We start from the raw sequence: 144,179 nt of genomic DNA on the forward strand, positions 1-144,179 counted from the left end.
TGTTACCACGCATCATTTAGATTGTTAGTTCAGCAGGCTTGCAGCCGTGTCAGCTGCACACCCGCTGAACTGTCAAAGACCTATTAAGCCTGTTAGGAAATTCATTAAAGTTGTTAAGGATGCTGCCCATCCAACCTTAAGGTTGGTGGGCAGGTGAAGAGCCCTGATACTGTTACATGAGGGGACATGTTTTAAAAGTGTTACAAACCTTTACTTGAAACTTTAGCACTGAAACAAATCTCCCTGAGGCACCTCCGTGCCTTGGGGCGATCTCTGTGCTCAAGAACGCAGGGAACCTCACAGGGAAACCCTCGCCCTCCGCCCGCACAGGGAGCACTCAGCATTTCCGGGTAATTGGCCCGCCCACGTAAAATGGCGACGGCACCCGATCGGGGGCGCCGATCGGGTTTGCCCTTGCTCCTGTCCCGCACAACCCCTCCGACAGAGGGACAGTTCAGCCCTATTATTCTGAATGACCACTTAATCCAAACATTCATGAGATAAAATATGAGCAACATATCATCTCCAAAGATCTCCCAAGTAAAATCAGAAATTTCACTATAAATGAGGTGGAAGTCCAAGGAAGAAAATAAATCTTTAGGAAAAGATGGTAATTATACTAGAATGCTAAGAAAGACTCAACAGATGATTGCTGAGGTACTGAATCATTATGATGAAATACCAGAAGTAATGAAGTGGATTAATGTGGTGCTTATATTTAAAAACAATGACAAAAACAAGCACAGCTAATTACATACCCAATAGCCTCTCTTTCATTCCATGTAAAATTTTAAAATTGATTTAAAAAACTCATAAGATCATCTGTACAAGAATAACTCAGTGGACAGCAGATAGCATGGATTCTGAATGGAAAGATCCTGCCTGCCAAACTGCCTTGAATTCCTTGAGCATAAAAATCTAATTGGATTGTGGTAAAGCCAATGATATGACGAGTCTCAACTTCCAAAAGGTTTTATGACTAAGTTCCACATCAAAGACAATTAATTAAATTCAAATAGAATTGTAGGGTGGAACTCTTGGAATTAATGAGAAACTGACTGATGAGTGTGAAAAAATGAGTGCTCATTCGAGGAGCTATGACAGAGTGGTTGTGGGCATGGGTTGGAGAGGATGCAGGGAGTCCTGTATGGGTTACCTGTGGGCTCAGTGCTGGGACCACTACTATCGCTGATTTACATAAATGACTGGGAGATAGAAAAAACAAACTGACCAGATTTCCAGAATATACCAAATGGGAAGGGAATATGGAACTATAGGAGGCAGTTTAGAAATTCCAGAAAAATGGGCTAAAATATGTAAACTGGCAGCAGAACCACTCCCAAAAAATAGTTTCTGCTAATTATCACTTTGCTGTTTGTGCAACTTGTTTTCAAGCTTGTTATCCTGTTTTCAGCTACAACAACTGTGGCTATACCTTAGAAGTAGTTCACTGACTGAAGAACTTTGACACATGCTGACGGACTCAATATAAATGTAAGTTCTTTTTCCAGAAATCATTTTTATGGAATAGTTGGATGCTGCACAAGGGAGTGAAGCATTAGGATCACTGGAGAAATTGATTAACATGTGATGATTAACCTGCCTTATTTGTAATTGATGTGATATCTTAGCAAACGTGAACCCTGATTTTTTTTCATTGAAAATTTCTCCTAATGTGTGCAATAACTGCCAATAATCTCTAGAGACTAAGATTCCTGGAGCTGTGTTAGATGCTTTTGTTGTTATTGTTATGAAGTTAGAATCCTTATGAGCTGTTGTTCAGAAACAGTGGCAATTTGAGAAGAAATACCAGTCACTCAGTGTTTCCTAGTCACTCAGTGTTTTCTAATATTGGGAGTAAAGCACATTATGGTGAATCCTGAGTCGGCTTCAGGCTCAGAGGTTGGATACTCAAAGAATGGCAGAGCATGTCTGAAATGGAGCACTGAGCCACACAGCAATTTCTTTGTCTGAAAAGTGACTCTTTCCAGTTAATGATTCCCAAACTGCTTGCTTCAGGTAGGTGGAAGGGAGGGAGAAACAGGGGTAAGAGGGAGGGTGGATGAATGGGAGAGCAGGGAAGATGAGTGAGGGATAGAGTGAGGGAAGGGGGATGGAGTTGGATGGATGTAGAAATGGAAGGGTTATGAAAGGATGAGGGATAGAGAGGGAGGGGGAGAGGGGTGCAAAAAAATCTGCTTTGATGACAATATCCTGTCGGCATTAAGTGACTTTAGATCAACACAGAAATGTAACCTTTCAGGTGAAGGGACAAAAATGAACATTTTTTTTCCAATTTTGACTTGATGGTGGTTCACACATGAGGCTAAAAGCATTAAAAACAAAAAATGCTGGAAATGCCCAGCGGGTCAGGCAGAATCTGGGAAGAGAATTAAAGTTGATGTTTCAGATTGATGACCCTTCATCAGAACTGAAAGGTTTAAAAACAAGCTCCAGTCAAAATAATGTCTGCAGCTTAACTCAACACAAAAGTTGTAAAGATGCTCTCAGTTGTCTCTGAGGCTACAGGTTAGAGGGAGAAAGCAAGGACCTTCAGACTTAAATATAGTGTGATTTATTCAATTCTGCATAAGGCTGGCAGTTAACCAACAATAAAATCCATCACTTTTGGAGTATTTAGGAGGTTGGTCTGAGTAGCTCAGAATGTAAAAGATAGATCTTGCCAGTTCACTACGAGAGTTACTAATACCAACATCTTCCAGTTCCACTCATGTGGAATCCTCACAAGCGGATCAGAAAATTTGAAGGGCTAGCAAAAGGTCCGTTGACTTCGGGTGGGAAATTCCAGAAAATCCCACCCTAAGAGTGTAAGGAAAAATGAATATGCATCCTGCTCTCTCTCTGTCACCTCCTGATGTCTATCTGGGCTTTGCTGCATTTCATTACTGGGCTCTGGAACCACAATTTTAATGAATGGAAGTCAGAGTTCCACCAATAAGCATTGGTATAAACCTCACAAGCCAGAATTTTTAAAGATGGAAGTAAAATATTGGGGACGCTGAAAACCTGAAATAAAAACAAAAATATTGGAAATACTCAGCAGGCGGGGCAGCATCTGTGGAGAGAAACAGAGGCCAGGATCTTTAGGTCGGTGAGCAGGGAGCAGGTCCCACTTACCAACATATAAAATGACATGGGATGACATCGGATGGAACTCTCGACGCCAGCCCGCGTCATTTCAATTTTTAGGTCGGCGAAGGCACAGCCGAATCAGCTGTGCGCCCACTGACCTGTCAACGGCCTATTGAGGCTATTAACAAAGTAATTGAGATAATTAATAGACCGACCTATCCAACCTTAAGGTTGGTGGGCAGGCAGGGAGCCCTGGCAGGCTTCAGAAAAAGCATGAAACCTCATCCACGGGCAGGATGAGGTTTCATGAGGGTTTTTAAAAATTTAATAAATGTGTGCTTTGAAGTGATGGACATGTTCCAACTCATGTGACAGTGCCACATGAGGGGACGTGTTAGGGAAATTTTATTTTTGCCCCTTCACCGTTTTTAAATTTGGTGCCAATCTCCCTGAGGCAGCACTTAGCCTCCCCACCCCCCGCCTGAACAGGGAGCACATAATGCTTCCTGGCGGATGTCACGCTGGGCAGGCCTTAATTGGCTCACATAAAATGGTGACACGCCCCCGATTGGGGGCACCAATCAAAGGCACGCCTGCCCAGGCCTGCTCTAGCACTTCCCCCCCAACAGAGGGAAAATTCTTCCCAGAGTTAACATTTCAGGCCAAAATTACTTTTCATCAGAACTGCTTTCAGTTTTCCAGCATTCACAATGTTTTGCTTTTGTATGAGTAACCTTTCCTCTCCAAAGATTTCCCAAGTAAAATCAGTAATTTTGCTATAAATAAGATGGAAGTCCAAGTAAGGCAAAATAAGGCTTAAAAATAATCTCTAGGGAAAGATGGTAATTATATTTGAGTGCTGAAAGACTAGGCAGGTGATTACTGAGGTATTGAATAATTAGGAGGGAGTGACTGGACATTGATGGAATACCAGAAGACTTAAAACAGATTAATGTGGTGTTCATATTCAAATATGGTGACAAAGACAAACACAGCTAACAATGCACTCAAGTTTCTCTTTAATTCCATGTAAAATTTTGAAATTGATCAAAAAGTAAACTTGAAGTTCATCTGTACAATTAACAGCAGACAGCATGAATTCGGAATTGGAAGATCCTGCCTGCCTAACTTCTTTGAATTCTTTGAACATAACAATCTAATTAGACTGCGGTAAATGAAAAGATATGATGTACCTCAACTTCCAAAAGGTTTTTTGAAAGTTTTTCACACCAAACATTATTAATTAATCTCAAAGGGAGATAGAGGCTAAAGCTGTGGAATTAATAAGAAACTAGTGAAACTTGGGAAATTATAAGTACTCATTTGAGCAGCTATGTCAAAGTGAGAGGGGACAGGGTACTCCCTGTGTGGGCTACCTCAGTGCTGGGACCATTATTGTTGCCAATTTGCATAAATAATCTGGATACAATCTGGATGAAGCAAAGTGACCAAATTTGCAGGATATATCAAACGAGGAGTGGACATGAAAGCAAAGAAGGCAGTTTAGAATGTTACAATCCCTGGAGAGGTCAGTAACTTTTAAAAGAGATGAATTTCTCAGCAACCTATGTAGGGAACCAAAAAACAAGATTTCATGCTTTAAGACTTTTACTGTAACATAAACTAACATCAACCTAGATCAAACATTATGTAAAGGGCAACTGATACACTAGACTAAAGGAAAGATACTTTCGCATTAACTAACTAACACAATTGAGATACGTCCTACAACCATTTTTGCTGTGTACCATACTTTTGGAAGATGTGTGGCCTTATGAAAACAAGTCCAAAGTTACTCCTGGCTCTCCAGCAGGCTCATGTTTCCTTTTACACAAGGTCAAAACTTCCAGGGTTGGCCATAAATTATTCCATACAGCCTGAGCCTTCCGGATCTGACTTTCACCAGCAAGACCTGCCTTAGCAACTCCTCTTTCCTTAAATTTCCAAAAGTCCAGTCTGTTCTCTCTCCTTCACTTTGATCAGAAAATCAACTCCCACAAGCATCCTGTTAGTTGGAACATAAAACAGTCCTTCTCCATTCTTCATAGCAGTAGCTATTTTGTTTCCCCACACAGAAGTGTCTTCTTTGTTTCCCTCTGTCTCAGAAAGCAGGTGTCCCAGGCGTGAAAGCTATCACATGATATTTCAATTCTATTTTTGTTTCTTTCCCAATAGCAACAAGATCACATGGGCCTGTCTCTGAGCAGAGGTATTTAGTTTGACCTCACCATTCCCATTTTCAAAACATTCTGTTTTATCTTAAGTTAAAGGAGACATTTTAAAACATTACTGTCTTGTAAAGTCCAGCATTTATAACAAATTCCCGTAGGGTGGGTTAAAATATGTAAGTGGGTAGACAAATATGTAAGTGAGCAATGCTCCCTTTGCATTGTGAGGTGTAATGTGCTCTTGGTGCTGCTTTACGTGGCCCACATCCAGCTCCTGCGCTTTAATGATCACCTGAGCCAACCTCTACTTTGTCTGGAGATCAAAAATGGACCTTGTCAGCATGTACAAACTTCTAGATAATGGGAGAAAAATGTACTTAACATTGCCCTCATCCTGATGGCTTCCTCTGTGTGAGGCTGCCTCAAGCTGTGCATAGACATTTGGTGCGCAAACACCAAGGCCTGAATTTTCAGCTCAGCGGGTGGCCGGGCGCGATTGGCGGTAAATGGACCGGTGACCGTGATCAGCTCCTGACCATGATTTCATGCTGGCTGGCCAATTAATGGCCAGCCAGCGTGCAGCACATGCTGATATGATCAGTTCTGCCTGGGTTGGGGGCAGGAGGAGGGCTTTGCATTGCCCTTGGATGAGGTTTCCTGAAAAATGCAAAGGCTGCCTGGCTGATTCGTCTGTCCACCAACTGTAACATTGGACAGGCAACAGAAAATCCTAGTTAATTGCACCATTAATGGGCTTAATACCCCTCTTAATAGTCAGCGGATGCTTCTGAGTTTAGCGTATGCCTGCCGACTGAAATATGGCACAAGTGCATGATGACATCGGGACGCATGCCCAACGTCATCATGCGTTATTTTACACTCAAGCATGTCAGGCGCATGCCCGTACGCCGAGCAAAAAATTCTACCCCAAGTGTCACCAAGTGCTGAGATTTTATCTATCCCTGATTTTGCAAAGGATGGGTCTGGCCATATTGCCAAAGAATGCTCCATACAGTTGGACTGTGCTGTACCACCTGTCCCTCATGGAAAATCTTGTCACAGAAATATCTTCAGCCAAAAGTCCCTGAGGCAGTGGTCCGCACGTATCATCCTTCAGCCCCTACAAGAAAAGGAGATGGTGGATCGTGTCAGATGGTTCCCTCAGCAGACTGTTGAATTCTCTTAGCAAAATACAAAAACAAAATACTGACCGACCTCACTGACATTTAAATGGGTTTGAAAAACTGACCTAACTCCCCCCAAAGAAAGAAAAGCGGTCAAAGAGTATTGCTATCCTCCAGTCTTTTTAACAAGTTTTAGTTAGATTACAACAAACTGGATATTATAAGTCTCCCGGGCATCTATCCTCAATAGCGTACCTCTCACTGAAGAGTGTACGGAGATGAGTCCCCGAGCTTGGATACAGAAGACTATATGAGACAATATATTTTCTAAATTACATAAGAGTTTGTTAAAGAGTAAGTTAACTCGGGGGAGATGGTGGCATGGTGGTATGGTAGTGATATCGCTGGACTGGTGACCCAGAGGCCTGGGCTGATGCTCTGGGGACAGGGGTTTGGGTCCCACAGTGGCAGCTGGTGGAATTTAAATCTAATTAATATATCTGGAACCTGAGGCTAGTCTCAGTGGTGGTGACCATGAGGCCGTTAATTATTGCGGGAAGCCATTTGGTTCACTGATGAATGGGGTGGGGGTGGGGAAATCTGCCATCCTTGCCTGGTATAGCCTGCATGTGACTCCAGACCCATGAGGTGTGGCTGCCCTCTGGGGTGGCCTAGCAGGCCTCTTGGTTTGGGGTGGTTGGGAATGGGCGGTGGATGCTGGCCTTGCCAGTGATACTCATGTCCCATGAGAGAATTAAAAAATCACATTAATAGTTCTCAGAAAAGAAAGTATCATCTTATTTCCTGTAGAGAATTCATGTTTTAAGTCTAAATATTTGTAGCAGAAAAATATTTAAGATATCCACCAACATTTAAAATAGCGTTTAACTTAATCCCCAAGTAAGAAGCTACAAAGTTTAAGGAGATACCTCAGCCTCAGTTAAGGAGAGAACAGTTGTTGCTGCACCATAGTAGCAGTACCTTCACCATGAGAAGTACTGAAGTGAATCCAATGAATCTAAAGATTCACTGAGTGATTCCAGTATTAATATTGTTTCTAAGCTACATAACTAATCTATCTTGTATTCAGAGGTATTCCCTCTTGACAAGTAGGTTCATCTCCTTCTATTTCCCAAATAAGGCTGATCATTCCTAGTTAAAGTACAAGTTATTTATTTCTTAAGAAAAGACTGAGCCAGCAGGAAGCTGTAAGAGCGTGTGCTGGTCAACATCCTTAGAGTTGGCAGAATGCTGAGAGTTGCCAAATGGTGGTAACTTCCTAGCCACACAATTGTGTTTTAAGATTACAACCCAATTTCCTGAATTCAGATGACAGGTGTTTTAGGGGCATCCATAGAAAATAGTGCTATCCATTGTTAGATTGTGATTAGTTACATAACCCATATTATCAATGCCTTGCTGAGGTGACATGGCCTTGATTTTTAGGAGCAAGCTCCTGTTTTTCAGAAACTGCCTTGTTTTAGGGGATGAAAACAAAATGCCAGAGGATGAGAATACTTGTAATATGCCTCTAGCAGCATGTCATCACTTTAACCTCCTCAACCACCATGCAGTCCTATTTCATCGAGGACAAGGTCCAAAATGCAACCAGGATCAACATCCAAGAATGACACTCCCATAGATCACGGTGGGAAATCAAAGAAAAGTCCAAACAAGGCTACCATTAAAGATCTGGGCAGACCAGTAGATTAACTCTGAACTTTAAAGCAATGGTTCCCAACCTTTTTTAATGTCATGGCATACTTTTATACCATAAAAGAATTGAGGCACACCTCCTATTTTCTCCAGCTGAACTGTCCTCTAACAAAAGCCTTTCCTCTCTAAAATCTCCTAACAACACCATCGTGCCATCGTCTGATGCAATGTTCATTACTTTAAGCAGTTTAAAATGAAAGCCCTATCACCAGCTGCATGTCAAATATATTTTATAGAAAATGTACACGATTTAAAAGTGTTTCACATTAAAGATTTCTATCGTTTTCAGTTTTTTTAAGTTCACATTTCTCAATGCAAAAGTTCACATTTGTAACATAATAAAAAAGGTTCAGTTTCTCCTCATTCATTAAAAAATATTGAAATAAAAGTATATGAATTAGAGCAAATGAAGGAACTAATGTGAGCTGCATCTTATTGGCAACATTAGTGTGACACCTGGGCTGTATCTGTGAGCAGTCTCTAGATCTGGGGAGAACTGCTGACAGGGCAACTCACAGGTGTGACTCCACTGATAGGCGCTCATCCTTTCGTTTTTTTATATAAGCCAGTGTTGAGAACACCAACTCACGCAGGTAGGTTGTGGGAAACAGTAAGAGCACAGTTATAGCTTAATCTGAAATAGATGGGTATTCTTGTCCTGCAAGAAGCCAAAATGTGTTCGGAGGCATCTCTGGAAACTTCAGTTTCAGTGTACGATCCATCCTGAGCTCTGCGAATTCCTCTTGTTCTTCTAATGAAAACTTCTTTGACGATTCGAAAGAAAGTGAACTAAATGGATCATGTGCACAATCAAAGTCTCCCATACTCATGGAAGGGAAGTAGCATTTGAACCTCTCTTGTAGTGTTTTAAGATATGTGGAGATGAGGTTGGGTATGGTTTTGCCAGCAGGATGCACTGATGCCAGCCTGAACATCTCAATCCACTTGCCACTTTTTCCTGCCAAAGGGTCAGTTTTGATCTGAAGCCTTGAAGTTTATCTGTGGCGGTCCAAATGTTCTCGTTTTTCCCTTGTACTTTAAAATTCAGCTCATTCAGATGGCTGAATATATCTGAAAGGTACGCAAGCTTAGCACAGCAAGAATCATCACGTATTAAATCCTTGTGTGGCAATTCGTGCTGAGCCGAAAGCTCTTTCAGTGCATTACGGAGTTCATAAACACCGGAGAGGACATTCCCCCGAGACAGCCATCACCCTCCTGTGTGCATGAGTAAATCCTGGTACCCGCCTCTTCACACAAAATAGTAAACAAATTTGCTTTCAAAGGACATGATTTTACATAATTCATGATTGAGCTGAGCTGGATGTTAGGATTCTGATTTTTCACCTTACTGACGAATCCTTTGACTTTTCCCGTCATGGAAGCTGCTCCCTCAGTGCAGATGGCTATCGCACTTGATCCCGTTAAGATTGTTTTCCCCCAGGTAAGCAGTCCTGACACAAAAGGTTTTCTCTCCTGTCACATGTCTGGGTAATTCTTTGCAAAAGAAGAAATTTTCTCTGATTATTAGCATACCTGACATTGGCTAAGAGCTGACAGTGTCTGTTAATATCTGTGGAGTCATCACTCTGCAAGGCACATTTTCCACTCATTTCTCATTTCTCTTGAAGCACCTCTTCAATAGCAACTGATATTTCGTCAATACGCCGATTGATTGTATTATCAAAAAGTGGGACTTGGTCAATTTCTTTGGCAGCATCAGTTCCCAACATTACTCCCACAATACTTCTGCATGCAAGCAGAACTAGGGTTTTGGCAATGGTGTGCTGTTTCTTCGATCTCTCCATGAGCTCAGCTGCCAGGTAACTAGCCTTCTGCGCATTACCTGAGACCTGAGACATGCTCCATCATGTATTGATTTTGCTTTATGTTTGTCCATTCAGGCACCTGAGATATTGTATATCCTTGCTGAAGAGTGAATGGTGCTTTGTGTTAAAATGGCATTTCAACCTACTTGGCACCATTGCAGCGTTTGAGAGCGTCTCCCTGCAAAATATGCATTCTGGGACAGGGCAAGAAGCATCATCAGTCCACAAAAATCCAAAGGCCATTAACTGTTGCTGCACTGTCTGTGTACAAACCTCAAGGTTGTATTGTTTCAGCCACATTTGAATCAGAGTGGGATTCTTCACTTATCTTCAAGAACTTATCCATGTCTGTGTAGATCATATACTATATGCTAGCAGTTCATTCAGGGTGAGTGTGAGATACATGTGCATTAACTGGCAAACTATAGTCAAACACACTATGCTACGTAATAAATGCTCTCAAACATCAATTTACAAGCAAAATTTCAGCTCTTTGGCCATGCCAAGCAGAGCACTACTGCTCCAAAGTTGTCCAACACACTGCAGCATGGATCTATGAACCTTCATGACTTCTTTTGAGGTCTGTTCGACTACTAGGGCTTCTCCCAAGCCCACTTCACTTGAGGTCTGTTCCCTGTAGTCCTTTCTCTAATTGGAGTCTGTTTCCCCTTTTCTTAACTTCATTGGTTCCTGTTCTTGACCCCTGTCTTCTTTCCTCACTTGGAACTTCCTTTTTGGAATTCTTCCTGTCCTTTCTCCCTTGTTTGGGACCTCCCCCTATCCCCCTCGCTTGTCCCTGGGTTTTCATGCCCTTCTTTAGTTTTCTCTCTATACACAGGCCCAAGGTTCATTGGGACTTCCAAGCTCAAGATTAACATAAGTTAGATTTCCTAACATCATGCAGTATTAATAATTTTGAAACTGATTTTCCAGCACACTTGAACGACTTTCATGGCACTTCAGTGTGCCGCGACACAGCAGTTAAAAAAGAATATGCAAGGATATAGGGATGGGGCAGGGGAATGGAACTAGGTAGAACGCTATTTCAGAGAGCTAGTGCAGAATCGATGGGCTGAATAGCCTCCTTCTGCACTTGAAGGTGCTGTGATTCTGTGACCTAGGTAAATTGGAATCAAAGATTGGCAAGCAAAATTAATGGAACTTTGGGCTGCATTGAAAAAGGAGACGGTTTAAGTACAGTCTGGGCATATCCCCACTTGGGGGAAAGTTAGGTAAAAGAAAATGCAGAGCTCCACTGATGATTAAAGAAATAGGGAATAGGATGAAGCATAAAATAGAGGCATTCAATAGATGTCAGATTGTTAATAAAAGTGAGAACCAGGCGGAATACAGCAAATTCAGAGAGGAAGTGAAAAAGAAAAGAAGACAGGCAAAGAGAGAGTTTGAGAAGAGACTGGTAGCTGAAATGAAAGGGAATTAAAAAGTCTTCTATAGGCATATAAAACATAAAAGGGTAGTAAGAAGAGGGGTGGGGCTGACTAGTGATCTGAAAGGGGATCTGTATATAGAGGCAGAGGGCATGGCTGAGGTACTAAATTAAGAATTTGCATCTGTCTGTACCAAGAAAGATGTTGTGGCAAAGTCATTGTGAAAGAGGAGGTATACTGGTTTGGACTAAAAATTGTTAAAGAGGAGGTATGAGAAATATTGGCTCTACTTAATGTTTATAACTCACCAGGACTAGATGGGATGTATCCGAGGATACTGAGGAAAGTAAAGGTGAAAATTGTGGAGACACTGGCCATCATCTTCCAATCCTCCTTAGCTATAGGGATGGTGCAAGAGGACTGGAGAATTGAATATGTTACACATTGGTTCAAAAAAAGTGTAAGGATGATCACAGGCCAGTCAGTTTAACCTCAGCGGTGGGGAAGCTTTTAGGTATTATAATACGGGACAAAATTAACAGTCACTTGGACATGTGTAGGTTGGTTAAGGAGAGCTAGATTGGATTTGTTAAAGGCAAATTGTATTTGAGTTTTCTGATAAGGTAACAGAAAGGATTGATGAGGATGATGCAATTGTGCAATGAACATGGACTTCCAAAAGGCATTTAATAAAATGTCACATAACAGCCTTGTCAACAGAGTTGAGGCCCAAGGAATAAAAGGGGACAGTAGTGACATGGATGCAAAGCTGGCTGAGTGAAATGAAACAGTGGTAAATGCTTGGTTTTCAAGTTGGAGGAAGGTATGCAGTGGGGTTCCCCAGGTGTGGGTACTAGGATCACTGCTTTTCTTGATCTATATTACTGACCTAGACTTTGGGTGTATAGGACATAATTCAAAATTTGTAGATGAATCATGAGGAAGATAGTGATAGACTTCAAGAACACATATGAAAATACAACGATACAAACTAGGAGCAGGAGTTGGCGCTTCAAGCCTGCTCGCCATTCAATAAGATCATGGCTGATCTAATTGAAACCTCCTGCCCACCACTGATAACCTTTCACCCCCTTGTTAATCAAGGATCCATCTAGCTCTGCCTTAAAAATATTCAAAGGCCCTTCTTCTACTGCCCTCTGAAGAAGAAAGTTCCAAAGACTTATGACCCGCTGACAGAAAATATTTCTCCTCATCACTGTCTTAAATAAGCAACCCCATATTTTTAAACAATGACCCCTAGTCCTAGATTCTTCCACAAGAGCAAGCATCCTCTCCACATCCACTCTGTCAAGACCCCTCAGGACCTTAAAGGTTTCGATCAAGTCATCTCTTACTCTTCTAAACTCCAGTGGAATCAAGCCTAACCTGTCCAAGATTTCCTCATCAGACAACCCACCATTCCTGGTATTAACCTAGTAAACCTTCTCTGAACTGCTTCTAATGGACTTACATTTTTCCTGAAATAAGGAGATCAATACTGTACACAGTACCCCAGATTTGGTCTCACCAGTGCCCTGTACAACTAAAGCATAACCTCTCTATTTTTGTATTCAATTCCCCTCACAATAAACAGTAACATTCTATTAGCTTTCCTAACTATTAGTTGTATCTGAACACTAGCACTAGGACACCCAGATCCCTCTGCATCTCAAATGGTGCAATCTCTCACCATTTAGATACTATGCTTCTTTTTTATTCTTCCTGCCAAATGGACAATGTCACATTTGCCTACATTATACTGCATTTGCCAGATCTCTGCCCATTCATTTAACCTATCTATGTCACTTTGTAGCCTCCTTACATTCTCTTCACAATTTACTTTCCTACCCATCTTTGTGTCATCGGCAAATTTAGCAACCATCTGTCCCTTCATCCAAGTCATTTATATAAATTGTAAAAAGTTGAGGGCCCAGCACTGGTCCCTGTGGCATACCACTCATTACATCCCTCCAACTAGAAAAAGACCCATTTATGGCTGCTCTCTGTTTTGTGTTAGCTAGCCAATCTTCTATCCATGTCAATATGTTATCCCCTACACAATGACATTTTATTTTCCACAAGAACATTTGATGTGGCACCTTATCAAATGCCTTCTGGAAATCTAAGTATAGTACATCCACCAGTTCTTCTTTATTCATAGCACATGTGACTCCTTCAAAGAATTCTAATAAATTGGTTAAATGTGATTTCACTTTCACAAAACCATGTTGACTCTGCCTGATTGCCTTAAAATTTCCTAAGTGCTCTGCTATAACATAGATGGACAGGTGAGTGGACAGAGACATGGCAAATGAAATTTATTGCAATGAAGTGTGAAGTAATCCACTTCGGGAGAAAGGACAAGAAAAGTTAATACAAAATAAAGATGACAATTCAAAAAGTTGTGCAATTACAGAGAGACACAGGAATACAGATGCACAAATTTTTGAAGGTGGCTGAGCAGGTTGAGAATGTGGTTCAAAGGGTACATGGCATACTGGGTTTTATAAATAGAAGCATAGAGTACAAATGCAAAGACGTTGTGCCGAACCTTTATTAAGCACTAGTTGAGCCTCAACTGGAGTATTGTGTCCAATTCTGTGCACTGCACTTTAGAAAGGTTGTGAAGGTTTTAGAGAGGATGCAGAAAAGATTTACTTGGCTGATTCCAAGGATGAAGGACTTCCATTACAGAGTTAGATTGGAGAAGCTGGGATTATTCTCTTTAGGGAAATGAAAGTTGAGAGGTGAGGATCTAGACAGAGCAGACAGAGAGAAACTTTCTTATTGGCAAAAGGGTTGGGGGCCTGAGAACTTTGATTTAAAGTGATTGGCAAAAGAATCAATGATCACATGAGGAGAGGTTTTTTATGTAATGGGTGGTTAGGATCTGGAGTACACTGGCTTAGAGTATGGTGGAGGCAGATTCAATCATGGCTTTCAAAGGGAATTACATCAATATCTGAAAGGAAATAAGAACTTCAGGGCTTTGTGGAAAGGTGGGGGGAGTGAGACTAGCTGGATTGCTCTAGCAGAGAGCCCGCATGGACATGATGGGCCAGATAGCCTCCTGAGCTGTATTCATTCTATAGTTCTATGATAAATGGAACACCTCTTTAAAAATATTTTCCTCACTATTCAATCTATGCGGTGCCTTCACAGAATATGTTTATAAATGGTTTTAAATAGATTTAATGTCACAATACAAGATCTTGATTCAGCCTTTATTGAGGAAATTAATTGACTATACATAAGTAACAATTTGCTTAGATAGATACATTATTTAGCTATTATTTTATAGTTAATCATTACATACAGATTAATTTGTTTCCTCTTTTAGTCTTAGCAACTTTGGTAGCCGACTGGCTCCATTGATCTCTTTGAAAATTCGAAACTATTCAGTGCTTTGAACATTCCAGCCTCATAAGTATCCCAGCAGATAAAGATTTTAAATAAATAACATGGGAAGTAAGAGTAGATTAGACCATGTGGTCTCTCAAGACTGCTTTGCCATTCAATAAGATCTATGCCAATTTTCTATTTCAGCTCCACTTTCCTGCTTTATCTCCATATCCTTTGATTTGGTCTCCAAAATTTTCTCGATCTCAGTCTTGAATATGCCAATGACTAAGGATCTATAGCCCTTTGAGATAGAAAATTCCAAAGATTCATAACCCTCTGATAGAGAAATTTCCCCTGTCAGTACTAAATGGCAATCCCTTTATTCTGACATCATGACCCCTAGCCCTTGACTCTCTAGCCAGGGGAAACTGCCTTTGAGGGCTTGACAGGGTAGAATTTAAGACATTTACACCTTTCAAGTGAGGTCACCTCTAATTCTTCCAAATTCCAGCGAATATATGCCCATTCTACTCAATCTCTTCTCATAGGACAACCCTAGTATCCTGGAATCAATCTAGTGAACATTTGTTTCACTATCCTCCAAGGTAGGGATATTCTTCCTTTCATACAGGTCCCAAAACTGTACACAGCTTGGAAGGGAGACCAAAATTAGGGGCCATAAATATAAGATGGCTGCTAATAAATCCAATAGAGAATTCTAGAGAAACACCTTGAACTTTGAACTTGCTACCAAAAGGAGAGTGTGAAGTGAATAGCACAGATGCATTTAAAGAGAAGCTAGATAAAAATATAAAGGAGAAAGGAAAAGAAGCTTATGCTGATAGGGTTACATGAAGCAGTGTGGTGGGGAGGGCCATGCGTAGCATAAATACTAGCAGGGATCAACTGGACCAAATTCTTGTTCCTGCACTGTAAATAAGATGTACCACTATCAAATAATTGATCTGCTGTAATGTTGCTCACAAATATCTAGGATTGGTAAGAACAGGAATTTAGAACAAATAAGCCTCTGCTTAGAGACTGGCACAAAGGTAGCAATAGCCACGTATGATGAAGGATACAATTGTGTAAAATGTGCAGTGGAAGAGTTCTCTGTGCCTGAGCATCAACCATCACCATTTGAAGCAGATATTATTACAAATGTTGGACTTTACAAGATGGTTATGTTTTAAAATGTCTCCTTTAACTTAAGGTGAAACAGAATGTTCTGGATAGTAGGCTGGTGTTCAGCCTACTTCTGCCTAGAGACAGGCCCATGCGATCTGGTTGTCATAGGGAAAGAAACACAAACAAAAACCTATTGAAAATCAAATGACAGTATTCACACCTTGACACAGAGAAAAGGGCAGCTGCTTTTTTGGGAGACATGGAAAGAGAGACAAAAACAGCTACTGCTGTGAAAAACAAAGAATGTTTCATGTTAGCAACCAATCAAGATGCTGATGAGAGTTTGTTTTTTGTTTAAAATAAGGACAGAACAGATGAAAAAGGAACAAGGAGTTGCTCAAGTGGGTCTTTCTGCAGAGGTTGGTTCTGGAATACTTAGACTGAATGGAATGATTTTTGAAGGACACCGGAAGATTTGATCTGACACGGCAGGGAGAATGAGCCTGCTAGAAAAGTGGGTGTAACTTGGGACTTAATCTTAAATTGCTACAGATATACCAGAATTGCAGTGTGCAACAAAAGGAATTGTAAGATATATCTAGGTTGTGTTAATGATTTAATGCAAAAGTACTGTTTCTTTAGTTCGGTGTATTAGATTCCTATTAAGTCACGTTTGATACATGTTGATTTCAGTTGGTTACAGTGAAAGTCTTAAAATATAAAATCTTGTCCTTTGGTAATTTACATCAGTTGCTGAGAAATTCATCTCTTTTTAAGAGTTATCAGTCTCTTCAGGGGTCATAACAATATCAATACAGATATAGTTTTTTTTGGTTAATAAATTGAAACCAGCTTCCTGTTGTTTCTTCAACCAGAACTTACCTTTGTTGGGTTGCTGTTATGCAGCAGTATATTTCCAGAATTTATTTTCTTTGGGCTTCCATTCTGTAAAGATATTTGTCGGTATTTTCTCCATAGTGATGTTGTGCAACAACAATTATTTGCATTGCAATCTGTCATTGAGCAGGTGGTAACAACAGTCATGACCTCAGTTATGTAGTCCATAGTACAGTAGGATCAAATCTCAGGAATGCTTCTACTGTCGTCATGTAGGCCTTGGGATTCTAAATATAAAATATGCATCATGTGTTAGGTTTGAACTTAATGAATCATAAAGAAGGAATTTCAAAAGTACTAAATGGCCATTATTCTATACTCACACAGAAGGATAGTGTGACTGGAGTGATGAAAATCAATGGTGAGCTTCACTGCAACTGGTAAATGGTTGCTATATGGCTAGGGTTTTGTGCATCAGTTGGCACACATCCGTCATATTTTCACTGGTGAGTTTGCAACTCCTCATGCACTACTTTTCCATTCATATTCCAATTCCAAATATATTCCTGATTAATATTTTTCCCTCATGATAACATTACCAAAAGCAGATTATTTGGTCATGATCACATTGCTGTTGTGGAATCTTGTGTGAAAATCGGCAGCATTTCCACATTATAACAGTGAATAAATTTCACAAGTGCTTTATCAGTGATAAAGCTGGTCGGGTAGGGTCAATTAGCTCAGGTGGCTAGAACAAAGTGCTTTACACCAACTGCGAGGGCTCAGTCCCTCTATGCCGGCTGAGGTAGTTCTTGGGTCTGCTTCTTCTACTTGCCCCACTTTGATATCATGACAAAAAAATAAATGGAGTGCCATGGTTAGCAACCCTTAAAAGCTGAGGACACTACATTAAGAAAGAGTGCATTGGGGAGTATGAAAGGTGCCATATAAATGCAAGTCTTTCTTTGTTCATGCTTAGATAGCTGATGCCCGTGGGAGTAGTCTTCTGAGCATATTGCCTTGTCAGAATATTTTTTTTCCCTTTCTTAGGATCAGCCAGCCTTCATGAAGAATAGGAAAAGGGGCATTTGGTGCAGTATACACAATGAAATTCTCGGATTCATTACACGTTCACATCTTCAAACTTGCCTCAGGTAATACATGTTATTGATGGGAACCTATCCTTGTGTTTATAAGTGTTAAGATCAGGTGAGGAGGGGTCAAATGGCTCCCCCCTTTTCCCACTCCTTATTTGACCGTAACAGGGTTTTGAGACAATTCAATGAGAGTTTTAACTGTTTATGTGCGGTGATCATAAAAGACACAACCAGGCACTTTCTGGAGTTTAACAAAGAAAGAGGTTAGCTTTATTATACATAATCCAGTTTAAGTAAAACAATAAAATACATTCCAAACTTAATGCACACATGAAGTTCACAGACACACACAAATAGATTACAGAGTAGGGAAGGATAGATTAATCGAATTCAGAGTCCAGATAAATAAAAGGGGTATACAGCTTGTGGTGTTTGGTGACTTGGCTTATTTCAGGTCAGTTTGGTGTTCCTGATGGTTACCTTGTGGATGCAATTGTTTTTATATTCATTCATGGGATGTGGGCATTGAAGGCTAGGCCAGCATTTATTGCCCATCCCCAACTCTCCTTGAGGAGGTGGTAAATACATAGCCAGCTGATTTGGTTGCTTTTCTGGAGGCAGTAGTGTGGATTTCCTACAAGTCTCTATCTGCAGTAGGGTCATCCCTGGATGGTTACAGTTGGCAAACAGGGTTCAAAAGCTTGTAGGTAGGTTGGAGAGAGAGAGTGGAAGGAGGGACCCCACTCAAGTCTTCTACAGTTAGCGTCTCAAGTGCTAGTCCTCTTAATGCAGAGAATACAGAAGCTTTTAAACACACAAAGAGTGGACCTGTCACATGACAGTCACCCAGTGATTCAAACGTGATTACTCATGTATTCCCCCCGTCACTTAACCTGTTCATGTCTGGGACTCCCTCTCTCTCAGCCAGGATCACATTGTTCAAGTGGCTGGTTTTAAAGCATAATCCCATTGCATCTTGATGAGTTCATGTCTAGGGATCCCCTGTTCAATACCTCAGGTGACTGCCTTGTTGCCTGCTAATGAGGACATGATATGTGGCTCACTCATATTCTCCTGAGGCCATTGCCCTTGATGGGTCTTTGCAGACGTGGTATCCCCACCTCAGTGGGCCGGAATGTGGAGGGTACAGTGATGCAATTTGGGTACCCATCTTTGGCTGCGAACTCAAGCCACACTTTAGTAACTGTTTTTAAAAAGTCTTTGTTTTTAAAAGTTCAATTTGGGTTTCTAGCTGGTAGGTTAAAAATCCATTATTTAACAGAAAGCATGGCCAGAATTTTGTGCTCACTGGGCAGATGCATAGCTGACACGACTGAATATGAAATGGGGTGCGATGACCTCAGGAGGGTGTCGCGATGTCATTGTGCCATCTCACGATATTTCAGTATGCGGCGCGCGTGCGGAAGTCGGAGCCGCGCCCAATGACAGCTAAAGGCCAATTAAGCCCCCTTTAAGAGCAATTGTTTGTGATTTTGAGTGGCCCGTGCGCTTTTACGCTGGGCACACAGACCACTTGGCCAGCAGCCTTCATGATTTTCATGAATTCTATATCCAGGGCAGGATAAAAGGTGCTCAGGATCTTGGCAAGGTGAGCATGAAGTGAATTGGTTGGAGTTGGTTTACAGATGGTTTCTGACATTTTTTTGATCTTCGAGAGAATTATCTGATTTTTCAGCATTTACAGAGGCTTTTTGCCAAAAGGGCCCTTCAGTGCAGAGACCTGGGCAGCCACCTGAACAAAAGTGGGTATTGTGTACTCTGCTGTTGGGACCTTCTCAGAAGAGGAGAGGGCCAGAAGGGGGAGAAGGCCAGTGGCCCGCAGGCAGCATCCCAGAGTCGGACCTATGGTACGAGAGGCACAGCCAGAAGGGTACAGGGCCAGCAGGAAGTGCAAGGCAGGAGGGTGCCATTAACCAGCCGGCAGAGTCTACACACAGCACTCCTGCTGCCCCAACGTGTCTGAGGTTCAGTGTTGAAGAAGGCTCCGCCTCTCCAGTGACACTGTCAACTCCACATGCGAAATGATCGGTCCCGAAATCGTCTCCAACTGTGTAGGTGGCCACCTCATGCCAGTGGTTCTTAAGATGACAGTTGCCCTGAACTTTTATGCCTCTGGTTCTTTCCAAGGGTCAGGGGAGATCTATGTGGCGTCCCCCAATCGGATGCCCACAGCTGCATCAAGCTGGTCACTGGCGCACTGTTCCCAAGGGTCAATACCTTCTTTCACTTCTGGACCGACGAGGCTAGACAGGCAGAGCGAGCCAGAGGATTCACTGCCATAGCTGGATTTCCCCGCATCCAGGGAGCCATTGACTGCACGCATGTGCCCATAAAGGTGCCAGTGGGTGAGCTGGGTGCCATTGTAAATAGAAAAACTTCCATTCTCTCAATCCTGATTATGTGTGACAGCAAGAGTCAGATACTGCAGGTTTGTGCCAGGTATCCAGGTAGCTGTCATGATGCCTACATTCTCCGTCACTGCCAAGTGCCAAGGCTGTCCATTGGTCCAGCACATTTGGATGGCTGGTTCCTGAGAGACAAAGGCTGCCTGCTGAAAAGGTGATTGAAGACGCCACTGAGACACCCAAGGACTGCCGCCAAGGAGAACTATAACCAGAGTCATGCCTCCACAAGGGCAGTTATTGAGAGGGCCATAGGCCTACTAAAGATGTGGTTTCACTGCCTGGACCACTCGGGTGGGTCACCCCAATATCCTCCTGAGTGCGTACCCCTTATTGTTGTTATCTGCTGCGCATTGCACAATCTTGCTCTGTCAAGGGGGGTTCCATTGGAGGATGAAGGCAGTGATCCTATCCCACAGGCCACAGTGGATGATTCAACAGCTGAGTCTGAGGAGGAAGCTGAAGAGCCCCAGCGTGAGGAACAAGATCCCACTGTGAGGAAGCAGGAAGACCAGGGAGGCCTTGATTCAGAGGACCTTCAGTTAGCAATCCAAAGCAAGGAGCAAGATGATGGCAAGGGAAAAGCCACCTCACTGATCATTACTGATGAGGCACTCCTGTCACCCTTACCTGTGAAATAAATTTTGCAGCGCTTCCTATGTATGACACACAATTGCCAGGCCTTTTCCCTATCAATTGCATAGAGCATAATAAGGCCATTGAAATAATGTTACATTTTAATGATCAAGGCAAAAATATATATGCACCAATACACATGTGCCAAGGAAATATTAATCACCCGTGAGACCCCCTAATGTGATCACTGTGACTTAAATTTCCACTTGCGAGTGCTACGTCTTGGTGCATCCCCCTTGCTGGCAGTTGGATTGGAGGCAGGCAGCTGGATCTGATGCCCCGTTGACCTTGATCACCTTGGCTGCTGTCCTCTGGCTGCCGATACCTGTAAAGGCCCAATCTGGGCAGGAAAGTCCAGCGCAATGGCTGGAAACTCCTCAGTCGTCGCAGTCTCCTCAGATGCCATGGTCACTGGCAGAGGGTCAGAGGAACTACTGCCATTATCATGAGTGCCCTGACAGGAGCCCCCAGATATGAGTTGCAGCTTGTCCATCAACATGAGTTTGCTCACTATAGATGGATGGGCAGTTAGCAGAGTTACTAGGTGCCTCATCCATCTCGCACATTGGCAGTGACCTGCTGATGACACTGCCAGTGTGAGGGCTTGCAGGCCTGAACGCAAACCCAGAAAGCCCTGATTGAGTTCCTGGAGCTGCCTCTCCATGAGAGTCACCACTGTCCACGGAGGAGGCAGTGCGTTCTGAGCTCTGAGCCAATGCAGTGCTCACACTCTGCATAGACTCCTCCACTGAGACCATGGAACGCAGACCCTTTTAGATCTCTACCAGATTTTCCTACAAACTCCACTAGACTTCCAGCATCTGCCACTTGATGGACAACTCCAGATGCTCATCATCTGCCTCAGGTTCAGCATCGTCCTGGTCTCCAGCAATCCTCTGACAGCTGACGCCCTGGGGATGCTCTGCCTCCACCTGCTCCTCAGGTGAGTGTGACATGCTTTCCTCACTGTGTATTACCATCTGCTTTGATACACTTAAGCTCACCAATGTGCCTGTATTCACCAATATGCTGGTGAATGGTACAGAGGGAGGAAGTGACACAGGTGTGTCGAGAAGCTCGTCATCCTTGGAGATCAAGGGAGGGTCTTCAGGGTCCTTTTGGGGTCATGAACATGTGCACTCTGAGGGAGGAAACACAAATTTCAGTATCAGGCATCATAATGAAGTCAGAGTGTACAGAGTCTGGTTGCCACTCAGAATGGACATCTGGTTGAGCAAAGGCAACTGAATGGATGAGCAACAGGGAAAACTGGATTTCCCATGTCAGCCTTACAAATGATGCCCTACATCTCTCATACTCTCCACCAATCTCTCCCCCATCCACTGGACTCTCACCCTCATCTGACACCCCTGCCTCTCTGTGGCCAGTGGACCTGGCCCCACATTCACAGGACATTTCCAGTGCTTTTTCCTCTGCCTGACTTAAGATAAGAATGTTGGGTATCTGACCATCCATCTGTCATCCCCCTGTGCTTTGTAAATCCTCTTCTCCTGTAAGGACCAAAATGCTTTCATCATCTTCCTCTACATGCTGGCACATTCCAGCCTACCTGTGCCCCCACCACTGCCCCCCCCTCCCCACCCCCCACCGCACCCTGCCCAACAAAAACGCTGGTTCACTTGTCCATCACATTACCACACATCACCCCTGACATACATGCCAGCCATGGTCTATCAGGGCACATGATTATGTGCCACATTGGGCTCTGTATTTCACACCTGTGAGCACCAACAACTGCTGCCTCCCACAAAGGCAGGTATCCATGGTTCCAACTGGAATCAGTACTGACCCTGGTGGAGTACAGAAGGCCATTGAACCTTTCCCTACACTGGATCCAGGTTCTTCAAACAACATCACAGCCACTGACCAGGCCTGCCACCGCCATCCAGGCCTTCTTCATCACGTGAGGTGGCCTCCTCTTGCCATTCTGCAGCAGCAGGATTTTGGGAAAATCACTTATTGCTTCCAGGGTGCCCTAAGGCACTCATCTGAACAACGGAGGTTGGTGGGGGGCAGACTGGCCCTGGGCATTTCCATCATGTCTGGTGTGGGTTCTGGACAACAATGGCATTCCAGAGACAGTTGCAGCACTCTCAATCAAGCAAAATGTGAAAAATGCGGGTTCACAGCAGCTCCCCCGAGGCTCTGTGCACAGACTTCCAGCCTTCAGGGGGCTTTCTTTAAACCCCACCCGCATCCTTTCTGACCCTGGTGCCCACCCTCTTCCTGCTCCCCACCAGCAGTGCTGAGCCTCTCTTAGTGTGCATTTCACACTGGCGAGCAGTTAATTGGCCAGCCAGCTTGAAACCACTGTCAGAAGCTGAACACAGCCAGGAGCGAGTTTCACATCCGCTTCCGGTCCTGCTGATCACGCTCACCTGACATGCTGAAAATTCAGACCCATGCTTTCATGACAAAGGAAAGATATTATTGAGTAATTTGCACATGTAGAAGTAACATTGACCCTGTAATGAGTGTAACCTCCCTATCCATAAGAGCATATCCTCTTACCTAAACCTGAAGAATATAGGTACTGAATGGAAAGACAGAGGGCCAGAAATCTTTCCCACTCCCAAGCATCCATAGCATTATTGTTGGAGTTGAAATTGCTGAAATAATAAAGCTTGCCAGCATAGAATTTCAGATTATACTAGTCAGTGAACCCTTTGGTTTATTTGATAGATTACTGAGTCTTCCACAGGGTATCCAGCCTTTTCTAATCTCCCATCTACCTATATTTTGTCTTGAAGTAAACTCAACCATGAAAAAGACCCCGGATACCTACCTTTCCCTCCACTCTCACTCATCACAAGTTGATACATTTTATTGTTCTTAGGCTAGCATCAAAAAATTGATGCGTACAATTTATGCTTGTGTTTTCCAGTATTTCATATATTTGTAGTGTGTGGAGAAGCATTGCTCGCCAGACCTGATTCCATTACTAATGCCACTGCAGGAGAACTGGTCCTGTTCCCTATTGAACATCAAGGCACAGATCAGTATGGTGTGACACTTAGATTGAAGTCTCCATTGTCCTTTAAGATTTTAACATGGAAATCAAGTAATCCGAAGAAGCTACACATTGTCCACCCACTGTATCAACACAGAGTTGGATGCAACAGCGATTTTGTGGTGCTGAATGATGTACAGGTTAATGACAGTGGGAATTATGAAATATACATTGACTACTATGGGGCTGAACTGAAAGACCGTGATGAAAGTACTTTCAGAATACAAGTGTTTGGTAAGAACAGTACTGGAAGTTCCGCTAACTTTGAGGAATATAGTAACATTGGAACATTACAAAACATTTTGTATTGCAGCTTGAAAGAACTCATGATGTAAATTGGTTTTGATCATTTTTAAACAGTTTCTGTATTAAGTAAAAATACAGTTAGTTCAGTATAAACATTTGTATCAAATTACAGTTTGCAATGTACTTAAAATAATTAGTTCATTGTCAATGCCCCTTAATTCACTGATCTAACCAGGTTCCTCCACAAGCAAGTTCTGCCAGGTTCCATTTCACACATGCAAAACTAGCAAATGTTGATACAATACCAAACCTGAAACCTGAATGAGGCCTATCGCTTGTGAAAACAAATAGTGATTGTTTTTCCACCAACAGCTTGCTAAAGGTTACAGTTAGTTGATGTCTTCCTGAGCATAATGAATTACCAATTAGCCAATACTTGTAATCATGAAAAGGCAAGCCACATGACCCTCAGTCACATAGCTATTGGGGTTACCAAGTGAGCATGTTGAAACTATAACTTGTCTAAGAGGAAGTAGAATGTAGAAAACATTGGATGTGAAAATATTTAGCTGAAAATCTTTTGTTCTATAAATATTTTCCATCTCTTTCCCAAAACTGCTGTTTGAACATTATCCAAGTTAATAATTTACAATGCCGTGTTTTATCATTTGGGCCCTTTCTCACTCACTGGGCAATTTAATCACGGGAATTTCCTCTAGTATTTTCCCGATTGGCTGCCCTAACTATCGGAATTTTTATGGAGCCCTCTGTTTGCATGTGTAAATGGAGTTTCTACCAAACATCAAGGTTATGGCTGTGAAATAAGAGATGCTCAAGAAAATTCCTGGTGCATTTGACATCCCTGATAGTATGCTCTCAAGAAATCCATTGTCTTCTGCATAATGCATCAGTTGGATGCATTTGTGAAGCACAAAAACAATGCATGAGTTAATATTTTTATGATCCCCAGCTGAGATTACCACTGGATAAGCCTGATCCCAGGGTGGAACCCAACTTGATAGATCCTAACTTTTATTTTATTTGTTTAGATATGTGGGGAGTAGCTACTGATCAGAGTTATCAGTGTCAGCTAGTGAACTTTTAACAAAAGTATAAAACATTTATCTAACAACAAAAGATGAACTACATTACAATACTCCTTCAACCACAACTATACCTTTACAGATATATACAGATTTGTATGGATAACACAAGTTACGAAAGCTATCTTATACTCTAATATTCACAGTAAGTACAGTCCATGTAAACCAATTGGCAACCTGTGGTCAGACACATTCCAAAACCAAGTGACAGATGCCACCCCAGACAGATTCTATGGATTTCTCTTCAACTCCACCCAGATGCTTGTTACACCATGAGCCAACCAGTCTCACTGAGCTTCATCTTTCACACAAGGGTTTCCAATCTCCACTTTCCAAGAATTTGCCTTGGAATCTTCTCCCAAAACAACACTTTCTCACAGGCACCTTCTGCAAGGGTTCACCTCCAGGGTTTCGAACTCTCCTTCCAATGTTCCTCACCCCTGGGTCACTACATGCATTCAAGCTTTCTTCCATGCATTCTCTCTCACTGACTCAGCTGTCAACAGTATACCACTATTTCACATGTTCATTGCAAAGAGTTACAGTCCTTCAGTTGCCTCTTTGGACCTTCTGACTTCTCACAAGCTTTTATATCGCTTTGACTCTGCTTCTGCAGCTTGGAAGTTGAAGCATGAAGTTAAAGCATTTCTCTGGCACTCACTCTTAACTTAACTCAAAAGGACTTCTTCAAGGTTCTTTTCCTACCTTTGACTAGAAGGTCTGCTTGGGACTTTCTCCTGTTCCACTCCCTGGATTCTTGGAGACTTTGTTCTTAAGCTTGGGATTGGTCATCTGTCCCCTTTGATCCAGTCTCTCCCTGGCTGCTACTTTCAGCCAACTTTAGCTTGGAATTCACTATATGAGCCTTCTAGGCTGCTTCTGCCTGGCAGCTATATTCAAAAACTGAACTCAAAACTGCTGTTTCTAGTTTCTTCTGTGTGTTTCTGTGGGACGGATCTGCCACTCTGGACCTCAGTTGCTAGGCAACAGCCCAGTTTTTCAATTCCTGTGTTTGTTCAACTTCTCTTACAGTCATTATCTCTCATTAGAAATGCAGGCACCTTTTAAAGTGAAACTAAAACTCAACTTGACCTTTTCTTAATGCACAGATACAGAAGTACAAACCAAACTTAAGCATTAAAGCTAAAACTCATTCCTAACACCCACAAATACCGATATAACTTACTTAAACTATCTCTGTTTCTTAACAATATCAGGACATCTATTATATTGGAACTTAAAAGCTTTAACATCAATCCGCTTAAAACACAAATCAGAAAGTCTTGCATTTGTGTTCTAGCTTATCATATCTCAGAAATGTCTCACAAGGCAACATGTAAAATGATTAAATGCAATCACTATGTTGTGTAGGTTAATTATTATCTGTGTATTTCAGAACCAGTTTCCCAGCCTGTGATAGTAATCCTTGGCAACTGTGTGAGTTCACCAAATATCACTTTGAGCTGCTCTGACTCCAAAGGGACAAATGTTGTGATTCACTGGGAAAAGGTGTCTTTGTCTGGAGTTCTCAATAGGGCACATGATGGTACAAAGCTTGTGATAGACTGTGAAAGCAAAGAGGAGCAACGTTCATACAGATGCATAGCAGAAAACCCAGTCAGTATTGCAACCAGCAACCTAGTGACTGTCAGCCTATATAACAAGACCAATTCCAACGGTGAGAAATTGGGAAAGTGATGACAGCAACCCTACTTATAGTTTTCCTTCACAGGAATTGAACTGAGAATGTGTGGTTATGATGTTGTGACACATACATTCCTCTATATCCGTGGCTAATACAGCTACAAAATCTGCCAACTTCTGTAGTTGGGAGGCACGACAACAATAACTTGCATTGATATAGCACCTTCAACATTATAAAACACCACTGCCTGTCCGTATTGCTTGACTTTATTGCTTGAATGTTGAGAGCATAGACAGAGTTCAATAAAGATTGCCAAAGCTGATGCCAGGGATGAGAGCTTTCAATTATGAAGAAAGACAAGAGAATGTGGAGCTGCTTTCTCTAGAACAAGAAAGGCTAGAAGAGGATTTGACAGTAGAATTTATAATTATGATGGGTTTTGTTAAATCAGGAATAACTATTTTCACTTATCAGTAAGGGGATAAATGTATCATGAACAGAGTAAAGCAAGAGGTTAGAAGATTTTTTTATGCTGTGCATTTTCAACATATGGAAGCTTCACCAGAAACATTGATGAAAGCAGAATCTAGAAAGGTTTTTAAAAGAAAAGTGGATATCTCTGAGAGTTGGCTTGAGCAATGATTAGCTGGATTACCTCCTCATGCTTCATATAATCCTATAAATATATTTTAGGTAAAAGAAACAGTTTGATGGTCCTGGTCCCTGCGCTGATGTCAGTCCTGGTTTTAACCATTGCATGCCTCTGGAAAACTCCCCATACTAAAAAGTGGTAAGTGCTACAGTTCAAATTAGCATGAAGACCCAGAAAAATGCAAAAACACTGGCTGGTGATCTGTTACTTCTTTGTCTGGTACTATTTGTAAAGAAACTGAATATTTAATTGATAAACATTATCACAATAAAAAGGGGTGATGAGACCATTTATCGACTGATTAAAATAAAACATTACGAGGCTATCATGTCAGGGATGTTTTTTTCTTCCAGTAAATGATCTGATATTGAATTCAATTATACAAACCTTTAGGTCTCACCATTGAATTCTGACAATATTTTTAAAAAGAACTACATGGATGTAAATTTTAAACTTAACAGTTCTGGCTGTAATGGCCTGATGGCAGCTTTTTAAAAATGTGAATAACGCCCCTTACAAACAAATCTCTGCGATTTGCTTTCTGACCATCTTAATAAACTGTAACCCTTGTCTGTTTGCAATGGGTTATTCACTGTATTTATGGAGGATTCCATCTAAGACTTTAGACTTTTGAAAAGTAGACATGACAAGATGGCTTTGTACAAGACAAAACAGGGTTAATCTGATACATTGACAATACTGAAATTATTAAGAAATTATCACTTAATTGATTAAGTCAATGTATAGAAATTGTCTGCAAGGAGTTCATTTGACTTTTTCAAGTATCAGGGTTGCTCTAGTTAAAATCAAATCAGTTCCAGCAAATAGTTCTTAAAAGTTAATATTTAGGTTTACTTTAGTGTTAAAACTTCAATTTCATAAAGGCCACTGATAGTCAAATGCTTAAATAGTTCATTCTTTGATCAAGCTCCAGAAACCAAAGCACAAATCCAGAAAGCTCAAATGTCCTCTTGTTTTATATTCTTAATTACGTTGATGATACAGCATCAATTAATTGTCGTTACAGATGCATTAGCCCAGTGGAAAATGAATGGCTTGATGGATACTGACTAAATCAGATCAAAGTGGTCCCAGATTCTATATCAATCAACCCTGTGCAACATTAGGCTGGAAGTAATGAGGTAACGTGTTCTTCATTGCTGCCTAAGAGGTAGAAAAGAAGATATAACTATCAAGGATTTTACCAAACTTATATCAGAGAGGTGCTTCAAGGTTGATAGAATACTCGGAGTGTTTGATAGAATTAGAGTAGGCAATAGTTAAGTCATTAGATGGTGTCAGAATAAGGGAGAAAGTAAAAAAGCCAAAATCTGGGCTAAAGTGCATATATGCAAATACGCGGAGTGTGGTTAATAAGATTGGTGAACTGCGGTCACGGTTGACGAATGGAATTATGATATTATTGCTATAACAGGGACCTGGCTCAAAGAAGGGCAGGACTGGGCATTAAATATTCCTGGGCACAGGGTATTTAGGAGAGACAGGAAAGAAAGAAAGGGCAGGGGGTGACGAGTGGCAATATTGATTAAAGATGGCATTACAGTACTGAAAGAGTGGATGTTTCAGAAAGGTCAAGGACAGAATTTCTCTGGCTATAGGTAAGGAATGAAAAAGGTGCAATAACATTGATTGGTGTAGTATACAGACCACCAAATAATGGAAGGGATGTAGAGAAACAAATTTGCAAATAAATTATGGAGAAGCACAGAGTAATCATAATGGGGAACTTCAATTATCCAAATATAGTCTGGGTTAGGAATAATACAAAGGGACAAGAGAGGCAAGAGTTTCTGGAATGTGTTCAAGATAATTTTCTACAGCATTATGTCTCCAGTTCAAAGAGAGGATATGCACTTTTGGACCTGGTTCTGGGGAATGAGTTGGCCCAAGTGGATCAAATATCAGTGTGAGAGCCTCTAGGGGACAGTGACCATTGTATCATAAGGTTTAGGTTAATCATGGAAAAGGACAGGGAACAATCCAAAGCAGGGATAATTAAATGGGGGAAAGCCAACTTCAATGGGATGAGAATGCATCTGAGTCGAGTGAGTTTGAATCAAATGTTGGCAGAAAAGATGATGGCTGAACAATGGGCCACCTTCAAAGAAAAAAATATTGCAGGCAATGTCAAGGTATATTTCCTTGAAGGTGATAGGTAGGACAAATAAATCCAGAGTGCCCTGGATGATGAGAGAGATAGAGGTGAAGATGAAAAGGAAGAGTATGCCTACAACAGAAGTCAGGTAGAAAATACAATGGAGTCAAGTTGAATATGGCAGGACTAGAGGGGAAGCGAACAACATAATAAGAAAAGCAAGGAGAGAGCATAAAAAGAAGCTGGCAGAGAACATAAAAGGTCCTCTATAAGCATGTAAATAATAAAGGGGTGGGAAAAGAAAGATTAGGACTGATTAGGACAAAAATGGGGACTTGCTTGTAAAGGCTGGAGAAATAATGAATGTGTTGAATGAATACTTTGCATCTGTCTTTACAAAGGAAGAAGATGCTACCCAGGCCAAGATGAAAGAGGAGATAGCTGGTACACTAGAAGAACATACAACTGAGAGAAAAGAGGTGTTGGAAAGGTTATCTTTAATTAAAATGGATAAGATACCAGGACCAGATAAGATGCATTCAAGTGTACTGAGGGAAGTGAGCATGGAAATTGCAGTGGCACTAGTGATAATCTTCCAGTCTTTTGAGACACAGGGTGGGTGGCATGCCATAGGACTGGAGAATAATGAATGTTACACCCTTGTTCAAAAAGAGGTGCAAGGATAAAGCTGGTAACTACAGACCAGTCAGTTTGACCTCAGAGGCAGGGAAACATCTGGAAACGATAATATGGGATAAAATCAATAGTCACTTAGACAAGTGCAAGATAATTAAAGAAAGCCAGCATGGATTCATTAAGGGGAAATCATGTTTAACTAACTTGCTGGAGTCTTTTGGGGAGGTAACAAAGAAGGTTGATAAGGGAAACATTGTTGATGTGGTGTATATGGATTTTCAAAAGGCCTTTCATACAGTGCCACACAACAGACTTGTGAGCAAAATTCTAGGTCATGGAATAAAAGGGAAAGCAGGCACTTGGATAAGAAATTGGCTGAGTGACAGGAAACAGGGAGTAGTGATAAATGGCTGTTTTTCAGATTGGAGGAAGGTTTGTAGTGGAGTTCCCCAGGGATCAGTGTTGGGACCCTCTCTCTTCCTGATATATATTAATGACCTAGACTGTGGTGTGCAGGGCATGATTTCAAAATTTGCAGAAGGTACGAAGTTTGGAAATGTTGTCAACGGTGATAGTCTTGAACTTCAAAAGGACATAGACATGTTGGTGGATTATGCAGACAAGTGGCAGATGAAGTTCAATGCAGAGAAGTGTGAAGTGATTCATTTTGGCAGGAAAAATATGGTGAGACAGTATAAAATAAAGGGAGAAACTCTAAAGGAGGTGTGAGAATAGAGGTGTATAAGTACATAGGTTATTGAAGGTGGCAGGGCGTTTTGAGAGAGCAGTTAACAAAGCATATCGTATCTTAGGCTTTATTAATAGGGGCATTGAGCACACGAGAAAGGAGGTCATGTTGAACATGTATATGACACTAGATACACCTCAAGTGGGGCACTACATCCAGTTCTGGGCCCAATACTTGAGGAAAGAAGTGGGCATTGGAGTGAGTACAGAGAAGATTCACAAGAATGATTCCCGGGATGAAGAACTGTAGTTATGAGGATAGATTGGAGAGGTTAGGACTCTTTTCCTTGGAGAAGAGAAGGCTGCGAGGATACGTGATAGAGGTATTCAATATCCTGAGGGGTATGGACAGGATAAATAGTGAGAAACTGTTCCCACTTAAGAGAACATCAGGAACTAGAGTGCACAGATTCAAAATAATGGGCAAAAGGAGTAGAAGTGATGTGAGAAAAAGATTTTTCACCCAGGGGTTGTTGGAGTCTGGAACAAACTTCCTGAAAGGGTGGTGAAGCAGGTTCGATTGAGGTATTGAAGAGGGAATTGGACTGCTACCTGAAAAGAAAGAATGTGCAAGGTTATGGGGATAAGGCAAGAGAATGGGATTAGGTGGAATGCTCTTTCAGAGAGCAAGTGCCGACTCGATGGGCCAAAAGGCCTCCTTCTACACTGTAAAGATACTGTAAAAGATGGAATATGTAGTTTGAAAACTTTAATTTCTTAGGATTTGAATTTTATGAAGTAGGTGATTTAAGCAATTAAGAATCAAAGTAAGAGCAATGTATTTTTAAAAATAAAGTATTATTGGTATCCTTATGGCAAGGTTGGTTATTCCATGAATGTGTACAGATGTAGCATACTTGGGCTTCCAGAAGGCCTTTGATAATATGTCACAAAAAATGAGTGATTTTTATTTTTTCATTTTCATCTTTCAAAGTACCCAGATTTGCAATAGGAAATATCCATTGGAAATTAAAAAGAATCATGGTGTGGCCCAGCACTGGCAGCATAAATATATTTATTTATGGAGGACTCCTGTTAAATCTTTAGTGTTGTTGCACAAATGTTTTAATCTGCTGTTAAGATGCAGCTGTTGTTCCGATGTGTTCCTTTAAAGGCACAATGATGTAGCATTGTTGCACACAAGGAATCTTGTGGATTAACAGTCGCTCATAAGCTTCCCAGTCCAAAACCAGCATGAAGTCACTACCAGTTGAAAAAAAAACTACTTTTGTTACTTTGTGTTATAGTGTGAAAGATGTGTGTTGATACATGACGTTTTTTTTACACATACAGATGGATGAATACTTAAGATACTTAATTTTATGTTCATGATCTATTGTTTCACAAACTAAACCTATTTTCATTTTAAATGGAATTAAGAACTGACACCAGTCTTCGTTTCCACTTTATGGGCTTGTATATCATTCTTTCTCTGACATCTTTTTCTGTACATTGTTTTGATTTGAATCTGTGACTATTGGAATTGATTTTAATGGGAGATTTACAGTTGGATATTAATATAGGTTGTAACTTTTCCCTTAGTCTTCCCATTTTACTAATCAAACTTGCAACACAAGCACCAGCTACTGATTGACCCATTGCAAAAAAGGAGAGTTTCTATTTTTGATCACCAATATTTCCACATAAACAGTGGAGGACCAGAAAGGAGGAATAACTTAAATTATTGCCAAAATGACTAACTGAACCAATTTTGGTGAATTCAGAGAGAAACTAAATGTTTCCAATTTGGACACAATGCCCTTCCTTGGGTTCTACTTTGTACGTACCAGCACGCACCCGATGTTACTTTGTGGTAACTGTTGTGTTCACAAAACAGGTAAATCTTTTACCACACAGCAAATAGTCTTTTCCCAGGATAGTGTCAGCCATGCTTTAAACCTTGGAGAAATTTGCAAAGGTAATTTTGTCATCTAAAACAATTTCACCTGTTGAAACTCCTTTTTACCTATAGTAAACTCATAATAGACAGGTTTAAAATTTCATAAGTAATCTACACCAAGATTCTTATTTAATTTCTATCCTGACTGGCCAATTTCTGGTCCTATGAAAAGATTCTTCTGACCACTTAGTGTCCCTACTCTCAAATGTTGATTTAGTTCCTCCTACAAAAGTTAGAGCACAATGCTGAATACATCTGCATTGAATAGTGCCAGAACTGTTAAAAAGAAAAATTCCTTTATGTGGTTCCTTTAGCACGATAGTTATTAAAACCCACCAAAGCACAAATCTGTTTTCAGTCCTTCATTCCTCATTTCCATGGCGTAACATCAATACATACTGTATGATGGGAAAATGCTCAGTGTGTTTCTTCAGCTGTCTGGAATTAACTTGAATTTTCCATTTGGATTACTCTTCTCGAGCCAAATATAAAGCATCTACCAGATAATGTGGAAAATTGCCCAGGTATATCCTGTCCACAAAAGCAGGACAAATCTAATGCTGGCAATTAACGCCTCATCAGTCTGTTCTCACTTATCAGCAAACTGATGGAATGTGTCACTGACAGTGCTATCAAGTGGCACTTACCAATAACCCGCTCACTCATGCTCAGTTTGGATTCCATCAGAATCACTCAGCTACAGACCCAATACCGCCTTGATCCACATATGGACAAAAGAGATGAATTCCAGAAGTGAGGTGCGCGTGACATCAAGGCAGCATTTGACTGAGTGTGGCATCAAGGGGCCCAAGCGAAATTGAAGTCAGTGGGAATTGGGGAAAACTCTCCACTGGTTGGAGTCATACCTGGCTCAAAGGAAGATAGTTGTCATCATTGGAGGTCAATCACCTCAGCTCCAGGACATCTATTGTAGGAGTTTCTCCAGGAAGTATCCTAGGCCCAATCGTCTTCCGTTGCTGCATCAATGGCCTTTCTCCCATCATAAGGTCAGGGTTGAGGATATTTACAATATTTGCAGTGTTTAGCTCTACTCGCAATTCCTCTGATACTGTAGCAGTCCATATTCATTTGCAGAAAGTCCTGGACAACATTCAGGTTTGAGCTGATAAGTGGTAAGTAACATTCACATCACACAAGTGCCAGGAAATGACCATTTTTCACAAGAGAGAATCTAACCATCTCCCCTTGACATTTGAAGCCATTACCATCACTGAATCTCCCACTAAAATACATCCTGGGGTTACCATTGATCAGAAATTGAACTGGCCCAGCCAGAGACTGGGACATTTGCAGTGAGTAACTCACCTGACCAAATGGGAGTCACCATCACATGCAGGTTTCTTTCCAAGTCACACATTAACCTGGCTTATATCCCCCATTCTTTCATTGCCACTGGGTCAAAATTTTGGAACTCCTTCCCTAACAGCCCTTTGGTGTACCTACATCACATGCACTGCAGCAATTGAAGGAGGTGGCTCAGCTCCCATGAACAAAGAAGAAAACAAGGATAAAAACAAAAAAACTGCGGATGCTGGAAATCCAAAACAAAAACAGAATTACCTGGAAAAACTCAAGTTCTGTCAAAGGGTCATGAGGACTCGAAACGTCAACTCTTTTCTTCTCCGCCGATGCTGCCAGAGTGGTCCATCTCTGACACTTCCCTTCCCTTCCTTGACCTCTCTGTCTCAATCTCTGGTGATAGACTGTCCACCAATATCCATTACAAACCCACTGACTCCCACAGCTACCTCGACTACACCTCCTCACACCCCGCCTCCTGTAAGGACTCGATCCCATTCTCTCAGTTCCTTCGCCTCCGTCGCATCTGTTCCGATGATGCTACCTTCAAAAGCAGTTCCTCTGACATGTCCTCCTTCTTCCTTAACCGAGGTTTTCCACCCACATTCATTGACAGGGCCCTCAACTGTGTCCAGCTTATCTCCCGTGCATCCGCCCTCACGCCTTCTCCTCCCTCCCAGAAACATGATAGGGTCCCCCTTGTCCTCACTTATCACCCCACCAGCCTCCGCATTCAAAGGATCATCCTCCGCCATTTCCGCCAACTCCAGCATGATGCCACCACCAAACACATCTTCCCTTCAACCCCCCTATCGGCATTCCGTAGGGATCGCTCCCTCTGGGACACCCTGGTCCACTCCTCCATCATCCCCTACTCATCAACCCCCTCCTATGGCACCACCCCATGCCCACGCAAAAGATGCAACACCTGCCCCTTCACTTCCTCTCTCCTCACTGTCCAAGGGCCCAAACACTCTTTTCAAGTGAAGCAGCATTTCACTTGCATTTCCCCCAACTTAGTCTACTGCATTCGTTGCTCCCAATGTGGTCTCCTCTACATTGGAGAGACCAAACGTAAACTGGGCGACAGCTTTGCAGAACACCTGTGGTCTGTCCGCAAGAATGACCCAAACCTCCCTGTCGCTTGCCATTTTAACACTCCACCCTGCTCTCTTGCCCACATGTCTGTCCTTGGCTTGCTGCATTGTTCCAGTGAAGCCCAACGCAAACTGGAGGAACAACACCTCATCTTCCGACTAGGCACTTTACAGCCTTCCGGACTGAATATTGAATTCAATAACTTTAGGTCTTGAGCTCCCCCCTCCATCCCCACCCCCTTTCTGTTTCCCCCTTCCTTTTGTTTTTTTCCAATAAATTATATAGATTTTTCTTTTCCCACCTATTTCCATTACTTTTAAATATTTTAAATCTTTTATGCTCCTCCCTCCCCCACTAGAGCTATACCTTGAGTGCCCTACCATCCATTCTTAATTAGCACATTCGTTTAGATAATATCACCAACTTTAACACCTATGTGTTCTTTTGTCCTGTTGTTTGTGACATCTTTTGATGATCTGCTTCTATCACTGCTTTTGCCTACAACCACACCACCCCCCTCCACTTCTCTCTCTCTCTCTCTCTCTCTCTCTCTCTCCCCCCCCACCCCCAACCCCACCCCGCCCTCCACACCTTAAACCAGCTTATATCTCAACTCTTTCTTGGACTCGAACTCAAGTTCTGTCGAAGGGTCATGAGGACTCGAAACGTCAACTCTTTTCTTCTCCGCCGATGCTGCCAGACCTGCTGAGTTTTTCCAGGTAATTCTGTTTTTGTAAAGAAGAAAACAAGTTGTTAATGATAGACAATGCTCTCACAGTTTTATGATCTTGCTGGAGTTGTGTGTGACATAGCACTTTGTCAGGAGCTCTACCTCAGTTAAGTCTCTGACAACCAACACCATAAATAGGTGATTATTTACCATGGTTTGGTTTGATTAATTGGGAGGCTCTGGCCATAGGAATGTCAACATGCTTGCTGTTCCTGTGGCTAGATAACAAGCAGCCAAACATTTCCTTTCCTGCTTTAAATCAAGCTTCATGTTCCCCTCCATCCTTACATTAAATCAGGCTGTTTTGTTCCATTCCAAAGATAAGTCAACTCAACCCTTGTGTCTAGTCCCATAACAACATCAACTCTGAAAGTGGTGGTGAGCTGCCTTTTTGAAGCACTGCAGTCTATCTGGTGTCAATACACCCACAGTGCTGTTGGGGAGGGAGTTCCAGAAATGCCTCACGAGCATCATATATGAGTTACTCTAAAGTGCAATAACAATGTTGTGTAGATTAATTATCTGTATGTTTGAGAACCAGTTTCCCAGCTTGTAATATCAGTTCTTGGTAATGGTGTGAGTTCACCAAATATCACATTGAGATGCTTTGTCTCCAAAGGAACAAATGTCATGATTCACTGGGAAAAGGTGTCCTTGTCTGGAGTTCTCAGTGAGACTTATGATGGGATGCTGCTTGTGATAGACTGTGTTACTGAAGAGGAGCAACATGTGTACAGATGCCCAGCAGCAAACCCACTCATAATGCAAGCAGCAACCGATTCGCTCTCAGCCTATATAACAGGGCAAATGCCAAGGATGTAAATTGGAAAAATGATCTAAACTATCATAGGAGCACTTCATTTATAGTTTTTCTTTTCAGGAATTCAGCTGAAAATGTGTAGTGATGATGTTCTGCCACATACATTCCACTATATACATGGCTAATACAGCTGCCAAATCTGCCAACTTCTGTAGATGGGAATACAACAACAATAACTGCATTTATATAGCACCTTGAACATAATAACACACCCATTGTGTCCAGATTGTGTGCCTGGCTTTAGAAAAAATGCCTGGTATATAGAAAAGTGCAGTAGAGATTTTCAAAGTTGATGTCAAGCTTTTAATTATGAAGAGAAACAAAAGAATCTGGAGATGTTTTCTTTAACAGGAAACAGGTCAGAAGATGATTTGACAATAAAGTTAAAAATGTTGATGTGTTTTGATAAATCAGGAATAACTCATCAGTAAGGGCTCAAATTATTCATGAACACAATGTCATGATCGGTCCCTGGGCGAGGTCCCCCAACTTGTTAACTTCCTGAAAAGGACCTCAATTTCTATATGCTCCCGGATGAGGAAGAATGAGCTGGCTCCTCTTCTTTATTCAACCCCCTCAGTTGGTCATAACAAGGTTAATTTAAAAGAGGTCTTTCCCCCATAGATACCTTTTTCCAGTCCAAACGTATTTATTTTTAGAAGGAGCTAATTTAACCAGGCTTTCTTGGCTCAAAGAAACAGTAGGTTTATTAGTTACTAAAAATGTGAAAAAAGTAATAAAAATGCAACAAACATACACAGATCAGAAATGAAAAGTTGAGTCCAAATAAAAGTTAAAAAAAAATATGAATCAGTCTTTGGCTTGTCCGTGAGATGTAGATGGCGAAATCTTGTGGCCATTATGTTGGGTGATTCAGGTAGAGCTGAATTTGGCAGTTTAGTGGTTGGCTGGAGACACTTGGTTCTGCAGGTTGGCTGAAGAAGCTGCCCGCTTTCCTTTTTGATTGTGGCTTTGTTGACTTGCCTCCAGCTAGGGAGAGAGACTTTTCTTGGAACTGCAGAGGTGACGAGTTGATATTCTTGTGCTGTCACTCTCACAGCACACGAGCACTGTTCTACAGCTAACTTTTTAACCCATTTTACCTTTTGCATTCCTGTAAGGGAAATAAACTATGCTTTGCCCCCAGAGTCTGTTTTCTTTGACCTCCGACCATTTTACACATTCTGAGATATGAATCAACAGGAGATGGATTTTAAATGCCTGCTGAAACATGGTCATCAATTTTTTGTCTCTGCAACTACAGATTAAAGTTCAGTCTTTAGCATCTTTCCCATTTCCCTTTTAAGTGTGTCTGCTTGAAGTAGGCCATGACACCTTTCCAAGTGCGACATTCCATGTTCTCTCAGGACAGGTCTGTCGGAATAATCCTCATAGGAATTTTCCAGAAAGTGGTCACTTTACATCATCTTTTGCTCAGTATCCTTGCTTATATTTCTTTAAAAACACACAAGTCTTCCTTAAAAAGTTCAACATGCCTGGAAGTAAATCATGACTGTAATCGACTGTATGGCAAGGGGTAAGGGAGAAGTTGGGAGATGTTTTGATGTTGTGTGTTTTAAGGATATGGAATGCCTCAACAGAAATAGTGGTGGAAGCAGAATCTAGAGTGATTTTTAAAAGAAAAGTGAATGAATATTCGGGAGAAAGATTTTAAAGGATATGGGGAAAGGGCAAAGGAATGGACTAAGTGAATAGTTCTCAGAGATCTGGGATCAGCACGATGAGCTGGATGGTTTCATCCTGTTTGATAAAATACTATAAATGTATTTTAGGTAAAAGAAACTTTTTGATGGTCTTGGTTCTTGTGGTGCCATTGATGACAGTTTCAACCACTGTGCATGTCTATCACACTTGCCATAGTAAAAACGGTAAGTGCTCCAATTCAAATTATCATGAAACACAGAAAAATGCAAAGACTCTGCCCAGTGATCTGTTACATCATTGTGTGGTAATATTTGTAGAGACATTGGATGTTACTATTGTAAGAACATTTATCAGTTAGCAAAGTGGCCAGAGTGTTTATCAGCTGATTAAGAGAAAACATGAAGAAGCTATCAGTCAGGATGGTTTTCCTTCCAGCAAAAGTCAGGCATTAAGTTCCTAATTACACATATATTTAGGTCACCATATTGGATTCTGACAGCAAGTTTTACAAAAAAGCAACATAAACATAAGTTTAAAATGTAATAGTTCTGGCTGAAAAGACCTGATGGCAATTTCTTTGCATGGATTTCGACCCTTACAAAAAAATCTGCATTTTGCTTTCTGACCAGCATAATTAACTGCCACCCTGATCCATTTTAGAGTTGGGGTTTCACTTCATTTATGCAGGAGTCCTGTTATGTCTTTAGTATTTTCGAAGATGGAATGTGTCACATGACAAGAGAGCTTTTTACAAGAAAAAACAAGCTTTCCAATTTATGTCATTAGTCAAATGCTTATACAGCCCTTGCATTTCAACAAACTCCAGAAATCAAAGCATAGCTCCAGAAAGCTTAAAGACCCTCTTAGTTGATGCTCTTTATTTCTTTGATGATAAACATCAATTAATTTTGATCAAAGCACAGTTAAGACAATGGAATGCAAGTGAGAAATCTTAGCTCTCTTCACACTGAGTGTGGGCAAATGCTGTATGTTGATTTGGGATACTAAATACATTCACATATATTGAACAGCTATTATTGACACAAAACAACAGAAGCAGATTTATGTCGGATGTCAGTCTATTATTAAAGTTCATATAAACAAGGTTCCAGGTAGACAAAATTGGTAGCTGTGACAGGATATAAAATTTCACAATACTGAGGGCTCCTTGTTCTCTTCAAAGAAAGAAGATAATTTAGCAATGGGAAGGTGAGCTGTTTGGAAGTACTGTCAATAGGCTAAAAGCACTAAAATAATAGATTTTTGATTGGTCAAAGGTGTGACCAGCCTGCCACAAAGAAAGCCAATGGCTGTTTTAGAGGTTGGGTCAGGCACACAAGGGAATTAAGTGAGAAGAATGGGTTTTCCTAGTGGCTGTTGGAAGATGAATAGCTTGGTGGGATACTGACTATATGAGGCCAAAGTGGTCCCACATTCAGTATCAAACCTATGCAGAGACAGGCTGGCAGTAATGACATAACTAGCTGGTTCAACATCACTGCCTTAGAAATGGGAAAGAAGACTTGACTATCAAGGATTCTACCAAACTCGAAAGATGAAATAAATCATTTTTAAGTTTAAATTATTTAGGGGCAGAATCTTCTGTTCAGCATGAAGGGGCAGGCCCCGCACGCTGACACGTAAAATGACATGTGGTGACGTCAGGCGTGTGTCCCGACATCACCGTGTGTCATTCCGATCTTTAGTTCAGCAGGTGCACACCGGAGTCAGCTGCATGCCGCCTAACTGTTAAAGGCCTGTTAAAGGCTATTAATAAACTAATTGAAATAATTGTCAGGGCTGCTCGTCTAACCTTAATGTTGGCGGGCAGACAAAGAGCCCAGGCGGGCTTTGCATTTAACTTGAAACCTCATCCTTGGGCGGGATGAGGTTTCATGAAGGATTTGTTAATGAAATAAAAATTTTTATCAAAAATTCATAAACATGTCCCTGCTCATGTAGCACTGTCGCATGAGGGGACATGTCTGAATACCTTTTTTTCCCTTTTTTCAATGATTCATAATTTAATTAACCTCCCTGAGGCAGCTCTGTGTGTATGCGCAAAAGAGCGCAAGCCCCGACTCTCTCTCCTCCCCTCGCCTGTACAGGTAGCGCTGAGCGCTTCCGGGTGCGTGTCACGCTGGGTGGGCCTTAATTGGCCCAGCCACATAAAATGGTGGCACGCAGCCGATCGCGGACAGTGATCGGCTCTGTGCCTGCCCGCACCCACTCTCAACCGGCCCACCCAACAGGGAGAAAATTTGGATTTTATGAAAAAGGATTTTTTTAAAGTAATTTTTAAAAAATTAAACTGCCACATAGAAACCTCTGAAACTGTCACCGTCACGTGTCTTTTTTAAAGTATTACTGGTGTATTTATTGCAAAGTTGGTTAGTTCCATTAAATGTGGAGGCTCTTCATCCTCTTAATAAATGATTCATCTTCTTAATAAATGCTTCCCCAATAGGCATGTCTACAGTTCATGGTGCAACATGTTGCTAGAGTGAAGCATTACATTTTCTAAGTGTGATTCAATGAGGCAATTTTAAAATTGAATGCAGGAAAGTTTACACGCTTCCTTGGGTTACGTTACGTTGCACAATACCTGCAACAGAAATCACCAAGGCTTCTTCGACATCACCTTCCAAATCCGTGATCTCTAACACTTAGAAGGCCAACAGCTGCATGGGAACCCCACCACCTTCAAGTTCTCCTCGAAGCCACACACCATCCTGACTCGGAACTATAACCCTATTCCCCCGCTGTCACTGGGTCAAAGTCCTGGAACTCCCTTCCTAACAGCACTGTGGGTGTTCCTATAACACATGGACCTGCAGTGGTTCAAGAAGGCAGCTCACCACCACCTTCTCAAGGGCAATTAGGGATGGTCAATAAATGCTGGTTCCGCCAACAGCACTCGCATCCCATGAAGGAATTTTTTAAAAACTTGCTGGAATTTTCCAGCCCTTCATGCCAGTGGGATCTTCTGGTCCCGCCAGAGTGAACAGAGATTTCAATGGCTCACTGGCCCCGCCGCAGAGAAACCTGCCACGGGAGGGGGAAGTAGAAAATTCCAGCCTTGGGTTTATATAGTGCCTTTAACATAGTAAAATGGCCCAAGGCCTTTTCCAGGAATATTGCCAATCAAAAAAATGACCCTGTGTGGCACAAGTATATATTAGAGCAGTTTTAGTAAAAAAAAAATGGACTTTACGAAGTGCCTTAAAGGAGGAAAGCAAGGTAGAGAGATAGGAAGAGATTTCCAGGGTCTAAATTTTTCCTGCATCAGGCGGGCTCGGTGGGAGCAGGCGGAGGTGGTTGTAATGCCAACTGCCGCCCGCGATCGGCTCCGCACCGCTATTTTACATGGGTGATCCAATTAAGGACCGCCCAGCGTAATACGCAAGCGATAGCGCTGAGCACTACCTGTGTGGACGGAGGGAGGGGGGAGAGTCGGGTCCAGCCCTCTTTCACACATGCACGTGAAAGACTGTGTCACATGAGATGGGATATGTTTTTATTTTTCAAAAAAAGTTTTTATTCAATTTGTAAAAGCTTCAGGAAGCCTCATGCCACTCGTGGATGAGGTTTCCTAAAAAAATGTAAAGGCCACTTGGCCTTTTCGCCTGCCCCCTAACCGCTGACTCTGGCATGCGCTCACCGAACAAAATATCATGAGACAGCGCAATGACATCAGGAAGCACACCCCAACATCATCGCGCATCATTTTATGTGCTGGCGTGTTGGGGCTGCCCCTGCACGCTGACTGTAAAATCCTGGCCCAGAACTTAGGGTCTTGGAGCCACAGCTATTAATGTTGGAGCAATTAAAATTAGGAATCCTCAAGAGGCCAAAATTGGAGGAGTGCAGATGTCTCGCAGTGTTATAAGGCTGGAGGAAATCACAGAGGTAGAGAGAGGCAAAGCCTTGAGAAATTTGAAAATGAGGATGAGATTTTAAAATTGATTTATTGCTTGACCAGGAGCTAATATAGGTCAGCGAGCTCAGGGGTGACGGATGAACAGGGCTTGGTGCAGGTTAGGACACGCAGTAGAGTTTTGGATGACCTTAGTTTAGAAAATGAAGGCTAGCCAGACATGAATTGAAATAGTGAAATCTTAAGATAACAAAGGCATGAATGAGGGTTTCAGCAGCAGCTGAAGTGGGGTGGAGTTGGGTAATATTATAATGATCAAATAGGCTTGGCTGTTGGAGTTTGTGGTGGAGACCAATATTTTGTTGATGGAAATTTCTTCCTACCCAATACTTTCTGTCAGACAGGAAGTGTGACAATTTAGAGAAAGTGGATAGGGAGAAGTGGTGATGAGGTAGAGCTGGGTATTATCTGTGTAAGTATGGAAACTGACACTGTGCTTAGTTGAAGATTATGTTGTTTTGTTTGCCAGCACCTTCTACAAATGGGTTTGTTCGATAAATCCAAATAATTTCATTCTTACCTGTTTGACACATTCCAGGCTGACTATTTTAAGTGTACTTGACATCTTCTATGCAACTGAAACCAAAAAGTCCAGCAGCAAAGGTCTGCTGCAACTAAATAGCATTTATAATTAAATTATTATTTCAGAAAAAAACAAATGGAAAGTGCTGCAAATAGTGCCATCACTATTCCCGACCAGAATATTATTGATTGGCTAATTGCACTGTTAATCATTAGGCATTAGTCACTAGACTCATTGCTGTTAAGTGTCTGGGATTGATTTCACATGTATAATTTGTATGTCACAAGCCGACTGCGTTTCTCATTATTGTGCTCACTTCGGCAGCACATATACTAAAATTGGAACGATACAGAGAAGATTAGCACGGCCCCTGTGCAAGGATGACACGCAAATTCGTGAGGCGTTCCATTAAAAAAAAACAACAGTTATGCTTATGGAGCACAGGGTTGATAGATGACCAGGACTTGCTGTGAATTAAGAGCTGGGATCGGAGTTTTGGATAGCCTCAAGTTTACAGAGGGCAGAATATGGGACACCAGCCAGGAGTGTGTTGGTATGGTCAAGTCTAGAGGTAACAAAATGCTTCAGCAGCAGATGAGCTGACACAGGGCTGAAATCAGGCTATGTTATGGAGTTTGAAATAGGCAGTCATAGCAATAACACAAATATGAGGTTGGAAGCTTATCTCGAGGTCAGTGTGACACTGGGTGGGGTTTTCTGGTCCCGCCAGTGGCAGACATCATCGCAGGTGACACATGAAAATTTGGAGAGCAGCAAAAGTCAATCGACTTTTGGCTGCTCTCTAAATTTTCCCGTCTCGCCCGTGACGATGGAAAATCTCGGCCACTAAGTTTGCAAATAGACTCGCTTAATCTCAGACTGTCGCCAGGGAGAGATGGAATCAGCAACTGGAGTTAAGAATGGGGACCAAAAACAATGGCTTCAGTCTTCCCAATATTTATCTGGAAGAAATTTCTACTCATCCAATACTGGTCTCACTGCATTTTGCTAAAGTTATTACAGTTCCTGTAGTTTCTGTTTGATGTAATTCGTGGTAACTCACTGTGTAGAATGTTTGCTGTAGGGCTGTTTAAATGGACTCTTTGCTGGATAAGTAAATTATTTTGCTGTAACACATGCTATAACTACAGCCCTGCCTCCAACTCCTTGTGATGTCAACAGATCCTCTGAACAGAAAGGGGCAGTTTTAATACCAAGCCTGATTTGGAGATTTTGTTTTTACACTGCTATTTAATCCTCAAATGCAGAGAATAAGCATAAATATAATCATATTATTTAACTTAAAAAAGCTAAATTTTAAAATTATACTCTGGTCAACATTTACGATCCATAATTTGCTGTTAAAATAACAACTAGGTTAATGGTACAGGCCATTATTTACCTGCAAATCCTGCAGCAACTGCAGATTGGAAGGCCTGAGTGGTTAAACTTGGAAATCTAAAAGTTGCTGTCGGTGATCTGTCTCTATCATTAACTTCAGGAAAATGGCATCTCACTGTCTGGTTCGCTATTCAATTTGCTGAATTAGTATCAACTAAAGAGCAAGTTTGGTTTTGGTCATTTCAGTCAAAGTATATTTTAACAATTAGATAAAAACTAATTACTCCAAACAAGCTCTCTGACACTGAAAATTAACTATTACAACTATGGAGTCTCATTTCTTCAGGTTTTACTGATTAATATTTAACTTTGTTTCAATTATTTCTCTCTTTCCCTCTCTTCAATTCTCTTTCTGTACTGATTGGACAATGAATTTTCCCACTCTAATTTATACTTCCTTCCCAGTTCTTCCAGTGTTAACTTCACAATCCTTCAATCTGATTGGTTAACAAGATACCCATTTGCTTGCCCTGTTCATTCATATTGCACTTTCAGCAATTTGTCCACTTAGGCCAGGATTTTACACCCCCTTAACCTTTATTTTATGCACCTCCTTTATGGACCCCCTCTGCCCACTGAGGGCCTCCTCCCAAGTCTTCCAACCCCCACATTTCCCCTCCCCCTGCCCTGTCCACTCTGGCCCTCCAACCCTTCACTGGGACCTGCTAGCCTGGCCCCTGTGAGACCCATGCTCCTCACCTTCACACCCAGCCTCATTGATGACTGCCTTTGGGGACCGGATGCGATCCCAGCAGTGGTCACTGCTCCCAGTGGTGCTACTGGGACCAGTAGGCTGCAGTTATTTGATTGGGGACTCTGCCTCCCCAGCCTAAAATCTAGCCCATAAATTTTAAAAGCCTAAACATACAAGGGTAAGGGTACTAAATGACAGACCCAATTAGATTCAATTCTACAGTCGATTATGGCTAAATGAAGTCAATGCTACTGTGACTTTGTGTAATGTGATTTCACAACAATTGTATAATATTTTTGTGTTGGTTTATCAACGTGTGAAATAATTTTGCATCAAAATCTAATAGATTATGTTAATGTTATACAATTTTTAGATATGACAAGTGAATGATCATCCAGCAAACACCCTCAAGTACAATTTATTGATCAACTTCCACCATTTGATCAATTACATTTATTCTTGTGACAGCTGATGACTGGAAACCCCTTCTGGTCACCAACTGTGCAAAACTGAGAACCATACCCAAGTGTTGGGTGAAATTAAACACTTACTTCAACATTTCCTGCAATGTACTACTGCATCAGAATGTTTATGATAAAAAAATTACAAAATTATAGACTGTGGCTGTTTTAAAAAACAGTTGAATTCTTTTTGCAAGAAGTATTTGTTGAGCAGTTTGTAGACCTGTTGTGGACTTGGCAGCTTTCTAGGTATTATTGTAACATAAATGTTCAAATACTTCAGATGAAAATCTAGTTCAAACAATAGTTAAGAAAAGTATTGTCATGAGGCGTGAAGTGATTGATTCAACACTGCTATCTAATCCGCAGAATTCCAGAGAAATTACAGCACAGAAGCAGGCCCTTTGTTCAAACTGATCTACAAAAGTGTTTATAGTCCTCACAAGCTACATTGCACACTACTTTATCTCACCTGATCAACTTATGTTTCTAGTCCTTCCTCCTTTACTTGCTTACCTAGTTTCCTCAGAAATGCATCTATGCTATTCACAGAATCACAGAATTGTTACAGTGCACCTTAACCACTCCACATTGTAGCATCACTCTCTGAGTAGTTAAACCAAATGATCTGATTACCTACTGTAGTAATTAAAGGTATAGCCTCTCCTGCTGTCTATCAGGGGTCAGGTGATGTTCTGGGAGGCCCCAACTAATGAGCCCTAAGCACAGGCAACCCAAGGTGTGGGGCTTCCTGACAAGGGATGAGGGTCCTGATCGATCATTTGGCACCTGAAAAGCTCTCTGTGCTAAAGTTTATCTGTTTCTTGTTGAAACCTGTCTGCTCTGTTGAGTCATTACATTTGACGACCAGGATGGGATAGCTCCAACATTGCACCTCACCTTGTTACCATGAGTACATTGAATCTTAAGAAAAAGAAAACACTACTCACCAGTCATGCCACTCTTCTGCAGAATTAATCCTTACCATGCAAATATGGAAGACTGGAGCCATTACGTAAAGCGCCTTGGATTTTATTTTGTAGCGAATAAAATTACCACGGAGAAAAAGCAGAAAGCCATCCTTTTGAGTGTATGTGGCAGTAAGACATACAATCTCATTCATAGCCTAACAGCCCCAAGCGCACCCAATTCTAAGTTCTATAATGAATTAGTGGACATTGTGAAAACACACTTCCAGCCAAAGCCATCTGTAAAAATGCAGCGTTTTAAATTTAATTCCAGATTTAGGGCCCCAGGAGAGTTCCTCGCAACCTATGTAGCGATCCTTGAGGAGTTGACAGAACACTGTGGCTTCGGGGACACATTAAATGATACGCTATGGGACCGATTAGTTTGTGGAGTTCAGGGCAACGCCATTCAGCGCGTTTAATCGCCAAGGTCAACATCGACTTTAATTGCACTCTAGAAATCTCCCTCGCCATGGAAAGTGCTGCGAGAGACTCAGGCTTTGTAACACATACAACATGGCGCCACTCTTCATGTGAGGCACAATTCTACTGCCGAGTGTGGCACAAAAACCAGACCCACAGCATCGAAGCGAGATGTAATGTCCGCTGTTAGAAACATGAAAAGGCCAAGTAGGAACACTTCGGCAGCGACTCCACAATTAAGTTGTTCTCGATCTGGAGATGACCACGGACCAGACACCTGTAAATTCAAGGAGGCAGAATGCCATTACTACCACAAGAAAATTCATGTAGTAAGGCAATGCAGGGCAAAGTCGAAACAACCCCTAAAGCAGCAAACCAACATGATTGAATTAAAGAATACAGCAGAACCTGAAGCTGTCGATACCGACATCTATTCCCTGTGTGACATTACTGCTGTATAAACCAAACCTATCACTGTCACAGTCCAAGTTAATGAGAAGCAACTAATAATGGAGGTGGATACGGGTGCTTCGACTACAGTGGTGGGAGAGAACACTTTCAAATACCTTAATGAAGGTAGGCAGCCAATAAACATGGAGCAGACAACCACTAAATTAAAGACATACACTGGAGAATCTATTCAGGTAAAAGGCATCGCCACAGTACCAGTGTCTTATAGGCAACACACAGCCCAGCTGCCTGTGATAATAGCGAAAGGAGAAGGACCCAATCTTTTAGTCCAAGGCTGGTTACAGAAGATCAAGCTTGACTGGTCTGAGATATTTCACTTGAAAACAGGAGGATTTTGTGAACTGCTAAGGAAATACGACAGTGTACTTCAGGATGAATTAGGGAAGTTAAAAGGCATGCAGGCCAAGATATATGTGGATCCTCAGGTGACCCCATATTTCTTTAAGGCCAGTACCTTATGCGTTGAAGGAGAAGATGGATGCAGAACTGTGCCAGTTAGAAAAGTTGGATATCATCCAGCCTGTCCAATTCTCGGAATGGGCAGCACACAAAGTTCCAGTGGTTAAGACTGACCAAACCATACGCATTTGACTAAATTGACCGTAAATAAGGCAGCAAAACTAGCCAAGTATTCCATTCCAAAGATAGATGACTCATATGCAAAGCTGGCAGGAGGCAAGTCCTATACAAAACTGGATATGAGCCAAGCCTACCAACAATTAGTACCAGATAGCACATTGAGAGAATATGTAACTATAAACACGCACAAGGGTCTTTATCAGTACACTCGCCTACCCTTTGGAGTATTGTGTGCATGCACTATCTTCCAGAGAAAAACAGAGAGTCTTTTGCAAGGACTTCCCCGAGTGGTAGTTTATCTAGATGATGTTCTGATCACAGGGTCAACCATGACCAAACACTTGGCCAACCTGGAGGAGGCGCTAAGAGGTTCATGGAAGCCGGCATACAGTTAAAAAAGGAAAAATTCACATTTCAAGCACCAGAAGTTACTCACCTGGGTTACAGGGTGGAAGCCATGAGTTTGCATCCAGTAGAAGAGAAAGTTTGGGCAATAAAGATGCATCCTCACCATCCAATGTAACCAAACTCAAGTCTGTCCTGGGTATGATCAACTACTATAGCCAATCTTGCCTAACTTATCAACTGTGTTGTCACCATTACACTTGTTATTAAAAAGGGTCACCGTTGGCAGTGGAATTCAAAACAGGAAGAGGCCTTTGTAAAAGTAAAAAAAACTGTTGCATTTGCCGTGTTTATTGGTACACTACGACCCACTGAAAGAATTGGCATTAACATGTAATGCCTCTCCTTATGGTGTAGGAGCCGTGATATCACATAGAATGGAAAATGGATCAGAAAGACCCATTGGCTATGTCTCGAGAGCCCTCTCTACAGCCAAAAGTACTTATTCCCAGCAGAAAAGGAAAGTTTATTGGTGGTATTCGGAGTGAAGAAATGCCACCAGTGCCTACACGGACGACATTTCACCATTGTGTTGGACCATAAACCATTAATGGGTTTATTCAGTGAGGATAAGGCCATTCCACCAATAGCATCAGCAAAAATACAATGTTGGGCTCTGATATTATCTGCATATGAATATGCTTTTATGTACCATCCTAGTTTATATAATTGCAAATGCAGACCCGCACACAGTCGTCTCCCGATGCCAGATAGCATTGTACATGCTCTTGTTCCGCAAGAAGTTGTGCTATTACTGAATTCCTTGGATTCTTCATCTGTGTGTGTGAAGCAAATTAGAAATTGGACAAACAGAGATCCAATATTGTCGAAAGACAGAGGCTTTGTTTTGCAAGGATGGTCAGATTCACCTGTATCTCAAGATTTGAGACTATTCCATTCCAGAAACACAGAGTTAAGTTGTCAAGATGGAATTTTGTTGTGGGGATCAAGAGTTGTTTCCCTTCACAAGGAAGAGAACCACTCATGACAGAGCTTTACAGTGCGCATCCAGGCATATCAAAAATGAAAATGTTTGCACAAAGTTATGTCTGGTAGCCAGGCATTGACAGTGACAATTAAAGCATGATCAAGCACTGTCTCCACTGTCAGCAACAACAGCTGTTGCCTGTTTCAGCTCTCCTGCATCCTTGAGAATGGCTTGGTCGATCCTGTGCTTCACTATTTATTGTTTATGTAGGACCATTCTTAGGGACCAAGTTTTTGTTGATTGTAGATGCACATTCTAAATGGATGGACGTATATGAAGTCACATTGCCAACATCAAGCACAACTATTGAGAAGTTGAGTCACTGTTTTAGCAAACATGGCCTACCTGAAATTGTTGTTTCTGATAACAGTAAAGCCTTTACCAGCAGAGTTTCAGAAATTCATGAACCTGAATGGAATCAGACATATTAAAGCAGCCCCTTACAATCCCTCATCGAATGGTTTAGCCGAGAGAGATGTACAAACTTTCAAGTCTGGTATGAAAAGTTGCTCAGAAAGTACTCTAGAATTTCCACTTTCCCGCTTTCTTCACAATTATCATACAATGTCACATTTGACTACAGGCTCAACACCGTATGAATTATTGATGAAACGCCGCCTTATGTACATGGTTAAACCTGGTGCTTCCAAATTTGGAGGGGAAGGTAGAGCGGAATCAGAGTAATCAAAAATTGAAGCACAATATACACAGCAATGCTCACACATTCAGTGTAGGTGACACGGTATTCATGCAAAATTTCTGAAGTGGACCTTATTGGGTTCCTGGAACCATTGTCTCAAAAGCTGGTCCATTATCTTTTCAAGTACAAATGGAAGATAGAATCATTCGTAAGCACGTAGATCATGTTCATGCTGGAGAGACATTCCAACAACCAACTATTCTGCCTGTGATTAACATCAAACCATCAATTCCTGAGGTGACAGGTTGACCTAGAATAGACATTCCTGATGTTTCTACAGAGTTTCCAAACCCAGAGCTGCCACTTTCTCATGATGTGTCTCATGTTGCAGTTACAGATCCTGTCGATCCTACTGAGGAACCTCAAGTGATAGAGCTACACCGCTTCAGCCATATAAGGAAAGCACCTCAGAGACTTGACTTTTAATCACCTGAAGTTATATATATGTATATTGTTGAATATTCAAATGTTTTTCTGTAAATAAAAATTGTAAAAAAAACTAAAGGGAGAGGAAATGTAGTTGCTGAAGTTATAGTCTCTCCTGCTGTCTATCAGCAGTCATGTAATGGGAGGCTCTGACCAATGAGCCCTGAGCGTGGGCAATCCAGGGCTTCCTGAAGAGAGTCCCAATCAAGCATGTAGCACCTGTAATAAAGGTTACCTGTTTCTTGTTGAAACCTGTCCGGTCTGTTAAGTCATTGCACCAACTTAAAAAGCGGCTTTGTGATAGTATTTTTCTTCATTGCTCACATATTATGACTTAAAACCAAATACATTTGTAAAAGTTTGAGTGCTGCTGATACCTTCTTGGGTTTAAACATCTGCTGATCCTATAAGCAGTTCGAGAATCCTACTTCTTGTGTGAGTTGAATCATACTGTCCTCTACTGATATGACAGAATATTTCAGGGACAGGACAATAACATCCCCATGTGATCAGGGTTAGATACTCAAGTCTATTCCATAGGTGCTTCTTCAATCTAGTCAAAGGTGGGCTAAGCAAGCACTTGAGTCATTTTTATATTTTGTATTTGTTTCACAAAGCCCCAATTTGCAACAGGAAATATCCATTAAAAGAAATTATGGTGGTCCCAACACTAGCAATATAAATGTATTTTTTTGTTACTTTTCACCAATAAAGAGATCCCCTGGAGTTTCACATGGTACATGGGAGATTGTTTTATAATAATGTGACGCATAAAAATATTGATCTGCTGCTAAGATGAAGCTATATTTTTGGGCCAGTCTCTTTAGGTTGAAAAGTTTAATTGTTATAAATTAGAAATTTTGCAGATGATATGTTCAAATTCCCAGTTGCATGCCAAAAGGCAGCATAAGATTAAAAATACTATTGAATTTGAATTCAATTAATAAAATCTGGAATTTTAAAAGGTGGTCTCAGTATTAGTAACCATGAAAATGTTATTGATTGTCATAAAAGCCCATCTGGTTCACTAATGCCCCTTTAGAGAAGGAAATCTGCTGTCTTTACCTCATAGTCTGGTTTACAGGTGACCCCTGTACAGACCCACATCAATGTGGTTGACTCTTAACTGCCTTCTGAAATGGTCTAGATCAAGGGAAATTAGGGACAGGCAACAAATGCTGGCCTTGGAAGCAACACATCTTCATGCCCCGGGCGCCAGTCTAAAATTATTCTTGGCTCCCGATGGCTTGCTTTCCTTTTACCTTTCCTAGCCAGGTAATTTCTAATACCAGCAGGGGAGATAGTTAAAAAAAATTGACTTCCACTGCAAGGGTTACACTGGAGATATCTTCCCCCTAGCCCAAGTTAGGTGAATCTTCCAACCTCCTTTAAATAGCGATGAACTTGGTCTCTTCAATCTAATCATGAGTTCCTGCATTCTGGGGGTGAACAGTAGAGTCAGCTTTTCCCTGATTCAAGTGTAGGACTGGCTGCCTCTATCTCCTGATCTCTGCCTCACAGATGGCTGCAAACTGATTTGCGTCTGTGAGGTTCAGTGATTTCTTAGAAACCCTGCAACTCAATACTATGTGGCTTTCTAAGGACTTTTCCCTTCCTAGATCTCATCCATGGCAACATGAATCACATGGGCCTTGGTTCCCACATCTAAGTGGCTTTCCTTGAACTCTGCAGATGAAAATTGTATACTTTGGTCAACATTTTCTTCCTCTGCATATGCAAGTGGCTCAAACATGGACAAAAGAGCTGAACTCCAGAGGTATGGTGAGAGTGACTGCGCTTGACATCAAGGCACATTTGACTGAGTGTGGCATCAAGGAGTCTCAGCAAAACTGGAGTCAATGGGAATCAAGGGGAAAACTCTCCGCTGGTTGGATTCATGCCTAGCACAAAGAAAGATGGTTGTGGTTGTTGGAGGTCAGTCATCTCAGCTCCAGGACATCACTGCAGGAGTTCCTCAGGGTAGTGTCCTAAGCCCAACCATCTTCAGCTGCTTCATCAATGACCTTCCTTCTATCATATTGTCAGAAGTGGGGATGTTTGCCAATGATTGCATCATGGTCAGCACCATTTGCGACTTCTCAGATACTGAAGCAGTCCATGTCCAAATGTGGCAGGACCTGGACAATATCCAGGCTTGGGCTGACAAGTGGAAAGTAACATTTGCACCACATCAGTACCAGGCAATGGCCATCTCTAACAAGAGAGAATCTAACCATTGCCCCTTGACATTCAATGGCATTACCATTGCTGAATCCCTCCACTATCAACATCCTGGGGGTTACCACTGACCAGAAGCTGAACTGGACTAGCCTTATAAATACTGTGGCTACAAGAGCAGCTCAGAGGCTAGGAATCCTGCAGTGAGTAACTCACCTCTGACTTCCCAAAGTCTGTCCACCATCTACAAGGCACAAGTCAGGAGTGTGATGGAGTACTCCCCACTTGCTTGGATGAGTGCAGCTCCAACAACACTCAAGTAGCTTGACACCATCCAAGACAAAGCAGCCCGCTTGATTGGCATCCCATCCACAAATATTTGCTCCCTCCACCACCGATGCACAGTGGCAGCAGTGTGCACCATCTACAAGGTGCGCTGCAGGAATTCACTAAGTGTCCTTAGACAGCATGTTCCAAACCAACGATTGCTGCCATCTAGAAGGAACAGGACAGCAGACCCATAGAAAAACCATTGCCTGATATTCCTCTCCAAGCCACTCACCATCCTGGCTTGGAAATATACCGCCATTCCTTCACTGTCGCTGGGTCAAAATCCTGGAACTTCCTCCCTAACACCACAAGGACTGCAGCCGTCCATGAAGGCAGCTCACCTCCACATTCTAAAAGGCAATTAGGGCTGGGAAATAAATGCTGGCCTAGCCAGCGACACCCTCATCCCAAGAAAGAATAAAAGAAATGTGCATACCTTGTGACATCTCTGTGTCCATGTGGCTCGTGGGGGTAGGTGTGAATAGGTTTATTACTAACCAAAATTCAGACTGTGTTGAACCTGCTCCATCTAAATTCTAGACTTGTATTCCAGCACTTCCAGTTGCTATCCCATTGCACACTTGTATATGTTCTGAAAATATGACATGATGATTGTGAATGCAATGTCAATCAATCTCTGAGCCAGAATTAGAAAAATCAAACCGTTGAATCTCTTTCCTATATATAACAACAATAGCTTCTACTTATATAGCTTCTTTCATGCTGTAAAATATCTGAGCCCTTGACAGAAGTGTTGTCAAATGAAATTTGACACCAAGCCACAAGGGGGCATTAGGGAAATGACCAAAAGGTTGGTCAAAGATCTAGGCTTTAAAGAGCGTCTTAAAGGAAAAAAGTGAAGTGGAGAGACAGGGAGGTGTAGGGAGGGAATTCCCAGCTCTGGCCTTCGACAGCTGAAGACACAGCCATCACTGATGGAGCAAGTAAAATAGGGGATGCTCAAAAAGCTTGAATTAGAGGGGTGCAGATACCTCGGAGGGATTGGCTTGGAGGAAATTGCAGAGATAGGGAGGGGCCATGGTAGGATTTGAAAAAAAATGAGAATTTTAAAATCAAGATTTTGCTCAACCTGGAGCTAGTGTAGGTCAGTGAGCACAGAGGTGACGTGTGAACAGGACTTGGTGCCAGTTAAGGCACAACCAGTAGACAGGGACTGCAGCAGTTCAGCAAGGCCACTTTCTCAAGGGCAAATAGGGATGGGCAATAAATGCTGGCCTAGCCAGCGATGCCCACTTCCCATAAATAAATTTTTAAAAAGCAGAGTTTTGGATGTCCTCAATTAATGGAAGGTCGAATGTGAGATTCCAGCCAGGAATGTGTAGGTATCGTCAGGTCTAGAGGGAATTAAGACATGAATGAGGTTTTCAGCAGCAGATGAGCTGAGACAGGGTGAAGTCAGGCTCTGGTTTCAGGTTCTGTTAAAAGGTGTAGATAGGAAGTTTTAATGGTCATGTGAATATGGGGTCAAAAGCCCATCTCAGAGTCAAACATGACACCAAGGTTGGTTTAGTCTCAGACTCTTGCCAGGCAGAGAGATGAAGTCAGTAGCTGGGGACTGAAGTTTGGAGTGGGGGATGAAAAGAACAGCTCCAGTCTTCCCAGTATTTAATCAGAGGAAATTTCTGCTCATCCAGTATTGGATTCAGGTAAGTAGTCTTGGAAATTGGAAAGCCGAGAGAGGTGGTGGTGAGGTAGAGCTGGATGTGGTCAATGTGAAAACTATGGCTAGGCTTTCGGATGATGTTGCTGAGAAACAGAAGGTAGATGAGGAGGAAAATATACCTTAGTCACAGTCACAGGATGTAATTTTTAAGTTTGAAGCAGAGTAGTGAACCTTATTGGAGGAATTCAAGCATAGATTGCCAGTAAAGATGGGCATGCAATTAGAATGCACCAACATGTACAAAGACTTTTGAAAAGAGAGAAAGATGGGAAATGTGTGGTCGTTTGCAAGAACAGGGAGGGTCAAGGGTTGTATTTTGAGGAGAGGGGAATGACGGCAGATTTAAAAGAGAGTGGGTCAACACCTAAAGAGAGAGAACCATTAATAATATTGGCTAATGTGGGGACCAAGAAGGGAAGGCAGGTGGTCAGTAGCTTCATGAGAATTGGATCGAGGGAGCATGAGCATGAGCATGAGCATGGACAAGAGGAGCTCAGAGAGGGCATCAGAGGAGATAGAAGAGAAACTAGAGAAAGATGCAAGTTCATCACTAGGGCGGTAGGGGAAGTTTGGCCCAATGGGCTAATGGAAGGGAGGGACACAGCAGAGGCAGCGGATTGGATGGTTTTGATCTTCATGACAATAACGTCCATGAGCTCCTCCTGCTTATTGTTGGAGGTGAGGCTGGAGGAGACAGGGGAAGTGTGGTTTAAAGAAAATAGTTTATATAAATACAAGTTGATTTTCTCTCTAAAGGACATTTAAAAAACAGTTGGATGTTACACTGCAGAAGGAAGCATTAGAATCTCTGGAGAACTGGATTAAGATGGGATGAAGAGCCTTCCCTATCTCTAATTATGCAGACGCACTTGTAACAGTGAAAGATGTAAGTGGACGAAACAACCATACCTATCCGGTCATTATCATATTGCTGTTTGTGCAACCTTGCTGGATGCAAATTCGTTATGTTTTTCTCACAGCAGTGAACATAATTCAGAATTAGTTCATTGAAGAAGTTTGGCACATGCTGGTGGGCATTACGTATCTTCTAATGATATCATTAAATAAACAATTTGATGTTACGCTGCGGTGAGAGCATTAGGGTCTCGGGAGAAATGGATTAAAATGGAATGAAAACTTTTTTTTCTGTAATTAAGGAAAAAGGCTCGCAACAGGTGAACCCTCATTTTACAACCTCAGAATCTCTCTCTAATATGTGCAAAAGCTGTCAATAATCAATGGAGGCTGAGGTTCCTACAGCTGGGTTAAATGTTTTTAATGTTACCAAGTTAGAGGTTTAGCAAATATAAACACCCATGGGTAAGATACTATTTAGAAACAGGGCCAATTTGAGAAGAAATAAGAGTCACTTGATGCTTTCTTACATTGAGAGGAAACTACAACATGGTGAACCCTGGCTGGACCCTCCTAAAGAGCGGCAGAGTGTGCTTCAAATGGAACACTGAGTTACACAGTAATTGCTGAGTCTTCAGCTTGACTGTCACTGAGACACTGCTCACTCGGCCATTGCCATTAACTGACTGATCAAACTTTCCACAAAGGAGCTGAAGGAGACCAACTATTGGAAGACAGAATTTCAGGAAAAGGTTGAGGTGAGTTTCCACATTAAAGTTTATCTTTTTATTGTGAGGAGGAAATGGGGCAGTGGGGGTGGGTGTGGGGGGTAGGAGGGAGAAGGGAAGAAAGGGTCAGCAATGTCTGCTTTGATAACAAAATTCTGCAGGAATTATCTGACTGTCGATCATCAGCGCAGAAATGAAATCTTTCAGTGAAGGGGCAAAAAGTTTGTCCACTTTTGACTTGACTGTTCATATAGACAAGGAGCTTTAAAATAAGTTGCATTCATATTTACAAAATAATAGCTTACAAAATATGAGTTTTACAAAATAATGTCAGAAGTTTAATACAGCACAAATGTTGCCAAGGTTGGTTCAGTTGTCCACTTGGCAACAAGGTTAGTGGAAGAACCAAATCTCTTTAGGAATGTATTATAAGGGATATATAGGATATATCCTATATAAAAGTTGTTGAGTTGGAAAAAAATTCCCCACAATGGACTGACAATTTTTCAGGTATGGTTTCATTTTTACTGATGAAAATCTGCCTCTTACTGCAGCAACAGTAATGTCCACAAGCAGATTACCAGCCAATCATATTGAAATATTCATGTAGAGTAACCCAGTTAAAGGCACTTAATCATTATTTTGCTGTCAGAAAATATCATGATTTTATTGAGATAGAAAATAAAATAGCAATTGTGATGATTCTATGTCCAGAAGGAAGTTCCAGTAATATGAGTACCAGCTAGAAGCAGTTCTGAATGGGGAAACAAGAACAGTTCAGAACTGGTGCTCCATTAGAAATTGCCAGTTAATACTGGTGATGGTACCAGTAAACCAGATTGTGGTGCCAGTAATACCGGTGACGTAGCTGCTACTGGTCCGAACTGGTTATTTTCCAGTTTATCCGTTGTGCTTTATATTGCACTTATATTTATTGTTCTATGTATTTATTTATCACATTTATTGCTGGTGAGCATCAACTGATGTCATTAACTCCCCCTTCCAATGTATATTTTTTTGGATGGAAATGCTCAAGATTAATAAGTGGGATTCTGCAGATTTGCAGGTCAGATAAAACACTCAAAATAAAAAAAAGTAGGTGTAAAAACCATGCAAATTTTATTGTGAAAAATTCCCCGTTGATCACAGGCAAAAAAAAAACACAATTGAAGGTTTCAGTAAAGGGTCAACAACTTTATTAATGGAAAGGAAGTGTGAAAACACAAATAACTCATGCACATTATCATAATGCTGATTGACTTCAGGCCGAATTTGCTCCCCATTCTTTTCTCTGTTATATAACTGATCAGCATGCTTTGCTCCTTTGAGATCTCATCATTGCTCAACCCCTTCATCTTCAAACGATGAGTGAAACATGCTGCAGACAGAGAAGGAAGAGGGAAAACATAAGCGTTGATTCATTGAAACCGTTCAAGTTTAACAAATAGCAAAAAATAATTAAACAAAAAAAAAGAAAATGGAAAAATAACTGTTGCTCACTGAGCTCCAGACCACCCTGCAATTGAACCTGTAGGGGGGAGGAAAAGGAACATATCAGTGTCCTGCATACAAGATCTGTAATTCAGACTAAATGACAGTGTATATACAGACAACATGAATGAAGATTATGTATATATATATATATATATATATACATATATCACACCCTGAGACAGTCATCACTTTTAAGCATGCTTTGTGTTTGAATCGGCAGTTTCTATCTGGGACATTCAGAAAATCATACTTTTCCATCTACTGGAGTGTAAAGGATCTCCGCATGTGTGCTCACCACAACTGTGTGAATAAATGCAGGTGCGGCTTCAATCCGTACAGGTCTGTTGCTTCGAAAAAAATGGTCATAGGCTGCAGTATCCCCACACATGATTGCTGTGGTCCTTAGGCTGCAATAGAAAGCAAGAATATTAGTTAAGCTTATAATGGCTCCTCAACACTAAGATTGCTGTTACATAAGGGTGGCAGTTATCTAAATGCATATTACTCTGCGTGCAGGGGCTGAAAAATTGGTACTAGAGCTTGCAGTTGAGCCTCGATAGCTTGAACTCCAACCTTTCCTAGGGGCCTTGATTGATCCCAGAAAACTCCTCCAGATTCTGCTTCAGGGCTGCCTTCTCTGCCTCCAGCTTCTGAATGGTCAGAGGTTTCCCTGGTTCTGGGGGGGTTCTGCACAATCCTTCAGCTGCACTGCTGTCCTGGAAGCATAACCTTTATTATTCTTGGTCGTTAGATGTTGGGACTCACGCTTTCAGCTTCTTGTGTTGGCTGGCATATGTTCAAGCAATCTTATCCTTCTCTCAGGAGAAAGGAATTAGAGGTTAACGAGGTTGTTGACATTTTTAACATGAGAAGGCATAAGAGTTCTGTGCACTATTTGTTTTTAGGCACATAATTGATCATGCAGGTCTGTGAGAAAACAATATTAGCAAAGACAATGATGAACAATGAGTAGAGAGCTGCACATGTACCCTGGTCACAGTAGCATCTTCCAATGTCCTCTTCACTTGAAGAATTGCAAGGGCTACATCATCGGCACTCGTGTCATTCTCTGCAGTGGTGTGGCAAACCTTTGATTCCTTCTGCTCCTTGAGGTCTTCGTGGGATTCTACAGGCAAAGAAAGAAAACCTCCCCATGTCTCACAGACACAGTTAATTTGCAACAGCCATGAGCACAAAGTTTCAGCTTTTTCATTTAGATTTACCTCCAAGCAAAAAGATCTGTATATTAGAAAAGACATCATCCTACAACTGGTTCTCCCTCACAAATCATCGTCAATCGAGCAGCTGATGCTCGCCTGAATCCCCATTATCTTGTACACCTTTGAGTTTTGTTGGGTTTTAGGATCAAACATTTTAATGTCTTCTTTAATTGGCACAATCCTGCAGACTTGCTTATCACCCATTAATTGTACATAAGCAAACTTTGCAGCACCAGCTGTTCCTGGTTCGCAGAGATATGAATTGGATTGATTAAAGAAATCAGTGCCAAAAACAAGCTATTTTCTCCCATGTTGCGAAAAGCATGCCTCCACTATCCGCACTCTCTATCTCCTCTCAGCGAACCAATTCCACTCACCCCGCCCCCCCAACAAACCACCACCCCCCCCGTGGGCTGTCTGCTCCTCGCTCCCTGGTGTCAACTCTGCCCTCTCTCCCTGCAGCCTCCAAACTCTCCTCCCCTCTTCCACCAGCCTCCAAACTCCCCCTCTCCCTCCAGCCTCCAAACTCCCCCTCCCTCCAGCCTCCAAACTTTCCCATCCCTCCAGCCTCCAAATACCCCCTCTCCCTCCAGCCTCCAAACACCCCCTCTCCCTTCAGCCCCTAAACTCTCTCCCTCCCTCTAGCCTCCTAGCTCCCCCTCCAGCCTCCAAACTTTCCACTCCTTCCAGCCTCCAATCTCTCTCCCTCCAGTGTCCAGTCCTTGGGCTCTGCCAAAGCCACCGAATTCCAGGGCCTGCATTTCTCCAATGATCCAGGGCCTGTTCCCACCAGCCCTTACCTGAAATCTCTGGGGGGGATGGGGGGGTAGAGAGTAGGGGTGTTAGAGGAGGTGGGGTGGAACAGTTGCGGGGTGGGGGGAGGGGGGTGTTGTTGGGGTGGGAAGTGGTGGCTGTGGGAGCCAAATGCACATTAACGACCATGGGGCAGAACTGAAAAACCGTGATCAAAGCCCTTTGAGGATGCAAGTATTTGGTAAATGTTTAACACTCAAACTCCTATTAAAGTTGAGGATTGTAGTATTCAAAAATCAGTTTCCCATTGAATGCTAAAAGAACTGATAATGTAAATTGTATTTGAGCATTTCTAAAATGTTTTTGTTTGAAGTGAAGAACTGTATCAAAATCTTACTATCAGGAGTACAGGACAAATATTTGGAGTCAACTTATCATTTGCTATGTATTTCAAAGCATTTATCATTAATGCTCAACCACGAATTCAACCAGGTTCTTGCACAGCCCAAAACAGAAAATGCTGGAAAACCTCAGCAGGTCACACAGCATCTGCGAAGAGAAAAACAGAGTTAACATTTCGAGTTCGTATGCCTCTTCTTCAGAGCAAAAGAGGAGTAAAAACATGATGAAATTTATACTGTTTAAGGGGGGTGGAGCTGGTGAAGCTGGACAGAAGGCCAGCGATAGGTGGGGGCAAAGGAGAGATTGACAAAGATGCCATGAACAAAAGGACAAAGGGGTGTTAATGGTAGTGGTACTGGCTAAAGGAGGTGCTGATGGTAGCATTAAGGTCAGAAAGCAGAATGTGATAACAGCAGGACAAGGGTAAGCGCTCTGGAAAGAACAACATGAAGAAGTGACAGATCACCTTTGTGGGTGTGGGGTGGGGGGGAAGGGGATGGTGGTGGGAAACAGATTGAAAATTGGATAAAAGGTGGGGATAAAACAATAATAAAATGAAAATAAGTAAAAATAAGTGGTTACAATATAAAAATTTAAAAATGAAAATGAATATTGAAAGAAGGGGTTAAAAAGGGGGTGAGGATGGAAGAGAGAGTTCATGGTCTGAAGATGTTGAGCTCAATGTTAAGTCCAGAAGGACTGTCCTCTTTAACTGACATAATCCTGTGGACTTGCTTATCACCCAGGAATTGGATGTAAGCAAACTTTGCGGTATCAGCCTTTCTTGGTTTCCAGAGATACGGATTGGATTGATTTAAGAAATCAGTGCCAAAAACAAGCTATTTTCTCCCGTGTTGTGAGAAACATGCCTCCATTAGCTCCACTCTATATCTCCTCTCAGCTAACCAATCCCACTCCCCCCCCACCCTCAGAGGGCTCTCTGCACCCTCTTTCTCTACAGTGTCAAGTCTCCTACACTTCCTCCAGCCTCCAAACTCCCCACCCCTCCCACCGGCCTCCAAACTCCCCCTCTCCCTCCAGCCTCCAAACCCCACCTCTCCCTCCAGCCTCCAAACCCTCTCCCTCCCTCCAGCCTCCATACACCCCCTTTCCCTCTAGCCTCCAAACTCTCTCCCTCTAGCCTCCAAACTCTCTCCCCTCTCCCTCCAGCCTCCAAACTCTCTCCCTCCCTCCAGCCTCCTAGCTCCCCCTCTCCTTCCAGCCTCCAAACTCTCTCCCACCCTCTAGCCTCCAAACTCTCTCCCCTCTCCCTCCAGCCTCCAAACCCTCTCCCTCCCTTCAGCCTCCGAACTCACCCCCACTCTCCAACCTCCAAACTCTCTCTCCTGTACCTCCCTACAGCCCCCAGGCTTTGGGCCCCGCCAATGCAGCTGAATTCCGGGACCTGCATTTCCTCAATGTTCCAGGGCCTCTCCATGATGTTCCAGGGCCTCACCCCCACGCTGCCACCTGACCTCTGGTGGGGGTGGGGTGGAGAAGGGGGGGTAGAATGGGCGGATAGGAGTAGGGGGTGTGGGGTTGGGGTGAGAATTGGAGGGTATGGGGTTTGTACTGGGAAGCTGGGGGAGCAGACTGGTCTCATCAGGAAACAGTTAAACTTTATTACAGAGATATTTTCAGTGCTTGCACACTCAACCAGATCTGTCAACGAAAAAGCCCCACCTCCGGACTGCCCACGCTAAGAGCTCACTGGTCCGAGCACCCGCAGTACATCACATGACCCGTGATTGGCAGGAGGGAGTGACTATACATCCAGTTACCACATTTTAGCCCCCTTTAGTTTTTTACAATTACTCTTTACAGAAAAACATTTAAACAATCCAACAAACATTTATACAATTTCAGGTGGTCATAAATCAAGTCTCTGCGGTGCTCTTCTTCTATGGCTAGAACAGTGTTGCCCTACCACTGGTAGTTCCTGAACAGGATCGACAGGATCTGGAGCAACACTGTGAGAAACATCATTGGAACTAGGCAGTTCAGGATTTGTCAACTGTTCTGAATCATCCACAATGTCTGTTCTAGGTTGATCACACACCTCAGAAGTCGACAGTTCAACGTTAATCACAGGCTGATCAGTTAATTGTTGGAATATTTCTCTGGCACTGACATGATCTATGTGCTTACAGGTGATTCTATGTCCCATTTGTACTTGGAAAGATAATGGACCAGCCTCTGAAAACAATGGCTCCCAGAGCCCAGCAGATTTCAATGCTGAAATTTAGCATGTAGAGTGTGTCACCTACACTGAATGTGCGAGCTTTACTGTGTATGTCATGGTTAAATTTCTGACTACTCTGGTCTGTACTACCTTCTCTAAATTCAGAAACACCACTTCACTGCACTCCCTCTACAGCAAGAACATCCTTCCTTAGATAAGGAGACCAAAACGGCACACAATATTCAGGTGTGGTCTCACCAAAGCCGTGTATAATTGCAGCAAGATATCCCTGTTCCTGTACTCGAATCCTCTCACCATGAAGGCCAACATACCATTTGCCTTCTTTACCGCCTGCTGCACCTGCATGCTTACTTTCAGCAACTGGTGTACAAGGACATCCAGGTCTCGTTGTGCACTCCCCTCTCTCAAATTATTGCCATTCAGATAAAAATCTGCCTTCCTGTTTTTTCTACCAAAGCAGATAACCTCATATTTATCCACACTATAGTGCATCTGCCAGGCATTTGCCCACTCAGTCAGCTTGTCCAAATCACACTGAAGCATCTCTGAATCCTCCTCACGGCTCACTTTCCCACCCAGCTTTCTGTCATCTAAATCATTAATATATACTGTGAATAGCTGGGGTCCCAGCACCGATCCCTGCGGTACCCCACTAGTCACTGCCTGCCATTCGGAATAAGACCCATTTATTCCTACTCTTTCTTTTCTGTCTGCCAACCAGTTTTCTATCCATCTCAATACACTACCCCCAATCCCATGCGCTTTAATTTTACACGCTAATCTCTTATGTGGGACTTTGTCGAAAGCCTTCTGAAAGTCCAAATAAACCACATGCACTGGCTCCCCCTCATCAACTCTACTAGCATGATTTCCCTTTCGTAAATCCATGTTGACTCTGTCCGATTCTGCCACTGCTTTCCAAGTGCTCAGCTATTAAATCTTTTATAATGGACTCTAGAATTTTCCCCACTACCGATGTAAGGCTGACTGGGTCTATAATTCCCTGTTTTCTCTCTATCTCCCTTTTTTTTAAGAGAATGGAACAGTGGTGATGCCCTTTACTTGAATAGATCCTCCGCTATAAGTTCTTAATTTAGCAGTTGTCCATTCCCAGCTTATTGGCTGTCTTCATTCATTAAGGTACCTGAAAGTATGCTCTCCTACCACCATAGTTGAGGCACCAGTTTTCACTTCCATTGTCAGTGGCTTCTCAGTCACTTGTGCTGTCACCGTACTAGGCTGTCTTCACAACAGTCACGTTTGTCAGGAGAAGCAGCTTCAGGCTTTGCAGTACCCATTACTTCTATCATGTCTGTTTGCTGTTTTACAGACTGCTTCAACTTTGTCTGGCATTGACTAACCACATGACACTTTTTATGGCAGTAATGGCATTCTGTCTCTTTGAATTTTCAGGTGCCTGCTCCGTGGTCACCTCCACATCTCTAGCAATTTTGTCTTGAAACTGATGATGAAGCATTACTGTTAGGCTTCTTAATGTTTCTCACAATGACCAATGAATCGTGCTTTAATTTTGAAGGCCTGGCTTTCACACCACTTTTGCTGGCAGGTTCCCACCCAACATGAAGTACGGTATCATTATCCATGTGTTGTAAAGCCTGCGAGTCTCTCGTAGCATTTCCATGGTGAGGGAGATTTCTAGGGCACGTTTAAAATCGATATTGACCTCAGCAAGCAATCATTCTTGACTCCACACGCCAATTGGCCCCGCAGCATATTGCTTAAAACATCTCCAAAGTTGCAGTATTGTGTTAACTGCTTGGGGTTCACTACATAGGTTGCAATGGACTCTCCCGGGATCCAAGCTCTTGAATTCAATATAATATATACATATTCAATATAAAACTAAGTTGTCAAATTTACTTTGTTAATTTAACAATGTACTAGTAAGTTCTAGTTTTCTAATTCCTCTTTTTGAGCAGTAATTTAGCCTTAAGTGTAATGCAGAGGCATGAAAGAGCCACCAAGTACTCCAGAGCTTTTCACCCCTTGGGCACAGGCTGCAAATTAATGAGCGTTTTAGTGGGCTTCAGAACAATTGGATGACTGAGCAAGTTGTACAACCTCCTTACAAAAGCTGGCACTGGAGCAGTTACTGGTGGAGGTGCTCACAGCCCCATGCAATGTCATTATTCCAGTTTGGGCCAGTCTCGCCCATGGTTCAAGCTGAGAGCACAGCATGTAGTCTACAGGGCAAAGCTGCCACCAATCAGTCAGATGGAGTGGGGCGGAGGAAGGTGGGGTTTCAAGCACTAAACTCTGGCCATCCAAGTGGTGGCCAGCACTGTCTGGGATGTGTTAAGGGGCCTTCAGAATTAACCAAGAGAGGTTCTTAGTACATCCATGCTAATCCACACGTCTCTCTCTCTTTCATCCTGCAGGAGGAGTACATCAGGAGCATGGAGCTTGGTGACCTAACTGTATTATGCCTCTGGCTTACAGGGAGAGGAGAAGAAGGAGAAGAGAGTGAAGGAAGCGCCTGGCTGTACAAAGGGAGGAGCAGCAATCTCAAGAAGAAGGAGCAGCTGGGGCTCCCGCACATGCTGCTTCAGAGTCACAGCAAGCCATCGCTGGTCAGTGCCAAGCTAGATCCAGGATCTATAGATGGCGTTTGTCATTCCTGCAGATGACGAAAAGCCAGTATCACTGAAGACTGTGCATATCCAAGGAACTGGTCGGTCACATCTGCCACCTGCTGCAGGATTTGGAGCTATGGGGACATGGAGGGCATCCACTGCCAGTGGCTGTGAAAGTGACCACAGCGCTCAATTTTTAAGTCAGTGGCTCCTTTCAGGGGCCCACAGGTGACCTCTGTGGGATATCACAATCTGCCACCCACAAATGCATCTATGAGGTCATGGATGCCATCTTCGCAAGGGCACTCAACTTTGTGCATTTCACCCAAGATCAGGAAAGCCAGGAAGCAACTCTGCTGGGATTTGCCCAGATCTCAGGTTTCCCACAGGTGTAGGGTGCCATCGACTGCACTCACATTGTGCTCAGATCTCCATGGCAACAAACGGTAAACTACATCAACTGTAAGGGATTCCATTCGCTGAATGTTCAGCTGGTCTGTGACCAACACCAGCACATCCTACAGGCCTGCGAACGATTCCCAGGGAGTGTCCACAACTCCTTCATTCTCAGTAAATCCCTGATGTCTTCCAGGGTCCACAGAAGCTGCAAGGTTGGCCCCTCAGGAACAAGTCTACCCATAGAGGATGTGACTGATGATGCCCGTGCGGCGGCCTCAGACAGCAGCAGAAGAAAGGTAAAATGAGGCTTATGCTGCAACTTGCACTTTGGTGGAGCAAACCATAGGAATGTTGAAAATGAGGATCCGGTGCCTGGATCAGTCTCGTGGAGCCCTGTAATATAGTCCACAGAGGGTGTCACACATCATCGACACCTCCTGCGCCCTTTATGACCTGGTGCTGCACTGGGGAGACGAGCTGGCTGAGGAGGAGCTGCACATCTCCTCTGATGAGGATGATGTCAACGGGGATGAGGGTGAGGAGGTCCTTGAAGGCAATGATGACGGCAACGAGGCCATGGCATTGTCCAGATGAGACAGGCATGCTGGGGAGGCCCTCATAGCCGCTAGATTTGTGGAAGATAATGACAGCAGTGCAGTGAGGAGACATCATAGATCCCGTACATTGCATCTGTGAATGTTTGACTCCTGTCTGGCTGATGGCAGCACACATACCCTCAGTAATAAGGCTCCTGTAATGGAGACACAGTGAATGCCCGTAGTCACTACATTCCAGGAGGATGATGATGACATTCAGTGGGGACAGTCCATAGATCCTCACATAGCTTATGTGAATGTCTGACTCCTGTCTGGCTGATGGCAGCTCACTTGTGCTCTGTGAACAGGGTCATATCATGGAGATGCAGCGGGGAAACTTTAACTTCTCCTGATCCTGTGGCATCCTTCGTGAACTGAACCCTTCAGGACCAGACTGGCACCGGGCAGAGATTGGGGGGGCCAGCTGCACCCCAAAGGTGCTGGGAGCACACAGAGAGAATGAGGGACTCTGTGTCCCTGGCCCAGGACATTCTAGCAGCAATGATAAGCCCCATCGAGGCATAGGCATGACTGATGTGTCCAATGACTGTTAAGGTGCACCATCAGTGTGCTGGGCAGATTACACATAGCACAGGGAGGAGGCCCTGGACTGAGGCACCTACCTCTATCTTGTGCAAAAACCAAGCTTTCACAGCTGAGCGACACAAATACTGGTCACCAGGAGAAGGAGACATTCTTGGGAGTTTATTTACAACAGTGACCATTATGTACAAGAGTTTAACACCCCGGCCCAGGCTGTGCAATTTCTACCCTTCCTAACCCTGTTGCTACGTATTGGTGCTCCCCCAACATCTAAAGTGGAGGTGGATGCAGCCTTCTGACTGCTACGCCTGTCTGTGATGACCTTGGTGGGTCTCCTCTGGAGAGACAAGACCTGGAGGGCCCTGCCTGCTTTTGGGGTCCTGCTGTGTGGCACAGGCACCCTCCTCGGCCTGTGGAGCTGGAGATGATGGGGTCACAAGAAGAGGGGATTCAGATGGTCCAGTCACTCCTGGAGTCACCTGGATGGATGGCTCTGGGATGTTTATCTGCTGGCCCTCCTCCCTATGGGTGCCCAAGGATCCCTGACTGATCCTTTGAGGAGAAGCTGGAGTGAGATTGAGCTGCCCCACAACCCTCTTGTGTTGTCACTGTTGGAAGCCAACTATGGCATCAGCGATGCAATTCAGCCTGCGTAGCGGTGCAGGATCAATGTCCTGGACCAAGGTCTCCATGGCAGCCACCATCCTACCAGTTTTGACCTTGCTGTGTTGGCATGATGGCGCTATCATCTCAGACTGAAGGTGGACGGACTCCTCCATCGTGCCTTGCAATCTGAGGAGTGCAGTGGACATCTCTCCCTGATGTTCCCGAGCATGTCTTTCCATCTCCAGCAACTGAGGTATGACCGAGTCCATGGGCTCCTCATCTGACTCGGACACAGCAGTCCTCCAAGTGCCGGAAACCTGGCAAGTTTCAGTGTGATGTGCTCACCAGCTTGTGACCCCAGGCTACTCTAAAATGGGGTCCCACCAAGATGTGTGTCTCTGGGTTGTTGGAGGGTGTGGGTGAGCGCTGTGACGGGACTTCAATGAGGGTGTCATCAGATTCTTCTTTTTCTTAGGTTTCTTTGGGGCTTGAATCGAGGGCCTGGGTCTTGAACCTCCCCGGCTGTTTCCCAGATGTGCCTGCGAAAGCAAGGGGAGATAATTTGTGCATGGCAGGGGACTGCGGAAGAGGGGACCTGACTCAGCATGCTTGTCTGATATATGTTGCACTGTAGGATCCTCACTTGGTTGAGCACCACTGACCTCACTGTCAGCATAGATCGGCGCCAGCCAGCTGGATAACTCTGTTTCTGAAGTCCGTGAGAACCTTGACGGCAGGCATTCTTTCACTAGTCTGCGACCTCTCCCTTTTGTTGTGTGCCAGCTCGTCCTGCATGAATACAGATTGGGAGATTGTAAGAAGGATGCCTGTCAGGGCAGATGAGAAGAATGCCTGGCATGTGGGGTGCTGGATGGTGCCATAAGGGATAAGGACATGATCTGCAGGGCAGATGAATGTGTGTGTGAGAAAGTGAATAGTGATGTCCTTGAACTGGCAGTGAGTGAGATCCCTGTGGAGGTGTGATGGACATGTCAGCGTGTGAATTGAGAGTTTGGAGAAGAGTGATTTACCCTGGTGGAACGGAAGGGATCATTCATCCTCTTTCGGCACTGTGTGGCTGTCCTCTTTTGCAGGGCACTGGCGCTGACCACTGGTGCTACCGCCTCCCATGCAGGACAGGTGATAGAGAATATCTCGGCAGGCCTCCACTATGTCCAGTAGGTGTTCGAGGGAGGCATAGCTACATCTGGAGGTAGCATGTTTCCTCCCTTTGACAGCCATTAGTTCCCAGCAGCTTCCTATCACTTGAAGAGTGATAGCTCTTTGCAGGGGCAGCCTTTTAATATGGCGCCCGGTTTACTGAAGGTCTGAGGTGACAGCGGAGCAGGCAAATCAGAGGACACCCCATCAGCGACCCAGTGTGTTTTCCAGGAATACTTAATGAGCGAGGCAGGAATGGGATGATACAGCGCAAAGCCCCGCCATTGTGACCAGTGGGTAAAATTGCCTTTTTCCCATCTTCTACCACACTCAGTGCAAATCTGGGACGATTCCACCCTATGCCTCCATATGCTACCACATTCAGCTGCAGGCAGAGGATAAGTGCTTGCATTTATCAATTCAGAACTAGCATTTCAACTCATCCCTCTTTATTGGATGTCAAATATTTTAATTTTAGAGCTACTATTCTGCCGTGTAAGTTTTCAAGATTTTAAGGAGAACTTATGAGGTAGGTAGAGAGAAACTATTTCCGTGGGTTAGGGCATGTGGGATTAGAGACCGAGCTTAGAAAGTAGAGCAGAACTTTCAGTGAAGTTAAAAATGAGTTCTACATGCAAAGGCTGGTTGAGGATTGGGAAATGATTGATAGATTTTTGTTAGGGTAAGGATGGATAAATGGAGTTAAATCATTGATCAGCCTTGATCACATTAAAGGTGGAATAGGCTTGAGGGCTATAGAGCCTACTCATGTTCCTATGTAACCACAATTTCCAAACAAAGCAAGTGGTAATTAGTGGCTCTGGGAACAAAGGTCAAATTCACTTGCCCTGATTCAGAGCAATGTCAATTAATATAAAAGTAGTGTCATGCTTTTCAATTTTCGCTGTACTGCCATGTTTAACATAACTTTGCTTCAAGTCTCTTTCCCATTTACTCAGCACTATTTACACATCTACATTCATCATCAGCTGATGGCCTACAGAGCAGCTGTTCAAACTCCACGAATCCAGCCCTGAAAGCAAATCTGATTATTGCTGCGCTTGGTGATTTCTCCTGTAATGTTCCATTTTATACTGCTGTGTGTTGTTACTTTAATTTGAAAGTGCAGAATATTACAAATGATATGGCAGACTGGTGCTGGTGCTATTTCAACAGAGGTTTTAACTGATTAAATATTTCATGTTCCAAAATATGTCATTGTTGGCATTGGTTCTTTCTACAGATTGTTTTGTTTAATTCCAATTCAGATGCAAAAGGATGGCCCATGATTTTTTTTTGAAATGCATTCTTCCAAGCATGAACTGCATTCAAAATCTTTTATCCGAGTAGTTAACCTAATTTTATTTGTAATGCTTCACAAGTCAGGTTGTCAGGTCCACAAAAGGAAAATTGACACACCTTTGTGTTCTGAGGGTTCAAGGCATGATACTTGGTTAACAGACAGGCTGTAGACATACTCTGGATTCTGCTTCACACTTTGTTTATTGGCACTACTTCTAAACAGGTTACAGAGTAGGCATGTAGTGCCTAGGCATTGTTCCAAACTCCTTCTTGAGAGTCTAACACATGACTCACTGATGTCAGTGCTACATCATAATCTAAATCATACATTAGCACATCCCATCTATTAACCCTTTATACTACACCTCCCCCAAGTACACTATCCAATTTTCAACAACACGGAACTATGGGTGGAATCGTCCCAGAATTGCACTAAGTATGTGAAAAACGAAGTTATACCCACCGGTGGTGGATTTTCATGCCACATTGTCCCCTTCCCGCCTCATAAATTATGCACTCACAGGAAACATGCCATCTCACCAGTGGGTGGCCTCCAATTTGCTTGCCACACCATTACCTCATTGCTTCCTCACGCCGGGCACGAGATTTAAACTGCAGCCCCACTCACGGTTCTCAATGCTTGCAGCCCAGGACTGCTCCAGTGAAGACATGGCCCCAAAAACCAAGAAGAGTGCAGCACCCCAAATCAGTGACACATCCCTGGAATGCCTTTTGGACACCATGGATGACCGCCACGATGTTCTCCATCCCTGCTCTGACCACAAGAGGCCCATCAGTCTCACCACTCTGGCTTGGGAGGCAGTGGCAGAGGTTGTCAGTGCCAATGCCGCACAGAGGTCAGCCATCCATTGCAGAAAAAGGATGAATGATCTCAACAATGCTGCTGGTTTAAGTCAACCATCTCATCACTCTAAACTCACCCACCCACAAGCCTAGCATCTCACTAACTGCCTGCTCAAGGGACATCACCATTCACTCTCTCTCTCTCACACACACACACACACACACACACATGCACACATCTGGCCTCACCCCCTCTGGAGACTGCCTCCTCATCCTGTCCATGGCTTCACTCAGCACACACACACACGCCTGGCATCACAGAATCAAACAGAAGTACAGAATCACAGTGCAGAAGAGGCCCTTTGGCCCATCGCGTCTGCACCGACACATGAGAAACACCTGACCTACCTACCTAATCCCATTTACCAACACTTGCCCGTAGCCTTGAACGTTATGACGTGCCAAGTGCTCACCCAGGTACTTTTTAAAGGGTATGAGGCAACCCGCCTCCACCACCCTCCCAGGCAGTGCATTCCAGACCATCACCACCCTCTGGGTAAAAGAGTTTTTCCTTACGTCCCCCCCTAAACCTCCTGCCCCTCACCTTGAACTTATGTCCTCTTGTGACTGACCCTTCAACTAAGGGGAACAGCTGCTCCCTATCCACCCTGTCTATGCCCTTCATAATCTTATACACCTCGATCAGGTTGCCCCTCAGTCTTCTCTGCTCCAACGAAAACAACCCAAGTCTATCCAACCTCATTTCATAACTTAAATGTTTCATCCCAGGCAACATCCTGGTGAATCTCCTCTGCAACCCCTCCAGTGATTACATCCTTCCTATAATGTGGCGACCAGAACTGCACACAGTACTCCAGCTGTGGCCTCACCAAAGTTCTATACAACTCCAACATGATCTCTCTAATTTTGTAATTTATGCCTCAATTGATAAAGGCAAGTGTCCCGTATGCCTTTTTCACCACCCCACTAACATGCCCCTCTGCCTTCAGAGATCTATGGACACATATGCCAAGGTCCCCTTGTTCCTCAGAACTTCCTAGTGTCATGCCATTCATTGAATACTTCCTTATCAAATTACTCCTTCCAAAGTGTATCACCTCACACTTTTCAGGGTTAAATTCCATCTGCCATTTATCTGCCCATTTGACCATCCCGTCTATATCTTCCTGTAGCCCAAGACACTCAACCTCACTGTTAACCACTCAGCCAATCTTTGTGTCATCCGCAAACTTACTAATCCTACTCCCCACATAGTCATCTATGTCGTTTATATAATTGACAGATAATAGGGGACCAAGCACAGATCCCTGTGGTACGCCACTGGCACTGGCTTCCAGTCACTAAAGCATCCTTCTGTCATCACCCTCTGTTTCCTACAACTAAGCCAATTTTGAATCCACCTTATCAAATTACCCTGTATCCCATGTGCCTTTGCCTAATTTATAAGTCTCCAATGCGGGACCTTGTCAAAGGCTTTTGCTGAAATCCATATAAACTACATCAACTGCACTATCCTCATCTACACACCTGGTCACCTCCTCAAAAAATTCAATCAAATTTGTTAGGCATGACCTCCCTCTGACAAAGCCATGTTGACTATCCCTGATCAAACCTTGATTCTCTAAGTAGAGATAGATACACTCCTTCAGAAATTTCTCCAATAGTTTCCCTACCACTGATGTGAGACCCACTAGCCTGTAGTTCCCTGGCTTATCTCTACAACCCTTCTTAAATAGCAGAACCACATTTGCTGTTCTTCAGTCCTCTGGCACCTCAACGTGGCCAGAGAGGAATTTAAAATTTGGGTCAGAGCCCCTGCGATATCGTCCCTTGCCTCCCTCAGTAGCCTGGGACACAAATCACCTGGACCTGGAGATATGTCCACTTTTAAGCCTGCCAACACCTCCAATACCTTGTAACTCCCTATATCAATTTGTTTAAGAACCTTGCAGTCTCTCTCCCCGAGTTTGATGCCTTCATCCTCATTCTCTTGGGTGAAGATGGATGTGAAGTATTCATTCAACACTCCACCGATGTCCTCCGGCTCCACCCATAGATTGTCCCCTTGGTCCTTTATGGGCCCTACTCTTTCCCTGGTTATCCTCTTCCCATTGATATACTTATAGAATATCTTGGGATTTTCCCTACTTTTACCAGCCAGAGCTTTCTCATATCCCCTCTTTGCTCTCCTAATTACTTTCTTAAGCTCCACCTTGCACTTTCTGTCCTCCACTAATGCCTCTGCTGATTTGCTTCCCTTGTACCTGCTAAAAGCCTCTCTTTTCCTTCTCATCGTAACCTGAATATCTTTGGTCATCCATGGTTCTCTGGGCTTGTTACTCCTTCCTATCACCCTAGAGGGAACATGTTGAACCTGTACCCTCCCCATTTCCTTTTTGAACAGCCCCCACTGTTCCTCTGTAGATTTCCCCACAAGTAACTGTTCCCAGTCTACCTTGGCCAGATCCTGCCTTATTTTACTAAAATCCACTCTCCCCCAAAAACATTTTTTGCAACTTGTTGATTCCTTTGTCCATAACAAACTTAAACCGTACCATGTTGTGGTTGCTATCACTAAAATGCTCGCCCACCACCACCTCAGCCACCTGTCCGGCTTCATTCCCCAGAATTAGGTCCAGCACTGCGCCGTCCCTTGTTGGACCCTCTACATATTGAGCTAACAAGTTTTCCTGTACACATTTCAAAAAATCCACTCCATCCAAGCCCTTAACACTATGTCTATCCCAATTAATGTTGGGAAAGTTGAAATCAACTAATATAATTACCCTATTGTTATTGTTTTTACACACTTCTGCAAATTGTGCACATATTTACTCCTCAATTTCCTGCTGACTATCTTTGGGTCCATAATAAACACCTAACAATGTGGCTGTCCCTTTTTTATTCTTAAGCTCTACCCACAAAGCTTCATTCAATGCCCCCTCCAAGATATCATCTGTCCTTACTGCAGTAACTGACTCCTTAACTAATAATGCAACGCCTCCTCCTCTTATGCCCCTTCCCCTGTCTCGCCTGAAGATTCTATATCCTGGAATGTTGAGCTGCCAATCCTGCCCTTCCCTCAACCACGTCTCAGTAATGGCTACTATATCACAATTCCACGTGTCAATCCTCACCCTTAACTCATCCGTTTTACCAGTAATACTCCTGGCATTAAAGTAGAGGCCATTCAGCCTTACGTTACTCCCTTGAAGCTTAATCCTTCTCATTTGGCCTGGCATGCACCTTGCTTACATTCTCTCCATCTGACTTTATGCAGGACAAGATCACGCAGAATCAACAGGAGAGGTCCCAGACCAGAGGTGGAATGGAGGGCACCGAGGGCCTCACTACCTTCGAGAGTCAGGCATTGAAGCTGACCGGAGAGGATGTGTACTTTTCATGCGGTGACGGTGAGGTCGGCGGCAAGCATCCATGTGAGGATCATGCACCATACCGTGCCTGTGTCAAAGTTACTCTGCGTCCACTGTTCTGTGTGTAACGCAGCTGCCAAGCCCACTAATAATAATCTCCACTTTCTCTCCTTGGCACAACTGCCATGTCGCCCTCAGAGAACCTTGACCCTGACTCCAGCACCGAGAACACTTAGGATGTAGACACTGAGAGCAGCACCATTGAAGACCCATTATGGCGCTCACCCACATCCTCCACCAGTGCAGCGATACACACCTCAGTGGGACTTAGATGTAGAGCAGCCTCGGGATCACGATCTGGTGGGTACAGCACACAATCTGTTCCACAACAGGCGGAGGCAGAGACATCCAAGGTCGCCAGCATTTAGAGGACTGCTGGAGGCAAGGAATCTGCTGAGTCTGAGTCACATGATGAGTCTCTGGACTCAGTCCTCAATCAGTTGTTGGAGCTGCTAAGACAATCACGGGAACAACAGGGAGAGATGCCGGGTGCACTCCTCAGATTGCAAAGGATGATGAAGGAATCCTTCCGCCTTAAGACTGAGGTGTTCATGCTGATGCACTAAGGTCAACACTGGTAGGATGGTGGCTGCCATGGAGACCTTGGTCCAGGACATTGGTCCTGCACTGCTGCGCAGGCTGCACTCCATCGCTGACTCTATAGTTGGCCTCCAACAGTGTCAACGCAAGAGGAGTGCGGGGCACCTTGACCTCACTCCAGCTTCCCCTTCTCCTTAACGAGTCAGCCAGGGACCGTCAGGCACCCATAGGGAGGAGGACCAACAACTCAACACCCCGGGGCCATCCACCCAGGTGACTCCAAAATGTCCGGCTGATTCAAATCCCCTTTTCCTTTGACCCCATCACCTTCAGTTTCACAAGTCAAAGAGGGTGCACCTGGCTCACAACAAGATACCCAAAGCAGGTCAGGGCCCTCCAAACAATGCCCACCAAGGTCATCATAGACAGGGTGTAGCAGTCAGCAGGCTGCCTCCACCTCCACTGTGGATTTTGGGGGAGCACCAAGATGTAGCGGCAGGGTTAGAAAGGTTAAGAAGATGTAACTCTTTCAAGTACAAACCTGTTTCCATCTGTTTCAGATGAAGTTACATTGTTTCATAGTTTGCCATTGTGAGATTTGAACTCTTGATCTTGGGGTTACAAACCCAGTACCATAACCACTTGGCTATTTAGGCCAAGCGTTAAGAAGATGTAGTTGCACAACATGGGCACATGTGTTAATCAATTGTACATAATTTTCATGATTGTAAATAAACTTCCAAGGATGTCTCCTTGTCTTTGGCTCCATGGAATGATGAGCAGAGCTCCTGTCATTCAGGTGAGAAACCTTGGTTCCTGCAAAAGGTAAAGGTAGATGTCTCTACCCAGGGCCTTTTCACTGTGCTATGTGTAACCTTCAGAGCAAAATGACGGGCCGGCTTCACACTCACTGGACTCATCACTGAAATAAGCACCTTGATGGTGCTTGTCATTGCTTCCAGAATTTTGTGGGCAGGTGTCACAAAGTTCTGTCATTCTTTCTCAGCACCTTTGAGGTGGGGCTGACCCCCCATCTCTTCAGCATCTATGTGCAGTGACGCTGTGATCCTGAAGGGTACAGGTGATTTAGGCTGACAAAGTGTCAGGTACACTTAAAGTTTCATTGCTGCATCTTCATGATATGACCCTGATCACAGAGCACAAGTGAGCTGCCATCAGCCACACAGGAGTTAAATGTTCACAGAGGCAATATGAAGATCTATGGAGTGTCTTCACTGCATGTCTTCAGCACCCTCGTGGAATCTTGTGACAATTAGGGCCTCCGCTGCATTTCCCTGATATAAGCCTGAGCGTTGAGTGCATGTGCGCTGCCATCAACCACACAGGAGTCAAACATTCACAGATGCGAGGTGAGAATGTCAGGACTGCCCTCACTACATCTTGTCGTCATCCTCCACGAATTATGCAGCTATGATGGCCTCACAAGCGCACCTGCCTCATTTGACCAGTGCGATGGCCTCATTGCCGGCACCCTTGTCTTCAAGAGCCACATCACCCTCATCCCCTTTGACGTCCTCCTTATTGGAAGAGACATGCAGCTCTTCCATCTCCTCCTCAGCCACGTTCCCCCCACCCCGCCCTGTTGCAGTGCCAAGTTGTGTAGCATGCAACAAGCTATGATACAAACATATGAAGTAGGAGCAGAAGTAAGCCATTCAGCCCCGCGAGCCTGCTTCACCATTCAATAGCATCATGACTGATCATTTTGTGTGTTCTGAGGGTTCTACATTCCTACCTACTCCCGATAATCTTTGATTCCCTTGCCTAACAAGAATCTATCGACCTCTGCCTTAAAAATAACCAGTGACCCCATTTCCACTGTCTTCTGAGGCAGAGAATTCAAAAGATACACAACCCTCTGAGAGAAAAATTTCTCTTTGTATCTGTCCAAAGAGGGTGAGCCCTAATTTTATAAGAGTGCCCATAGTTCTGGACTCACCCTAAAGAGAAAACATCCTTTCCATGTCCACCTTGTCAAGACCGTTCAGGGTCTTATGTACTTCAATCAAGTCACCCCCTCACTCTTCTAAAATCCAGTGGAAACAAGCCCAGCCTGTCCAAGCTTTCCTCATAAGGCAACCTGCTCATTCCAGGTATCAATCTAGTAAACCTCCTCTGAACCACTTTCAACACACTTACATCCTTCCTTAAATAAGACCAAAACTGCACACTTTTTTCAAGATGCATTCTCACCAATGTCCTGTGTAACTGAAGCATTACGGTATTACTTTTATGTTCAATTCCTCTTGTAATAAAGGATAGCATTCCATTAGCCTTCTTGATTAAATGCTGCACCTGCATACTAACTTATTTGTGACACATGCACGTGAACACCTGGCTCCCTCTGCAACTCGGAATTCTGCAGTCATTCACAGTTTGATTTTTTATTCCTCCTTCCGACGTGAACTACTTCACAGCTTCCCACATTATACTCCATCTGCCAGATTTTTGCCCACTCATGCAGCTTATCTATATCCATCTACAAACTCCTTATGTCTTCTTCACAACATACTTTCCTACCTACCTTTGTGTTGTCTGCAAATTTAGCTACCATGCCTTTGCTCCCTTCATCTAAGTCATTAAAATAAATTGTAAAAAGTTGCTGTCCCAAGACAGACCCCTGCAGGATCCCATTGGCCCCAGCACAGACCCCTGCAGGACCCTACTAGTCACATCCTGCCAATCAGACAAAGACCCATTTATGCATTATCTCTGTTTTCTGCCAGCCAGCCAATCTTCTATCCAGGCTGATCTGTTATCTCCTACACCATGAGATTTTATTTTCTGCAATAACCTTTGATGTGCACCTTCTCAAATACCTTCTGGAAGTCTAAGTAGAATATGATACAGGCTCCCCTTTATCCACAGCACATGTTACTCCTGCAAAGAACTCTAATAAATTGGTTAAACACGATTTCCCTTTCACAAAGTCATGCTGACTCTTCCCAATTACCTTAAGTTTTTCTAAGTGCCCAGCTGTAACCTCTTTAATGACCAACACTAACATCTTCCCCACAACAGACATCAAGCTAACTGTTTCCTGTTTTCTGCTCCCTCCCTTCTTGAACAGTACGGTTGTATTTGGTACTTTCCAGTCTGATGGAACCTTTCCAAAATCTAGGGAATTTTGGAAAATTAGCACCAATGTATCTACTACCTCATTAGCCACCTCTTTTAAGACCCTAGGGTGAAGTCCATCTGGACCTGGAGACTTGTCATCCTACAGCTCCTTCAGTTTGTTCAGTACTGCTTCCCTAATGATTGTAATTTCATCGAGTTCCTCTCTCCCTTCCACCTCCTGGTTTACAGTTATTACTGGAATTGTTTATATATCCTCTATAGTGAAGACAGAATAAAAATATTTGTTCATTTCATCCACCATATTTCCTTATTATCTACTATTAACTCCCTATTCTCACTGTCTAGAGGACAAACACTCACTTTAGATACTCTTTTCCTGTTTAAATACCTGCAGAAACGTTTGTTATTGATTTTTACATTTCTAGCTAGCTTCCTCTCATACTCTGCTGATTAATCTTTTAGTCTTCTCTGCTGCTCTTTACATTCTGACTAATCACCTGTCCTGCCATTCATCTTTGCACAGTTAAGCTTTTTCCTTATGTTTGATGCTTTCCCTAACTTCTTTAGTAAACCACGGATGGTGGTTCTTCCTTCTAGAATTTTTCTTTATTGTAGGAATATACTTATTCTGAGTATCCTCAAATATCTCCTTAAATGTCTGCCACTGCTTCTCTACTGATCTATCCCCTAGCCTAGCATCCCAGTTAACCAGCTAGCTCAGCTTTCACGCCCACATAGTTGCCCTTACTTGAGTTTAAAATACTAGCCTTAGACCCACTCTTTTCCCTTTCATACTGGATGTAAAATTCAATTATATTATGGTCACTGCTACCTAAGGGTATCTTCACTCTAAGGTCATTAATGAATCTTGTCACATTACACAATACCAACTCTAATATAACCTGCTCTTTGGTTGGCACAAATGCCATCCTTGATTAACAGTGCTACCCCTCCGTCTTTACCTAGGTTCCTATTCTTCTTGAAGGTCATATACCCCTCAATATTCAAGACCCCATCCTTGTCATCCTGCAGTCACATCTCCATAATCGTTATCAGATCATATTTATTTACTTTAATATGCGCTACCAATTCATTTACTTTGTTATGAACGTTACACACGGATACAGAGCCTTTAGTTTAGTCTTTGTGACATCTAGTCCTGATTCTTTGCGCAATCTTAGGGTTTTTTTCTCTCTGTCCCTTCCTGCCATTCTCCGGCCCTCATTTCCCACCTTACTATTTTCTTTTCTTACCTTATTCCTACTCTTTGACATACCACAGCCCGTAACTTCCCCAGCCTCGGATTTGGGGGGTACCCCAAAGATGCGCTAGGGAATCCCTCTGGAAAGTTCCCAGCTAAGGGTTTGCATGGCAATTGCCCAGAAGTGCACAATCCCTCTGAAAAATTGCGCTGCGCTGGGATCTGAAAATGTGGTTTAAATCGCAAACTTCAGATGGTTCCCCTGGGATTATACCAATAGTAACCCAGAAAAAGTTAGAAGAATTAAAACCTCTTCTAACTTCTGGATAACTATTGTAAAGACCCAGACCGATCCTCCCATGGGATTCCCGCACATCCCCTACCTAGAACTCCCATGGGACACCCCCCACCTCCATCCCACTATCTCAGACCCCCCCAAACACCACCACCCCCTCCCCCGCCCTCAGACCTCCCAAATGCACCATCCCCCCTCGGCTTCAAACCCCCTGACTCCTCACCACTCCGCTGGGGCCTGCAAGGATTCTTTCGATGCAGATTCCAAGCTGCTCTGATGAATGGGATTGTCAACGTTATCTTCAAGACCAGGTAACTATGTATTTATTTCTTCTAATTTCTGTGGGCCAGCACTTTTCGAAGCTAGTCCCCCTACTATACTGTCCTCTACTACCACTACGTTCCTTTTTGCTCCCTCCACTTGAATGGTTTCCTGTACCACAGTGCCATGGTCAGTTTGCTCATCAACCCTGCAGCCCTCACTTTCATCCAAACAAGCTGAAAGAACCGCAAACCTATTGGACAATTGCAAAGGCTCACACTCCTGCTCTCTGGGTCCCCTTACCTGTTTCATTCGCAGTCATACCCTCCTGTGCCTGACCACTGACCAAATCAGAAGACCCTATCTTAAGTAGTGTGGCTTCCTCCTGGTACAAAGCATCCAGGTAACTTTCCCCCTCCCTGATGTGTTGCAGAGTCTGCAGCCTCCAGCTCAATGGCTTTGAGCCAAGGTTCCTCGAGACACAAACACTTACGGCAGGCATGTTCGCCCTGGCTCACAATGCTATCTAGGATCTCCCATGTGCTGCAGCCTTGACACATCATCTGTCCTGCCATAGGTTCTTAATACTTTTTAAATAATTACTTAATTACATTATTCACTTGTTGCTTTTATATATATTTTAGTAACTTTACCACCAATTTGTATACTATTTTAAACCTCAGGAATAGAATAGACTTTAGCCACTCACCAGATACTCACCAAACTCCTTTCCATGTAGTAGAGCAAGAGCCAATTCCTACAGGGTGAGAAAGATCGGAAAAGGAAACGAACACCACTCACCGAACTCCCCCACTCACCAAACTCTAAGACTGCACTCAGTTTCCTCAGCTCCACTCTGTTTGCATGACACCCTCTGGGGACTGTATTGCAGTGCTCCACCAGACCTGTCGAGGCACCAGAACCTCATTTTCTACATGCCAATCGTTTGCTCCACCAAGTCCAGGTCTCGTTATAAGGTCTCCCTGCTGCAATCTGAGGCCACCGAACGGGTGTCATCAGCCATGTCCTCTGTGGGTAACCCTCATCTCCGAGGAGCCAACCCTGCAGCCTTTGTGGACCCTGAAAAATGTCAGGGATCTGAGACCTGCTGAGAACGTAGGAGTCGTGGACGCTTCCTGGGAATCATGCGCAATCATGCAGGATGTGTTTGTGGTGGTTGCAGAACAGCTGAACATTCAGTGAGTAGAAGCCCATGCGGTTCACATGCTGGACTGCTTGTTGCTATGGAGATCTAAAAGCCACTTGAGTGCAGTCGATGGCCCCCTGCACCTGTGGAAAACCAGAGATTGTGGCAAATCCCAGTGGTCTTGCTTCCTGGTTTGCCTGATACTGTTGAAATGCATAAAGTTCTGTGCCTTTGTAAAGATGGTGTCCATGACCTCCTGGATGCATTTGTGTGTGGAGGCTTGCATGATCCCACACAGGTCACCTGTGTAGCCCTGGAAGGAGTCACTTGTATAAAAATTGAGCATCGTGGACACTTTCATGGCCACTGGCTGTGGATGCCCTCCATGTCCCCATAGCACCAAATCCTGCAGCAGGTGGCATATGTGAAAACCAGTTCCCTAGACATGCACAGTCTTCAGTGACACTGATTCTAAGTCATCTGCAAGAATGACAAACATCCTACAAATGATGGCTCTCTGTGGAACTTAAGCTGCATGCGCAGGAGGCCCTGCTGCACCTTTACCATGAGGGTAGTGCTCCTCCCTTTGGCAAGCCAGGCGCCTCCGTCACACTCCTCTCCTTCCTCTCTGCTCCCTGTAAGCCATGAGGCATACCACTAGATCACCATTCCTCATATTCCTGATGTTCTCTTCCTGCAATATCAAAGAGAGAGACGCATGGGCTAGCATATGTCTCCTAAGGACCTGTTTTGGTTAAGTCTCCGGCTCCGGCAGCGCCTCAAGGCCCTTCACATATGCCGGAGAGTGCTGGCCACCACTTGAATAACCAGTGTGTAGTGTGCTTCATGGCTGAACGAAACCCCATCCACCTCCACACCACTTAACTGATTGGTGGCAGCATCGGCCACTTGACTCCATGCTGTGTTCTTAGCTCAGGTGCAGGCATTCTCCTAGCCCACACTGCAAGGCTACGCCATTAGCTTGAACAATGAGGAATACTAACCCAAACCTCAATAAAGACATTGCAAGGGGCTGTGAGCGCCTCCACCAGTGACTGTGCCATGGCTACCTTTTGCAAGGGGATTCTACAACTTGGCCAGTCATCCAATTGTTCTGCAGCCCCCTAAAATGCACATAAATTTACAGTCTGCACCTGAGGAGTGAAATGTTCTGGAGCATTTGGTAGCACATTAATGCTTTTGCGTTGCTTGAGTGGGCAGAAGTGCTTCAGAGGCCCAACTCCAAGCATGTCAATGGAGCTGCTGCTGAACGGTCTCAGCTGTGGAAGAATGCTCACTCTTGAGAAGTTTTTCCAAGCGTGTGGCCATTTTGGTCAGCCTCACCCCATCGCCCTTCCCCTGCTCTGGCATGTGCTTGTATACTGCCATCTGTCTGTGCTGCATTTGGCCCCCCTCTCGCCAGCCCCCCCACCGGTCCGACCCACCTTTACTGCGGCTCTGCACTGAAATCCAGCTGGGAAGAAGCGACTTGCTTGTGCACATCCCCCCACCCCGAATGCATGATGTCCCTTCCTTGATGTCCTTTGGGCGATCCTCGCGAGCACTGCACAAGGTTGTATGCACGCACCTCGAAGTTCAGCTCACCATGTGCACGCCTTTTAAAGGCAGTAGTAAACCATGCCTTTCTGAAGTCACGACGATGTGGGAGGTAAATTTGACATGTGGGGGGGGGGTGACTCTGGCAGGCGAGCACACTGATGAAATGCAAATGCATTAAAATTAAGTTCCTGACGTTGAACGGTGGGAAACACAGCCAGACATTGACGGACGGAGCAGATGACCAGAAACTGGTTTCACGATGGCATAAAACTGATTTTTGGCTGTCTCACCATGTTGTCGGCTTATGCTGCCAAAAATGCCTGCCGTCAATGAATAGTGGAAAATTCCAGCCTATGCTTTTTTAAAATTCAGTCACAGGACGTGGGCTTCGCTGGCTGCGTCAGCATTTATTGCCCATCCCTAGTTGCTCCTGAGATGGTGGTGGTGAGCTGTCTTCTTGAACCGCTGCAGTCCATGTGGTGCAGGTACACCCACAGTGCTGTTAAGAAGGGAGTTCTAGGAATTTGACCCAGCAACAGTGAAGGAACGGTGATATATTTCCAAGTCAGGATGGTAAGTGACTTGGAGGGGAACTTCCAGGTGGTGGTGTTCCCATCTATCTGCTGCCCTTGTCCTTCTGGATGGTAGTGGCCGTGGGTTTGGAAGGTGCTGCCAAGGATCCTTGGTGAATTCCTGCAGTGCTTCTACTGTGTGTCTGTGGTAGAGGGAGTTTGTGGATGTGGTGCCAATTGAGCGGGTTGCTTTGTCCTGGACGGTAAGCTTCTTGAGTGTTGTGGGAGCTGCACTCATCCAGGCAAGTGAGGAATATTCCATCACACTCCTGACTTGTGCCTTTCAGATGGTGAACAGGCTTTGGGGAGTCAGGTGGTGAGTTACCCATCGCATGATTCCCAGCCTCTGAGCTGCTCTTGTAGCCACGTTATTTATATGCCTAGTCCAGTTCAGTTTCTGGTCAATGGTAACCCCCAGGATTTTGATAGCGGGGGACTTAGTGATGGTAATGCCAACAAATATCAATGGGCAATGGTTAGAATTTCTATTGTTGGAGATGGTCATTGCCTGACACTTGTCTGGCACAAATGTTACTTGCCACTTGTCAACCAAAGCCTGGATATTGTCCAGGTCTTGCTGCATTTGGACAAGGACTGCTTCAGTATCTGAGGAGTCGCAAATGGTGCTGAACATTGTGCAATTATCAGTGAACATCCACACTTCTAACCTTATGATGGAAGGAAGGTCATTGATGAAACAGCTGAAGATGGTTGGGCTGAGGACACTACCCTGAGGAACTCCTGCAGCGATGTCCTGGAGCTGAGATGACTGACCTCCAACAACCACAACCATCTTCCTTTGTGCTAGGTATGACTCCAACCAGTGGAGAGTTTTCCCCCTGATTCCCATTGACTCCAGTTTTGCTGGGGCTCCATTATGCCACATTCAAATGCAGCCTTGATGTCAAGGACAATCACTCTCACCTCACCCCAGAAGTTCAGCTCTTTTGTCCATTTTTGAACCAAGGCAGTAATGAAGATCAGGAGCTGAGTAGCCCTGGTGGAACCCAAACTAGGTGTCAGTGAGTGGGTTATTGCTATGCAAGTGCCATTTGACAGCACTCTTGATGATGCCTTCCATTACTTTACTAATGATGGTGAGTAGACTGATGGGACGATAATTAGCCAGGTTGGGTTTGTCCAGCTTTTTGTGTACTGGACATACCTGGGCAATTTTCCACATAGACAGGTAGATGCCAGTTTTGTAGCTCTACTGGAACAGGTTGGCTAGGGGCACGGCAAGTTCTGGAGCACAAGTCTTCAGTACTATTGCCGGAATATTGTCAGGGCCATAGCCTTTGCAGTATCCTGTGCCTTCAGCCATTTCTTGATATCATGTGGAGTAAATTGAATTGGCTGAAGGCTGGCATCTGTGATGCTGGGGACATCCAGAAGAGGCTGAGATGGATCATCCACTCAGCACTTCTGGCAGAACATTGTAGCAAAAGCTTCAGCCTTATCTTTTGTACTGACATGCTGGGCTCCTCCTTCATTGAGGATGGGAATATTTGTGGAGCCTCCTCCTCTAGTGAGTTGTTTAATTGTCCACCACCAATCACAACTAGATGTGACAGGACTGCAAAGCTTAGAACTGATCCTTTGGTTGTGGAATCACTTAGCTCTGTCTATCACTTGCTGCTTATGTTGTTTGGCATGGAAGTAGTCCTGTGTTATAGCTTCACCAGATTGACACCTCATTTTTAGGTATGCCTGGCGCTGCTCCTGGCATGCCCTCCTGCACTCTTCATTGAACTGGAGTTGATCCCCTGGCTTGGTGGTAATGGTAGAGTGGGGAAATGCTGAGTCATGAGGTTACAGGTTGTGGCTGAGTACAATTCTGCTGCTGCTGATGGCCCACAGCACCTCATGGTTGCCCAATCTTGAGTTGCTAGATCTGTTCAAATCTATCCCCCTTAGCATGGTGGCAGTGCCACACAATACAATGGAGGGTATCCTCAATTTGAAGATGGGACTTAATCTCCACCAGGACTGTGCGGTGGTGATTTCTACTGATACTGCCATGGACAGATGCATCTGCAGCAGGTAGGTTGGTGAGGATGAGGTCAAGTATGTTTTTCCCTCTTGTTGGTTGCCTCACCATCTGTCACAGACCCAATCTAGCAGCTATGTCCTTTCTCACTCGGCCAGCAAGGTCTCTTACGAGCCACTCTTTGATTATTATAAAAAAGCTAACATGCAGTTGTGTTTTATGGCCTGTCCCTTTAAGAGCATAAAGATGAAGTGTTATAAGGAATTTTGCAAATTAGCAGGTGGCCTTAAAAAAGCCTATAAATGACACAATTAACAGCGATTTTATGTGGCCCCTGCACATTTAAAGTTGGCGGGCAGGCCATTCTTCCAAACAGCATTCACATTTTTGTTCAAATCTCGATCCAGGGCAGAATGAAATCTCCATGGGGAAAATTAAATATACAGAGATATCTGCGGACTGTTTTTTTTAATGAAATATGCTTTCAGGTATTGGTTGTGCTGCATGAATGTTTTTTGCAGCATTTTTGTCATGTCCTTTAGTCTGTGGAGGTCTGCAGCTCCCTGGGGCAGCTGTCTGCCTGCAGGGAGCTCTCCCCAAGCGCTCACCCACACCCTCGGTTAGGTCAGCGCCCACCCTCTTCCTGCCCCCCACCCCAGCAGCACTGAGCATTTCAGCGCACATGAAATCGCGGGTCGGGGCCCATTTCCCGTCCACTCCCGGTCCTGCTGACTGCGAGCGAACAATCAACAAAAAATTCAAGCCCTAACGTGTGCAATAACTGTCACGAGCAGGTGATTTTTTTTTGAAAAATATATTTTATTCATAAAATATCTGAAAGGACATTACAAAGCATTTCTAAATGGCCATCACAAAAAGTGCAATCAGATTCAACTTTTACATATGGATCATGAGGTGCTTCAATACTGTCAATGAATATTACAATCATTTCAATATGGTCATTACAGACAGTCAGACAATGCAATGGGATTGGATTTATCAACATACATCATGTTGCACTCGAAGGTGCTTCAATAGAATTAGTTTTCAGTGCATACATGCATTGCGAGCCTACACCTTTTCCAGCCCCTTGGTACACTTTGGCAGAAAAGGTCTTAGACAGTGGCCTTTCCCCTTTGCGGCTGCTGCCCCAAGCTTTAGTGCGTCCCTCAGCACATAGTCCTGGACTTTGGAATGTGCCAGTCTGCAACACTCGGTCAGGGACATTCTTTGCGCTGGAAGGCCAAGAAGTTTCAGGCAGACCAAAGAGCGTCTTTCACCAAGTTGATGATCCTCCAGCTGCAGTTGATGTTTGTCTCGGTGTGTGTCCCTGGGAACAGCCAGTAGAGCATAGAGTCCTGTGTCACAGAACTGCTCAGGATGAACCTCGACAGAAACCACTGTATCTCTCTCCAGACCTTCTTTGCAAAGGCACAATCCACAAGGAGGTGAATAACGGTCTCTTCCCCACCACAGCCACCTCAAGGGCAACGTGCGGAGAGGGTGAGACTCCTGGCGTGTAGGAAGGCTCTGATGGGGAGGGCCTTTCTCACCACCAGCCAAGCTACGTCTTGGTGCTTGTTGGAAAGTTCTGGCGATGAGGCATTCTGCCAAATGACTTTGTCAGTCTGCTCGGGGAACCATCCCACAGGATCCACCCTCTCCTTTTCCCTCAGGGCCTCTAAGACGTTACGTGCTGACCACTGCCTGATGGACTTGTGGTCAAAGGTGTTTCTCCGCATAAATTTTCCCATGAGGGACAGGTGGTACGGCACGGTCCAACTACTTGGAGCGTTCCACGGCAGCGTGGCCAGACCCATCCTTCACAACACCGGGGACAGGTAGAACCTCAGCACGTAGTGACACTTGGTGTTTGCATACTGAGGGTCTACGCACCGCTTGATGCAGCCAGACACAAAGGTGGCCATCAGTATGTGGGCGATGTTGGGCACGTTTTTTCCCCCTTTATCTAGAGGTTTGTACATCGTGTCCCTGCGGACATGATCCATTTTCGACCTCCAGATAAAGCGGAAGATGGCTCGGGTGATCGCCACCACACAGGAGTGTGGAATGGGCCAGACCTGCGCCACGTACAGCAACAGCGAGAGTGCCTCACACCTGATGACCAGATTCTTACCTGCAATGGAGAGGGACCGTCGCTCCCACATGCCCAGTTTCCTTTTCACCATAGACACTCGCTCCTTCCAGTTTCTAACGCGTGCCCTGGTCCCTCCGAACCATATCCCCAGCACCTTCAGGCCGTCAGCCCTGACAGTGAAGGGGACAAAGGATCGGTCAGCCCAGTTCACAAAGAACATGGCCTCGCTCTTCCCACGATTTACTTTGGCTCCCGAGGCCAGTTCGAACTGGTCGCAGATGTGGATCAGTCTGTGCACCGACAGCGGATCCGAGCAGAAGACGGCGACATCGTCCATGTACAGGGAGACTTTGATCTGGGTGCCTCCACTGCCTGGGATTGTCACTCCTCTTATGCCCAGATCCTTCCTGATGGACTCAGCAAAGGGTTCTATGCAACACACGAAAAGAACAAGCGAGAGAAGACAGCCCTGCCTGACTCCAGATTTAATCGGAAAGTTATCTGATTCCCACCCATTGATTGAGACTGCGTTACTGATGTTAGTGTAGAACAGTTGGATCCAATTGTGAATTCCCTCCCCAAACGCCATTTTGGAGAGCACATTCACCATGTAGGTGTGTGATATTCTGTCAAAGGCCTTCTCCTGATCCAGGCTGATGAGGCAGGTGTCCATACCCCTGTCCTGCACATAGGCAATCGTATCTCTGAGCAGCGCAAGGCTGTCAGAGCTCTTCCTGCCCGACATAGCGCAGGTCTGGTCAGGGTGGATCACCAATTCCAGAGCGGATTTGACGCGATTGGCGATGACCTTGGACAGAATCTTATAGTCCACATTCAACAGTGAAATGGGTCGCCAATTTCTAATTTCCTCCCTTTCCCTCTTGTGCTTGTAGATGAGGGTGATAATGCCTTTCCTCATCGATTCTGACATACTGCCAGCCAGGAGCATACTCTCGTACACTTCTAACAGGTCTGGGCCCATCCAGTCCCACAGAGCCGAATACAACTCCGCCGGCAAGCCATCGCTTCTGGGAGTTTTACTCTTCTCGAAGGACTCAAGGGCCTTAGTCAGTTCGTCAAGAGCTAGCGGTTTGTCCAGTCTCTCCCATGTACTGTCGTCTAAGACCTCCGTGATAGAGGACAAGAAGGACTGGGAGGTCGTGCTGTCTGTGGGCTTCATGTCATACAATCCGGCATAAAAGGATTTGCTGATCCTCAGAATGTCGGACTGCGATGATTTTACTGAGCCGTCTTCTTCCTTCAGGCTGCTGATCACAGAGCTCTCTCTGTGTACTTTTTGGAAGAAGAAACGTGAGCACGTCTCATCCTGCTCCACAGAGCGGACTCTGGAACGGAAGATGATCTTGGAGGCCTCCGAGGCAAAGAGCGAGGCTTGCTGGCTCTTCACCTCTTGGAGTTCCTCCTTGACATCGACCCCCATCGACTGCAGCCGGAGCAGATACTGCATGTTTTTCTGGAGTTGGGACATTTCCCTCTGTTCCTTTCCAGCTTTCTGGGTGCCTTTGAGGATGAGAAACCTCTTGATGTTTCCCTTGATCGCTTCCCACGAGTGTATCAGGGACTCAAAGAGGGGTTTCACGGTTCTCCAACCTTTGTAGTCCATCTTGAGCTCCTCAATGTTCTCTGGGGTCAGCAGTTGCACGTTTAGCTTCCATGCCCCCCTGCCCACTCTCTGGTCCTTCTCTAAGTGGCAGTCAGCCAGTAGGAGGCAGTGGTCGGAGAAAAACACCGGCTTGACGTCGGTGGATCTGACTGCGAATGCACGGGACACAAACAAGAAATCTATCCTGGAATGGATGGACCCGTCTGGCCGTGACCAGGTGTATCTACGCTGCGCACCGTCTGCAGGGATGCTGAAGACGTCATGCAGCTTGGTATCCTTAATTGTTTCCATCAGGGATCTGGACATGGCGTTTAATCTGCGGTCGGCCCTGCCGGATGGTCCGGCTGCATCGATGATGCAGTTGAAGTCACTGCCCAAAACAACCGGCCTGGAGGTCGCCAGCAGCAGTGGGAGCTGCTGAAAAACCTCCAGCCGCTCGGCCCCTTGTGATGGGGCGTACACGTTAATTAACCGGAGTGGAACATTCTTGTACATTACGTCTGGTTCGAGGAGGCGCCCGCCCACCACCTCCTTAACCTCGGAGACAGTGAAGCTGCCTCCCCGCAGCAGAATACCCAGGCCAGAGGAACGAGAGTCGTTTCCTCCCGACCAGATCGATGGCCCGTGGGACCACCATCATGACCATTGCCTGTAGGAGCTGAGGTGTGGAATCGTACACTCCTGCAGAAATAACAGGTCAGCTTTGACCTTGGCAAGGTAGTCCAAGGTCGCAACACATCGCGTAGTAGATTTAATGCTACGCACATTTATGGATACAATCTTTAAACCCATTTTAAAGCATTTATTCTCTTACCAAACCTGTTGTCTCTGAGAGTCCCAGACCTTTAGTCTGCTCATTCTTACCCGTAGTGTGCTCAAATTGCCTCACTTTGAATGGGCTGAGGAAACTGTCCTGAAACTCCCCATTGGCAGTGGCTTGGGTGGCATCTGGGGGTCCGTGCAGAGAGCGGGGTTTGAAATGACCTCTGTTGGAGAAGCTTCTCCAATCCTCTTCCCCTCTGGGGCGTTGCTGCTCCCGGCTTCCTGGAGCTAGGGTGCGCTGAGCGTTTCACTGCTCCCAGATTCCTGGGGCTGAGGTGCACTGGCCTTTTCGGGTTGTAGGCAAAGTTGGGGTGCACTGGTCTCCTCATTGACTCCAATGTTCTGGAGCTCGGGTGTCTCATCCTCCAACTTCCTAGAGCTTTGCCGCTTCTTCTGTCGGTGCCGCCCTGGCACTTCTTCGTCAGAAGAGCTGCTGCCCTTGTCATCTGTGTCGGATGGGAGACCCTCTTGCCACTTGTCTGGGAAGTGGCTTGGTCCCTTCTTAGCGCCTTCTTCCTTTTGGCTCCCTTCACCAGCTGCCACTCCCCCTGCTGCTTTTCCACTGCTGCTTCCTCCTCCTCCATTGATTCACTCTCCTGAGGAGTGGGAGGTTCAGGGGGCAGTGCTGTTGATTGGCTGCCTGCTGCCTCAATCTTTTCCTCCACCTTATCTCTCTCTCTCTGTGTCCTTTGTCCCTTGTTCTCCCTGGGGGCCTTGGCGATTGGAGTGACAGGTAGCATTTCTTCTGCTTCCCCCTGTTGGTTTTGGCTGCCTGTGCATAAGTACGGCAGCGTTTGGGGCAGGTCCCAACAGCCTGTAGAGCACAGAGTCCTGTGTCGCTCTGCTGCTCCGGATGAATCTCGACAGAAAGCACTGCATCTCTCTCCAGACCTTCATATTCTGACTGCACAACTGAGTTAAATGCTGTTAATGTTGTGAAGTTACAAGTTCAGAACCTATAAACATCCCTGTGAGCTGCTATTTAGAAACAGGACAATTTGAAAAGAAATACCAGCCATTTTGAGCTTTCTAACATTGAGAATACACTAGATTATGGTAAATTGTGAGCGGAATCAGGCGCAGCAGTTGGACAGTACGGAAGAGCGGCAGCGTGCGTTTGAAATTGAACACTGAGTCACACAATAAAATTCTAGTGAATGGAAAGCTACTCATTCATGTTAGAAACTTGAAACGGCCGGAAGTTTGGGAAGATTCAACCTTGAACATGTAAAAAGACAAATCATTTTAAAATTCCTCCCGTTTGTCAAATTGAACCCAGTGTCAAATCAGGTATTAAACTGATGCCCCAGAAATCAACAATTCTGTAATCCACAATGCTTCCGATGTGGGCTGATACTATTGGAGCGTCTGGTTGTCTTTGGCGCGAAATTCAGAGGATGGCGAAGCGGAGAAAATGTTTTTGAATCGGCTAGAAATGGGAAAGTAGGTGAGTGTGTGGAGTTTGGGAAGCAGCTCCTGGACAGGAGAAATCGGAAATTTGGATGCCCACATACGCGAGTTGGTGAGTTTGAACAGACGATAATGAATGGGACTGAATTCAGTCTGTCACTGAGACAGTGCCATTAACTGACTGATCAAACTTTCCCCAAAGGAGCTGACAGAGAACAACTACTGGAAGGGCAGAATTTCTGGCAAAGGTTCAGATGAGTTTTCACATTGAAGTTTCTCACTTTACTTAGAGGAGGAAATGGAGGTGGTTGGGGGGGGGGGGGACGTTATAAACGTTTGCTTTAATGTTAATATTCTGTAGGCATGGACAATAATGATTTTTTTCTACATTTGACTTGATAGCTCATACACGAGGAGTTTAAAAAAACTACATTCAAAATTATATTCGCAGCTTAGCTCATAAACATTGACAATGTTTTATTCGTGGCTGTTGAAGGGAGAAATCAATCCACCTTTAAACATAAATATGCTGGAATTTATTAATTCTTAGGTTTCGCGGTTGCTTTTTAATTTAGCAGACAATGAAATCTATCGATGTTGGAGTATTTCGGAGGTTGTGTTGAGCAGTTCAGAATTTTCTCTGAGATGGATCATGCCAGTTGCTTAGCATGTAAGGAAATGAATCAGGCTGTGTCTCATGCTGGTCTGGGTTCGGCTGCGTTTTCTCTTCGGGGCTCTAGAGGGTACAATTTTAATGAATGAAAGTCAAGATCGAAATTTCACACACGGGCATCAGCGTAAACCTAGCAAGCTAAAAGTTTTCAAAATTCACTCCTCGTTTGTAAAGACGGCATTCAGTGCCTACAGCTTTAAATCATGAATGGAATTTTTGAAATTAATGTGAAGAAGTTTCGTTTCATTGATATCAGTAATCCAGCAACACTACAGTTAATGCCAGATAGAAGGAAACAAACATTAGAGATTTCAAAAAAACATGAATATTGGGTGTACCATCAACATTTAAAAAGGCAATTCATTTTAAGATACTTCAACAAATTCCACTTGTGTCTTTTCCAGTGAGTTTGAACCCTGTGCCAAGTCTCGCATTTTTTTCGAAAGTTAACCACAACTCCCGCCTTAAAGTACTTTGTTTCCTGGCGCCATAAAGCAACTCTTTCTTGGACTCGAACTCAAGTTCTGTCGAAGTGTCATGAGGACTCGAAACGTCAACTCTTTTCTTCTCCGCCGATGCTGCCAGACCTGCTGAGTTTTTCCAGGTAATTCTGTTTTTGTTTTGGATTTCCAGCATCCGCAGTTTTTTTGTTTTTATAGCCATAAAGCAGTTGCTGGTTGTAAACTTCGAGTCCACAGGAAACGTTCTTCTCTCTCTCAAATGTGATTTATTCATAAAATTTTTCAAAACTTCATTAAATAATAGTTCAAATTTGACATTAAAGTACAATGCAGTTCAATTTCTTTCAGTACAGTACATGCCTCATCACACTTAAAATTTTCAGGTAATGTTTATAATATACGTTTATATTTCATGCCAAACATTCTCTGGTGCATACAGCCCAAGGGCTTTTAATGAGGTTCTAGATCTTTCTATACCATGTGGTTGTTCTCCATTGAGCGTCTGAATGGCTATCCCAAGATTTCGTGTGTCCTTCAACAAGTGGTCCCTTAACTTGTAGAGTTGTAAAGAAGTCACCTATTCTTCCCCCCGTTCGATTAAAAGTATATAATGTAATCAAAACTGTATTTCATAACTGAATGTTTTATTGACTATAAAATGCAGAATTTAAGTTACAAATTGCCTATTTAAGTCTAATAAAATTGAAAATCTGGTGTAAACCACATTAACCCATCGACTGATGCAGGCAGGCCAGTGTGTATTGGTGCTGCTGCTGCCCCCCCCCCCCCCAACCCCCGCCAACGCCCTGGATAAATGGGGACGGTTAGTGTCAGGAAGAGCATCCGGCTGTAAAATTACCTACCAAATCCAAAAATTATGATATGGAGGGTGGTCAATTAGCATTGTGATGACCCCATGTATCAAGGGGGGAAAAGCCAAAGAGAAAAAATAGGTGTAACCCACACTGTTAGATGAAACTTCTCAATTCTAATGTTTTCTTCATTGAACAAAAGTGTCCCTGGCAAAAGAAGGTTCAAACTTCATTTTATATTATTCAGCATAACCATTTTGCTCACTTGTACATTACACATTATTTCATAATTGCACAATTGACTGAAAAACACTGTTAGAATTAAAATGCCTGTTGTACACACAGGACATCTACTGAGTTTAGCTTGACAAACTTGTGCACTGAAGAAATGTCAAATGTACAACATCTTGTCCCTGAGTCTAGCACGGTGAAAGAACATGTCATTATGACAAAAGGCACAATTTGACTGCTGAAATAGATGCAGGAACAACCAGAACCCCCATGGCAACTAGAAACAGTTTGGACAAACTGCATTCCATTCCCAATATGTCTTAGTTCTGATGAAGGGTCATACGGACTCGAAACATCAACTGTATCCCTCTCTGCAGATGCTGTCAGACCTGCTGAGTTTTTCCCCACATATTTTTGTTTTTGTTGGACAACTGCTGTATAGCTTGTGAAAGCAATACATGTGTTATGCAAGAAGCAAATGCCAAACTGACTTCACATTCAATGCAGTTAGTATACAAAATACATACCACGCCATCAAGATTTCTCTTGTTTGTGCTGAAGACCTGCTCTCCTGACCCTCTCTCTTGTCCAGCTGTGCAATCGTGGAAATTTCAGGTCAGTGGTGGGCACAGAAGGGTTGAGTGTCTACAGAAGGACAGGAGGCGGCCATGGAAGGAACAGGTGTGACATCTTTTCTGTTCATGCTTCAGGGTGGGAAGTGTGTGCCTGTAGGAATCAGGTTGAAACCCTTCATTTAACTTGAGTTCACGTTGTGTCACCCATCTCAGAATGTGATGGCAACAAACAGAGTGGGTCTTGGTGCTCTGCTGGATGCACCTGTACATTGCAAAACTGCAGCAGCCTAGAAGGAGACTAAGGCAGAAGATGTAAGAGGAATGGAGCCTTTCATATGAATGCAGAATCTCAAAATGCAGCATGTTTTGGAGCAGGAGGTTGCAGAGATCTGTGATAACCTGTCTGGAGAAACACAGGCCCTTCGTCCAATGATCCTCAGAGAGCTTCAACAAGATGCCTCATGGCCTACAGAGCCGGTGTGCTGGGTATGACCTCCAGAGAGAAACTTGCCTCACCTGCTGTCTTCCAGCAGGTCACCAGCTGTGCACTCCATGGCAGTACATCCGCTGCTTTTGTAAAATTTTTTTCATGGGATGTGGGCATCACTGGCTAGGCCAGCATTTTTATTTCATGTCCGTCCTTGGTCTGCTGCAATGTTCCAGCGAAGCTCAACGCAAACTGGAGGAACAGCACCTCACCTTCCGACTAGGCACTTTACAGCCTTCCGGACTTAATAGTCAGTTCAATAATTTCAGATCATGAACTCTCTCCTCCTTCCCCACCCCCTTTCTGACCCCCCTTTTTTCAAAAATTTATAATAAAAAAAAATTTCTTTTCCCACCTATTTTTAAATTTATCTCGATCTATTGTTTTATCTCCAACTTTTAGCCCATTTCGATCCCTTCCCCCCACCCCACCCCCACTAGGCCATCTGCCACTAGACTGTCCTGCTTGCTACCCTTAATGTCCCCATTAGCACATTCCTTAGATAGTATCACCACTGTCAACACCCCTTTGTTCTTTTGGCTATGACATCTTTGGCAATCTCTTTGCCTCCATCATCACTGGCCCCTTATCCAGCTCCACCTGTCCCAGCCCCCTCTACCAGCTTATATTTCACCTAATTTCTCTATTTCCTTAGTTGTGATAAAGAGTCATTTGGACTCGAAACGTCAACTGTGTTCCCCTCTGCAGATGCTGTCAGACCTGCTGAGTTTTTCCATGTATTTTTGTTTTTGTTCCAGCATTTTAATTGCCCATCCCTAATTGCCTTTGAGAAGGTAGTGGTGAGCTACCTTCTTAAACCGCTGCAGTCTATGTGGACACAATACTGTTATGGAGAGAGTTCCAGGTTTTTGACTCGGCAATAGTGAAGGAACAGCAATATATTTCCAAGTCAGGATGGTGAGTGGCTTGGAGGGGAACTTCCAGGTGCTTGTTGTCCCAGGCATCTGCTGACCTACTCCTTCTACATGGTAGAAGTTGTGGGTTTGAAAGGTGTTGTCGATGGGGCCTTGGTGAGTTTCTGCAGAGTATCTTGCAGGTGGTATGCACTGCTATCACTGTACATCAGTGGTGGAGGTAATGAATGTTGAAGGTGGTGGGTGTGGTGCCAATCAAGTGGGCTGCTTTGTCCTGGGTGGTGTGGAGCTTCTTCAGTGTTGTTGGAGCTGCACTCATCCAGCCAAGTGGATGGTATTCCATCACAGTCCTGATTTGTGCCCTGTAGATGGCTGACAGGTTTTTGTAGTCAGGTGGTGAGTTACTCTTTGCAGAATTCCCAGTCTCTGACCTGCTCTTGTAGCCACAGTATTTGTATGGCTAGTCCAGTTCAGTTTCTGGTCAATGGTAACCCCCCATGTATGTTGATAACAGGGGATTCCTCTTAACTTTTTCTTCTCTAAGGGATGAAACCCAGTTATGCCAATGTAACTGAAGTCCCTGGTGCCTGGAATCAATCTCGTAAATCTTTTCTGTACCCTCTCTAAAGCCTTCACATCCTGCCTCAGGTGCAGTGCACAGAATTCGACACACTACTTTGGTTGAGGCTGAATTAGACTTTAATAAAGGTTCATCATAACTTCTTTGCATTTGTACTCTATACTTCTGTATATGAAGCCCAGGATCCTGAGTGCCTTTTTAATCACATTCTTGATCGGTCCTGATACTTTCAACAATTTGTGCACCTGTATTCCTCTGTACTTGCAAACCCTTTAGAATTGTATCCTTTACTTTATATTGCTTTTACTCAGTCTTCCTCCCAAAATGTATCACTTCACACTTTTCTACCATAAACTTCAAGCACCCATTCACCAGTCTGCCTGTCTTTTTGAAGCCTAGCATTATTTTTGTCATGGACTTGATTTTCCAGACAGGCTTCTCATAAGAAACAGTGAACTTTATTTACAGGGCTTCAGCAGCAGTTTCAGGCTTCGATCAAGAACTATAACTATGCATAAACTTCCCCCCTTAAGGTTCCCTGCGCTTAAGGCTGATTCATTCACACTGTCACATGATACTACACAGTACAATAAGTCTTAAAGCTACAGTTATTATATTCTTCCACTTTTAATTTTTTTTTACAATTTGTATTTACAAGAACAGCTACATTCATGACATTACAAATATATACACGGGTTATGAAATTATAAGTTCAGTCTCTCAGGTGGTTTCCTGATCCGGGTGGAATGTTGTAGTTCCATGACTTTCGAATCTCTTACAGAATCATTTCCTGGAACCGCAGCAACATCAGGTACCTCCTTAGACACAGGCAGTTCAGTGTTATCCACTCCAACAGAGACATCTGATATGTCTATCCTTGATCATTCACAACGGGGATCACAGGTTCTATAATGGTTACAGTTGGAACATCGGTTTATTGGGGCTATCTCCCTTAAATGATCCATGTGTTTTTGGGTGATCCAGCCCTTCACTTCTATGTGGTATGACAACGGTCCAGTCACAGAAACTATTACACCAGGTAACCAACTCGATCCACCTCACCAAAGTTTTGTACAAATACTGTTTCACCAACAGTACATTCTCACTCGACTATGCATGAGTCGCTTTTTGATTCCCTTGTCTGTTCTCTACCTTCTCCTCCAAATTCGGAAGTACCAGGCTTGATCTTGTGTGAAGGCCGCACTTCATAAGCAATTCTGAATGTGTTGAACCTGTAGTAATGTGGGGGGTCGTTCATTATCTTTTCTGAACCATCTTCTATCTTGTCTTCTTCTATCCACCACAGAGTTTAGTCTCGTCCTTCATTTTGACTTCACAGTCAGCTAGATTTCTCTCACATGAAATCTCAACTTGGTTCAGTTCAGGGGTTGAGCTACCCATGGCTTAATCACCCACTTGCATTTTGGAAAGTTCCACAACTTTTCTTTCTGATGCCTCTTTCATTTCACTCTGCTGATTCTTCAGGTCTTCTGTTTCCTTCTTGTATCTATTGGCTTCCTCCTGGAACCTTGAACATTGCTGTGCCTTCTCTGCCAACTGGTTCCTCAGTTTGTTCAGAGTGATGTTAAATTCATTCTATTTCTCTTCATAGTTTATACCTCTGGAAAATTTTGACCTGAAGGACCATTGTAGTGCATGAAGATCTTTTAACAGGTTTTCTTTTCTTTGCAAAGCTCACTTGCTTCATCTTGAATTCTGTAATTCAGTAGAGTCTCCTTGAGTTTTTTCTGCTGTTCAAGAGAGTCTTCATTTTCTCAGCTTGCTGAATGGTTCCACACTCATTTGACACCCTGTTAAGTTCCTTTCACTCTCCAGGCTCATTCTGAAGTACCTTGCCTTGTTCCTTTTCCAACTCAGGAACTCTTCCAGCTTCCTTTTGAAATCTCACTGGCCAGTCAAGGTTAATTTCCCTCAACCAACTCCAATCTAAAAGACTTGGTCCTTCACCTTCCACTATAATCATGGAGAGCTGTGCTGTCTGGTGCTTGTAATAAACAGGTACACTGGTAATAGCTTTCACTTGTATGGCTTCACCAGTATATGTTTTCAATTCAGCTGAAGTCTGCTCCATATTCAATTGTTGAGTACCCTTGTTTACATATTTAAATATGTGCTCCCCCAATACAATGGCTGATGCACTGGTATCCACTTTCATAACCAAAGATTTTCCATTGACATGCAGAGTAACAGTGATTGGCTCCGTTTTCCCTACTTTCATATTAAATAGAGAATAAACATTGGAATTAGTGGTTTCTGCTTCTTCCACATTATGTACTTCAATCTGTTTAGTTCACTGCCTGGGAGTCTGTCTCAATCTTGCTTTACATTGCTTCAGTATGTGCCCTCTTTTATGATAATAATGACACACCACCTCTTTAAAGCAGCATGTTTCAGAGATATGGTTACTCCACATCGGTAACAATTCATTTTCAAATTTGCTGTTAAACTTTCCCCTGTATATTTTTAAAGTTTTCGGGTAGCAGGGATTGTCTCCTGCTTCGTGGCTGACCCCCTGGTTTTCGCGCCACACTTGGCGGTCTGTTCCTGCTTCAACTGGAAAATGGTGCCATTTTGTACACGCTAAGGCCTACAAATCCCACTTGGCGCTTTCCATCGCAAGCTCTATTTCCAATGCTCTTTTAAAATCAGCTAAAACCGTCATTCAATGGCATCATCATGCACACCGCAGACCAAACGGTCCCTTAACATATCATTTAGAGTCTCCCAGAAGTCATAAAATACAGTTAGCTGTTTCAACTTCACTACATGTACTGCTATCGTCTCCTCTGGGGCTCTTACTCTCAAACTAAGTTTGAACCTCTACATGATTAAAGGGAGTTTTGACTGAAAATGACCTTTTACGAGGTCTACCAATTGCTGAAGGTCTTCAAATTGGGAGCATTCGGGGTTGTCAAACCATGGTTTAAATAAGAAATTTTATTCCCACAGATGCTGAGGAGAATTGTTTACCTTTTTTCCTCCACTATTATTTCAGTTGCTTGGAAAAAGAAACCAAGGCATTCCATATATTGACTTGAATCCTCTGGATGAGTCAGAGGAGTCCATCCTGCCAAAACGTGGCATACCTGGTGAATATATTTTTCCTTTTTCTGTTTAAAACAAGATACTCAAATTCACTGGGCGAGAGACTGTGCAGAAACAATTTATCCTTGTTGCCAGCTGTTATGTGCTTGATTTTCCAGACAGGTTTCTCATAAGAAACAGTGAACTTTATTTACAGGGCTTCAGCAGCAGTTACATGCTTCCATCAAGAACAACATCTCGACACAAAACTCCCTCCTTAAGGTTCCCCACGCTTAGGGCTGATTCATTCACGTGACACTAAGAGTACAATAAGTCTTAAAGCTACAGTTACCACATTCCCTAAAGCTAAGGTTACTACAATTTTCCTCTCAATTTACGATATATCCAAGGTTTTTGTCATCTGCAAATTTTAAATTATGCCCTGAACACCAAAGTCTAGGACATCAATATATATCAAGAAAAACAGTGGTCCTAGTACCAACACCGGGGAACTCCACTATGTACCTTCCTCCAGCCCAAAAATCAACCCCTCACCATTACTTTCTGTTTTCTATCGCCTAATCATCTCACATCCATGTCCCCACAAAAGGTTTATTAAAAAGACTTATATAAAAGAAAAAAACTCACCAATTAGCACCTTCCCTTGTGGTTGAGTTTTACCTCAGCCACTGATATTTGTGCTCATTCTGCTCTGCTTTTCTGCCCCAAACTGCTGCAGGTCTGTGCACCTTACCTCAAAGCTCTCCAAACAATTAATCACTTACTTGCTCTCCAGCGTTTCACTCTTTCATTTTTTGTTAACATCTTTTTACTGTCTTTGCCAATTGTACACATAAATATGTTCAATTATATTTGAAAATGGCTCGGGTGTCTCTCTCTAACTTGTAGCCACTTGGACAACTGAAAAAAATCTTCATAATATTTATGTCAAGTTGAGTTGCAGACAATGAACTGGATTTTGCTGATGATGATGGTGAACAGTCAGTGTTTGCCATGTTACCCCACAGAAATTGACAGCAACATCAGGATATCAGGCGTGCACAAGTTACTGTGGAAATCCTGAAGCTGCAGTTTGTCACTCATTGTTCTGACACAGGCTGTGATGTGGACCTGCTGAAAATTTCAACTTTCTCACTCCCAAATCACCATTCGAAACCTCATAAGAAGTAACACCTTGTTCAATCGGGAGTAACTGGATATTTGACGGTGATGTAATTAACAAAATTTGACGAACAATAGAAGTGACAGTGAAAAAAATTAATTAATTAAAAATAAACTCAGAATATTTTAGCTTCCACCTTTGCCCCATGTGCATGTCCCAATCTTTAATTTGCTCGATGTAAAAATTGTGATTTTTGTTTAGTCTTTTTTGTTTCTTGTTTGGGAAAATCTTTTAATGTGATTGGCTGTGACATCACTCCAACTCCAAGCTGAGAATGCCCAGGAAAGAATGCTGCCATCAGTTCAGTACCATTAAATGGTGAGACACGTGAAATTCTTGCTAGAGAGATCATTCCATCTCTCAGCAAGACTTACTTTGTTGGCGCTGATGAGTGTTAAGAGGAATTTGGCAGAGCTGTTCAAAATCATGTGTATCTAGACAGAGCAGGTGGGAACCCCACCACCTGGAAGTTCCCCTCCAAGTCACTTACTATCCTGATTTGGAACTATATCACTGCTCCATCACTGCCATTGGCTCAAAGTCCTGGCACTTCCTTCTGAACAGCAGTTCAAGGCAGCACACCACCACTTTCTCAAGATCATTTAGCGATGGGCAATAATTGCTGGTCTGGCCAGGAACACCCACACCCCATGAACAAATATATTTTTTAAAAAGATAGAGAAACTGTTCACGCAGAGAGTGGTTAGGCTCTTGAGTACTCTGTCTGAGAGTGTGGTCAAGGCTTTCAAAAGGGCATTGCTAGGCTAAGGGGAGCGGGAACAGCAGAGAGCCAGCATAGACACAATGGCCAGTTGGCCTCCTGTGCAGTAATCATTCAATAGTTCTATGATGAATGGAACACTTTTTAAAGAAAAAAAACCTTTTCCTCAGTTATTCAATCTACGCTGTGCCTTCACAGGATCTTTCCAATGGTTTTAAATAGATTCAATGTCACAATACAGGCACCAAATCTTGATTCAGACTTTATTGAGCCAATTAAATGAACAATACCTTTCTTAGATAGATACATAACTAAACTATTATTTTATAGTTAACTATTAAATACAGATTGATTCATTTCCCCTTTGGGCGCTAACTGGCTCCACTGATCTTCATTAAAAATTCTAAACTACTCAATGGATTTGATCATTCCAACCTCAAATTCACCAGTAGATATAGATCATAAATAAATAACAACACAAGAAATAAGAGCAGCGAGTAGGCCATGCTGTCTCTCGAGATTGCTCTGCCATTCAATAAAGTCTATGCTGATTTTCTATTTCAGCTCCACTTTACTGCCTTATCTCCTAATCTCTTGATTTAGTCCCCAAAAATTTCTCAATCTCAGTCTTGAATATACCAATGACTGCGGATCTACAGCCCTCTGGGACAGAGAATTCCAAAGATTCATAATCCTCTGACAGAGAAATTGCCCCTGTCAGTACCAAATGGCAATTCCCTTATTTAACACAATGACCCCCTAAGCCCTCTCAGAGGCTGTTTCCCCTGGCTGGGGAGTCCAGGGCTAAAGGAAAGAAACTAAGAATTTTTCGCACTTCAAATAAGCTCACCTCTTATTCTTCTAAACTCTCAGAACATAAACCAAATCTACTCAATCTCTTCTCAAAGGACAATCCCCTGATCCCAGGAACCAATCTCATGAACCTTTGTTGCGCCCTCTACTATTGTAAGTACATCCTTCCTTAGGTACAGAGACCAAGACTATACTTCTTGGGAGAGACACCAAAACTAGGGGCCATAAATATAAGATGAATAGCGGTGTGCGGTGAATAGCACTCATTCATTTAAAGGAAAACTAGATAACACATAAGGAAGAAAGGAAGAGAAGTTTATGCTGATAAGGCTATGTGAATCAGCATGGGAGGAAGGTCATGTGGAGCACAAATACCAGCAGGGACTAGTTGGACCAAATGACCTGCTTCTGCACTCTAAATACGATGTACCAGTTTTTTAAAAAATTCATTGATGGGATGTAGGCATTCGCTGGCTAGGCCAGCATTCATTGCCCCTCCCTAATTGCCTTTGAGAAGGTGGTGCTGAGCTGCTGCCTTGAACTGCTCGGGAAGGAGTGCCAGGATTTTGACCCAGCGACAGTGAAGCAACGGCAATATATTTCCAAGTCAGGTTGATGAGTGGCTTGGAGGGGAACTTCCAGGTGGTGGTGTTCCCATCTGACTGCTGGCCTTGTCCTTCTAGAAGGTAGTGGTCATTGGTTTGGAAGGTGTTGTCTAAGAAGGCTTGTTAAGTTTCTGTAGTGCATCTTGTAGATGGTACACATTGCTGCTACTGTGCATCCGTGTTGGAGGGAGTGAATGTTAACTAATTGATCTGCAGTAATGTTACTCACAGATATCCAGGATTGGGAAGAGCAGGAATTTAGAGGAAATAAACCTGTGCTTTGAGACTGTCTCCAAACCAAGCTGCTAAAGAATCTGTTACAGGGACAGTTTCTCGTTTTCCTGACATGAAGTACACAGGCTGTTTCCTTAATGGTGCACATTCCATTTACCAAAGTTAAGGAACTTAGATGGAGGTTGCAACTGTCAAGGTAGAAGTACCATCATTTATGAGAAGAAATACATATAGACTTTAATAAAGTGAAATAAGCTTCCTATTGCTTCTTCAACTAGAACCAACCTTGGGTTCTTTTGGATCACTGATATATTTCTGGAATTACTTTTCTTTAGACATGCTACACTGTAAACTTTGTCCTATGTTAGGAATCATAAGGGAAGGTGTTTCAAAATATGCTAGATAGCCATTATTTTATACTCACAAAGAAAGATCTTGTAACAGAAATGACAAAAATCAATGCTGAGCTTCACTGCAATTGGTACTACATGATTAATGGCTTACTATATCACCAGTGTTTTGTGGATCAGTTAGTACACTTCAGCCACATTCTTCTTGGTGAGTCGGCACAATCTCATACACTACCATTCTACTCACATTACATTTCCAAATATTTTCCTGGCCAATATTTATACCTTAATCTGCTTTTAGTAATGCAGTTTATCTGGTAATTATCACATTGCTCCCTATTTCAAATTGGTTACATTTCTACATTACAACAGTGACTAAATTTCAGAAGTGATCCATTAGCTGAAAAGTGCATTGGGTAGGGTCAGTTAGTTCAGATGGCTGGACTGTGGTACTTAATGCCAACAGTGCAGTTTTAGTTACTGTACCAACTGAAGCAGTTTTTGGATCTACCTCTTTTACTTTCCCCATTGTGATACCATAGCATAGAATACATGGAGAGTCATGTTAACAAACCTCAGTCACTTAGGACACTACATGAAGAGAAAGTGTGTTGAGAAGTTATGGAAGATGCTATGTAATTTCAGGTCTCTTTTTGTTCATATTTAGGTATCCAATGCTGGCAGTAGTCTGGTGAGCATATTACCTTCTGTAAGAAAATTATTTTCCTCTTGTTTTTTTTTTGGAACAACCAGCCTTCATGAAGAATAGGAAAAGGGGGATTTGGCGCAGTATATACAATGATATTCCCATATTCATCAAATGTTCATGTCTTCAAACTTGCTTCAGGTAATACATGTTAATTTTGAAAACCTATCGTTGTGTTTACAGGAAAACATATTATTGAGTAATTTACACATATAGATGTAACACTATCTTCCTAAAGAGTGAACCTCTCTGTCCATAGCAACATAACCACTTACCTGAGCCTCACAAATGCTGAATGGAAAGACAAAGGGTCGGAAACCTTCCTCACTTAAAAGGGCCTGTTGAATTACTGTTGGAGCTGAAATTGACCACATCATATAGCTTACCAGCACAGGGAGAAATTCATTCTCCTCTATTCAGTGAATCCCTTGGTTTAAATTGACAGATTACTGAGTCTGCCACAAAGGATTGGGCCTATTATAATCTCCCATTTCGCAGTATTTTGTCTTGAAGCAAACTCAAACGTAAAAAACTCAAACTCAACCCGCCACCCTCACCCATCTCAAGTTGATACATTTTATTGTTCTTAGACCAGCAACAAAAAATTGACGTGCACAATTGTTGCTTGTGTTTTTCAGTACTTTATTTGTGTGTAACGTGTGGAGGAACATTACTTGCCAGACCTGATACCATCACTAACTCCCTTGTAGGAGAACAAATCTTGTTCCCTATACAGCACCAAGGCAGAGAAGATCAGTGTAATGTAACATTTAGATCAAGACTTCCACAAACCTTTGAGATTTTAGTATGGAAGTTGAATAATCCAGAGAAGCTGTACATTGTGCACCCACTGTATCAAGACAGAGTTGGAATCCAGAAAGATTATGTGGTGCTGTATGATGCCCAGGTTCATGACACTGGACAATATGAAATACAGATTGAATACAATGGGACAGAACTGAGAAAACATAATGAGAACACTTTCAAGTTGCAAGTATTTGGTAAGTGTCCACAAAGTTATTGTTGGAGCTGAAACTGCTCAAATCACATAGCTTACCAGCACAGGAAGAAATTCAACTTTCATTAACAAATGAACCTTTCCAGCTCTCACCAAGCACCCCTTGACTTTGTAGACACATTGCTGACTTTGCCGCAGAAGATCAAGCCATTCTACTCTCCCATCAAACTGAAGCACAAAAAGAAAACCCTTTACCTACCTTTCCCTTCAACATCACTCAGCATGACTAACAACTAAAAACTAATGTGTGCAATTTATGTTTGTGTTTTCCAGTATTCGATTTGTTTGTAGTGTGTGAAGAAGCATTACGCCTCAAACTTCATACCATTACTAATGTTACTACAGGAGAACAGGTCCTGTTCCCTATACAGTACCAAAGCACAGATAAATATGATGTAACATTCAGTTTGAAATTTCCACGAACCTTTAAGATTTCAACATGGAAATCGAATAATCGGAAGAAGCTGCACATTGTCCACCCATTGTATCAACACAGAGTTGCAATCTACAGAGATTTTGTGGTACTGAATGATGTACATGTTAATGACACAGGAGAATATGAAATACACATTGACTACTACGGGACAGAACTGAAAAACCGTGATGAAAGTACTTTCAGGATGAAAGTATTTGGTAAGTGTTTAATACTGGAACCTCTGCTAACTCTGAGGATTGTACTTAACAACATAACATTATAAAATCAAATTTTTCATTGAGGCCTGAAAGGGGTCATGATGTAAATTGTTTTTGATTATTATAGATAGTTTTCGTTTGAAGTAAAGAAGGTCAAAACCTTCACATAATATCAGAAATGCAGTATGTACATTTACATCAACATATCATTTGCAACACACTTAAAAGAACTAATTTGATCATTAACATCCCTCTGAACCCAGGTTCCTCCACAGGCAAATTCTGTAAGATTCCAGCTCACGTTGACAAAGCCACCAAACAAACCTGAAGATTGGCCAGCAGTTCTCTAAGGGAGGACTTCCTTCTGAGCATGAGGGGTGGAAGTCCCACCTGCAGCCACTTAATACTCATTCAAGCATGAAATGGCTGGGGAGTACTCGGAGTCGATGGGGAACTTTTCGAATGACAGGAAGCAAGACCCTGTCAGCCGAAAAATTCAGGCCCTTGTTTAAAAGGAAGTGTTACTGAGGGTGGCATTATATCCTTAGTGGCTAAGAGCAAAGCAAGTTCCTCATGGGAAATATTTCTTTAGCATTTCAACTACCCCCGAATCAAAACACAGTCTCGATAATGGTGGCAACATTTTCTGTCACTGTTTTTGGACAAATTGGGTTCTGCGAAACCGTCTACACAAAACAATTCAGAAATTCATTGAACCCAATTGTTGAACTTCATACCACTTGTATTGCTCACTAGCTGACTTATTGATGTTGACAATACACTAGATACCATCAGAACATGAATAATTAAAGCAAGTTGGAAAGCTAATTTGGATTGTTTTTGTTTTCATGCTTGGCAGCAGAATTCCTGGTGCATATGACAATTCTTACATTATACCACCCAAAAAATCCATTGCCTCTTACGTAATCCATAAACTAGATACATTTGTGAAGCAATAAAGCAAAGCATGAGTTAATATCAGGACTTCTAATATATCGGAACTTCAGATTTTAACATTAGTCTGTTTAAAATACAAAACAAAATGGAAAGCCTTGCGTTTGTGTTCTGGTTTATTGTACCACTCAGAAATATCTCACAGGGAATCATCTAAAATGAATTACTTTAAGGTGCCATGTCTATGTCGTGTAGATTAATCATTATTTGTGTATTTCAGAACCAGTTTCCGAGCCTGTGATAGCGATTCTTCGTAACTGTGTGAGTTCACCAAATATCATTTTGAACTGCTCTGTTTCCAACGGAACAAATGCCACGATTCACTGGGAAAAAGTGTCCTTGTCTGGAGTTCTCAATGAGACCTATGATGAGAGGCTGCTTATAATTGACTGTATTACTGAAGAGGACCAATATGTGTACAGATGCATTGCAAAAAACCCAGTCAGCAATGCAACCAGCAACCAATTTCCTGTCAGCCCAAAAGACTGGGCCAATCCCAAGGGTGAGAAATTGGAAAAATTATATGAACTATAACAGAAACACTTTATTTACAGTTTTCCTTCACAGGAATTCAGCTGAGAATGTGCAGTGATGCTGTTCTGACACATACATTCCTCTACATCTATGGGCAGAAATTTTCACTGAGCAGTCGGGTACGTGTCCAACCTGCTCGAGTGTAAATAGCGAGTGATGATGTCGGGCAAGCGTCCCGACATCATCATGCACTTGAGCAATATTTCGGTCTGCGGGCGCGCACAGTAGTCAGAGCCATACCAGCCATCAGTTACAAGGTCAGTTAAGACCATTAAAAAGGCAATTAAGGTAAATTGCCTGTGTGATTTCACACTCATCGAGTGGGCAAAACAGACAGGTGGACGGACAGCTGACATTTTGCAAAACCTCATCCAAGGGAGAGATAAAAAAGGGGTCAGCAGCATCGCCAGTGTGAGTAGCGAGGAGTTTTTGAGAGGGTTCGCTGCTGATTGTTTATTGGTACTTGGCAGCTTCATCTCTGTTGGGGCTTCATTGTTAGGCTTCATTTCAGGACTCATTGGTGTCTCCAAGGCACCCCCCCAGAGGATTTTGACAATGTGGACCCTTCCAGGTATCAGACGACCTTCTGTTACCCAGGTAATGGGGATTGTGATCTCTGCTGGTGGCATCTCCTCTGAGGAAGGGCAGGAGGGAGAGGAGGCCAGGTGTCCCAATGCAGCTTCCAGGGGAGGGGCCTGTGGGAGGAGAGGCACAGGCACAGGGGGCGCTGGGCCAGCAGGAAGTCCAAGATGGGAGAGGCCGCAGAAGATGACACTCCTGCTGCCAGGGTTTACAGGTGGCGATGCAGCTACCTCAATATGTCTGAGGTGCAGTGCCGAAGGAGGCTCCGCCTCCCAATGGAGACCATGACCTCCATTTGTTAGATGACTGGGGTGAGATCAGCTCCAACTGTGTGGGTGGACACCTCATGCCAGTGGCTCTGAAGGTCACAGTGGCCCTCAACTTCTATGCCTCCGGCTCTTTCCAGGGCTCAGTGGGGGATCTGTGTGGAGTCTCCCATTCAGCTGCCCACAGTTGCAACAAGCTGGTGACAGAAGCTCTGTTCAGACGTGTACTGACCTTTATTTACCGTACGGGTGAGGCCAGCCAGGCTGAGTGAGCCAGAGGCTTTGCAGCGATTGCTAGGTTCCCTCATGTCCAGGGTGCCATCGACTGTACACATCAAGGTGTCACCGGGTGAGCTGGGTGCCTTCGTCAACAGGAAGAGATTCCACTCCATGAACGTGCAGATAGTGTGTGATCACAGGATGCTGATTCTACAAGTCTGTGCAAGGTACCCAGGCAGCTCCTACGATGCTTATATCCTGAGACACTCCCAGGTGTTGAGATTTTTCAGTGGCCCAGCTTGTGTGAGGGCTTGCAGGTTTAAGCGCAACCTCAAGAACCCCTCATTCTGTCCCTGGAGCTGCCTCTCAATGACAGTTGCCACTATCTCAATGGAAGAGGCAATGTGCTCGGCCATGAGGATCAATGCAATACTCATGGTCCGCATGTACTCCTCCACAACGGAGACCATGGCACATGGACCCTCATGGATCTCCGCCATATCCTCGCACACATCCCACTGGGCATCCAGCATCTGCTGCCTAATGGACGACTCCAGAGGCTCATCATCTGCCTTCAACCCAGCATCATCCCGGTCCCCAGCTGTCCTCTGATTGCCAGCACCATGGGCACTCTCTGTCTCTGTCTGCTCCTCAAATAAGTGTGAAGTGCTGTCATCAATGCACACCGAGATACTAGCTGCCAATCTAATGCCCACCAAGGTGCTGGCATCTGCGCTGGTGCCTGGTTCAGAGAGGGCGGATGTGAGCAGGTGCAAATGCCAGTGGCCCTTCGGGGTCCACAGAGCGAGTGCCTGCTGGTGAATCCAAGATAGAACAAGGACATGTCATTATTTTAAGTCATCACACTGTCACTGTGCATACCAGGCACCCTGGTAAGACAATGGAGATCTGCATCATGGTGCCATCATCTTCCAGTGATCAATGGGGACTCCAGGTTTGAGGCTCCCATCAATGAAAAGACTGCACTAGAATGGTTGCACATTCTGAAACTCTCACCTCTGTGCAATGCACTCTTACGTTCGTCTGACACCCCAGCATCTCCATGTCTGTTTGAACGTGGAGCACGATGGCTCTCCAGCTCAAGGGTGTCCTGCTCAAGCCTGGTGAGTAGCAGCGGGTTGGGCAGCCTCTGCCTGCATGTGACGTCTCTGATTGTTTATGGCTCATCTTCTCCTGAAAGGACAGAGGAGTATTGATTAGTCCACTCTCTACCTGCAGCGCCATTGCAGCTTGGCCAACCCCAGCTGAGGAACACAGGATACATCCGAGTCGTAGCCCTTGAGCCGCAAGGCACTCAGTACAAGCAGACAGGGCTCACCCCTTGCTCAGCTCTGGCGTCATTGACAATTGACGCTCAGACTCTAGCACCCCTAAGGTCCACAGAGGGACAGCCACACCTCAACAATTCTGCACACTGGCCCATGCCAACATGGCACTCACCTTCTTGAGTAAAGTAGGTTGTTGTACCTCTTCTGGGATTGCACCCATGTCCGCCGCACCACGTCATGGCTGCTAATTGGAAACTCTTGTAGAAGCAGAATCCAGAATGGCTTTTAAAAGGCTAGTGGATGAATGTTGGAAAAAAATTTATAAGAGAATGGGGAAAGAACAGTGGAATGGGATAAGTAGGTAGTACTCTCTGAGAGCTGGGATGAGCATGATGAGCTGGATGGCCTCCTGTTTCATTAAAATATTATGCATCTATTTTAGATAAAAGAAGCCATTTGATGATCCTGCCTGCTTTGGTGGTGGCAGTTCTGGTGCCAACCATTCTGTACTTCTCAATCAACAAAGCAGTAAGTGCCACTTTTCAATTTAGTATAAACTACAGAAAAGTGCTAAGATGCTATCCAGTGTTCTGCTACTTCGTTGTGTAGCACTATTTGTATATACACTTTTTTTTGTAAATCAATTAAAGGAATGATAATAACAATTATTGGCTGATCAAAATAAAACATGAAGAGGTTATTATATTAGGGATGTTTTCTTTCCTTCCAGCAGTGGTCTGGTACTGAATTCCGAAGTACACAGAGATTTAGGTCACACTATGGAATTCTGACAATATCTTTTAAAATTAAAGTAGGTTGGCTGAAATAATGTGACAGAGTTGTTTTACGCGAATCATATTCCTTATGAACAAATCTGTGGAATGCTTTCTGATGAGAATAGTTAAGCACAACCATAGACTGTTTACATAAGGTTGTTCACCGATTATGGAGGATCCCCATTATATTTTCAGTCTTTTGAAAGATAAAAAATGTCACATAACAATTACTTCAATTTATAAAGATCAGTGAAATTATTAAGCAAATATCACCTAGTGGAATAAGTACTGCTACGGAATAGAATTACTAGTATAATATTACTAATGTTAGTGGAATATTATCATTAGTGAGAGTAATGATTATCATTACATAATAAATATATCGAAATAGTCAGTAAGGGCTTTGTTCAGCTTTTTCAAGCATCAGGGTTTTGGCAGTTAAAATCAGGTCAGTTTTAGTAAAAACTAATTAAAAGTTAATTTTCAGTGTTTCTTTAGTTGTAAAACCACAATTTCATACAGGCCATCATTAGACATGCTTACACAGTTCTTGCATTTGGACAAACGTCAGAAACCAAAGAATAACTCCAGAAGGCTTAAAGATCCTCTTTAAGATATACTCTTATACATCTTATCCTATGATGATACAGGATTAATTATTCATGATCAAAGATGCAAGAGCACAGTTAAGACAATGGAAAGCAAATGAGAAATTGTGTGGAAACTTAGCTCTCTTCACATTGAGGGTGGGCAGATGCTGTATGTTGATTTGGGATATTGACTGCCTTCACATACATTAGATAACTATTATTTACACAAAACAACAAAGGCAAATTTATTTCAGACATCAATCCACTATCCAAATCCATATAGACACAATGGTCAATTGTCACATGTTACAACATTTCACATTACTAAGTAATATTTGTTCCCTTCAACGAGAGTTACCTATAATGACATTAATTTAGCAGTGGGAACATGAGCTTCTTTGAAGTACAGTCAAAAGGCTAAAAACCTAAATCGAATTATTCTTTGACTGACCAGAGCTCTGGGCAGAATCTTCTGCTCCTGCCAGCAGTGGGAATTGTAGCGGGCAGGGGAGCAAGATTGGGCAGGACACCAAAAATCAGCTTCCGGATGCTGGGAAATTAGTTTGGAATCTTGTTCGCCCTACTTTCAGGGCAGCTTAAAGACAGGTCGAGTGTCTCATGAAGCTCTGTCGGGAACCCCATTTGCATCTCATGAATGCTGATTAAAAGACCAACATGCAGGAATCTTGTTCTCCCTCCAAATTAAGTGCCCCACCAGTGGGAATTTAGAACATTCACTTTCACGACTGTACATAAGTGGTGTGCACCTTGTGAGGTAGACATCTCCCTGGACTTTAACCTCAGTGGACGCTGCTTTTGCCTTCCTTTCATAACTTCACTGAGAGGTATCAGCTGCCTGTAGCACAAACTGCGCCAAGGCTTGGCATAGGGGAGGGGTGAGTTCGGGGCAAGTCTTGGGGGCTGGTGTGAAAAGAGAGTCAGGGAGCACAGTGGCAGACTAAATGGCTACTCGTGCGCCGTTCAAATGTGGCACTCGGACATTGAAGCCTAATGGGTAATGGCTGGGCAGGCCACTTCCTGACCACCCCACCACAAGATTCAACATGCTCCTCGTGAATGTATAATTAATAAGCTGGACAGCACAAGATCTCCCATGTTCAGTCACCCCAATCTCCAGTGGAAGTCTCTCCAACTTCTGCTCCCACTACCGGACTTGATCTCCAGAACAGGAAATGTATTTACATTAAAAATACACCAACGTAAATTTCACAATTTGCAATAAAAACCAAGGCTAATGTTCAAGATAGGTGAATGGTGATGGCGAGGCCTGGTGCTACTATCTACAGTGTCATTATGCCTGAGCCACAATTCTGTCAGGTCCACTTTGCTCTAGACCATGAAGAAGGGAAGGAACAATGGGGAATATTGGACCAACCTCCCACAAAGGGAGCCAATGGCTGACTTTAAAAGTCAGGTTGTGCATACGAGGAGACTTTTTAAAAATAAAAACAATGGATTTTCTGGTAGCTGTTGGAAAATTATTAGCTTGGTTGGGATAGGGACTAAATCAGAGCAAAGTGGTCCAAGATTCAATATTAAACCTGTGCAGAGTTAGGCTGGCAGAAATGAGATAACTCGCTGCTTCTTCATTACTGCCTGAGGGATGGGAAAGAAGGATTGACTGAGAAAGATTTTACCAAACTTAAAATATGAAAAGTTGGAAAATTTAAATTTCTTAATAGTTAGATTTTATGAAAAAATTATTTTAAGTAATTAAGATACAACTGTTATGTAAGAATTTCTTTACAAGTAGAGCAATGTATTTTTTAAAGGGAGTAATATTGGTATGCTTATGGCACAATTTGTTAACTCATGAATGTGCAGGGCCATCGCCTTTTTAATGAATTCCTTCCTGTTTTCTAACTTTTACCAATACGCACATTGGGTAGATGAAAGGGAGCAAATAGATGTAGTTTATAAGATTTCTAGAAGACAGTTGATAAAGTGTCACATAAAAACACGAGTGATTTTTATACTTTTCAATTTCATTTTACAGAAACAAGATCTGAATGAGGAAATATCCATGGGAAATTATAAAAGGTGATGGTGTGTCCCACACAAGCTGCATAAATGTATTTATTTTTGCTAAACAATCAAATAGGCCTTGAATAACTTTGTTCTGATGAAGAGTCATAAGAACTTGAAATGTTAACTGTATTCTTCTCCACAGATGCTGTCAAACCTGCTGAGTTTTTCCAGCTATTTTTGTTTTTGCTTCAGATTTCCAGCATCCGCAGTATTTTGTTTTTTAACTTTGTATAAGTTTGTTTTGTTACTTTTCAACCATTGAAGGGGCCGTATGGAGTTTTCCATGACAAGGCTGAAGATACTGTTTTGTAATTTTTTATTTATGCATTTACGGGATGTGAGCAAGGCCCCTGAACTGAGTAGCTTGTTCTAAGAGTCAACCACGTTGCTTTGGGTCTGAAGTCACATATAGGCCAGACCAGTAGGGATTGGTAGATTTAATTCCCTAAAGGACATTAATGAACCAGATGGGTTAATGAGAAACTATGATGGTTTCAAGGTCACCATTACTGATACTAGCTTTCAACTCCAGATTTTTATTACTTGAATTTAAATTACGCCAACTGCCACGGTGGGATTAGGAACAAAGGAACAGGGTAGGCCATTCAGCCAGTCAAGCCTGCTTTGCCATTCAATTAGATGATTGGCTGATCATCTATCTCAACACCACTTTCCCACACTATCTCCATATCCCTTAATATCATTAGTCTCCAGAAATCTATGGATTTCTATTTTGAACACATATTCAATGATTGAGCTTCCACAGCCCTCTGGGGTAGAGAATTCCAAAGAAATTCCTCCTCATCTCAGTTTGCAATGGCCTACCCCTTATCCTGAGATTATGTCCTCTGGTTTAAGACTCAACAGCCAGGGGAAACATTTTATCCACATCCATTCTGTCACATCCTGTAAGAAATTTGTAATTTTCAATGAGATTACCCCTCATTCTTTGAAACTCTGGGCAATAAGAAATATTCTGCCTGTTTTTTTTCTATCAAAGTGAATAGCTTCACACTTATAGACATTATATTCCATCTGCCATGTTATAGGCCATTCACTTCATCTGTCCCATGTCCTCTTGAAGCCTCCTTGCATCCTCCTCACAACTTACATTCCTACCCAGTTTGGTGTCATCAGCAAATTTGGTAATATTATAATTGATCCCCACATCCAAATAATTTATATAGATTGTGAGCAGCTGTGAACCCAGCACTGATCTTTGCAGTACCTCACTAGTCACAGCTCACCATCCTGAAAATGATCCATTTGTTCCTACTCTCTGCTTTTTGTCCATTAACCAATCCTCAATCCATTCTAGTATATTTCCCCCAATCCCTTGCATTCTAATTTTATTTACCAACCCTCTGTGTGGGACCTTATCTGAAAATACAAATACATCACATCCAGTTTGTCAATGCTACAAGTAATTGCCTCAAAAAGCTCCAACAAGTTTGTCAAACATGATTTCCCTTTCATAACCTTAACGCCACACAGGTGCCAGGCAATGACCATCTCCAACAGCAGAGAATCTAACTATTACCCCTTGACATTCAATGGTATTACCATCACTGAATCCCCCACTATCAACATCCTGGAGGTTACCATTGAGCAGAAACTGAACTGTACGAGCCATATAAATACTGTGGCTACAAAAGCAGGCCAGAGGTTAGGAATTCTGCAGTGAGTAACTTCTCAAAGCATGTCCACCATCTAGAAGGCACAAGTCAGGAGTGTGATGAAATACTCTCCACTTGCCTGGATGAGTACAGCTCCAACAACACAAGAAGCTTGACACTATTCAGGACAAAGCAGCCCACTTGACTGGCAGCCCATCCATAAACATTTTTGGAATTCCCTCCCAGGAAGTTCCCCTCCAAGCCGCACACCATCCTGACCTGGAAATATATTGCCATTCTTTCACTGTCGCTGGGTCAAAATCCTGGAACTCACTCCCTAACAGCACTGTGGGTGTACCTACACCACATGGACTGCAGCCGTTCAAGAAGGCAGCTCACCACCACCTTCTCAAGGGCAATTAGCGATGGGCAATAAATGCTGGCCTAACCAGCAACACCCATAATCCCATGAACTAATAAAAAGAGTTCATATTAACTCTTCCCAATTTTACCATTCTTTTCTAAATATTCAGTTATCACATCCTTTATCAGAGATTCTAACATTTTCCCTACTACTGACGTAAAGCTAACAGGTTTGTAGCTTTCCATTCTCTCTCTTCCTCCATTCTTAAATAGTCTTAAATTTGCTACTTTCCAGTCTGCAGGAACGTTTTCAGAATCTATAGAATTTTGAACAATAACCATCATTACATCCACTGTCCCTCCAGCCACATCCTCAACACTCTGAGATGAAGCTCATCTGGTCCAGAAGATTTATCATCATTTGAACACATGTCCCCAGAGTATTTGGTTCAACCTGTGGATTACTAGTTCAGGGACATCACCACTATGTCACCATCTCCCAATACTAAGATGCAGCTGTTTTTTCTGACCTTTTCCAACACTGAATTGAATAAGGAATTTTGCAGATTAGCAGGTGCTCAAAATTTTCAGGTCCAAGACCAGCATGAGATCACTGCCATTTTTTAAAAAGAACTTTTGATACCTTCTACATTGTGTGAAAGATGTGTGTTGGGTGCAAGATTTTTTATTTTACTCATACATATGAATGATGTTTATTTTTATGAATGATGTTTATTTTTATGTTAAAGATTAATTATTTGATAACACATCTATTTCCATTTTAAATGGAATAAGATATTGATTGCCAGTCTTTGACTAAATTATAGGCTTGTAAACAAAACAATGGCTATTTTTTTTTCATTGACTGTTTGTACAAACATACATTATTTTCCTTTTTATACTGTGACTATTGGATTTGATTTTGAAATAAAGTTTACACTTGGAGATTGTTAGGGGAAAATTAAAAATGCTAAAAGAGAACACTAGGAATTTACTGAAGAATACTTAAAATCTCCAGGCCGACATGGCTGCTAAGCATATTAAGAGTTGACGATTACCAGATGAAAATTGCACAGCCTTGACCGTCAGGCTGAAAGCACAAGCAGGACATAAAATAGATTAAGTGCACTCCCCTCTCACCTAGGGAAGGGGCAGATGGTTTTAGCTTAGATATGGGAAGACATACAATGGACAAAGAGGGGGCTTTGATGAAATACAAACAGTCTTGAGCTGTGAGAATCAAGGTCTTTGTGTACGTGTTTCAATTTTGATTGGATGTATTATAATTATGTATACAGCCTTTAGAATAATTGGTTAGCAAAATCACATGTTTATGTACTTAATAGGATAGAGTTAGCATGGTACCGATGTGTCGGTTCTCGATTCGATGTATTCAAATGTACTATGATAAGAAAAAGTACAAAAGTAATGAAATGTAATCAATCTGGGAGCTGGGTCATCATACTTAGGAATGATTGCCACTCCCCTGCATATGTTTGAATAGAAAACCAATAGTTAAATAGTTAAATAGTTTGAATAGTTAAAGGAAGCCTGAGTCTCTGTGGTCACTGTGTGATTGGGGATTGTAACTTCTCCTCTTCAACTGGCCTATGTGGTAGTTATTGGTTTGGAGGGAGTACCGGCTTCAGAGATTGAAATGGGTTGTGAGTTTTAACTTAATCTTCCTATTTCAATTATAAAACTTGCAACACCAAGCACTGGTTAGTATTTAATTGTAGCGTATTAAGTACTGAATAACTCACTGCAAAAAGAAAATGGCATTGTCATTCTTGTTAAATCAGAGGAAACGTTTTATATTTTTGATCACCGATGCTGCCATATAGACAGTGGAGAACCAGAAATAAATTAAATTATTGCTAAGTGACCAGTTGGACCAGTTTTGCTGAATTCACAGATAAACCAAGTTTTCCCAACTTGGGCACAATGCTCTTCCTTTGTTTCTACTTTGGGGAAAGTGTATGCTGGTATAAAAGACCATAAGACATAGGAGCAGAAATTAGGCCATTCGGCCCATCGAGTCTGCCCCGCCATTCAATCATGGCTGATAAGTTTCTCAACCCCATTCTCCCGCCTTCTCCCCGTAACCTTTGATCCCCTTACCAATCGAGAACCTAATCTATCTCGGTCTTAAATACACTCAATGACCTGGCCTCCACAGCCTTCTGTGGCAATGAATTCCATAGATTCAGCACTCTCTAGCTAAAGAAGTTTCTCCTCATCTCTGTTCTAAAAGGTCTTCCCTTTACTCTGAGGCTGTGCCCTCGGGTCCTAGTCTCTCCTACTAATGGAAACATCTTCCCCACGTCCACTCTATCCAGGCCTTTCAGTATTCTGTGAGTTTCAATCAGATCCCCCCTCATCCTTCTAAACTGAGTATAGACCCAGAATCCTCAAATGTTCCTCATATGTTAAGCCTTTCATTCCTGGGATCATTCTCGTGAACCTCCTCTGGACCCTCTCCAGGGCCAGCACATCCTTCCTGAGATACAGGGCCCAAAATTGCTCACAATATACTAAATGTGATCTGACCAGAGCCTTATAAAGCCTCAGCAGCACATCCCTGCTTTTATATTCTAGTCCTCTCAAAATAAATGCCAACATTGCACTTGCATTCCTAACTACCGCGTCAACCTGCAAGTTAACCTTAAGAGAATCCTGGACCAGGCCTCCCAAGTCCCTTTGCACTCCAGATTTCTGAATTCTCTCCCCATTTAGAAAATAGTCTATGCCTCTATTCTTCCTACCAAAGTGCATCACCTCACACTTCCCCACGTTGTATTCCATCTGCCACTTCTTTGACCATTCTCCTAACCTGTCCAAATCCTTCTGCAGCCTCCTCAATACTACCTGTCCCTCCACCTATCTTTGTATCATCTGCAAACTTAGCCAGGATGCCCTCAGTTCCTTCATCTAGATCATTAATGTATAAAGTGAAAACTTGTGGTCCCAACACCAGCCCCTGCGGAACTCCACTAGTCACCAGCCACCACCCTAAGAAGGACCCCCTTATCCCCACTCTCTGCCTCCTGCCAGACAGCCAATCTTCTATCCATGCTAGTACCTTGCCTGTAACACCATGGGCTCTTATCTTACTAAGCAGCCTCCTGTGTGGCACCTTGTCAAAGGCCTTCTGGAAGTCCAAGTAGATAACATCCATTGGTTCTCCTTTGTCTAACCTACTCGTTACCTCCTCAAAGAATTCTAACAGATTTGTCAGGCATGACCTCCCCTTGATGAAACCATGCTGACTTTGCCCGATTTTACCATGCACTTCCAAGTATTCTGAAATCTCATCCTTAATAATGGACTTTCAAATCTTACCAACGACCGAGGTCAGGCTAATCGGACAGTAATTTCCCTTTCTTTGCCTCACTCCCTTCTTAAACAGGGGGGTTACATTAGCGATTTTCCAGTCCTCTGGGACCCTCCCTGACTCCAGTGATTCCTGAAAGATCACCAATAACGCCTCCACTATCTTTCAGCTATCTCCTTCAGAACTCTGGGGTGTAATCCATCTGGTCCAGGTGATTTATCCACCTTCAGACCTTTCAGTTTTCCTAGCACCTTCTCCTTGGTAATGGCCACCATACTCACCTCTGACCCCCGACTTTCTTGAACTTTGGGGATGTCACTCATGTCTTCCACTGTGAAGACTGACGCAAAGTACCTATTCAGTTCCTCTGCCATTTCTTTGTTCCCCACTAATACTTCTCCAGCGGCCCAATGTCTACTTTTGCCTCTCTCTTACCCTTTATATATCTAAAAAACTTTTGCAATCTTCTTTTATATTACTGGCTAGTTTACCCTCATATTTAATCTTCTCCCTCCTTATTTCTTTTTTAGTTGTCCTCTGTTGGTCTTTGTAGGCTTCCCAATCCCCTGGTTTCCCACTGCTCTTCGCCGCATTGTATGCTTTCTCTTTAGCTTTTATGCTGTCCCTGACTTCCCTTGTCAGCCATGGTTGCCTCATCCTCCCTTTAGTATGCTTCTTCTTCCTAGGGATGAATTTTTGCTGTGTCTCCCAAATTACTCCCAGAAACTCCTGCCATTGCTGTTCCACTGTCTTTCCTGCTAGGACCATCTCCCAATCAATTCTGGCCAGCTCCTCCCTCATGCCTCTGTAGTTGCCTTTATTCAACTGTAATACCGTTACATCTGATTCCAGCTTTTTCCTCTCAAATTGCAGGGTAAATTCTATCATATTATCATCACTTCCTCCTAAGGGTTCCTTCACCTTAAGCTCCCTTATCAAATCTGCCTCATTATACATCACTAAATCTAGAATTGCCTGTTCCCTAGTGGGCTCCACCACAAGCTGCTCCAAAAAGCCATCTCGTAGACGTTCCACTAATTCCTTTTCTTGGGATCCACTACCAACCTGATTTTCCCAGTCTACCTGCATATTGAAATCCCCCATGATCACTGTAACCTTGCCTTTCTTACATATCTTTTCTATCTCCTGGTGTATCTTGTGCCCCACATCCCTGACTACTGTTCAGAGGCCTGTACATAACTCCTGTTATGTTTTTTTTACCTTTGCAGTTCCTCAACTCTACCCACACGGATTCTACATCATCTGACCCTACGTCGATTTAATTTCATTTCTTACTAACAAAGCAACCCCACCCCCTCTGCCAACCTGCCTATCTTTTCGATAGGATGTATATCCTTGGATATTTAGCTCCCAGTCCAGATCCCCTTGCAGTTATGTCTCCGTAATGCCCACCACATCATACCTGCCACTTTCAACCTGCGCCACAAGCTCATTTACCTTATTTCGTATACTGCGTGCATTCAGATACAACACCTTCAGTCCTGTATTTCCCGTCCCCTTTCTCATTGTCATCCCTTTGTCTGATGTGCTTGAAATTAGATTCCTAGCACTTTCCAAACACTCTGTCCTATTATGTGTTCTGAAGACTTTAATAGCCTCTCCTGGGCTCGCCTTTCTTTTCAGTTTTTTCATAATTTTCCATGAAGTTGAATCCACACCACCTCCCCCCCTCCCCCCACACACATGCTAACCTGCTGCTTTGTTTCCCATTAGTCATACTTCTTGGAGTTTTACCCCCCCCCCCCACTTTCTAGTTTAAAATCCTGTTAACCACCCAAATATGCAAAGTCACTTAGTGATAACTTGTGGTCAAAGCAAACAGGTTGCCACAGAGCAACAGCAGCAAGTGGTATCCCCCTAGGTTTAGTTGGCTATGCTTTTAACCCTTGAGGAAATGTGCAAGGGTTACTTTGCCCTCCCATCATTCAGTGGGGAGACAACAGCATTTGAGACAATAGCATTTCTCCAGAGTGACCTGGATGGGGTAAGATACTCAGCGATATGGGGAATATAAATTCTACCTATTTAATCACAAATGGACTTTTATCTGTATTAGTGGGAGGGATGGGGTCAGTGGTGGGGCTTGTGGATTTCCAATTTTTATACAGTTTTGTACATTATTGCATATATCCTACTCCACTGCTGAAGTGATGTCTGTGTCTGCTCCACTTGACTCTCAGAAAAGGCTGGAGATAAAAATGCTGAATCTGCTCACAAACCTATCTATTTTATATTGGCAGAAATATTGCGAGAAACATTGCTAAAGTAATTGTTAACTGGACAGCAGACTGCTGCCCCTGCACAAATCCACACCTAGACCTGTATTGTGCCACTTCCAGACACTATCCAAATAGTGCCACTTGAAGACATTCTGAGAACACAACATAATTATGAATGCAATGCCAATCAATCTCATGAGTTGAATCTCCCTCCTACATACGATAGATGTGTTTAAAATTTTAAATTCAGTCGACTTGTTTTCATAATCAATCTACATCAAGAATCTTATTTCATTTCCATCCTGAATGACCGATTCTGGCCATAAGATAAGATTCTTCAGATCCCTTAGTGTCCCTAGTCTCAGATGTTGACTGAATGCCTCCTACATAAGTTAGAGAACAATGCTGAAAATGTCTGCGTAGAATAAGGCCAGAACTGCTTACAGCAAATGTCCTCAATATTAAAACCTACCACAGCAAAAATCTATTTTCAGTCCTTCATTCCTCATGTCCATAGGGCACCATCAGTACATAACATAGACATTCTATGATGGAAAAATGCTCAGTGTGTTTCTTTTACATAGCTAGGATGTCTCAAAGTAACTTGTATTTTCCATTTGGATGTCTCTCTTGAACCAAATAAAAAGCATTTACCAGGCAATGTGAAAAATTGCCCAGGTATACCCAGGGTGTCCACAAAAAGCAGGACAAATCCAATCCAGCCAATTAGTGCAGTCTACTCTCACTCATCAGCAACGAGGTGTCGCCAACAGTGCTTTCAATCAGCACTTAATGATATCTTGCCCATTTTGGGTTCTGCCAGGTCCAGGACCACTCAGCTCCAGACCCTTAACACTTTTGTCCAAACATGGTCATAAGATGAGGTGATAGTGACTGCCCTTGGCATCAAGGCAGCGTTCAACTAAGTATGGCAACAAAGAGCCCTTGCAAAATTGAAGTCAAGGGGAATCAAGGAAAACTCATGATGGTTGGAGTCATATCTGGCATAACAGAAGATGGTTGCGGTTGTCGGAGGCCAATCATCTCAGCTCCATCCCAAACAGCACTGTGGATGTATCTACACCACGTGGGTTGCAGCGGTTCAAGAAGGCAGCTCACCATCACCACCTCAAGGATAATTAGGGATGGGCAATAAATGCTGGCCTAGCCAGCGAAGCCCATACCCCTTGAATGAATATTTTTTTTTTAAAGTTACAGGAATTACCCAGGCAGTATCCTCGGCCCAACCATCTTCAGCTGCTGCAAAAATGACCTCCTTTCCATCGTAAGGTCAGAAGTGGGGATGCTTGCCAACGTTTGCACAATGTTCACCTCCATTTGTAAATCCTCAGATAATGAAGCAATCTGTTTCCACATGCAGCAAGACCTAGGCAACATTCAGGCTCGGGCTGGTAAATGGCAAATACACGTGTCAGGTCATAACCTCTTCAACAAGAGTTACCTAACCATCCTGCCTTGGCATTCAACAACATTACCATTGGTGAAACCCCCACCATCACCATCCCTGGGTTTACCATTAACGAGAAACTTAACTGGCCCAGCCTCAGAAATACTGTGGCTACACAATCAGGTCAGAGGATGGGAATTCCTCCCAAATTGGAGCCACCATCACATGCAGGTTTCTCTCCAAGTCACATACCATTCTAATTTGTATCCCCGTTCCTTCATGGTCACTGAGTCAAAAATCATGGAACTCCTCCCCAATAAACAGCATCATACATGTACCTACACCACATTGACTTTTTTATTTTTTCATGGGATGCGGGAGTCAGTGGCTAGGCCAGCATTTATTGCCTATCCCTAACTGCCATTGGGAAGGTGGTGGTAAGCCCAATGGTCATGCACCATTTGTGACTCATCAGATACTGAAGCAAGCCATGTCCAAATGCAGCAAGACTTGGACAATATCTAGGCTTGGGCTAGGTAAGTGCCAGGCAATGGCCATTGCCAACAGGAGAGAATCTAACCATTGCCCCTTGACATTCAATGGAATTACCATCACTGAATCCCTCACTATCAACATCCTGGGGGTTACCATTGACCAGAACTTGAACTGGATTAGCCATGTAAATACTGTGGCCAGAAGAGCAGGTAAGAGGCTAGGAATCCTGCAGCAAGTAACTCACCTCCTGACTCCCCAAAGCCTGTCCACCATCTAGAAGGCACAAGTCAGGAGTGCGATGGAATACTCTCGACTTACCTGGATGAGTGCAGCTCCAAGAACACTCAAGAGGCCTGACACCATCCAGGACAAAGCAGCCCACTTGTTTGGCACCCCATCCACAAACATTCACTCCGTCCACCACCGACAGACAGTGGCAGCAGCATGTACAATCTACAAGATGCACTGCAGGAATTCACCAAAGCTCCTTAGGCGGCACCTTCCAAAACCACGACCGCTACCATTTAGAAGGACAAGGGCAGCAGACACTTGGGAACACCTGGAAGTTCCCCTCCAAGCTACTCACCATCCTGACTTGGAAATATATAGCCATTCCTTCACTGTCACCGGATCAAAATCCTGCAACTCTCTCCCTAACAGCACTGTGGGAGTACTGACACCACAGGGATTGCAGTGGTTCAAGAAGGCAGCTCACCACCACCTTCACAGGGGAAATTAGGGATAGACAATGAATGCTGACCCAGCCAGCGATGCCCACTTCCTGTAAATGACTTTTAATAAAACAGAAAATGGTCCATTTGTGCCTCCCCTCTTTTTCCTGTTAGCAAGCCAATCTTCCATCCATGCCAATATGTTATTCCCTACACCATGAGATTTGATTTTTCACAATAACCTTTGATGTGGCACCTTATCAGATACCTTCTGGAAATCTAAATACAGTCCATCAACTGATTCCCCTTTATCTGCAGAACATGTTACTTCTTCAAATAACTCCAATAAATTGGTTAAACATGATTTCCCTTGCACAAAACCATGTTGACGCTGCCCGATTACATGAATTTTTCTAAGTGCCTTGCTATAAAATCTTTAACAATAGCTTCTAACATTATTCCTATGACAGATGTTAGGCTATCTGGCCTGTAGTTTCCTGTTTTCTGTCTCCCTCATTTTTTGAATAAAGGAGTTACATTCACTCTTTTCCAATCTAATGGAACCTTCTCCAAATCTAGGGAATTTTGGAAAATGAAAGCCAATGCATCAACAATCTCACTAGCCACTTCTTTTAAGGTCCTAGAACAAAGTCTGCAAGGACCCAGGAACCTGTCATCCTGCAGCTCCAACAATTTACCACTTTCCTGGTGATTATAATTTTCTTGAGTTCCTCCCTCCCTTCCATTTCCTTAATTACAGCTATTTCTGAGATGTTACTTGTATCGTCTATAGTGAACGCAGATGCAAAATACCGGGTCAATTCATCTGCCATCTCCTTATTTTCCATTAGTATTATTAACATATGTGTTCTGTACTTTTATAACCACTCATGTATTAATTAAGGACCCAGCCAGTAACAGATGATTGATCAAATAGTGTACCTCAATTATGCTGTAATTGAAGAAATAGTAATTAATCAAGTAGTTATGTTAAGACCGGAATCAAAAAAGTTTCTATGCTAAATTGTTGCTGCAAGATTCTGCTTTGGAAGAGTGTCAAATCAGATATTTTGTGCTAAGCTGAGCAAAAGCTATGGCCAAATGGGCAAATTCAGATAACAAAAGACACTACAAAGGAAGCATTGTCCTTTCAAGAGACAATGTGTGCAGATAGTCAAACTCCAATTAAAGCAAAACCAATAATTCAATAATTCAGGGATTGCAGTGGTTCAAGAAGGCAGCTCACCACCACCTTCACAGGGGAAATTAGGGATAGACAATAAATGCTGACCCAGCCAGCGATGCCCACTTCCTGTAAATGACTTTTAAAAAAACAGAAAATGGTCCATTTGTGCCTCCCCTGTGTAATCATGAAATTACATAGATATGGGCCCATATTTTCACCCTCCAGCCAGGTTTGCCCAGTTCAGAGGTTTCGCGACTCGGTGAACCTGACCTTTAAAATGTTCACCCACCGACTGGATTTTCGGTTGGGGTGTGGGAAACTGAAACAGAAGTTAAGGCGGGCGACCCCGGAACAAATGCGGAGGCTGCCACGTGCAGAGGTAGACTTGGGCATAAGGCCTGCCTCTGTGCCCTGTCCCTGTGTTTAAGTAAATAAAATAATAGAACAAAACACACCCTTACAGCACTCACCCCCTCACACACACTACCTATGCCCAGCCCATGTCAACCTATACCAACCCATGACCGCAACTGGCCCCATGCCAACTTAGTGCCAACTCATGGCAACACATGCCTCTCCCCCCCACCCCCCCCGCCTCCCCCCACTGACTACCATTTGTCCTTACTCCCTCCATGCCAACTCGCCGAGTATCCTTAGACATTAGCTCAACAGCTCTGACACTTCCTGGATAGCTTTGACAACTGAACAATTTCTTGACAATTCCTTGGCATATGGTCAGCTCTTTTACAGTGCCTTGATAATTGGGCAGCTCTTTGACAGATCCAATGAATGTGTGTGTAAGAAGTCATACTGACTTAACAATCCCAAAGGGTGCCTTACCTCTCCCAAAGGTATCACGGGTCCCTACCCAAAGCAGTACCTTACCTCTCCGAAATGGTACCCTGGCTATCCACAAGAATCCAGCAAGTTCAGACCTCCTCTTACCTGTTCTCGTCTGCACACTCCGGATTAAACACAAAACAAAAACAAAAATACCTGGAAAAACTCAGCAGGCCTGACAGCATCTGCGGAGAGGAATACAGTTAACGTTTTGAGTCCATATGACTCTTCAAGAGAACTAAGGAAAAATAGAAAAGAGGTGAAATATAAGCTGGTTTAAGGGGGGAGGTGGGACAAGTAGAACTGGATAGAGGGCCAGTGATAGGTGGAGATTGTCCTTTTGTCTATGACATCTTTTGGCAAAGAGGTGTTGACGGTGGTGATATTAGCTAAGAAATGTGCTAACGGTGACATTATGGGCAGAAAGCAGAACAAGCAGGGTACAGATAGCCCTAGTGGGGGTGGAGTGGGGGGAAGGGATCGAAATAGGCTAAAAGGTAGAGATAAAACAATGGATGGAAATACATTTCTAAAAAGTGGAAATATGTGGGAAAAGAAAATTATATAAAAATTATTGGAAAAAGGGACATCAGAAAGGGGTGCTGTTCCTCCAGTTTGTGTTGAGCTTTACTGGAACATTACAGCAGGCCAAGGATGGACACGTGGGCATGAGAGCAGGGTGGAATGTTGAAATGGCAAGCTACAGGGAGGTCTGGGTAATGCTTGCAGACAGACCGAAGGTGTTCCGCAAAGCGGTCATCCAGTCTGTGTTTGGTCTCTCCAATGTAGAGGAAACCGCATTGGGAGCAGCGAATGAAGTAGATTAAATTGAGGGAAGTGCAAGTGAGGTGTGGCATGGGCCCCAGTTATGCCTGTCTCTTTATGGGGTATGTGGAACATTCCTTGTTCCAGTCCTACTCCGGACCCCTCCCACAACTCTTTTTCTGGTACATCAATGACTGCTTCGGTGCTGCTTCATGCTCTCGCCTGGACCTCTAAAGATTTATTAATTTTGCTTCCAATTTCCACCCCTCCATCATTTTCACAGTGTCCATCTCTGACACTTCCCTTCCTTGACCTCTCAGTCTCAATTTCTGGTGATAGACTGTCCACCAATATTCATTACAAGCCGACCAACTCCCACAGTTACCTTGACTACAGCTCCTCATACTCCGCTTTCTGTAAGGACTCCACCCCATTCTCTCAGTTCCTTCGCTTCTGTCGCATCTGTTCTGATGATGCCACTTACAAAAACAGTTCCTCTGACATGTCTTCCTTCTTCCTTAACCGAGGTTTCCCACCCACGATGGTTGACAGGGCCCTCAACCATGTCCAGCCCATCTCCCGCGCATCCGCCCTCACACCTTCCTCTCCATTCCCAGAACCTTAACAGGGTCTTCCTTGTCCTCACTTATCACCCCACCAGCCTCTGCATTCAAAGGATCATCCTCCGCCATTTCAGCCTACTCTAGCATGATGCCACCACCAAACACATCTTCCCTTCACCCCCCCCCCCGGTGGCATTCCGCAGGGATCATGCCCTCTGGGACGCCCTGGTCCACACCTCCATCACCCCCTACACCTCAACCCCCTCCCACAGCACCTTCCCATGCAACCGCAGAAGGTTCTACACCTGCCCCTTTACTTCCCCCCTCCTCATCATCCAAGGCCCAAACACTCCTTTCAAGTGAAGCAGCATTTCACTTGCACTTCCCTCAATTTAGTCTACTGCATTCGCTACTCCCAATGCGGTTTCCTCTACATTGGAGAGTCCAAACGCAGACTGAGTGACCGCTTTGCGGAACATCTTCAATCTGTCCACAAGCATGAACCAGACCTCCCTGTAGCTTGCCATTTCAACACTTCACCCTGCTCTCATGCCCACATGTCCGTCCTTGGCCTGCTGCAATGTTCCAGTAAAGCTCAACGCAAACTGGAGGAACAGCACCTCATCTTCCGACTAGGCACTTTACAGCCTTCCGGACTGAATATTGAGTTCAACAATTTTAGATCATGAACTCTCTCCTCCATTCCCTCCCCCCTTTCTGATCCTCCTTTTTCCAATAATATATATACATTTTATACATTTTTCTTTTCCCACCCATTTCCATTTTCTTAAAATGTATTTCCATTCATTGTTTTATCTCTACCATTTAGCCTATTTTGATCCCTTCCCCCCACCCCACCCCCACTAGGGCTATCCGTACCTTGCTCATTCTGCTTTCTGCCCTTAATGTCACCATTAGCACATTTCTTAGCTAATATCACCACCGTGAACACCTATTTTTGGCAATCTCCAACTATCACTGGCCCTCTATCCAGCTCTACTTGTCCCACCACCACCACACACCACCCCCCCCTTAAAGCAGTTTATATTTCACCTCTTTTCTATTTTTCCTTAGTTCTCTTGAAGAGTCATACGGACTCGAAATGCTAACTGTGTTCCTCTCCGCAGATGCTGTCAGACCTGCTGAGTTTTTCCAGGTATTATTGTTTTTGTTTTGGATTTCCAGCATCCACAGTTTTTTGCTTTTATCTTAATTACTGTATAGTTTACTAAGTCATGCTTAATAAATGCTCTTCACTAAATTCTGCCCGTGGTCAACAACAGTGATTTGAACATTTTCTAAAAGTGGAGCAAAGACCTTTGATAACTGAACAATTGATGCAGCAAGGGCACAAAAGCAATGTTCAGAGAGTGCAAACTACATGACCACAATAAATCTATTGCCAGAAGAATTGACTTTAAAGTTCAGCAAGGCAGCTCATTCCAAACAAAGGCTATGAGTGCAGACACAAAACTACAAGGCTGCATTAGCACTGACAGAATTGACTAATAGAGGGATCTGTGGTAGTAGCACATTGAGTCAAAGACTTGATGGAACTTATTCCAGTATTGTCACTGTAATGCAGAACGTGCATTTGTATCCATTATGCAGTAGTACATGCACCGTCATGTGGAGATGTTGACCACAGGCTTTGCAGTGAGTTTTTCATCTCAATCATGCCACTATAAGGAGAAGTTGCGTAAAGTTTGGCTAAATTGGAGGGTCAGGTACTTTAAGCACTTTTAGTTTGGATAGTAACCAGTTGTAGCTCTGCACTGATACAAGCTAGTATGGCCAGACATCTGTCTCTGAAGTAGTATGTCACATTTTGGGTAAATCTTTTTAATTGATCAATTTAAGTTTAATTTTCCACAGAGACAAGTAGGCTATTTATGGTGTGCAAGCTGATGTAGTCACAATATTTTCCTGTCTAGTATTGGAAAAGATTAAAAGATAGCAGCTCTCCTTGGCTGGAGAACAAACGTCAATTGAAGCAAAGGAAAATGGAAGAACGTAAATTGCACATAATAAACAAATGAAGTTTGGTTCATGGATTTAAAAGTTCTGGCCTTCTCTGACGTTGAGCAGTAGAGGAGATCAGCAAGGTCATGGTGCGGGAGAAATTGCTTAAACATGTTCTGAAAATAAAGTCAGTTGTCAGACTGTTCAGTAAAGCTAAAGTTATTGAATCATGAAAGCTTATACAAACAAAATATTTCTGATCAAGGATAGAAACCGTCACATCAAATCCATAGGCCCATAAATGGCTCAATAACAGGAACATAAAAGTGTCCTTCTTTATCTGGACCTTTTTAAAAATTTATTCAGTCATGCGATGTGGGCATTGCTGGCTAGGCCAGCATTTATTGCCCATCCCTAATTGGCCTTGAGAAGGTGGTGGTGAGCTGCCTTCTTGAACCACTACAGTCCATGTGGTGTAGGTACTTATACACCCACTGTACTGCTAGGAAGTGAGTTCCAAGATTTTGACCCAGTGACAGTGAAGGAACGGTGATATATTTCCAAATCAGAATGATGCGTGGCTTGGAGGGGAAATTTCAGGTGGTGGGGGATCTCATTTGTCTGCTGTGCTTGTCCATCTAGATGGTAATGGTCGTGGGTTCGGAAGGTGCTGTCTAAGGAGTATTGGTGAGTTCCTGCAGTGCATTTTGTAGATGGTACACACTGCTGCCACTGTGCAGTGGTGATGGAGGGACTGAATGTTAGTGGATGTGGTGTCAATCAAGCGAGCTGCTTTGTTCTGGATGGTGTCAATCTTCTTCAGTATTGCGGGAGCTGCACTCAACCAGGTAAGTGGGGAGTATTCCATCACACTCCTGAATTGTGCCTCGTAGATGGTGGAAAGGCTTTGGGAAGACAGGAGGTGAGATGGTCGCCATAGGATTCCTAGCCTTTGACCTGCTGTTGTAGCCACAGATTTAAATGACCAGTGCAATTCTCTTTCTGGCCATTGGTAACCCCCCTGGGTGTTGGCTGTGTGCAGCTTCTTTGTTAGCAAAGACTTGAGAAGGTAGGGATTTAAAAAAAGACAGTGCAAATCTGGGACGATTCTGCCCAAGCGCAGTAGCGGGCGTGAAAAAAGACATTTTATCCGCCGACCACAATGACAGGTTTTCACACCATATCGTCCCAATCCCACCTCATTAATTATGCAGTCACAGGAAACTGTGTCGTCTTGCTTGCTTCTGAATTCGCTGCCACACCGTTACCTCACTCCGGGTGCCATATCTAAACTGCAGCCACACACACAGTTCTCAATGCTTGCAGTCCAGGACTGCTCCAGTGAAGACATAGCTCTGAAAGCCAAGAAGAGTTCAGTGACTCATCAGTGCAATATCTTTTAGAGGCCAGCCGTGATGTTTTCCACCCCCACTCTGATATCAGGAGGTCCGATAATCTCACCACTCTGGCTTGGTAGGCGATGGCAGTGGTAATCAGTGCCAATGCTGCACAGAAGGGGTTGACCATCCAGTGCAGATAGAAGATGAATGATTTCATCCATGCCGCCAGGGTAAGGCAGCCATCTCATCACTCTAAACTCACACTCACAAGGCCATCACACATTCACAGGCATCTCACTCACTGCCAGCTCAAGGGACATCACCACTCACTCTCTCTCACACACCCTCACATCTCCATCTGGCCTCATCTCCTCTGGAGACTGCCTCCGCAGCCCTCATTATCTTGAGGCCACTTGCAAAGGCTATACAAAGAGTATTAAGGGAACTAGAACTAAATTAAGAATCAAGGACTGAAGACTGAGAAATGAAACTTTAGTTTCACAAGCACTATCTTGTATATGCTTCATATCAAAGAAACATGATCAAAGTGAGTGACATGCATTAGACAGGTTCAAATCTTCTGCTAGTAATCAGCTCTCATAACTCTGTTAATACGTTTGATTGTCTACAAATCAACGAAGCACTGGTGTGGATCATTCAGCCCCATTGCTGGCAGGCATCATGGCAGGCATGAGGACAATATGGCAAGAAGGCCAAAAGTCGGTTTTACGCCATTGTGAAACCAGTTTGTGATCGTCGGCTCCACCTGTTAATGGCAGTTCACGTTTCCTGCCCCCCACACGTCAGGAACCTAATTTCAATACTTTAGCTTCTCATTATAAGCCCTGCTCACTAGAATCAGCATCACGTCCCCCCATTCTGGATCATCCAGGCACATCGGCGTGATTGCACACTGACGTATTTCACAACTGTACATAAGCGACATGCATCTAGTGAGCTGCACTTCACTTGGGACTTTGAGGTTTGTTTGCCTACTTTGATTCAGGCAGCAATCGTGGTCATCAGTGCCAGGCTTCACAGGCATCACAACATCACTTTTAGGAGGGGCCATTGGGCAGGTTTCTATCTACCAGACCAGCCATAAAGCGGGGGTGGCTTTTCAGTAGCTGCAGAGCTAGGGCTTGCTTGGGGAAGAGGGCTATCTTGGTGGGGTGGGGGGGGGGGGTGGTGCACATTGAGGGGGAATATAAAGGATGTACAAGATAGTGCTTGTAACACTAAAGTTTAATTTCTTGGTCTTCAGTCCTTGGTTCTTAGTTTAGTTCTAGTTATTTTAATAGTCTTTGTAGTAGAAAGTGTAGAAGTTCTATGTCTACCTTAGAGATATATAGATATATAAATAAATACAGACATATGTTGAAAGTTGTCTGTAAAAATTGTAAAATGCACTTCTATGTGTGAGAGAGAGAGAGAGAGAGAGAGAGAGAGATAATTGCAGATGCTAAGATTGGTGTCCTTTCCCCCTCAGTGTGCCCAACAGTGAAGGGGGTTTACTGTAATGGACCTTCTTGCAGTTGGGCACACAATGCAGATGCTTTGATGCTCTGTGACATCAATTTAAAATTGTGATTTTTTTTCCCCTTCTGCTACTACTGCAGCACTTCAATGAGAAATTAGGCATTTATAGTTTTCACAATGTTTGTACCATAGCTCATCATAGCTTGTTCCAAATGGTAACAACAAACTTGGCAAAATTAATTAATATTTGTCTAAATATCACACTATGGGTCTCCAGTTACCAGTTCACATGTTTCACAAGTATTCTAAATCATTGCCAGAGAGGGTAAAACAGCAATGTTAGTTTCAATCAGCAACAGATGAAATTTCCAGCCTCTCTGCAGTTCATTGGACAATCAGAAGCTAAACTTTGTGCAATACCAGTTTGAGAAGCTGTAGACAAAGAGCAAATGGGGTTGGTGGATAATGTAATGCATATTAATGCCTGTCTTGCAATCGTATGATAGCATCTTCCTTAGCTTGGAAGGAACTTAAACAGTAATGCAAATTCTATTAATACTATTATTGGTCATGTTGATTATACTCCACTTGCCATTTCCGGAAATCCTGAGATTGTTTTGGAATCGCAGTCAACTTCCTGAAGCTGATGGTTGATAGATATTTTGATATGGACCTACTTTATTTCCATCAAATTCCTTGGCTGTGAGAGCACGCTTCATGACCTGACTTTCAAGCTTCCATTCTACTGACCTATTTCTTTTAGTTCTTCTTTCACTCTGAATCTTCTAAGTCTTTGGTTTCTTTTGAATTCTCATAATGCCTATTTTTATGCACTGTATATTATGATGTTTTCACTAGGTTTCCTGTTCTGAAGTAACACTTTACAGGCCATTTTAACCTTTTCCTGCATAAGAAAAGCACTTTTGCAGGCTTTTCTGTAGAATAGGCCTTTTCTATTTATTCAGGATGTGAGCATCACTGACAGTGCCAACATTTATTTCCCCTCCAATTACATTTATTGCCCACCCCTAATTGACTTTGAGGAGGAGGTGGTGAGCCTTTTTAAACAGCAACAGTTGCAGGAAGTTCCATGATTTTGATCCACAACTATGAAGAAACAACAATATCTTTCCAAATCAAGTTGCTGTGTCAATTAGACCGAAACTTGAAGGTAGTGGTGTCCCCATGAGTCTACTGATCTTGTTCTTCTAGGTACTAGAGGTCATGGGTTTGGGAGGACCTATCAAATGAGGTTTGGGGACTTTTTACAGTGCATCTTATAGATGGTAAACTCTGTAGCCATGTTGCGCCAATGGTAAAGGGAGTAAATATCATGGATGGTTTGCTGATCAAGTGAGCTGCTTTGTCCTGCATGATGTTGAGCTTCTTGAGTGTTGTTGGAGCTGAAGAATTGAATTAAAAAGCAGAAAGGTTACAGTAATAACAGTACTATTGTGATTAGGGGAAAAAATAGAATCATTGAAATTTTACAGCATAGAAAGATATCACTTGGCTCATCATGTCTGTGCCAGCTGAAAAACAAGTCACCCAGTCTCATCCCACTTTCCTGCATTTGGTCTGTAGCCCTGCAGGTTTTGGCACTTGACGTGCATATCCAGACATCTTTTAAATAGTTGAGGGATTCTGCCTCTACCACCCTCTCAGGCAGTGAGTTCCAGATGCCCACAACCCTCTGGGTAAAAGATTTTTTCCTAATCTCCCTTCAAATCTTACTACCAATCACTTTAAATCTAAAACACAAACAAAAATGCCTGGAAAAACTCAGCAGGTCTGGCAGCATCTGCGGAGAGGAGCACAGTTCTTTTTCCATAGTCACTGACCTCTCTGCTACAGTAAATAGACCTTCCGCATTCACTCTATCCAGGCCCCTCACAATTTTGTACATCTCAGTCAAATTCCCCTCAGCCTCTTCTGTTCCAAGGAGAACAATCCCAGCCTATCCAATTTTTCCTCACAGCTGCAATTTTCCAGTCCTGACAACATCAATGTAAATCTCCTCTGTAGGCTCCCTCATGTTGTTTGCTTTAAAATACTTCATCCTTATTTAATGAATTTCACATTTCAAATCAGCTTGTGGGACTAAACAGTAGCCTAATTCATCCAGCCTGTTTTCAACTCACCTAAATAAATCCAGCAAGCGACATATTTAAAACTCTTAATACTACACGGGTCATGGTCGTGCAGTCAAAGCTCAGCCATCAGATGTAGGAATACCTGTGTTCATTCCTTTGCTGATTAAAGGAGTATAACGTGATACTTTTATTGCCAATTTGAAACTTCAATAACAGGCATTTCTTTCAATGAAGAAAAAATGTTTTTAAAAGGCAATGGTGATTAAATCCCATAAATAGAAATCTATAATGGTTTGAACAAGGGAAAACAAAGATGCCTGATCTTTCTACCTAAGTTTGATAATTGTTGGAGTGTATCGCACAGATTCCTTAATGGAGCTATTGAACTCAACTGTGAAAGCACAATCTAGGCTGTATAGCAACAGTCTAGTGAGATTAGATGGGTATTGTCAGAAATAGTGGACACAGTAACCAGCACTTATTTATGCTAACGACAGTAGCAGGAAATGGACCAACCAACTTGATAAAAGCCACATGTGTTGCAATGTCTGATAAAAATAATGCTGCTGCTGCTTTCATTGTTCACATCAGACACTTGCAGCCATGGGGCTGGGTTAGATGCAATAACTAACAGTGGAGATGGGAATTTAACAACGTGACAATCAAAATAAGGTAAGCACAGCTAAGTTACTTTCTGTAGCTAACAGTTCTGTCACAAAAAATTGAGCTCTACAATCACTAGGGTAACTCAAACCATTAGTTAACAACTTACTTAAATAAAAAAAATGGAATCTTTGTTCATAGTTTTCTTTTTCCACTTTGGTTTAAGCAATATGTTGGAACTAGATTAACCCCATGGGAGTTTTGATGACATTCTTCCATTACTGAGAAATAAACTATTTTCAAGCATTTCGTTGCGCAAGAATGAGGGCATGACAGCATTAATCTTCAAATATCTGAGAAAATGGTTATGAAAATAACAAATGTTCCTTTATTGCGCCAAAATGAAAAAGACCACCCTCAACCTTCTCAGCGAAGGATATATTTACTGCAATAATTTAAATTATTTAATCTTATATTATTAAGGATATACTTGTTGTTTATGCATGTGGCCTCAGGATTGTAAAGACTTTAGCTGTACATACATTTGTCTTACTCTATATAATTAACTAAATTTATTTATTGATGGAAGCCTAATGGAAAGGGAGATCCCAGCTGAACAAGCAATGGCAAACTATCCGAGTTGAGCTTTTTTTTTAAAAAAACCTCTTGATATTTTGAAGCCCCCAAGTCTTGACTCTTGGCAACCTGTGCCTAAGTTCTCTGATCCTTGGCTATATATCGACATATCATGCACACAAACTCTATTTTGACAAATTTCTCACTAGTCCGTTTTGGCAGCTATTAAACACTCTGCTGGTTTGATGATAAATGTGATCTGAATTAAACAGAGAATTCACCCCATTTAATTTGCAAAGCACTTCCTGACCATCAGCAAGATCAGGTTTAGCGTGGTCTCCGAGAGTAGAATGAGAATTACTCATTCAGCTGAGAATTATAAATTTCTGATCCCATGGATCAGCAAACAGGAAGTGGAGTTGGCTTTGTACAAGAATGTCATCTGGAAACCAAGGAATACCATAAACTGAGTTAGATAGAAGTTTACAAAATTTTGTATCCAAGGAATAGTCCTCTTAATTCTGATTTAACGCAGTGCAATATCCCGCATATCACAGATAGTATATGGACTGAATTACACTGCTTAGGGGCTACAATTCTGCATAATAATTGAATGAAATATTGGTTGATATGAATTTGAACAATAACAAATGAATTGCAGCAAACTATTTGTCCTAGCATTAACTATGTCAACAAATAGGATTTTAAACAGGAATATAAATGTATACTTAATTATGATGGACAGGATATGTTGTCACTATTGATGAAATAAAACTGTTACTTCTACAGAAATGAGGGTCACTGAGGGCAGTTTACTTGAATTGGAGGCCCTTGCCCTATGGTATCAGTGTCAGACTTGTTGCGCTGGCTGACTTGAGTTATGCTGCTCACTTTGTGTCACTTTCTCGCTTTTCAACCAGATTAACTTTGGACATTAAAGAGACAACTATCAGAATGCTAACTCTCTGCCAACATGAAAAAGACAACTTAAAAAGTTTCTAAACCGTTCATGTGTCCTAGTTTTCATGCAGTTGGGACTCGGCTCACCAGCCCATTCCTGGGTTATGCAATCGATTTTGAGTTGATGCTCAGTCACAATCGTTACACGTAAACACAGAAGCTGTAATATAATTGTGCTTCAGAAACAGTTTTGATAACAGAAACATAATCACTTTCTTCATTTTGGAAGCTTTAAATAAAAATTGTTCTAAATCTTAAAAAAAACTTCTATTTTCCCAGAAATAACTGCTTATAATAAAGAAAATAAACTATGTTTTAAGCCAAGTACTTCATAGAAGGAGGTCAATTGGCTGTTCTGTGTCTGGGGGCAACTCTTTATTTCAGCAACCCAAACTCTGATTGCTTTGCATTCTCCCCACAGTCTTGTATCTTCCTCTGCTTCAAATATTTGTTCAATTCTCCTTTAAAGAATGCAATAATTTTTGTATTGTCCATTCCCAGTGGTAACCCATTCCATGCTTTAGCGATCTGCTGCTTAAAGATATTTCTTTATCTTCTGCCTTTGCTCCTGGGGGCAGTTTTAAATTGCTAATCTTTCTAGAGGAAATGTGTATTCTATTAAAACTCATAATTTTTTAAAAACCTCTATTAAATCTCATATTAGCTTCCTCCACCTCAATGACAATGATGCCAGTTTCTGAAGACTTTGATCATAACCAGAGTTTTCCATCCCCGTAATCATCCTTGTGAATTGATATATTAAAGCCGAAGAGATCATAATGTATTTTCTATAATGGGACATCCAGAACTTAATGCACTACTTTAATTGTGGTTTAACCATTGCCTTCTGCAATTTCCCCCCTTCATATATAATTGCAAAGGGGAAAAGAGCTATCTCACAAATAGATGAATTGACTAACTGCATATCGTGTAATTTGTTAACCAAATACAACAATTTGCCATTTAAAAGTCACTAAAAAATGTCAATGATAAGGGAATGAATGATATCAAATCAGCTATAGCAACGAATGATCTGCCCCAGTAATGTATTTTATGAAGAGTTCATAACTATCCATAACTAAATAATAGCTGCCCTGTAAACATGTGATAATTCCAATAAATCATCAAGAATGGAATGTAGATTAACTGTTAAGAATAACTTGAAAATGGAAATAAAAATGGCAAAAAAGTTAAAAGACAGAAAAATAGAATAAAACCATAAGTTTTGATGTTGCACCCTACTTCAGAAGTAACGCTGTCCATCACTTCTCTATCTTTTTGACTTTTATTTCCTTTTTACAAAAAAAATCTTTAAACTCTCATCTTGGTTCAACTTGTGCTCATACTGAAAAATATTGGACTAAAAAGCAAATTATGACTTATACTTCAGATTTATCTAAAATCACCTTCTATAACTAAATGGAAACTAATTTTATTTGTATAATTTCTTTTCACTAATGGGGTAGAGTTTTTTTTTCTTTTTGCCCTTCAACACTGGAAAACATCTGTTAGCCTTACAATGTCCACCAATTGTCAAAGCATTCCTGAAAAACATTCCTTAATAGATTTTTTTCTTTTGGTTACATTATGTATCAACATGCTATGCTACAGTGTTGTACAACATAGCTTCTCACCCACAGTTCCTCACTTGCATATTCCCCAATCCTGGTATTGGGTTTGGCAAAGAGGATAGGTCTATCTATAGTACTCTCACACAGATCTTATTGATAAGTCACCTCCCTTAATTATTCTCCCAAATTCCTGCTAGTTGTTCCAGTCCATCTTTGTAAACCACCTAGGGATGAATAAAAAGAGAACAACAATTGGGGCACTTTACCCCATTAAAAGTTACTGTACAAATGAAAATTGTCATTGTAAATGCAAAGAGCAGTCTTAATATTTCAGAGCAGGCCTTTGACAATAATTACAAAAGAAATTTAAAAAGGAAATTGTTAGTCCAGTGGTTGTGGTACTAAACTTGCTATCCAGAAATCAGGGGCTGGAATTTGGTTCTGGGATTCGGTTCCCAACATCAGGAGAACCTCTGTGGTCTGACCCTGCAACGAATCAGAAAAAGGACTCCCGACGTGATTTTTGAAGGGGTGGTCTATTAATGGCCAGGGGGCATGCTCACCATCCAAGTAAGGATGGTGAGTGGACTTCCAAGGCTGGATAGCCAATAGGACACCCCAGCTCACAGATCTGCAGCCCCATTGACAGAGGTAAGAGAAAGAGGGTGTCACAGATGGAGGTGCCCTGTGAAGAGAGTTTGAAAATATATTAAAACAAAAAAGGCCCTGGCTGCTAGGCTGTCATCATGAAGGGGCAACCCCCACTGGATGGCCAGCAGCTGCAGCTGTGGCCTGACAGCCGTGACAGGTACTTGAGTGCAGGGGAGGGCTTTCTCTAGGTAGATAAAGCATTGGCCCCTACACCCATCTGTTGGCCTTGTTTTGTCACAGCAGGGGGAGGGGGGTGCCTGCCAACTAGAAAACTGGCAAAGGGCCTTAATAGGCCCTTTAATAGGTCTAACTGGTTACCTACCATTTGTGGGTGGGTAACTATTTTACCCCCAAACCAGCATGTTCCAAAATGGCCCGGTGGCGAAAACGTACCAGCAAACTGGCACACCAGCCAGTGATGGGAGATTGCAGGTCCGCCCAGGTCCATTGCTATCTCTTTCAGGCTTTGAAAATTGGGTTTCGGGAGTTTAAATCCTACCATGACAAGTTGTAAAATTGAATTCAAGAAATCTGGTAGTGAAATGGCTGGCAGCAGAAATTGACTATGAAAAGCTGCTTTATTCTTGTAAAACCGCAACTGGTTTGCTACCATCCTTCAAGGGGATGATGGGGGAGTGGGGACACATGTCACTCTACCCAGTCGGGCTTACATATGGCTCTAGTCCCACATGATCTGGTCAAATCTTGATGCCTTCAGAGTAACTAGCGATGACCAATAGATATCATCTTTCATTGTTGCACAGATCTCAAATACAGCAAAAGAAATGTTGTTTTTGTCTTGGGTTTTCTTTAAGAAGCAATTAATATCGATCTATCGTAATTTCGATGATCAAACACACCAGCATAACTTGGTGTAATTAATTTTTTTCACAAATTAATCTTATATATTAATTTCTGACGAGCAGATAGGTTTTTGTTAATGTATAATAAACATCACTGCTGATAAAATATTAAATTAATTATTTAAATATTCAGCGGTATGATATTTGTGGTGAGCTTCTGCTTTTTAGAATTCTCATGGATCACTGGAGAGCAAACATCTACTAGCTCCCCCAACACCACCCCCCACCTCCCACCCCAGCCCCCCCAACCCCCACCACCTCCACCACCCCCCAACCCTCCCACTCCACACCCATCAACCCCCAACACCCACCCAACCCCCCACCCCTCCCACCCCCACCACCCCCCAATCCCCCACCCAACCCCCCATCCCCCATCCAACCCCCCATCCCCCACCCACCTCCACCAACCCCCCATTCCCCACCCACCTCCACCACACCCCCCATCCCCCACCCACCTCCACCACACCCCCCATCCCCCACCCACCTCCACCACCGCCATCCCCCACCCACCTCCACCACCCCCCACCTCCACCACCCTCCCCCATCCACCCCTCCATCCCCCAACCCCTCCCATCCCACCACCCCTCCCATCCCCCACCCCTCCCATACCCCACCTACCCCCACTACCCCTCCCATCCCCCAACCCCTCCCATCCCCCATCCACCCCACCACCCCTCCCATCCCCACCCCCTCCTCCCATCCCCCATCCCTCCCATACCCCACCTACCCCCACTACCCCTCCCATCCCCCATCCACCCGACCACCCCTCCCATCCCCACCCCCTCCCATCCCCCACCCACCCCTCCCATCCCCCCCATCCCCACCCCCTCCCATCCCCACCCACCCCTCCCATCCCCCATCCCCACCCCTCCCATCCCCCACCCACCCCTCCCATCCCCCATCCACCCCACCACCCCACCCACCCCCACCACCCCTCCCATCCCCCACCCACCCCCCCCACCCCTCCCATCCCCCACCCACCCCCCCCACCCCTCCCATCCCCCACCCACCCCCCCCACCCATCCCATCCCCCACCCACCCCCCCCCACCCGTCCCATCCCCCACCTCCTCCCCACCCCCATCACCGCCCCCACCCCCCACCCCTCCACAGTGTTTATCTGTTATCTATGACTCTTACCTTGACAAATGCAGAGCATGATGTAATGGAACCACCTAGCCAGACCACCATGAGTCTTCAAAGTAATCAGTGGTTGATCAGGAATGAAGACTATTCCAATACAAATAACAAAAGAAACATTAAGTAGTTTCAAAGCATTGCAGGAGGCTTCTCAAAAACTGAGGTGGAAAATGATTAATTGGAATAGGGATAATGGAAGCATAACTAGCTTCGAGCCATTAATCCACTTAATTACCAGCATAAACTGAAAAGGTAGAATCTTCATTATGTACCATACTAATGATAATTCACTAATTTGGAGCATTAAAAAAAGCTTTCACTGCCAGAGTTAAAGCTTGAACTATTTAGGTCATTCTACCATCCATTGTCTCTAAGAATAAATCAACATGATTCAGGATATGTCTGTCTGGTTAACTATATATCTCGGCTGTTGGTGGGTTGGTAGAAGCAGGGTAATTAATGGGTAAGTTAACAGGGTCAGTGACAGAAATTGTTCATTTTTTCTATTTGCCTTACCTAAAGATAAAGGATCTCACAGCAGTTACTAAGTTGTTCTGTTACGACATACAAGTGAGAGCTAAGTAAGCTGTCTGTAGAGCATTTTTCTTCCCTGCACCTATCAAGTTGGGTCTTGATATGTCAGCGCCTTGTTTCTGTGCTCAGACATATTTGGCATGAACTCAAGAATAAACACATGGGTTAGTGATAGGAGAGCTCAGAACATGTTCTTCTGAAACTGGCCTTTGTTCATAGAAACAAAAACTTAGGGCACAAAAGGAGGCCATTCAACCCACCATGCCTTTTCCAGCCTAGCCCCACTTTTCAGCTTTTGGTCTGTAGCCTGAGAAGTGTGACAGCATTTCAAATGCATAGTCAAGTACATTTTAAATGAGATGTGGGGTCCTACCTTTCAGACAATGAATTCCAAACCCCTATCACCCTCTGGGTGAAAAAGTTTCTCCCCAACTGTCCTCTAATTCTTCTACCAATGTCTTGAAATCTATGCTCCTTGGTTACTGACCTCTTAGCTAAGGGAAATAGGTCCTTCCTGTCCACTCTACCTCCTTATAATTTTAATGCTGTGAAAAAATATTAAGACAAACATAGGATAAGAAGGCCATTCATGCTATCAAAGCCATTCCTTTCCTGCTTGTGGACAGCAGGTAGAGAAAGTAATTGCAGCAGTAGTTAAAGCACTATATCTTATTTCTAACAGTATGCTGCATTTAAAAAGCAGAGGAGAAAAAATTCAGGGCTACAGGGAAAAGATAGAGGAGTGAAACTAGCTAAATAGCTCTTACAGAGAGCTCGCATGGAAATGATAAGCCAAATGGCCCCCTTCTGTGATGTTACTATTCCATGAAGACTGACATTTTATGTACATTAAAACTGTTTCTTCCACATAAAATAGATTCTACCCAACATGATTGATCATCTCAGGGAGCATTCCCTGCAAATATTCCCGAACATCCAATTCTAACCAAGCAAAAGTCCATTATGTTCATCCACTATTACATCGGCAATACTCAACACTGAAATGCAACTTTCCCAGCCTCCCTCAGTTCACAGGAACATAGAAGCAGGACTAGGCCCTTCAACTCCTCAATCCTACTCTGCTACTTAATTTGCTCATGGCTGGCTGATCTGTACCACAACTCCATTTACCTGCCTCAGTTCCATATTCCTCAATATTCTTGCCCAACAAAAATGACTCCAGTAGCAAAGGAACTACCACATTAAATAGAGTGAAATTTCCCAAAAGTAAACGGGAGATTGCCCATTTTCCTTCACAATTAACATCACCCTAAAGAGGTCAGAAAAGATGCAAGTTTCTGGGAATTCAACTTTGATAACAGATTATTAATGGAGAAAATAACCTGTTCCTTTAAGAGAGAAATCATGACCTCCACCAGCCCAATTCCTAAAATCTCCAACCCCATTCCCATTCAGGTAATTTTCCTGTTCCGTTGACTCAAAATTCAACTATTTTGCTGAGAGACTGCCACACAAGACCAAGGGTTATGGAATCTCTAGCAAATTTGTGCCAGTGAGTGAAGGTGAGAGTGCTGGAAGGGAACATTTGGGAAACTTGATTTAGCAAGTGGGGGGTGAGATCTCTTAAAATCTGAGGGCTAACAGGGGTTCCCAAGCAGTAATCAGGCCCATAAGTTGCAGTGGGAGTGCAAGCTTGTCCTCCACTCTATCACTCTTCTGTCTCCCTCAGATGCTTTTTCCTCTTCCAGTCTTTCCATCTGACCTTTTTCATAAATGCAAGATTGTGGCAGGAGCTCCAATACTGAAGATATATCCTGGTTGTTGATTATTTTTGTTGGTAACAGCTTCAGGCTGAATGCAAACTTGTGGCACACCACACTGCCCTTTTCCCACCTTTCATTCTGCAAACATTTGCCACCTGTTCCAATAAGCATTTGTTTATATTCATGTGCATGAAGACATATTGCTGAGCCCCAATACTTCTCAAAATCTTATGTAAAGCAGTCACTAGAATCAGAAACACGCAAAATTGCCAGAATATTTAAAGTTTATCTACCTTAAACTAGAATTGAATATGATTAAGAAATTCATGAATGATCCGTTTGCAGAGCGAGAGATAAGGAGTGATGGTTGTAAAGGACTAGTGAAATGAAGAAGATTGGTGGCCGAATAATAGCAACATGGCCAAGTGCAGCGTGAGGTCCAGACATTCGACAGCCATGGTAAAAATCACAAGTTTCGTTTCAGGTAACAATATTATAACATAATAGAATAATTTAGCACAGGTTAAAACTACTAAGCACCAGACACTTATTCACTTGTCTTTTCCCCAGCATTCCATCTATTTACTGTTTGTGGAGCAGTGACACTGGCCACACCCAAAACAACTCAAGTGACCGTAGGAGAACAAGTCCTGTTCCATGTAAATATCCAAGGTGGAGATTCGTATGACGTAACATTTCATTCCAAAAACCCAAATACTCTTATTGCAGTGTGGACAATCAACAATACGGTAAACCTAAAGAGTGCACACTTACTGTATGTAGGCAGAGTGCAATGGAATGAGAGTGGTTCTGTGGTGTTATACAACGTTCAGGTCAAGGACAGTCGCAAATATAAAATAGAAATCAACTACCAAAGCACAGGACTGAAAAACAATGACGAAGCGAGTTTTGAACTGCGCGTGTTTGGTAAGTATTGGTCAGTGTTTTGTCACATGTGTACTTGTTCCTTGACTGCTCAATTAGCATTCTGTATCAAAATAAAATCAGCTGGGAGTCTGAAGTTTATAACCAAGCCATGAAATACACTGTTTAATACCTGTTTAAGTCAAGTGAGCAAATATGATTTACCTACTTAAACAATTCACTTTGTCCGTGCTTGCCTTTTGTCAATGCTCTTCTTTCCGTTCGTGTTTTCATCACCTTTTTGTGGTGCATTTTGAAAGTACCGTTCTGTTTTCTGAAGGAAAGTGAACATTAACATTGGTATAAGACAACATCGTTCTGGTCAATAATAAGCATCCATCACTCAGCTGCAGTTTTCGCGACATGTTTTTATTTTTTGTAATTTTAATTCACTTAAAATAGTCTATTTAATTCATCTATAAATAAAAAAGACAAAAGAACTGCAGCTCTGGCAATTTAAAACGTTCGCTTTTTATAAAACATGGATTTCATGTCCTGTCTATTCCAGAGCCAGTTTCCCAGCTTGCTGTGAAAATTATCGATGACTGTACAACGCCAAATATCATTCTCAACTGCTCGACCTCTAAAGGAACAAATGTCACATTTCATTGGCGAAAAGAATCTTTGTCTGGAGCCATTGATAGTGCATTCAATGGGACACAACTAGTGATAGACCTTGGTAATGAAGAGGAACAACAAGTATACAGATGCATAGCAGAGAACCCAGTCAGTAATGCAAAGAGTGATCCAGTGAGGCCTGAGCCGTGTCATAGAAATAAAAGTGAGATTTTTAAAAATCCGACAAGTTACTTGTAATATATATTTTTTCTTCTATTCATTTTCACAGAGATGCCTTGCAATTCCGTGTTTCCTTCTCCATTTGGAATTTGTCAGCTGTGGCTATTGCCTCTGAGTCACAAGTTTGTGATTTGTAGTCCCACTACAGAGGCTCAGCAGAAAATCTGAGCTGCCACCCCAGTGCAGTACTGAGGGGTGCTACATTGTTGGAGGTGCAGTCTTTCAGATGAAACATTGAATAAGCTTGTCATCACATGCAGGCAAAGGATGCTTTTGCACTCTTCAAAGAGAGAAGAAAAGTCTATGCCTATATTTACCACCCAACTAACATCAGTAAAGAAAACATTATCTGGTCATGATCACATTCCTGTTTGTGAATCCTTAGTGTATGTAATTTAGATGCTGCGTTTCATACATTATAACAGCAAGCTCACTTCAAAAGAGCTTCATTGGCTGTAAAGTACTTTGGGATATCCTAAAGGCATGAAAGGCCCTATATAAATGTAATCTTTCTTTTTCATGGAAGGACTGTTCAGAGCAGACTGCTTTATGTCTGGACAATAGGACAGCATAGCCTAGGCTTTTACTGTCAGTGATGCACCACAATAACTTATAATGGAATGCACTCCACAAGGGCAGCATTGTTCTAGTGAGTTACTTTACATATGACAGGAAATGGTCTAGTGAACTAATATCTTGGAAACCTCCCCCAGTTATAGGACACAATTTAAAACACCAAAGTTATGATCCATGGGCAGAATTTTGTCAGGTTGATGGGGTCTTGCCCTCAGGTCAAAGAACTGGCAGGCAACCTCTATCAGTTCCATGGGGAAGGCTTGGACAGAATCAAGTGTTGTTCAGACATTTAATTAGCTGCCATCAGACCTTCCCCACAGTGGAGGTCCCTGGTGGTGTAAGTCCTATCTGCTGAGAGCTGCTAGCCAGTCAGAGGCCAGCACCTCATCATTGTGTCGACTCCAGTGGGAATGGTGGTTGCTGGTGCATCTGCACCTACCCAAGGCCCAGGAATGTAGAGGGACCCCAGGCGGGTGCATGAAAGTAGGATGAGAGTTGCTGGGTTGAGATCGCAGGAGAGGGGTGTCAGAGGCAAGGGTACAGGAGTGGCTTTCAGTGGCCAGATGCCTGCCCACTGCTGCGTGTCTCAATTGGGCACAAAGTGCTTGGAATGCCTGATAGGGAGGGACCAAGATGAACTAAGTGAGGGGACCCCACCCGCCTTAACCAATGCCCATCTGCCCACACCCAACCGCCCTCCTCAACCCTACCAACCCTCCACCCCACCACCACCCCTCCACCCCCCCACCTACTCAGCCCCCCGCACCTCCCATCCCACCCCCCACCATTAAATTCTGGTAGCTGAGGAAATTCCGGGAGAGGACCCCGGGACAAGCAGTCAGCAACACCTAGAGGATCTAGTTTATCAAGAGGATCTAGCGTCTATTCTATACAGAGGTAGGAGTAAGGGTAAAATAAAAGCAAGGCTCCATATTCTATTCAGTTAAGATATGCCTGGGAGGCTCAGCCCATGATTTACACATCCTGTGCTATGTGGGAAATCCTAGACGCCCTTTGCGGTCTGGGCAACTATGTGTGCAAGAGATGCCTCTGACTAGAGCAACTCGAGCTCCGGGTTTTGGACTTTGAGCGGCGGCTGGGGGCAGTTTGGTGCATTTCAAGGCTGAGAAGTTCGTGATAGCATGTTTCAGGACACGGCTTAAGAAAGTGCAAGCAGAGAGGGAATGGGTGACCAGCAGACAGAAGAAGGGGGCCGGACAGGTAGCGATGGAATCCCCTGAGTGCATCTC

The 144,179-nt window shown here is 43.2% G+C and overlaps 3 protein-coding genes and 1 non-coding gene across 14 annotated transcripts in view; all 4 read left to right on the forward strand.

Moving 5' to 3' along the window:
* Positions 1-1,338: 1,338 nt before the first annotated feature.
* LOC121274711 (SLAM family member 7-like) lies at positions 1,339-50,695 on the forward strand. 6 transcript variants are annotated; one of them, XM_041182041.1, is made up of 6 exons: positions 1,339-1,494; positions 16,153-16,207; positions 17,676-17,779; positions 26,558-26,839; positions 27,500-27,596; positions 50,372-50,695. In XM_041182041.1, exons 3-6 carry the CDS (start codon positions 17,731-17,733, stop codon positions 50,394-50,396), a joined length of 453 nt encoding a protein of 150 aa, XP_041037975.1. In that variant the 5' UTR covers positions 1,339-1,494; positions 16,153-16,207; positions 17,676-17,730; the 3' UTR covers positions 50,397-50,695. The 6 variants fall into 6 exon arrangements, 3 of the variants coding, with proteins under 3 accessions (XP_041037975.1, XP_041037984.1, XP_041037992.1); XR_005942290.1 differs by lacking the exons at positions 16,153-16,207; positions 26,558-26,839 and adding an exon at positions 28,486-28,600; XR_005942292.1 differs by lacking the exons at positions 16,153-16,207; positions 26,558-26,839; positions 50,372-50,695 and adding exons at positions 28,486-28,600; positions 45,419-45,481.
* On the forward strand, positions 43,259-43,365 carry LOC121275512. Its single transcript, XR_005942482.1, has one exon. It is a non-coding gene; the product is annotated as a U6 spliceosomal RNA (small nuclear RNA).
* Positions 50,696-89,843: 39,148 nt separating the features above from the next.
* LOC121273032 lies at positions 89,844-119,453 on the forward strand. Of its 6 annotated transcripts, none has more exons than XM_041179993.1 (9): positions 89,844-90,507; positions 98,106-98,199; positions 102,794-102,887; positions 103,385-103,747; positions 104,038-104,397; positions 105,572-105,853; positions 108,684-108,769; positions 111,625-111,668; positions 119,231-119,453. In XM_041179993.1, exons 3-9 carry the CDS (start codon positions 102,839-102,841, stop codon positions 119,352-119,354), a joined length of 1,308 nt encoding a protein of 435 aa, XP_041035927.1. In that variant the 5' UTR covers positions 89,844-90,507; positions 98,106-98,199; positions 102,794-102,838; the 3' UTR covers positions 119,355-119,453. The 6 variants fall into 6 exon arrangements, with proteins under 6 accessions (XP_041035927.1, XP_041035917.1, XP_041035951.1 ...); XM_041179983.1 differs by having other exon boundaries at positions 89,844-90,432; XM_041180017.1 differs by lacking the exon at positions 119,231-119,453 and adding an exon at positions 113,931-114,960 and having other exon boundaries at positions 89,844-90,432.
* Positions 119,454-140,983: 21,530 nt separating this feature from the next.
* Positions 140,984-144,179, forward strand: part of LOC121272025 (hepatocyte cell adhesion molecule-like) — an 11,531-nt gene continuing 8,335 nt past the window's right edge. The window contains exons 1-3 of the mRNA XM_041178391.1: positions 140,984-141,115; positions 141,202-141,558; positions 142,064-142,336. Coding sequence (XP_041034325.1) covers positions 141,049-141,115; positions 141,202-141,558; positions 142,064-142,336 — 697 coding nt within the window. The 5' untranslated portion in view covers positions 140,984-141,048. The remainder of the gene's footprint in view (positions 141,116-141,201; positions 141,559-142,063; positions 142,337-144,179) is intronic.

This window comes from Carcharodon carcharias, chromosome 2 (genome assembly GCF_017639515.1).
Source record: "Carcharodon carcharias isolate sCarCar2 chromosome 2, sCarCar2.pri, whole genome shotgun sequence".
In the NCBI taxonomy this organism is placed as follows: Eukaryota; Metazoa; Chordata; class Chondrichthyes; order Lamniformes; family Lamnidae; genus Carcharodon; species Carcharodon carcharias.

Excerpts from the sequence above, each read along its gene's own strand:
- LOC121274711 (XM_041182041.1), top strand. The coding sequence starts at position 17,731 with ATGAAATTCTCGGATTCATTACACGTTCACATCTTCAAACTTGCCTCA. Across the intron at positions 17,780-26,557 it reads CATCTTCAAACTTGCCTCAG|AACCAGTTTCCCAGCCTGTG; the intron begins GTAATACATGTT and ends TGTGTATTTCAG. Across the intron at positions 26,840-27,499 it reads TAACAAGACCAATTCCAACG|GTAAAAGAAACAGTTTGATG; the intron begins GTGAGAAATTGG and ends AATATATTTTAG.
- LOC121273032 (XM_041179993.1), top strand. The coding sequence starts at position 102,839 with ATGATATTCCCATATTCATCAAATGTTCATGTCTTCAAACTTGCTTCA. Across the intron at positions 102,888-103,384 it reads TGTCTTCAAACTTGCTTCAG|TACTTTATTTGTGTGTAACG; the intron begins GTAATACATGTT and ends TGTGTTTTTCAG. Across the intron at positions 103,748-104,037 it reads TTTCAAGTTGCAAGTATTTG|TATTCGATTTGTTTGTAGTG; the intron begins GTAAGTGTCCAC and ends TGTGTTTTCCAG.